This window comes from Camelina sativa, chromosome 10 (genome assembly GCF_030686135.1).
Source record: "Camelina sativa cultivar CO46 ecotype springtype chromosome 10, ASM3068613v1".
NCBI classification, from domain to species: domain Eukaryota; kingdom Viridiplantae; phylum Streptophyta; class Magnoliopsida; order Brassicales; family Brassicaceae; genus Camelina; species Camelina sativa.
The window spans coordinates 23,893,806-24,027,233 of record NC_141889.1 but is presented as its reverse complement, the minus strand read 5'-3'; the positions used below and the strand labels follow the sequence as shown (position 1 = coordinate 24,027,233).

The 133,428-nt window shown below is 36.4% G+C and overlaps 13 protein-coding genes, 3 long non-coding RNA genes, 3 other non-coding genes and 7 pseudogenes across 29 annotated transcripts; 9 read left to right on the top strand and 17 right to left on the bottom strand.

The window, feature by feature from the left end:
- The first annotated feature begins 2,673 nt into the window (after positions 1 to 2,673).
- Positions 2,674 to 5,842, top strand: LOC104719559 (cytochrome P450 85A1). Of its 2 annotated transcripts, XM_010437503.3 has the most exons (9): positions 2,674 to 3,119; positions 3,191 to 3,515; positions 3,847 to 3,996; positions 4,080 to 4,325; positions 4,409 to 4,495; positions 4,583 to 4,661; positions 4,974 to 5,080; positions 5,364 to 5,488; positions 5,599 to 5,842. In XM_010437503.3, exons 1-9 carry the CDS (start codon positions 2,929 to 2,931, stop codon positions 5,684 to 5,686), a joined length of 1,398 nt encoding a protein of 465 aa, XP_010435805.2. In that variant the 5' UTR covers positions 2,674 to 2,928; the 3' UTR covers positions 5,687 to 5,842. The 2 variants fall into 2 exon arrangements, 1 of the variants encoding a protein (XP_010435805.2); XR_015568114.1 differs by lacking the exons at positions 5,364 to 5,488; positions 5,599 to 5,842 and adding an exon at positions 4,752 to 4,854 and having other exon boundaries at positions 2,805 to 3,119; positions 4,974 to 5,053.
- Positions 5,843 to 18,851: 13,009 nt separating this feature from the next.
- LOC147937266 (uncharacterized) lies at positions 18,852 to 20,492 on the bottom strand (annotated as a pseudogene).
- Positions 20,493 to 21,375: 883 nt separating this feature from the next.
- LOC104719558 (germin-like protein subfamily 1 member 11) lies at positions 21,376 to 22,347 on the bottom strand. Its single transcript, XM_010437502.2, has 2 exons — positions 22,166 to 22,347; positions 21,376 to 22,070 (listed from the first exon to the last, which is right to left on the bottom strand). Exons 1-2 carry the CDS (start codon positions 22,293 to 22,295, stop codon positions 21,529 to 21,531), a joined length of 672 nt encoding a protein of 223 aa, XP_010435804.1. The 5' UTR covers positions 22,296 to 22,347; the 3' UTR covers positions 21,376 to 21,528.
- Positions 22,348 to 24,596: 2,249 nt separating this feature from the next.
- Positions 24,597 to 25,620, bottom strand: LOC104719557 (putative germin-like protein subfamily 1 member 9). The gene is made up of 2 exons (XM_010437501.2): positions 25,411 to 25,620; positions 24,597 to 25,293 (listed from the first exon to the last, which is right to left on the bottom strand). The coding sequence occupies exons 1-2, from the start codon at positions 25,532 to 25,534 to the stop codon at positions 24,752 to 24,754; spliced, it is 666 nt and encodes a 221-aa protein (XP_010435803.1). The 5' UTR covers positions 25,535 to 25,620; the 3' UTR covers positions 24,597 to 24,751.
- A 7,674-nt stretch (positions 25,621 to 33,294) lies between these two features.
- LOC104719556 (putative germin-like protein subfamily 1 member 9) lies at positions 33,295 to 34,698 on the bottom strand. The gene is made up of 2 exons (XM_010437499.3): positions 34,107 to 34,698; positions 33,295 to 33,982 (listed from the first exon to the last, which is right to left on the bottom strand). The coding sequence occupies exons 1-2, from the start codon at positions 34,228 to 34,230 to the stop codon at positions 33,441 to 33,443; spliced, it is 666 nt and encodes a 221-aa protein (XP_010435801.2). The 5' UTR covers positions 34,231 to 34,698; the 3' UTR covers positions 33,295 to 33,440.
- A 2,255-nt stretch (positions 34,699 to 36,953) lies between these two features.
- Positions 36,954 to 37,325, bottom strand: LOC104719555 (uncharacterized). Its single transcript, XR_756636.2, has 2 exons — positions 37,222 to 37,325; positions 36,954 to 37,151 (listed from the first exon to the last, which is right to left on the bottom strand). It is a non-coding gene; the product is annotated as an uncharacterized LOC104719555 (long non-coding RNA).
- Positions 37,326 to 38,300: 975 nt separating this feature from the next.
- On the bottom strand, positions 38,301 to 38,374 carry TRNAI-AAU (transfer RNA isoleucine (anticodon AAU)). The gene has a single exon. It is a non-coding gene; the product is annotated as a tRNA-Ile (tRNA).
- A 21-nt stretch (positions 38,375 to 38,395) lies between these two features.
- LOC104719554 (uncharacterized) lies at positions 38,396 to 40,473 on the top strand. Its single transcript, XM_010437498.3, has 8 exons — positions 38,396 to 38,683; positions 39,000 to 39,154; positions 39,242 to 39,361; positions 39,448 to 39,491; positions 39,579 to 39,704; positions 39,820 to 39,904; positions 39,997 to 40,053; positions 40,194 to 40,473. Exons 1-8 carry the CDS (start codon positions 38,605 to 38,607, stop codon positions 40,269 to 40,271), a joined length of 744 nt encoding a protein of 247 aa, XP_010435800.2. The 5' UTR covers positions 38,396 to 38,604; the 3' UTR covers positions 40,272 to 40,473.
- A 175-nt stretch (positions 40,474 to 40,648) lies between these two features.
- Positions 40,649 to 43,340, bottom strand: LOC104719552 (E3 ubiquitin-protein ligase At3g02290). The gene is made up of 5 exons (XM_010437497.3): positions 42,799 to 43,340; positions 42,151 to 42,452; positions 41,604 to 42,003; positions 41,195 to 41,304; positions 40,649 to 40,901 (listed from the first exon to the last, which is right to left on the bottom strand). Exons 2-5 carry the CDS (start codon positions 42,268 to 42,270, stop codon positions 40,869 to 40,871), a joined length of 663 nt encoding a protein of 220 aa, XP_010435799.1. The 5' UTR covers positions 42,271 to 42,452; positions 42,799 to 43,340; the 3' UTR covers positions 40,649 to 40,868.
- LOC104719551 (uncharacterized) lies at positions 43,273 to 45,071 on the bottom strand. The gene is made up of 6 exons (XM_010437496.3): positions 44,791 to 45,071; positions 44,532 to 44,606; positions 44,357 to 44,445; positions 44,190 to 44,274; positions 43,854 to 43,935; positions 43,273 to 43,637 (listed from the first exon to the last, which is right to left on the bottom strand). The coding sequence occupies exons 1-6, from the start codon at positions 44,941 to 44,943 to the stop codon at positions 43,549 to 43,551; spliced, it is 573 nt and encodes a 190-aa protein (XP_010435798.1). The 5' UTR covers positions 44,944 to 45,071; the 3' UTR covers positions 43,273 to 43,548.
- A 93-nt stretch (positions 45,072 to 45,164) lies between these two features.
- Positions 45,165 to 51,041, top strand: LOC104719550 (AUGMIN subunit 5). The gene is made up of 10 exons (XM_087469022.1): positions 45,165 to 46,157; positions 46,736 to 47,275; positions 47,632 to 47,773; positions 47,957 to 48,127; positions 48,352 to 48,561; positions 48,649 to 48,834; positions 49,209 to 49,368; positions 49,744 to 49,939; positions 50,052 to 50,184; positions 50,586 to 51,041. The coding sequence occupies exons 1-10, from the start codon at positions 45,637 to 45,639 to the stop codon at positions 50,718 to 50,720; spliced, it is 2,394 nt and encodes a 797-aa protein (XP_087325148.1). The 5' UTR covers positions 45,165 to 45,636; the 3' UTR covers positions 50,721 to 51,041.
- A 229-nt stretch (positions 51,042 to 51,270) lies between these two features.
- On the top strand, positions 51,271 to 52,635 carry LOC104719549 (uncharacterized). Its single transcript, XM_010437494.3, has 2 exons — positions 51,271 to 51,624; positions 51,724 to 52,635. Exons 1-2 carry the CDS (start codon positions 51,501 to 51,503, stop codon positions 52,521 to 52,523), a joined length of 924 nt encoding a protein of 307 aa, XP_010435796.1. The 5' UTR covers positions 51,271 to 51,500; the 3' UTR covers positions 52,524 to 52,635.
- A 1,114-nt stretch (positions 52,636 to 53,749) lies between these two features.
- LOC147937265 (uncharacterized) lies at positions 53,750 to 54,362 on the bottom strand. The gene is made up of 2 exons (XR_015568016.1): positions 54,052 to 54,362; positions 53,750 to 53,975 (listed from the first exon to the last, which is right to left on the bottom strand). It is a non-coding gene; the product is annotated as an uncharacterized LOC147937265 (long non-coding RNA).
- An 844-nt stretch (positions 54,363 to 55,206) lies between these two features.
- Positions 55,207 to 56,553, bottom strand: LOC104719891 (putative B3 domain-containing protein At5g35780 pseudogene; annotated as a pseudogene).
- A 799-nt stretch (positions 56,554 to 57,352) lies between these two features.
- On the bottom strand, positions 57,353 to 58,261 carry LOC147937264 (uncharacterized). The gene is made up of 2 exons (XM_087468727.1): positions 57,839 to 58,261; positions 57,353 to 57,673 (listed from the first exon to the last, which is right to left on the bottom strand). The coding sequence occupies exons 1-2, from the start codon at positions 58,259 to 58,261 to the stop codon at positions 57,353 to 57,355; spliced, it is 744 nt and encodes a 247-aa protein (XP_087324853.1).
- Positions 58,262 to 61,128: 2,867 nt separating this feature from the next.
- On the bottom strand, positions 61,129 to 61,235 carry LOC147937263 (small nucleolar RNA R71). Its single transcript, XR_015569733.1, has one exon. It is a non-coding gene; the product is annotated as a small nucleolar RNA R71 (small nucleolar RNA).
- A 13,138-nt stretch (positions 61,236 to 74,373) lies between these two features.
- LOC104720598 (putative B3 domain-containing protein At5g35780 pseudogene) lies at positions 74,374 to 76,703 on the bottom strand (annotated as a pseudogene). The gene has a single exon (XR_015568224.1). The product of XR_015568224.1 is annotated as a putative B3 domain-containing protein At5g35780 pseudogene (transcript).
- A 1,150-nt stretch (positions 76,704 to 77,853) lies between these two features.
- On the bottom strand, positions 77,854 to 79,764 carry LOC104719548 (transcription factor BIM3). 2 transcript variants are annotated; one of them, XR_015568005.1, is made up of 6 exons: positions 79,438 to 79,759; positions 79,262 to 79,328; positions 79,077 to 79,172; positions 78,656 to 78,984; positions 78,322 to 78,530; positions 77,854 to 78,180 (listed from the first exon to the last, which is right to left on the bottom strand). XR_015568005.1 is itself a non-coding variant. In XM_010437492.3 (6 exons), the coding sequence occupies exons 1-6, from the start codon at positions 79,590 to 79,592 to the stop codon at positions 78,079 to 78,081; spliced, it is 879 nt and encodes a 292-aa protein (XP_010435794.1). In that variant the 5' UTR covers positions 79,593 to 79,764; the 3' UTR covers positions 77,854 to 78,078. The 2 variants fall into 2 exon arrangements, 1 of the variants encoding a protein (XP_010435794.1); XM_010437492.3 differs by having other exon boundaries at positions 78,322 to 78,451; positions 79,438 to 79,764.
- A 2,109-nt stretch (positions 79,765 to 81,873) lies between these two features.
- On the bottom strand, positions 81,874 to 85,025 carry LOC147937262 (alkane hydroxylase MAH1 pseudogene; annotated as a pseudogene).
- Positions 85,026 to 93,278: 8,253 nt separating this feature from the next.
- LOC147937261 (uncharacterized) lies at positions 93,279 to 93,800 on the top strand. The gene has a single exon (XM_087468726.1). The coding sequence runs from the start codon at positions 93,279 to 93,281 to the stop codon at positions 93,798 to 93,800; it is 522 nt and encodes a 173-aa protein (XP_087324852.1).
- A 7,754-nt stretch (positions 93,801 to 101,554) lies between these two features.
- LOC147937260 (uncharacterized) lies at positions 101,555 to 102,158 on the top strand. The gene is made up of 2 exons (XM_087468724.1): positions 101,555 to 101,571; positions 101,681 to 102,158. The coding sequence occupies exons 1-2, from the start codon at positions 101,555 to 101,557 to the stop codon at positions 102,156 to 102,158; spliced, it is 495 nt and encodes a 164-aa protein (XP_087324850.1).
- Positions 102,159 to 103,586: 1,428 nt separating this feature from the next.
- Positions 103,587 to 105,241, top strand: LOC104720596 (UDP-glycosyltransferase 72E3 pseudogene; annotated as a pseudogene). The gene has a single exon (XR_015568185.1). The product of XR_015568185.1 is annotated as a UDP-glycosyltransferase 72E3 pseudogene (transcript).
- A 5,169-nt stretch (positions 105,242 to 110,410) lies between these two features.
- LOC104741772 (uncharacterized) lies at positions 110,411 to 113,954 on the top strand (annotated as a pseudogene). The gene is made up of 4 exons (XR_015568101.1): positions 110,411 to 110,754; positions 110,852 to 113,440; positions 113,529 to 113,634; positions 113,722 to 113,954. The product of XR_015568101.1 is annotated as an uncharacterized LOC104741772 (transcript).
- Positions 113,955 to 118,443: 4,489 nt separating this feature from the next.
- LOC147937259 (small nucleolar RNA R71) lies at positions 118,444 to 118,550 on the bottom strand. The gene has a single exon (XR_015569805.1). It is a non-coding gene; the product is annotated as a small nucleolar RNA R71 (small nucleolar RNA).
- A 10,070-nt stretch (positions 118,551 to 128,620) lies between these two features.
- On the top strand, positions 128,621 to 129,732 carry LOC104719547 (putative carboxylesterase 7 pseudogene; annotated as a pseudogene). The gene has a single exon (XR_015569000.1). The product of XR_015569000.1 is annotated as a putative carboxylesterase 7 pseudogene (transcript).
- Positions 129,733 to 130,326: 594 nt separating this feature from the next.
- LOC104719546 (uncharacterized) lies at positions 130,327 to 132,190 on the bottom strand. Of its 5 annotated transcripts, none has more exons than XR_015569004.1 (6): positions 131,952 to 132,190; positions 131,523 to 131,592; positions 131,208 to 131,382; positions 131,072 to 131,117; positions 130,834 to 130,951; positions 130,327 to 130,533 (listed from the first exon to the last, which is right to left on the bottom strand). It is a non-coding gene; the product is annotated as an uncharacterized LOC104719546 (long non-coding RNA). The 5 variants fall into 5 exon arrangements; XR_015569002.1 differs by having other exon boundaries at positions 131,208 to 131,323; XR_015569001.1 differs by having other exon boundaries at positions 131,208 to 131,283.
- Between the last annotated feature and the right edge of the window lie 1,238 nt (positions 132,191 to 133,428).

Here is a 133,428-nt window from a genome sequence, read left to right as displayed (position 1 = left end):
AGACTAGTGGGGTCCATGGGACGGGTTGTTTCAGGTCGGAGGATGTGCGAGCCGTGTTTACGGTTGCACAGAGGTCCTTGGTGGATGGATGGTGTTGCGGGATTTGAAGACGAATCCTTGTTGGTGGGGGAGAATTGTAACATTCGCGAACCAAATAATGTGATTTGGGGGTGGGTGTCGATTGACACCAGGGAGTGTCGATCGACATCAATAATTTTTGGTTTGACCGGTTTGTTTTAAATCATCGAAATTGGAATTGGCTCGGTTTAGGAAGCCCTAAATCAGAGTATTTAAGTGGGAATGGACTTGAGGGTTTGGCAGAAGCTGCTTATTGTCGTTTTAGAGAGAAAAGAGAGAAGAGGGAGTGTTCTTGGGAGATTGGAGATTCTTGGCTGGTTTGGGAGATATGTTGTTGTGGAGTGAAGATCTTGTGCTAGGAACGAAGGAGATGCCTTCTAGGGGTTGGATTCGGCGTTGTTTGGCCAGAACTTTCTTCAAAAGAGGTGAGTGCATGACCATGGCTGATCTAAGCCTGAGATCTCTTTTATTTTGCTTGTTCTATGTTGTTTGTGGTGTTTTCTTGCTTAAGTTGGTTGTGTTATGGTTTCTATAGGTTCCTGAAGCTTTTGGATGAGTTTGGGACGGATTGGAGATGGTTAGAAATGGAATTTCGACGTTCGGCTTCGAGCATATTGTGTCTGCGGAGTCGGTGTCGATCGACACCAGATAAGTGTCGGTCAACACCAGATAGGTGTCGGTCAACACCAAGGAGGAGTGTCAATTGACACTAAGAGGCAGTGTCGGTCGACACTAGCAGTCAGTGATGGTCGACACCAGCTTTAACCGACACTTGTTTTTCCTTGTTTGATGTGTTTGTTTGTGTTGCTTAACATTGGAACCTCAGTTGCTTGTGTGTATAGTCCAATAGATGGGTTGATTGCCTCACTGAGTGTTTATGAAAATACTCATGCATCTCAATTTGTGTTAATTTGTGGTGCATGTATGTGGCGTGGAATCATGGCAATGAGGAGGATGATGATCTAGGGTCTCAGTTATTATATTAGGGTTATGTTATTGATGTTGAAACCTTGGATAGAGTCATGCTAGGTTGTTGAATAGAATGGTTAGGAATGTTATTCTATTGATGATATGTTGGTTTTATATTGTTAGTATGTTTCTGATGTGCTTATTAGTTGTTGTTGGCTAATGATGATTTATGGTTTGGTTGGTTTAGTTAATTAGTATGGAACGCTTAATTATATATTGTTTTTTTTTAAAAACAACATATCGGATTGTTTCAATTAATAAAAAGTAAATATTTAATTCACCAGAAGCAAAGTTCATATTTCGCTATCTTCACCACTTATTATAAGTTCACTTAGCACTTTTTTATACTAATTTACATACCAATTAGCCAATGTTACAACAGAAATCCAATTTTTTTTCTTCACAGCTAAAATATGTTCTGAGCCGGAAAGCTATGTCAAGGTTCACAATTGTTCTTAGTCTAAACAAATTACAAGAAGAAAAAAACATATACACACATTTGTTATTTAAAGTTTGTTTTCTATATTGTTTATAATCAGTATAGAAAAAATATTATTAGAAACGATACTAGATAGTTAGTCGTGTTGTACAACACAAAAAAATATTTGTATAAACTTTATTGTAATTTGTTATCTAGAAAATAATAGTAGAAAATTTATTTGATTTACTCTATATATTTTATAATCTTTTAAATTTAAGTTATTTAGTTTCATACTCTGATTTCAACCTGGTACATGATAAAATGTTAAAATCCGTGAATTATATAAATTTGGTAAAATCCATAAAAGAAAACAAAACACGTATTGAAGCGGTCGTGTTTATAAATCTCGATTTGATTTTTTTGATTTTTTTAGTTGTATACATTTAATAAAATCTAATACTATCTTAAATAAAATCTAACATTTGTGTTTTTTTTTGTTTTTTAATAAGATGTCATTGCGTAGATATATAGTACAAAAACTATTTAATAAATTAGATAAAACATTTTATATTTGTAAAATATAAGTAATATTGTATCATAGCTTTAAAATATATATGTCATTATAAACGATTCATGGATGCAAATATTTAATCTTAATTTTATAAATAAAATTAAGTTTTATAATTATTCTAAATAGTTTGTTATTATTTTGTAAAATTTCTGAAACAATAAATAGAATATATTAAATAATTTTATTATATAATTTTGAAAATATTGTTTTATTATTTTGTAATACGCCACATGATAGTAAGGTTAAACTTTAACAACATTGCAAATAAGTATATAGAGATTATACAAGATACCATTTTCATTTCGTTTATATACTAAAGAAACCACAACCTAGAAAATATTAAAAAGACCACAAATGTTTTTTACACGGTTTATAATTTATCGTGGGAAAATACATTATCATAATTAAACAGTATTCTTAGATATCCATTTATTAAATTTTTTTTTTCTTATATACCAAACTTGAAACAAATTCTAAAGGACCTCCATAATCAAAATTCCAAAATAGATTATATTATGCTTCGAAATAACTCTAAAGGTCACAATCATGTTTATTTTCATGCTAGGAAACAATAAAAGTAACAAATATGTAATCTTTTCCCAAATACTGTCAGAACTCATAGAATAAGAAAAATATACACAGTTTGGTGTGATTCTTTATTATTTTTCCTATGGTAAGTCTTCTCTCTATCTCAAAAATATCTGTCTTCTCTCTATCTCTCTAAACATGCTGCATACTTGACTTAGCCTTCTATATAAACACTTGCAAACACACCCTCCTAGTCTCAACCACATTCCATAACCATCTCTCTCTTTCTCACCTCTATCTCTCTGTGGTCTGTTTCAAAACAGAGTACAGAACATAGAAAGAAACAAGAAAATAGAGTGAGATGGGAACTGTGATGGTGATGATGGGTCTACTTGTTATCCTCGTCTCGCTCTGCTCTGCTCTTCTCCGATGGAATCAGATGCGATATACCAAGAATGGTCTTCCTCCTGGAACCATGGGATGGCCAATTTTTGGGGAAACCACCGAGTTCCTCAAACAAGGCCCCAACTTCATGAGAAACCAAAGACTCCGGTAAAAAAAAACATTCAAATAACCAAATCAAGATTTTGTTTCTCTTCTTATAACTAACTTGGAATCAACAGATATGGGAGTTTCTTCAAATCTCATCTTCTTGGTTGTCCAACATTAATCTCGATGGACTCAGAAGTGAACAGATACATTTTAAAGAACGAATCAAAAGGTTTGGTACCTGGTTACCCACAATCTATGCTTGATATACTCGGGACTTGCAACATGGCTGCGGTTCATGGTTCGAGCCACCGGCTTATGAGAGGCTCGCTTCTCTCTCTTATAAGCTCGACCATGATGAGGGATCACATCTTGCCTAAAGTCGATCACTTCATGAGAAGCTATCTTGGTCAGTGGAATGAACTTGAGGATATTGATATCCAAGATAAGACCAAACATGTATGTATTTTTATCTTTCTCTCACTGTTTTTACTATTTTTACCTTCTCTGTTTCTTCCGTTATCAGTTTATGCCTTATAACAGAAGGTTAGAAAGTAATAATAAATTTTAGAGTTTATCAATTTAATCCTCTGTAGAGCCCATATGGTTAGAAGTTTTTTGATAAAGACTGATAAACAAACTGATAATGTTATATGGATGGGTGCAATAGTAAATTATTGAGAATGTTTGTCTTCGATTATATCTGGGAATATTTGTCAGAACTTTTATTAATTTTTTATGTTTCTTTTGTGTTTTTATAATTTCTTTATTTTGGGTGGGTTTCTTGCAGATGGCATTTTTATCTTCACTGACCCAAATCGCTGAGAATTTAAGAAAACCATTCGTTGAAGAATTCAAAACAGCGTTCTTCAAGCTTGTTGTTGGTACTTTATCAGTTCCGATCGATCTTCCCGGCACGAATTATCGTTGCGGAATCCAAGTAAAATTCTCGATCTTGACCTTGCTAAGAAAATTTAGATGAGAAAAATAACAGAAACTGAACTTTTTTCGGTTTCTTTTCAGGCAAGAAAGAACATTGATAGGTTGCTAAGAGAGCTGATGCAAGAACGTAGAGATTCTGGAGAAACATTCACAGACATGTTAGGTTACTTGATGAAGAAGGAAGATAACCGATACCCGTTAACCGATGAAGAGATAAGAGACCAAGTCGTCACGATTTTGTATTCGGGTTACGAAACTGTATCTACGACTTCTATGATGGCTCTTAAGTACCTTCATGATCACCCTAAAGCTCTTCAAGAACTCAGAGTATGTCCCTAAGTAAAGAACATAACCGGTTGTTACTATTCTATAGTTCAATTATTTGAATTCCGATTGTGATGGAATTGCAGACAGAGCATTTGGCTATAAGGGAAAGAAAACGACCAAACGAACCACTCGGTCTGGAGGATGTGAAGTCAATGAAGTTCACTCGAGCTGTTAGTATCTAACATTAATGTTATACTAACAATAACTAAGCATTACATGTTAGCGTTTAATTAATCATTACTAATTATTTATTACAGGTTATCTTTGAGACATCAAGATTGGCAACGATCGTTAATGGGGTCCTAAGGAAAACTACTCGTGACTTGGAAATCAACGGTACCTCTATATATATTTATATGTATTTTTTAACTACAATTGCTTTGTCGGGTTTAATATAAATTTATAGTTTTTATATTTATGAAAAAGGGAGAGAAATAATGTGAGCATGTGGTGGACCTTAAGTATATCAATGATTTAGAGTGTATTATGAATACCAACCAAATCCAGCTATGAAAGCATCCTCTTTAGTGTGAGCCATCTTTGTGAATTTCACTTCAAATAATTTTGACAGAATATAAAAACCATTTTTTTGTGTGTGTTCTTTTATTGATTTTAGTATATCTGATCATGAATCTTTAATAATTGCAGGTTATTTAATTCCAAAAGGATGGAGAATTTATGTTTACACGAGGGAAATTAACTACGATGCAAATCTTTATGAAGACCCATTGATCTTTAATCCATGGAGATGGATGGTATGTTTTGTATGTAAAAAATTTAATATAAAACATATCGTTTTAGAGTTTTAGTTTTGTTTTAATTTCGTTTTATATGATTATCAATTCAGTATTTACAATGATCTTATATTAGTGAAGTGTAAAAAAAATGTGAATATTCTTTTACATAACTGTGAAATGTTTTAAACAACACTAAATTTAAAATACGAGGACTAGAGTGTGGTTCTCGTTTCCTATGTTTTTTCTTTGTCTGAAAACGTTTGATTGAAAATGAGGGTTATATTGATTTTTTTGAATGCAGAAGAAGAGCTTGGAGTCACAAAACTCATGCTTTGTATTTGGCGGTGGAACAAGGCTTTGTCCTGGTAAGGAACTAGGGATTGTTGAGATCTCGAGCTTCCTCCATTACTTTGTTACGAGATACAGGTGTGTTCTTGATGATCATCTACTTTTGTTTTGTTTAAAGCTATTGTGGTTTTATTTGAAAAGTTTGTGCTATATTCTAACTCTTTCTTACGAATTAAATATAATGGCAGATGGGAGGAAGTAGGAGGGGATGAATTAATGGTATTTCCAAGAGTTTTTGCACCAAAGGGCTTCCACCTTAGGATTTCTCCCTACTAATATATAACTTTTTATTTGTAAATAACCCCTAGAAAATCGTTATAGAAGAAGCAATATATGAAGACATAAGAAGATATTCTATTATTTTTTTTTTGCTCTATTTGACCCATATTTTTGTTGATTTTTTCAAATGAAAATTGAGGTAAAGTTGGAGTTTTTTGGGTATTTTGAAAGTTTAGAAGTTTTCACATTATTCCCAAAAAAAGATATACAAATAAAGGGACATGTCTCAATAACTCTCAATCTCCCAAATATGCATTGACAACTTCCCTTAACACTCCATAAGATCTAACCCCGGGCATATTACCCATTTTATGTTTAAAGACATAGTAGGTCGGAAAGCTGGTTATCTAGAGGCTAGAGCCCTGCGAAATTTGTCTACAGTAGTGTCAAGGAAGTATAACTCAAACCTATCGAAACCTCCGAGGCCAACAGGTCAATTATGTCGCATTATTGTGTGTATGGGATGCACAACTGGTTCATAAACATAACAATTACTGGATTCAAGGCTTGACACATAAGTAATTCCCAATCCTCTTCTGAGATAGTCCGCACTACGTCACGTACTTAACCGTTAGCAATTGTTAGAGATATAATATACATATTCCTCAATGAAAGATGGGTTATTATAATGAGTATTGATAGAATAAAAGAAGAAATTAAAAATATTTATAATTTGAGTATTATTATGAGTTTGGTAAAAATAAAAGAAGAATAAGGAAAAACGTCTTATACCATGAAAATTATGACATTGTACTATATAGAGCCCAAACTTTATTTTGGTCTGAGATATCTTTCAATAAATGATTTAACCTATATGTCCCTGAATTCATAGTTCTATTCTTATATCCTTATGAAATTGATAGTTATCATCTAATTATCGATTAATTTTTCTAAAAATGATAACATTAGAACACTAAAAAAATAAGAATAAGGAATTATTTTTTCTTCCTACCCTTGAGAAAAGAAAGAAAAAGAGAGAGCTTATACTTCTCTTTTACTAATATAGGAATTATTACATTTTTAAAAAGGACATATATCTTTATTAATTTATATACTATCTTCACTGTTGTAAAGATATATTTCTATAAACATTAATTCATTTTTTAGATCATTAGTTTTTTCTTAAAAAAACCCAAAAATACTACTTGAAGAGTATACATTTCTAAAAACAATTAATTAATAGGTAACTAAACGAATTTTTTTTCTAAAAAACCCAAAATACTACTTGAAGAGGAGTTAGGAGAGAGAGATTATAAAACTCTACTCTTACAGTTACAATCTTGAAGGGGCTTGTGCCAGAAGCAATGGCCAGGAAGTGTTAAAGCCGAAAGAGATAGTGCCATTATCCACTTAAAGATCCAAAAATACAACACTATCTGAACTGGAAGTTTGAAATGGTAAAAAAATAAACGTGTTCACTCAAGTATCACAAAAATAAATAAATAAATAAGTAAATAACTAAATTCAAAGGATGCACTTCAAATTTGAACTAAAATTTTTTTTTCCAACTTTACATGATTTTTTTTTTTGTCAACCAAATCCTACTATATTAATTGAGAAATACAAATATGAAACTAATTTTATAAAATGTAAAAAAAATTACATTGTCATGCCATTGTTTTTAAATAATTATTAGTTTTCAGAAGAAAAAAAATTAATTTTCCTCTCTAACTAGTTATGGAAAAAAATACTAATAATTTTTTAAAAAATATAAACTAATCAGAATTTCAAAAACTAAGATTTTATATTCAAGTAGACAATATGATTATTTTTAATAACTAGATTTCAAAGATTTTGTTAAAAAAAATTTATGATTCTTTAATCATCTTTCTTTTATTTTATTTACAAATTGTTTTGAATTATCATGTAATACTTATGTTTAATAAATATGTAAAATGTTTTCTTCATATGTTATGATTTGAATTTTTATAAACGAAGATATTTTACTCAATGTATGAAAAAATGTGTGGTTTAGTTTTCCACACTGATGGATTGGTAAAACTAAATTTATGTGGTTGATAAATTAATAAATTTTATTTGGTCACAATTACAATATTATAATTACTAGTTCAAAATATTTCACAAAAATAATGATGCAAATACAACAAAAAATAATACAAAACTGTAATATACATCAAATAAATTAAAATATTATAATATTCTAAAATAATTAGTATTCGAAAAGATATATATATATATATATATATATATAGATTTACAGAAAAATTGCAATATCAACAATAAATGATATCTCAAACAAAATAACTTTTTTAAAAAATATAACAATAATTTTTATATAATTTCTTCCAGAGAAACGACTCGAACTGTGTCTTCCAGAGAAGATCATTTCTCTCTGTCAGCTGGACGGTAACACAGTTGGAGATGTGAAGAGTAGGAGGAGAGTAAATTTGAAGAGCTTGATCCATGTGCTCTGATACCATGAAAGAGTGAGCTCAGTGGCTCTTTAGGTGGAAAACATTTCTTACTTTATTTCCAACTTACTTAGGGTTCTTACACTGTTTTGCCTTTATATATTCAATACATCTCTAGGGTTTTTTGGATCCTTACAACTCATGTGTCCGAATCTTCTAGACACCCAAAACTATTCCTTAGAGTGATTGGCTCCGTACATGCCAGCTCTGTCTTAACTCTGGTTTTGTTTCTTTGCACAGGTGGAGATAACCATTGAGAAGATGAAAGCTTGGTTTCCTTGTTTGGCTTTTGTAAATAGACATTGGGCCTTCGTGTATTTGGTGTGTTATTGGGCTGCAAACTGTTAAAGCTTATCTTTTGATCTCGCTTTCCATCTTCCTCTTTCTTCGACATTTTTTGAATCTGTATCCGAGTTTCATTGCTGTGAGACGCAGGGGAAGCTTCGATGATCATCTTGGACTGAACTGGTGAGATCTTGCTAACACGCCCCCGAAACTCAGTGTGGGAGGGAGGACCACACCGAGTTTGGATCGCAAGAAGTTGAAGCGACCAAACGGGAGAGATTTGGTAAAGATATCGGCAATTTGGAGAAATCCAGGTATGTGTTTCACTGTTAGTGTTCCAAGGGCTACTTTTTCCCGCACATAGTGATAGTGGTTCAGAAAATGCGTAGTCGTTTTGTGAAACGCTGGATTTGCAGACATGTATATGGCGGAGAGGTTATCGCAGTAGAGCTCTGGTGGATTATACTGGTAGAAGCATTGCTGAAGTTAATCCCCATTGTGACTGTACCTTTGATGTAGCGGAGGATTCTCTTAAGAAGATAGAAATCCGCAAGAGTTGGAGCATGCATCTTCTGGCAAACATAATTCACTGTAAACTGAATGTCTGGTCTCGTAAGAGTTGGATATTGTAATTTACCGGCCAAACTTCTGAAATATGTTGGACTTGTAAACAGCTCCTTATGCTTTTCTCTTGTTTTCTCCAGTTGTTCGGGTAATGGTGTGGCAACCAAAGCACATTCGCTCATGCCAGCAGTGACAAGGAGATCTTCTGCGTATTTTTGTTGAGAGAGGAACAGACCAGCCGGATGGAACTGTGCTTGAATTCCTAGAAAGTATTGCATTTGACCGAGATCTTTCATATGGAATTGAGAGTTGAGTGCTGTCAAAAGAGAAGTTAATGCTTCAGAGCTATTTCCTGTGATTAACATGTCGTCGACATAGAGAAGCAACAAAATGATAGCATTTCCTTTCATGTAGACAAACAATGATGGATCAGGAATGCAGCAAGTAAAGCCAAACTCGAACAGGTAAGTACTAAATTTATCAAACCATGCTCTTGGGGATTGTTTAAGATCGTATATCGACTTGTGTAACAGGCACACATGTTCTGGCTTAGAAGGATCAACAAAACCTGTAGGTTGTTTCATGTAGACCGTTTCTGTAAGGTCTCCATGCAGAAAAGCGTTCTGCACATCCATCTGTTTAATGTCCCAGCGCATGACTGTGGCAAAGTGAAGCACAGATCGAACAGTAGCAGTTCTGACTACTGGACTGTAAGTTTCCATGTAGTCTATTCCTTCTTCTTGGTCGTACCCTTGGGCCACTAATCTTGCCTTAAGCTTTTGAAGAGTGCCATCTGAATTTAATTTTGTTCTGAACACCCATTTACTGCCTAGAACATGCATGTCTGGAGTAGGAGGGGTCAAGGACCAGTTGTTCGCAGCCTTGCAGTTCCCATATTCTTCATTCATAGCACCATTCCAGCCTGGGTGCTTTAGAGCTTCGGTGACAGTTTTGGGTTCAGGAATGTCTACTTTGTGAGTAAGCAAAACATACCTTGGGTTTGGTTTTCTTATACCATCTTTTAGTCTAGTCACCATTTTATGAGTTGATTTAACTGTACTCTTTGGTGCTGCTTCTGTCTGGATAACAGTAGGTGAGAATGACGGAACAAAATCGACGGGTGAAGAGGATGCAGACGTCGTGAGGTCTTCAGTTTCTGCAACCGCCACAGGTGAGATGGAGATAGGAGTGTTATTCACAGCGGCAATAGTCGGTGTAGAGGTACTGGTCACGGTTTTTGCTGTTGCTTGTGAGCTTAGAGAAGACACAAGCGTTTGACATGAATTATTTTCTTGTAAAGCTGGTGCAGGTGTAGTAGATGGTGAGGGGGATTCCGAGTTTGAAGAAGAGGAGTCTGTAACTACTTCGTGAGTATCTGTCCTGGAAGGAGAAAAAGACAAGCTGTTGCCTATACGAACAGAGTCAGAGTCTGCCGTACACTCAAAACTTGTCTCTTCTCTCTTAGTGGACACTCTGGAAAGTGTATTTCCAGGAGTTTGTGAGACTCTCAGAGAAGGAAGAGGGGGAAATTCTTGTAGGGAGGACAAAGGTATAGGTACTTCCTCTGCAGTGTTTTGTGAATCTGATGTGTTTCCAGTTATTCTTTCAGGAAAGCTTTAATGCCACACACTCATGAGAGGAGAACACTGTCGCTTGTCTCCTTTGAAATATTCAGAGAATGGGAAGGAATCTTCATTAAATATGACATGTCTGCTGATATACACTCGTCAAGTGGAAGGAAGTAAGCATTTGTAGTCTCTGAGTGTATCAAACTTGGACGATGTGTAGTCTCTGAGTGTTGGATAGCATGCACATCCGAAGACTCTGAGAGCTGTGTAGCTTGGTCTTTGCCCTGTCAGCGCTTCATAAGGGCTACACTGCTTGGCCAAAGCAGTCGTGGGAAGAAGATTAATCAGGAAATTTGCAGTGAAAAATGCCTCAACCCAATATTTTTGAGGTACTTTTCCTTGAAACATCATAGAGAGTCCAAATTAAACGATGTGCCTGTGATTTCTTTTTGCTAATCCGTTTTGTTGTGGTGTGTATGGACAGGAGATAAGTTGCTGGATTCCATGCTTCTAAAAATGACTTTTGAACTGCGTACTCATAAACTCACCGCACCATCACACTGAAAGGTACCTATCATTTCTTTGTATTGATTCTCTACTAGTGCTTGAAATCCGTAGAAGACAGTTATGAAGTCTGACTTAAGCTTGAGAGGGTAAAACCACCAGTATCTTGAATAATTATCAATGAAAATCACATAATATTTGAAACCTTGAAATGACATTGTTGGTGAAGGACCCCACAGATCACAATGTATCCTTTCCAAGGGTTTAGATGCTAAAAAAGTCAAAGCAGAAAAAGGTAATTTACTACTCTTCCCAAGTTGACACGCTTCACAAAACCACTTGACATTTTTATTATTGATAACAATAGACTTAGTTGCAGATAATTGCTGGAGAACTTGCAAGTGAAGGTGTCCCAATCTCTTGTGCCACACGGCTTCACTTGCGGTTTGCTGCCTTGTTGAGAAGTTTACTTGGTGAGAGGTACCTCCATGTAAGTTCCCCAGTGTATACAACCCCTTATTGTGCCTTCCCTTTGTTAACAACCTCCTTGTTTCCTTATCATAGATACGTACATCATCACAGTCGAATTGAAATCCACAAGGATAATCTGTGGTAAGCTTAGACACATAAAGTAAAGGTTTAGCAATATCAGGGCAAACCAAAACATCATTAAGAGGTAAATTACCAGAGATTGAGGGAAGACTAGTAGATCCAGTATGTGTTATTGGTAGAAAGCTTCCATCACCCACCATTATTTGCTCACTACCTTCATATACTTGTGAATGTTGCAGGTGATGTAGAGAATTTGTCACATGAGTGGTTGCTCATGAGTCTGATACCCACTCGCTTTCTTTCGTTATGGTCAGTCACATCAGTGATCCTGAGAGGAGCCAAAGCCTTCGGGATGCCTTCATACTGATAGCTATTATCAAACCGATACCAACACTTGGTAGCTGGGTGACCTGGTTTCCCACAGATTTGACATATCACCTTGTTTTCCCCATTGTACGTGAATGTATTACCTTGAACTGGTGATATTTGTTGGTGAAACCCCCTTCCACGTGTGGAGAAAGAGCCTCTGCACGGTTACCACCACGAGCTCCTCTTCCTCGATTGTTGGTGTGATAGTAACCAGAGGAATCTGTTCTGAAGGTGTTGAAGGCGAGATGAGGTGAGACCTCAGAATTGCCACTGCTATTATAACTAGTAAGACGGTCAGAGTAGCTCGTTAACCGTGGGATTACAACTTCAAACGTCAAAGTAGGCTGGGTATCCATGGAGCCTTCTACTGAGGTTTTAATATGTTCATATTCTCTTCCCAGACTTTTCAGAGCAGCAAATATTTTCATTTGTTCACTAACAGGACTACCTATAGAGGCAAGTTGTTCGCACACCCTCTTTATCTCCCTAAGATATTCTTCCATTGGCTTTTCTAACTTCTCAATGGTTTGAAGCTTATGTTGCATTTCAAAAAGACGAGAAGTTGATACCTTGTTGAAGTGTTGTGCTAAAGCAGTCCAAAGATCTCTTGCTGTGTTGGTGTCGACAACATCTCATAGAATATCTTCAGAGAGAGATCCCAGAAGTCAAGCTCTCACAACTTGGTCAGATCTGTGCCAAGCCAAGAAGTCCGGGTTTGGAACTTGATTCACTCTGCCATCTATTTGAGGAACAGAGATTGAGGGAGAAGGTTGTATGAACGCTCCATTGACAAACCCTAGAAGGTTCTGACCAGATAGAAACGACTCGAACTGTGTCTTCCAGAGAAGATAATTTCTCTCTGTCAGCTGGACGGTAACACAGTTGGAGATGTGAAGAGTAGGAGGAGAGTAAATTTGAAGAGCTTGATCCATGTGCTCTGATACCATGAAAGAGTGAGCTCAGCGGCTCTTTAGGTGGAAAACATTTCTTACTTTATTTCCAATTTACTTAGGGTTCTTACACTGTCTTGCCTTTATATAGTCAATACATCTCTAGGGTTTTTGGATCCTTACAACTCATGTGACCGAATCTTTTAGACACCCAAAACTATTCTTTAGAGTGATTGGCTTTGTACATGCCAGCTATGTCTTAACTCTGGTTTTGTTTCTTTGCACAGGTGGAGATAACCGTTGAGAAGATGATGGCTTGATTTCCTTGTTGAGCTTTTGTAAATAGACATTGGGCCTTCGTGTATTTGGTGTGTTGTTGGGCTGTAAATTGGTAAAGCCTATCTCTTGATCTAACTCTTCATCTTCCTCTTTCTTAGACATTTTTTGAATCTGAATCCGAGTTTCAATGCTGTGAGACGCTGGGGAAGCTTCGATGATCATCTTGGACTGAACTGGTGAAATCTTGCTAATAGATATCTCATAGTATATATTAGAATAGAACTTTACATCTTATATAATATTAGAAGGTTTTTTTAACTTTTGCTCACATTGCGACATTTGACATTCTCTTTTATTGACACTTGTCAACCTTTATTTCCATTTTATTATTTTAAAACAAATTTATATTATTTCTAATTCCAAATAATCATATTTCTCTTTTTAATGTTGGTACAATTGACAGTACTTTTATATATCAAGTTCTTTTGTCAAACAAAATTATTTTATTTTATAATAAAATCTCATATTATATATATGATACAAAATATAATATTCTATAACATTTACTAATAAATAACTAATATTTGATACATTTACTTTACACATTTTTCTTACATTTTATTTAATTTGTCTTTCATCCTTTAAAGTGAAAAAAAAATATACACTATTTTATAATAAAAGAAAATATCATAATAAAACAATATCTTGGATGAGAAATGAAATAGTTTAAATACATTATTATTATCAAGCTTTTATGTAATTTTATTAACTTTAATTTTTACACGTTTTAGAATCATATAATATTTTCTTTCATTAATTGAGTAGGCAATCAAATTATTCAGCTCATACAAATAAAAGAAGATTTTCATATATGTTGACTTTCTTTATTTTCTATCTATTTATTTCATTAGAAAATTGTAAGTGAGATATTTAAAATAGTATTAATTAAATCTTTAAGTTTGATTATTTCTTATATGGAAAATATATTAAAATTTTATATTTAATATCAAGTAATGGGTTACAAATTGCTTTTACCATGCATTAAAGAGAGTTATAATTTCAAGAACCATGCATTGAACTGTATTTAGTCTAATGAAAAGATTTCGTTTGCAAATATTTATGTTACAAAAGTTTTTTTTTTATGTTACAAAAGTTATGACATCAAATTCCATAATTCCCAAATTTGTAACTGTACGTTAATAAAATATTTTGAAGCTAAGATTCAAATAGCGTACGTATATATAGCCATAGGTAGACATTTACTTAAATACTTAGACTCAAATTTACTCTCAAATTCTAGACATGTTATGACATATATCATAAACGCTGCAAGAGGAAAAAAGATCGTCATGTTTCTTGATTATGATGGTACCCTTCTCCAATCCTTGATGATCCAAACAGAGGTTTGATGTCTAGCAAGGGTCCTTATAATTAACCAATATATATATATATATATATATATATTTCATGTGTTCTGTGTTTCACAGATGAGAAGAAGAGTGAAAAACATGGCCAAGTATTTTCCAACTTTTATAGTTACGTAGATGCATTTTATTTGTGGTAGAATAGTTACATAGATGCATTGACAAGGTACATTTTGTAAAATAATTTTGTTTCCCATTTTCTTAACCAAATTTGTTAACGATCAAATTACAATTTGATATGTTATTTCTTATTTTTATTTTTGTAGATTTATAGCTTAGTGAAGCTAGCAGAACTCTATTATATATAAGTCATGGAATGGAATCAATGGATATTAAAGGCTCAGCTAACGTCTTCTCAAGATACAAGAAGGTAGATTCTTAAAAAAATATGATTAACCAAATTTTAATCTGAATTCCTTTATTTACTTTTTAATAAAAATTTACTCTTCGTTTTTATATATGTAGCCATTATTTTAACTTTCCTGAGGATTAGTTAAACGTCTTTACTGAGGATTAGTCTGCCAGTTCCAGAGGACAAGCAGACTAAACAACCTTAGACCACAAATTTATATTATGTTTAAAGGCCACAAAATAATACGTATATTATAATAGTCACAAAATATTTTCCTCACTAAAATCTACTCTATCCATTCCTTATTAATCCATTTTCTGGAGAAAAACAAATGTTGCACAAAAAAGCAATTTTTAGGTTTTTTTATATATTTTTAATAAGTAATTAATAACAAATTGTAAACTTAAAAAAAAAGAACTTAATATTCTTGGTTGAAATTCATTAATCACAAAAAAATAATGCAAGTAAAGTCAGTTTTTAATATGTTTTTTATTATGTTTGAAAATCCTAAAATATGGATTAACCAGGAAGAGAGGGAGCATTGTCTAATATAACCATTTAATGTAGTCCCACATAATTTTAAAAATTTTCAATGATGGGAAGTTTTTTTAGTCAAGTGGTTATAGCACCACCTCTGCGACCGATCCCACCGGAGTTCGATTCCACTATATCACGTTATCCCGCTTAGTAGGGACTGGCTATGAATCGGGCATTGTCGATTATATGTTGACAAAAAAAAATCAATGATAAATGGAATTTAGTTATTTTGTATTATAATGTTTAGTATGTTTAGAATTTAGTTATTTTGTATATATATATATATAAGGATATTATTGAAAATAGATTACAAGAGAAGGTATTTCGTTTAAAATTATTTGTTGTTAAGTATTACTTTTAGATGATAAAAGTAAAATTAATATATAGAACAACATTAAATTATCTATCAAAGTAATTATATAGTAAGGTATTACAATTTTTTTTAGACTACTTATCAGTTTTTCTCAAAAAAAAAACAAAAGTGTAAATAAATATAATTTATCTTAATTACTTAACGAAAATCAAATTAAATTGATTTTGCGGTTACTTAAACAATGGTCCTATTTTTATAGCAACATATTGTTTAAATATATTCAACAAGTGTACTTTAAATTGTTCATCTATCTTAAAATGACTCTTTTATGAAGCATCATATAACAAATATATATTAAAATATTGTAGTTAAACAGTAATATTATAAAAATTAATTTTCAATACATATAGTAACAATTACGTGTACATTTTATATACAATTGAATAGAAACTTCATTCATTATTTCAAATTAATAATGCATACATAACCCACGCATCGCGTGGGCTACTTTCTAGTGATTCTATATGTGATGGTTTCAATGATATTTCAAATGCACGAGTCGGAGAGTTGGGTCGCACAAATGTTAACGTAATTTTTTTGTTTGGTTAATTTTAAAGTAGCCTCGACCCAACTCAGATTATGTTAATCTAAATCGGTGTTGAAAAGTGGAAGAAATATTTATGTTTTCGAACGTTATTGAGAAAACGTTTCAAATTTTTTACGTACATATTTAAACCTATCGATGGTGAAGCCCTCCCTGAGCCACGGCTAAACGTATGTGGTTCACCAACTAAGATTCCGTAGAAAGAAACATCACAATATAAAATTAATATTTATTTAACTGATGAAATAAAAATGAGCAACTCATATAAAAATAGATTTCTATAATAATAAATAATGAAAAGTATATATATATATATATATATATATCGGCTAGAAGAATAAATTATAGAAAGTTATACGGAAAATGTTAATAAAAGAAAATGTTAGATTTTCACTCACTACCGCTTTCGAAGTGGTCAACGAAACATAGAGACATGATAACATTAGTTCATGAAGAAACTTGAAGGTGTAGAGGCAATGGCCAACATTGTGACGTTACTCATGGTCCTTAATTAAACGAATACTTTATGATCAGAATTCAGAACTTGGCCTGTTAATTATATTTTCTCAACTTGTCATGAATTTATACGTGCTAATTTCATATTTCATTTGGTCATGCAGCTGAGTTGACTCGACCAAATGTCAATATGAAACTGTTGTTGGGTTTGATTGTTTCTTTAAGTGAGTAGGCACACGAGAAATCAAAATCGATGAACCTAATTTAAATTAAAGAGATGATGCCTCTTGCGTGTATTTTTTGTTTTCTAAGTAAGGCCTCTAGTGCTATTACGTAATATTTAACTTTGTCACATTCACATAAATTCAACCCATCGATTGTGAATCTGTCGTTGAATATGTGTCTTCACACGTAACACGATAGGCATGACTTCTCTGATCATCAAAGTTTTGATAAAACAGAACAATGGACGAATATGTGTCTTCACACGTAACACGAAGATATAACATTAGTTCTTTCTTATATTATATAGTATAGTTGAGATGTATTAAGTGTATTAAGTTTCCTTTTGCTTAATATACTTAGTATATAACTAAGATGTAATTCTACACCTTCGTCCATTTCTTACATTGGATAGCTTGTTGAAAGGAAGTTGGTTCTGTTTCGAGTGAGAAAGAAAGAACAATGGACTGATATGGGTGTTTTAGGGAGGTATAAGATAAAACAGATGATAGAGGATAGGGTGTCTTTTGTGTTTGTGGAAGTGGAATAGGTGGGGATAGACGAGCAAGAGCACAATGATAATCAGACAAATGGCCTGGTACTCTAGTAGTCTGTTTTGGTCGAGCCTTGGGTAAAGAAACAAAACCTGTGTCTGATGTAACCGTCTCTGTGGGATTTTGTTCGACACTAGATGGTGTATGGGATGCAGATGGATGAGTGAATGATGCATGAGGTGAAGATGCAGGAGGAATAGACAATGAATGCATCACATCATCAGGAAGATGAACAGGGAGAGGCAAAACACTACGGTTGAAAATCGTTGGTGGAGAAGAAACAGAGATATCATGAAAAGGAAAAATACTTTCATGAAAAATGACATTGCTGAAATCGAAATACAATTTGTATCAAGATGCAAAAGCTTATAACCCTTATAGCCAGTTGCATACACTAAGAAAACACATCTATCAGCACGAGGACTAAATTTATGACGATCCTTTTGTAAAGTCGAAACATAGCATAGACAGCCAAAAGTCCTAAGCAAAGCATAATCCGATTTTCGTTTAGTAAGAAGTTCATAAGGGGTTGCATTATGAAGAAGAGTAGATGGAGTTCTATTAATTAAAAATACTGCAGTCAAAATACAATCACTCCAATATGCTAATGGCATGTTCGATTGAAAAAGAAGAGCCCTTGCAACATTAAGGAGATGTTGATGTTTCCGTTCAACAATGGAGTTTTGTTGAGGGGTGTCTGCAAAAGAAAACTGATGAACAATGCCATTTTGATTAACTAGACCTGTAAAGGCGAGTTCTGGAGCATTGTCTATTCTAATTGTCTTGATAGTAGACTTATATTAAGTTTGAACTAATTGTATGAAATCTTTGAAATGAGGAAGAACATCACTTTTATTTTTTAACATGTAAACCCAAGTTGCTCTAGTACAATCATCAACGATAGTAAGAAAGTATTTGAAACCATCTACAGACTCTATGGCAAATGGACCCCAAACATCTAAGTGAAGTAAATCGAATGGTAAAGCAGACAGTTTACTATGTGACTCAAAAGACAATCTTTTTTGTTTAGCTAAATGACAAACATGACAAGGTGAAGAATTCTTTTTAGACTTCGAGACAGTACCCGGAATGTGTTGTAACTTGTCAGAAGATGGATGTCCAAGGCGTGTATGCCAGAGATCCCCATCAACCGTCAAGAATCCAAAGAAATGCGAAAAAGAAGACGCTAAAGAAGACGAAGTATGTGGTGCAGGAGAGTCAAGTTGCAAGATGTAGAGATTATGCAGTAGGATGCCTTTACCAATCATCAAGTCCTGAATAAAACTCCTGAATGAAACAAGAATTAGCAAAGAAATGTGCAGAACAACTACTAGACCTTAGCAAACTACCAACATATATGAGGTTAAACTTGAATGATGGTACATGTAAAACATCATGTAAAATGAGTGAATGTGAGAGATGAATTGTGCCTGTGTGTGCAATCGTAACTCTAGTGTCATCAGGTAAGGAAACCGTTACACCAAAAACAGGAATAGTCTCTCTAAACAAAGCCAAATCAGAACAAACATGTGTAGTAGCACCTGAATCTATAATCCAAGAACCATGTGGTAGCTTTGAATAAAGAGATGATAAGCATTGATGTTGGAAAGTAAGGGTTTTATTTTCATAACGAAGAGATGTAGAAGGAAAAGGAATAGTACCAGGAAAAGATTGAATAGCCATAGCACCATGTTCAGAAATGGAAGAAACCTTGGAAGGAGCTTGATTTTCTGGAAGTTGCATGTGCGTCGAGAGTTGTTGGACCAGATTTTGCATCTGGTCAGAGGTCATCTTGCTAACATCTAGATTAATCACATTTAAAGCCGGAGGAGGAACATATGGCGAAGAAGATGTGATGTTCGCAACTGCATGAGCCCTCGGCTGATGTGGTGAAGAAATAGACTGAGAATGACCGTTTTGTTGAACACTCTATGGATTAGCCATACGTTGAGAGTGATAACCAGAAGAAATGCTCTTGAAACCAGGTATGTAACCAGGAGGATATCCATGTAACTTGAAACATTTCTGAACTACATGACCTGACATGCCACAATGAGTACAGAGAGGACGGGATTGCCTTGGACGGTAAGTGTTCTGAACAGCATAAGCCATATTATCTGCTGGACCATCATAGGTAGGAGGACCAGAAGTTTGAAAAACGACACCATCAGTCCGAGTAGTTTTAGAGATGTTCTGTTGCCTCTCATCTTCAGTCACCATATGAAAAGCATTCTCAATAGATGGCATAGGTTTGATCATCAAGATGTGACGACGAGTGGCTTCGTAAGAGTCATTCAAACCCATCAAGAATTTAGTCACACGACTTCTCTGTTGTAGTTTCTCCCACAACAATGCAGCACTACATTCACACTTCCCACATGTACAAATAGGTAGTTCTACATAGTTCTTTAGTTCCTCCCAGAGAGTTACCAATTCAGTATAATAAGCAGTCACATTCATCGCTCCTTGATGAATTGAGCTCAGCTTCTGCTCTATTTCATAAACTCTCGGAGCATCATCTTGTTTGAACCTAGTGATAATATCCTTCCAAATGCCTTATGCTGTTGGAATAAACAAAAGACTCTGGCCTATCTTTTTGGATACAGAATTCATCAACCAGGTGGAGACCATATCGTTGCAACGACTCCAAGAACCATAATCACGGTGATCTGAGGATGGTTTAGAGATCGTACCATCAATAAAACCCAATTTGTTCCTGACATTAAGAGCCATTCGCATGGACCTGCGCCATGAATTAAACTCTGCACCAGTAGTCAACCTATCTGAGACTAATATCAAACCAGCATGATCCGTGCCATGTAGGAAGTAAGGATTGTTGTATTGGTCAGGTTGTTGGGCCGAATCGGATACTGAATTCGCCATAATCCAAGAACACGATGCCAGAAACAAAATCGGAAAACACCAATCTCTTAATCAGAGAAAGTAGCAAGAAGAACACTTACGAGAGCAACGACGAGAATATCAAACACCGCAATCGCCAGCAAAAGATGAAAAACAAAGAGCGAAGCAATCTGATCAAACGTCGCACTCATCGCGAAACAAATTTGTGAAATTGAGCTGGATCTGAGCTCCAAAAAGAAAGATAAACGAAAAACCCAAAGAGAAGAAGATGATTGAATGAGAAATCAAAAGAGAAAACGAAAGATTGGATGATGAATCAATCGATTTCAGCGAAACGGAAGAAGATTCTCTCACTAACGTTCTTGCTCTGATACCATGTTGACAGTTATAGAAAGAGATGAAAGAGAATCTAATTTCTAATTAACCAAACTCAGTAGAATTACATCTTAGTTATATACTAAGTATATTAAGCAAAAGGAAACTTAATACACTTAATACATCTCAACTATACTAGATAATATAAACTATACAAAGTATAACATTATAGTGTTAACAATACTTATAATTTTCAGAATGAGAGAAAGTTAAGTTACGTAACTTTCTTGGCAGGGTGCCTTAAAACCTGGTAAAAGCGATATGTTTGTAACTAAACTTTTCATACTAAGTGCAATTTCACATCCATTTCTAAAATAAAAAGTTTCTTGACAGCTTTTACAGGGTTCTGAACTAGGGTTCTCGTGTAGATGCGTGAATGACCATTTGCTTCTCTAGTATCTTGACGTAAGTCACCACATTAAAGGAAAAAAATGCTAACGTAAATCTATGTTTAGTGAACATGCGATATTTAATGTCTTTTACGTCTCATTTTGCGATCGTATTTTTCATGACATTTTCTTTATTATTAAGCCTTAAATACTTGTTTTGTGAAAGAAAAAGCAATTTTTATTTAGAGTCGTCTGAACCAGACAATAGCAAAGAAAGACGGCATTGTCATGATACGATAAAAGGAAATACAAAATCCTTAATCAGGCAGAAGTAAATAAAAATGAAAGCAATTAAAACCACGATGTTATTATTTCTTGAACTTGCCCTGTAGATCTACGACAATCCTAGGGTCCAACTGGAACGCCCTTGCAAGAATACTAGGGTTTATGGCTGGGTTAGACCCAAACACGGTGTTGGCAATAGTGATGGCACCTGGGTTCTGGCTGCTTAGAGCAGCGAATGCAACCGCTGGTGACTTACCAATGTTTGCTTGGAAATGGATGAGTCCCTGTGGAAACACAAATACATCACCTGCGTTGAGTGTTTTAGTGATGAGACGATTGTCTGGGTTTGATGTTACAAACCCAACTAGAAGTGTTCCTTCCCCGACAACCAAGATCTCGGTGGCACGTGGATGGGTGTGAGGTGGGTTCTGTCCACCAATTCCATAATCGATACGGACAATTGAGATTCCAAGGGTATTTAACCCTGGAAGGTTGTTAACATTGACGGCTGTCACATTTGATCTGACTGCATTATTTACGGGTCTTGCATTGTGAAGCCCTGAGAAAAAGAAGTCATCCGCGGTCGCGAGCTTTGGGTCTTTGCAGAACTTTCCGTTAACAAAAACTGAACAGATTAGCCAAAGTAAAAAAGAGTGTAAGAAATGAGAAAATAATATACAAGTGAAAGTAAAAATAATTAGGAACTGATCATGTACATACCACCGTCTGCTGGGGTGTTGACACCAACACAAAAGTCTTGAAGAGGGCTTGGATCAGAAGCAATGGCTAATGGAAGTGTTATAGCCAACAGAGATAGAAGTGCAAGAAATGAGAGACTCTTCATCGCCATATATTTTTTTGAAGGGCGGTAGGGTTTTATTTCTTGAATTAGTTTGTAATGAAGAGGTAATAAGCTATGAGATATATAAACCTCAATTTATAGATGAGTTTACGTGTTGAAATAGTCCATAGTTCATACACTTGCAAATCCAAGAAATTAACTAATGAATTTGACATTTGAATTGGTTAAATTATTTACATTTTATTTCCTGCACCACGACTGTATGTTTTGTGGTGGTAATATTTAAATTCCACAATACTAGAAAATTCTAACTTTTAAAAATTAAATTAACTCTCCAACGAATTCATGATGCAATTGAAGTTTGAAATGGCAAGTGTTAGCGATAATATATAGTTTAACAAATTATAGGTTAAAGATTGAATTCGTTGAATGATTTCCTCAACTTGGTCAATTTATTTTCACTGACTCGAACAAAGGTCAATGTGAACGTGCTGGGGTTTGTTAAATTGTTGATAAGACACGACTGTATCAACCAATATTATTGTATGTACTATGGATTCTAAGAGTAGTACAGAGATAAGACCGAGCTATTTTGAAGAATATGTTAATCTTCCCACATACTACAGTAAAACCTCTATAAATTAATACTCTATAAATTAATAATCACTGTAAATTAATAAATTTTGTTGGTCCCAAGTCGGGCCAGTGTAAAAATTAACAATATTCGATAAGATAATAAGATAATAATTTTTTTGAAATCTCAATGTAAAATATAGTCCCAATAATATCATAAATTAATAATCATGTAAATTATATATATATATATATATATATATATACTGATATAATATTGTATGTTTCTCCTAAAACTCATTTCTATAGAACATTTGTAATGTTGTATTTTCAAACTATAATGATATTTCTAAAATATTTTATAACATGTCATACAAATAATTAAATTTTAAAGTTTTAATTTTTAGATATGCATCATTTACAATTTGATAATTAGACAGATTATTAAAATATGAGAATTAATATTATTATTATTCATAAATTTGAATTTATGTATGTCATGTGTATAAGTCAATTTGTTTATAGTATTTGTAATTTATTGTCAATAATGCTTTATAAATATTACAAGTTCAATTCCTAAACCATAAAATTTATAACATCCGAAAGTTTAATCTTATTTTACTATAATTGTTCCAATTCATAATTTAAAAAAAAACAATTAAAAATATATCTATAAATTAATAATTATTAATTTACAATTATTAATTTATAGATAAATTAATATCACTATAAATTAATAAAATGTTTTGGTCCCAACATTATTAATTTATAGAGGTTTTACTGTATATTGCTTAGGTGATTTGGCGTAAAACCGAGTTGTATTTACTCTTTGACTTTCTTCTTCGTAGACTATATATAAATTTGTAACGGATAAAATCATAAAAGAGTCGTTTACACCTAAGCCACTTAATTAGCACAAATTAGGTAAAAAAATCAGAAACTGATATGAGATCATGCACATGACAATATACTAATGATGCTAATTAAAGGATATAACATATGCTGAGGTGAAACGTAACATGACTTAACGACCACATGATATGACAACATTACATTCTTATATATTGGTTTTGGACAACAGAAATAATTTGGTTCTCTAGTTAATGTTTTTCTTTTAATGGGAAAATTTCGTCGAAAGACGAAATGAGACATGTAATGCAGACAGGTCACCACAAATGTTAGAGTTCTGCCCTCTAAATTCTAGTAATGTTGAATAAAAAAAACCATTTAATAAATCTTAAGTTAAGCTTTGAAAAAGTCTCCCTAAGATTTGAAAAATTCTCCCAATATTAGCCTTGTACACCCAATCACATCTGCAAGTTAATATATACTAGATTAGGATTCGTGCTCAATTCTTTTTATTTATATTATAATTTTAGAATAAAATATAATTTATATGATTATTTTTAAAATTTATTTTAGATAAAACATTATGCATTAAAATCATATGCTAAATATAATGGCTTGGAAATTGACATACACAAATATATTTGCATAACATATAATAAAAATAACTATACGAAACTTATAACACACTATATGGTATATTTAATAAATTTTCATTTTTAATACAGCAAAAATATGCTTTAACACCGGTTCTATTCTAATTCTGTTTTAAGTTTAAAATTAACCCCTCATAGCTTTCATACTTTTCTGTAATTCTATATCAGTAAAAACTCTATGACAAAAGATAATCCTTTTCGTGAATTTCCAAAATGACATTTAAAATACAATTTTTTTCTTTTTTCTCTTTTTTTTCGTCAATACGAATTTATCTTTCCAAACATAAAAATATTATTTTATTAATAACTTGATTAAGACAAACGCAATGACGAACATCATGACATATTATGATTAGCGGATAATACAAGATCCTTATTTAAATAAAGGTACATAAAAATGAAAGCAATTCAAAAGCACAAACAATGTTATTATTTTTTGAACTTAGTCTGTAGATCCATGACAGTCCTAGCATCCAACTGGAACGCCCTTGCAAGAACATTCGGGTCTATTGCTGGGTTAGACCCAAACACGGTGTCGGCAATAGTGATGACACCGGGGTTTTGGCTGCTTAAACCAGCGAAAGCAAGCGCGGGAAATTTCCCAACGTTCGCTTGGAAATGAACGAGTCCCTCTGGAAACACAAACACATCACCCTCGTTGAGTACTTTAGATATGAGGCGGTTTTCGGGGTTTGACGTGACAAACCCTACTAGAAGGGTTCCGTGTGCGAGATACAAAATCTCCGAGGCGCGTGGGTGGGTGTGAGGTGGGTTCTGTCCGTTAACTGCGTAATCAATACGGACAATAGAGATTCCAAGGGTGTTTAACCCTGGAATCTGGTTAACATTGACGGGTGTCACAACAGACCCAGTTTTTGCATTAGGTGTTCCTGCTTTGTTGAGCCCTCCCCGAAAGAAGTCCTCTTCAGTGACGAGCTTTGGGTCCTTACAGAACTTTCCGTTCACAAACACTGAACATTATAACCAAATTAAAAGAGTGTAAGAACGTAATGCATTCTCCAAACTATCAATTAAATTTATAAAAAAAATATATAGTTAAAATGATTAGGGAGTAAACATGTACATACCACCATCAGCTGGAGTGTTGATGGCGACGCAGAAGTCCTGAAGAGGGCTTGGGTCTGAAGCAATGGTTAAGGAAAGTGTTATAGCCAAGATAGATAGAACAGCAAGAAATGAGAGACTCTTCATGGTTTATATATTGAGTTTAAAGGTTTTTGTTTAGATTTTGATGGAGAGATGATGATAAACTTATGAGACATAGATCTCGATTTATAGATAGTTTAGGTTGAACTAGTCCGTATAATTGATGAACTTGATGTTTGAAATGGTTAAAAAAATATCTTAATTCAATTGTGCTCCCTCCTCCACAAACTATGGTTATGGTAGTATAATAATAATTTGAAAATTATAAAAGAATATATGAATCATATGCACTTGAAGTTTATAATGGTTAATGGCAAGTGTTGTTGGTCAACAAGTAATAAATATGTGAGAGAATATTTTTCCTCAATTTGCAATGGAAGTTACCAAAGTTTGTCAAAAAAAAAAAAAAAAATCTTATTGTCTGATCTTGCACACATCATATTATCGCCTTTTCCTATCACCTAGAACTTATCGGAGCTCTATTTTTGGCATATAAATCTGTCAAATTGTCAAAAGGCATTGATCTATATTTAACATTAATTTGTGATTAATTTCAAAAATATCAAAAGATTGAAATTAATATGTGAATTAAGAGGGGGTATTGAAACAAGATTTGAGATGATTTTGTGAGATTTTGGAAATTTTAGATTTTGTGAGATTTAAGTAAGTTTTTAGATTATTTGGTGGAATTGTTTATTTTTTATTTTTAAGAAGAAAAAAATTGGCTTGTGATTTGTTGAGATTTTAGGTGATTCTGAGAGATTTGTAGAATAAAAAAAAAAGAAAAGTTGAGTTTATTCACATCATCGGTACCTTTATCAAAACAGAAAACAAAACACTATCGTTGCCAATTTGCCATGTAAAAAATTGGTGGAATGGAACAAAGTTAATGCTTACAGACTTTGGTAGACAACTAAACATACAAGTTGAGTTCCTTTTGACATTTTCTTTGAATTTTTAATTTGTGATTCATGATGGGAGAGATTTACTACACATCTGAAGACTATATTATATAATGGTAGTAAGCAAAGTCTGAGTAATCAAAGGCTTCTCTGTATATGAATTTAGAAAAGTTGGACAAACATATTTGCAGGTCTACTTCAAATAGAGATAATGGAAGTGTGCATTAATTTAGGACAGCCCTTGTAAAGGTCAACAAAAGTATATGCCCTTTCTCCTTTTGCAAGTCTTTTGGGTTTACACAAACACAACTGTACCTTCCCCTTCCCCTTCCCCAACGAATATAATCATTATACTACTCTTCCTCATATGAATGTATCCAATATGTATATGGCTTCAGATATATTCATAATTTGCATCATAATTAAGCTTGAATTCAAGCAACATCGTCTTGAGCTGCAAAGCACAATAGAAAGAGGAGTCATCATGATCAGTTTATGCTTTCATTTCACCTGCATATTCAAATGGTCTCTTTTAAAGCATGATTCAATGCATGGTAAAATAAAAATGTCGATAGCATATTGTGAGACCAATATATTAAATATTACACAACACTAAAGAGATGGAGTTTGTTTAGTTAAACATAAGTGAAGAGTAAAACTTAAGCTGAACGTTTGAAACTCCAACTCAATGTCTGAAATTGTAATAGAACTATCCAAAACAAAACGTATATGTGTCTAATATTGAGCTCAAGAAATAATTCTACATAACCAGAAAGGATTAGATTTTCTTGTTAGACCACAACATTTGAATAATCAAATTCAAAACAAATTGCAGTTAACAAATTAACGTACTTGCGACGGTAAGTGGAACAACGGCGACACGAACAAGTGTTAACACGGTAGCCAATGTTGACTATGACCACTGAAACTATCATTTCATGCTCTCTTATGATACACGGTAGGAAGAGTTTTGTGTTCTGGTTGGAAGATGATTGCGGCGAAGAATTATCGTCACCATCATAAAGTTAACTGCGACCACTGAAACTGTTTTGGGAAGATTGGTCTACCTTGCTGGGACGAAAGGGATGAAGAAAATCTGGAAACGTGATGGTGGTGACATCTATGAATCGGAAACCTCATAGCTGTACGGGAAGAGTTACGGAAACGATGAACCAATGTTTTTTTTTCTGAAATCCTTCAAAATTCCATCTCAAAGGGTGTAATTTTATTAGTCATATTTTTCAACAAAAAATAAAAACAAGTCTCCTAGAATCATTCAAAGTAGCATTTTAAAAAAAAGTTGTGATACTTTGAATAACATTAGATTTCAAGTAAGTTTTATAAATTCTAATTGAATAACAAGAGATTGTGTATTATATTAAATGATTTTACATGAATGTCAAGTTGAATAACATAGGATTTCTAAAGATTTTTAAAAATCATCAATTGAATAACAAGTGATTTTAAGGATACTCTAAAATCTTTTAAAATGTAAAGTTCAATACCCCCTCTAATTCTAAAATTGAAGGCAAAATCAGGAGACATTAAAAAAGAGGAGGAAGCACACGTAGAAGGGCATTTTGGATTCTGTATTACCCCCGCAAAAGCCAACACTTACCTTTGTAAATATACACACATCGGCATGGGCCGGGAGGGGGAGATGAATAGCAACACTCCAACACTTCAACCATTTGAATGATACATTAACTGTTGAAATTGTTGAATGATTCTTTGCCCTCAACTTGTTATTTTTTACAGTACTTGATATCCATTGACTTGAACAAAAATATCAAATGCAAATTTGTTAAGGTATTGTTTCAATGTAAAAAAAGAAAAAAACATAGATTATTTTTCCTTATAATGTTTGTCTGATTATTTCTTTACATGATAAGACACGACTGTATCAACCATTCTAAGAGACTATATCAATAATTCAAAAAAAAAAAAACCTTAACTGATTTGCTCTAGCTAAAAAGAGCCGAATCCAAGCAGAGCCGGTCATAATGAAACACATGACTTTATAACAATGCTTCACCTGCTAAGCTGATGTAAGATCCATGGATCTAATTAGTTTCCATATAAATGGACGTCATTTGATTAGTATTATTCTGTTTTCGTAACATTTAATTTCCTCATATGTAAGTATAAGTATACACAATTAAAGTTGAAGTTAGATTATGACACAACAACAACATACATACTATTCGGCCACAAGGACTTGTCATACAATTTATATGTTGCTAATACTTTTATAAAGTTTTGGTCGTTGGGAAATACTTGGTAAAATATGCTATGTTTTTGTACGGCAGCTATTTATCAAAAGTCAACGAGATTAACTAAGATCGTGAATGGTGATACTCCAATAGGATTATTCAATTTACATTGTAGAAGCCAGAAGGACTCGTCTTCTTCAAAAAGTGTATCAAAATAACATTGTTAAAAGACTTGTTCAATAGAAAGAGATCGTCTACTGGATAAGTTACAAAAAAAAAAATAACAACCCAAGTAATCTTGGGAAAAAAACATTTTTAACCCATTCATTAAAAGAATTTGTTTTTTTTTTTAAATGGCCCATGCAGGCTAACCAACTGAGCTAATGGGCCATTTGCTTGAGTGCTCCAATTACTGCACATAATTCTCAAATTTTTGTTTTAGTGAAACAATTTTTTTTTTAGTTTGGTCAAATTAACCATCATTTTCATTTCAATTTATCAGTCAAAAAAGATACAAGAAAGATGTTGAAAGTATATTTCATATGGATTAGTCAAAAGAATATAAAAGACAAAAACAAATGACTACTAGTTTTTATAGTTAGTAGTCATTTGAAAAGTAACATATGGAAAAATAGACAAGTAGGTTATTTGAAAATAGGATTGCTGATTAAATCTTTTTTACTTGTGTAGGCAAACTAAGAACGGTGAATATTTTCAGGGTCGCAATATTTTTCTTGACGTGGCTAAAATGAATCCATCATCTCCACCCAAGTAAATTAATTTTACTGGTTGTTATACTTACTGCTAGAGTTTTATTACAATAACAGAAGACTAACACAAGAGTTTTTTATATTCTAGGTACGAAGACAACCTTGAACCTTCTACGAGAACCTAATCTGAAGCAACAGGAGGAAAAATCTGAAACGTGATGATTTATTGCAATATTTGATTAATGATTTATTGTAAATAAAGTTTAAAATTCTAATTCTAGTTTCCATATTTACTTAATAATCTTATTTAATACTTTTAAAATTTTATATATGATATTTTATATAAATTATATATTGTTTTATTTGATTAAAGTATGAAAATATTATTTAGTTTTATTTTTTATTCTTTTAAATTATGTTGGTTTGAGTGAATATAGATGAGTTCTTAAATTTTTGATTGATTTTTGTGCACCTTTAAACATTATTTTTCAAGAATTATAAGTTTGCATTTTTGATTTGTATGATAAGCCCATAAAAATCCAAAAAACCCGAAAAACCCTATACCAATATTAGGGTCGGGTCCGGACTTTGAAATATAGACTCAAAATTGGGCCGGACCGGTCCGGATTCAAACGTATGCAGGCTTTACGGGTTTTGGGCTGGATGGGACCCGTTCAATTGACACCCCTAATTAAAATACAGAAAAAAGGAAAATCTAGCCTTAACTAGAAAGAGAAACAGGTTAATATAGAGGAATAGGGGGAAAGAAGAAGTGAGCGAGAGAACCAATTCCATATTGGTTGAATGCTTTAGTCACTAACCTAACAACGTAGAAGTGAAACACGATCCGGATTGCTGAGGACCAAACTGTGAGCTCTGTTTGTACAGGAATATAAGACCTTGCGGAAAACAGAGGGAGGTGGAAGAGTGAGACCTTGATGAAACCTTCGGTTCCTCTCGCTCCATATCTCATAGATACACGCTTGCCAAGCTTGGAGGAGGGAAAAAGTGATATCTTTATTGACTGAAACTGTATTTAACCAGTTCATAATGGCTTCCCATTTGCATAGGAGCAACCATAGACGTTAATAAATTAACAATATATCTCGATAAGAATGCCGAGAAAGAACATTGGAAAAATAGATGATCCCTTGTTTCTTCTTTTTCGCCGCATAGGAGGCAGGTTTTTTCAACATTGTAACCTTATCTCATCAATTTGTCTAGAGTTGGGTTGCGATTAAGGATAACTTACCAAACCAATGTTAATTTTGGGTTTATCTTGGGCTTCTAACTAAAAACTAATTGGCAATGAGTAGATTGACCCTAACGCTTTATATATCAATGATAGTTTTACCAAACTTCATATGTGAGACTTGGATTGTATTACAACAATCTCCCCTTCAAACCAAGGACCACATATGGGATTTTAACACTCTCCCTCTAGATGATAACTCCATCTCGAACCGATCCCACTTGGACCGATAATAAACCCCTTCTTGGGCCTCCATTACTCGGGTTAACAAGAGGCATGTCCATATCCTTTTTTATAGGTCCACCAGAATTTTAACTTTGGGCTCTCATACCATGTTAAATTTGGGTTTATCTTGGGCTTCTAACTAAAAACCAATTGGCAGTTAGTAGATTGACCCTAACCCTTTATATACTAATGATAGTTTTACCAAACTTCAGATGCGAGACTTGGATTGTATTCCAACAACCAAAAACGCATGCTTCAAAATTTTGGCCTTGTGCCACACCATCTTGAACCAAGGATCAACTGGTATAGAGTCCCTGATTTGATTCCAAACATTCCTCGAACAGAATGATTTTTGAATCACCTCATCAATCATCCAAACTGCTTTATCACTAGCTTGAGAGATATTAACGGCAGTGAGGAAAGTGTAAAGCAGAATTTTTTCTCCGATATAGTTGGAGATAGATTCCAACCTGAAGGAGAAAGGGACATTCTGACAGTCGAGCAGAGGGGAATCTCAAGGATCCAACCAGAAGAAAGTATCATCACCATTCCCAATTTTGAACCTAAGGAATTAGATTGTCTTCATCTGCAGCTTCAAAAGTCTCCTAAACATCCACGAGAACCGATAGTTCTTTTCGTTTAGAGCCCAAAAGGTTGAATGAGAGAGATAGTGGTTTCTCATCCATGCTACCCAAAGAGACCCAGCACGAACCAGAGCTTGCAGCCGTAAATATAATAAGTAAATAACCGGCCGTAAAATTTCCAAAATATCTTAGTAGTCTAGTGGTTAAAGTGGTTGGGAGTCAATTATAGGTGCAGTGTTCGATTCCCCTCTCATGCAGTTGGCAATAAATTTTGTTTTTTCTCAACTAACCAGCCTTTTAAAAATTATACTGCATGTAGCCTTAATATTCCTAGCGCCGGCTCTGACACGAACATAAAGTAACCAAATCAGTTTTAGCCCGAAAGTATCAGTCCATGAAGACAAATTTCTTAGACCCAACCCTCCTTCTTGATTTGGTAGAGCAATGGAATCCCATGCCACATTTGCATCTTTTGCAGAATCGAGAGAACCATGCTAAAAATAGGCACTAGATAAAGAATTTATGAGGCGAATAATTTTTTTTTGGCAAAAGGAAAACAGAACTCCATAAACCGATTAATCATGCAATGACCGAAGAGATAAGCGTGTAACGCCCTACAAGACTGAGATGTTTATGGGTCAAACTGTTAAATTTCCTTCGAATCTGCGTGAACAGCGGATCACAGTTTGCAACTGAGAGTTTCTTAGAACACAATGGCAAACCAAGGTAACGAATTGGAAGATTTCCGGGAGAGAGGTTATCAGGCCCGGCCCACCCCTAAAGCAGCTAAAGCATCTGCTTTAGGCCACCCAATAAATACTAAATATTTGGACTATTTGACAAAATATTTCTTAGCTGAGTTGGTTATTTGGTACGGTTAATGTATATTTATAAAATACCATATTAAAAAATGCTTTAGGCCTCCTTAACCCTAGGACCGGTCCTGGAGGTTATACACGGTCTTCACTTGGTCTAGAACCAAATCAGACACCCCGAACAGAACATGCTAGTCTTTGTCAGGTTGATAGAGAGACCCGAAATCGCTCAAACTTGGAGAGAACATCAAAGACACCAACCAGGGACTCAAAAGAACCATCAAGGAAGATAAGTAGGTCATCAGCAAAAGCTAAGTGGGTCAGTTGCTAGTCTTCACCGACTAGATGATACTTGAAAGAACCTTCCAATGACTGCTTTATTCAACATTAGGGACAAGACATTGATTACTAAGACAAAGTGAGGTGGTGAAAGGGGGTCACCTTGTCTCAGTCCTGATTTTCCTTTGAAAAATCCAGAAGTAGTACCGTTGATACTGACGGAAAAGGAAGGAGAACAGACACACGCTCTGATGCAGTTTATAAACTCCTCTAAGAAATTATAAATTTGAAGCGAACTGAGTAATTTTTATTCCCACTCTACCGCTAGATGGTGTGACCTTGGCCACGACTCTGCTTTGGTAGTGAAGCATAGTCCGAGTAATAACCTCTCCAACAGGGTTATGTATCCAGCCTCAGCCTTAAAAGGCAATGCCTCCCTTATTGAGTTTTGGTCCTGTGTTTGTTCTTGACAATCTCCGCAAACCTATTTCATCAATGAGAACCCCCTTCTGTGAACCCTTACCAGCATTTTTATAATGCTTGACCCCTCAGCCTCCTCCATGGAGCACCTTTTTAAAAGCTCTTATGCGTCATTTTCCCGAGCTACTTATGACAACTTGTTGGTCGGGGATTTACTCGAAGATCAACTTCAAGCTAGAATCCTTCAAGACATCAACAGACCTTCCATCTTTTGCAATCTTCCCCAAGTTATGCATTTACTTGGAAGACTCATGGAGTCTCTATCTCTATTTCTATTGTACTCTTTTGCTTTTAATTTGTAAGAACATCTCCCTTTGGAGGATTTAGTTTCTAATGAAATGCTTGTTTGACAAAATAATAATAATAATAATAATTTGATCAAGGCAAACGCAATAACAAACATTATACCATAGTATGGTTAGCGGATAATACAAGATCCTTATTTAGATGAATGTACATAAAAATGAAAGCAATTCAAAAGCACAATGTTATTATTTTTTGAACTTTTTCTGGAGATCCATGACAGTCCTAGCCTTCAACTGGAACGCCCTCGCAAGAACATTCGGGTCTATAGCTGGGTTAGAACCAAACACGGTGTCGGCAATAGTGATGGCACCCGGGTGTTGGCTGCTTAAACTAGCGAATGCAATCGCGGGAAATTTCCCAACGTTCGCTTGGAAATGAACGAGTCCCTCTGGGAACACAAACACATCACCCTCGTTGAGTACTTTAGATATGAGGCGGTTTTCGGGGTTTGACGTGACAAACCCTACTAGAAGCGTTCCTTGTGCGACATACATGATCTCCGAGGCGCGTGGATGGGTGTGAGGTGGGTTCTGTCCGTTAACTGCGTAATCAATACGGGCAATTGAGATTCCAAGTGTGTTTAACCCTGGAATCTGGTTAACATTGACGGGTGTCACAGCATACCCAGTTTTTGCATTAGGTGTTCCTGCTTTGTGGAGCCCTCCCGTGAAGAAATCCTCTTCAGTGACGAGCTTTGGGTCCTTACAGAACTTTCCGTTCACAAACACTGAACATTTTATAACCAAATAAAAAGAGTGTAAGAAAACGTAATGCATTTTCCAAACTATCAATTAAATTTATTAAAAAATATATATATAGTTAAAATGATTAGGGAGTAAACATGTACATACCACCATCTGCTGTGGTGTTGATGGCGACGCAGAAGTCCTGAAGAGAGCTTGGGTCCGAAGCATTGGTTAGTGAAAGTGTTATAGCCAAGATTGATAGAAAAGCAAGAAATGAGAGATTCTTCATGGTTATATATTAGTTGAAGGTTTTTGTTTAGGTTTTGTGGAGAGATGATGATAAACTTATGAGACATATTTCTCAATTTATAGGTGTTGAACTAGTCCGTATAATTGATGAACTTGATGTTTGAAATGGTTAAATATTTATCTTAATTCAATTGTGCTCCCTCCACACACTATGGTTATAAAAGAATATGTTATGCGCTTGAGGTTTAGAATGGCAAGTGTTGTTGGTCAACAAGTAATAAATATGTGAGAGGATATTTTTCCTCAATTTGGAATGAAAGTTACCATAGTTTGTCAAAAAGAAAAGAAAAAAAATCTTAGTGTCTGATCTTGCCCACCTCATATATCCTATCCCATATCACCTATCACTTATGGGAGGCCTATTTTGGCTTATAAATCAGTCAAATTGTTAAAATGCATTGATCTATATTTAACATTAGTTTGTGATTAATTTCAAAAATATCAAAAGATTGAAATTAATATGTGAATCTATCTATATTTATAAAGTTAGATTTTTTCTCTTCTCATTCTGCCACATAAGCATCCACTTAAGTCATATTATCTTTTATTTAAAATAAACTTTAAATATTCATTTAGTGCATATTTATGTTAATAAATAAAAATTAATAATGTAAACTTAATGAAATGTTAAAATAAATAAAAAGCAAAACTGTAAAACTTTTATTAGTGGTACTAATATAGTTCAGAAGTAAATTTTAAATTCATGGTAGAATAAAACAAAATTTATATAATTGTATTTATAAAGTTTAAAACAAGAAAAATAAAAGTGAAGGTGAAATTATTAATTTATAACATGATCAAAAAGGATAACAAATTTGATAATTCATAAATTGAATCAAATGCTTTTAATCCAAATTTGAGTATTGAAAGGTAGTAATTAAAGAGAAAATAATTATAGTAGTTACTATCTTTCAATAATTATTGTATATATCATACATTAAGAGAAAATAACATAATAATTATTCTGTTATTAACATAATAATTATAGTAACTACTATCTTTCAATACTTAAAATAACAAATAATTATAGTGATGTTTATTTTTCATGCGAATTTTTAAGGTAAGTTTATTTGTTTGTCAAGAAAACATTATCGTCAACAATATATATGTTGTATATTTTTTTTGGTGTGAACAAGGGAACAAACGGCTCCCCTTACTTTATTAAAAACTAAACTACAAAGAATTACAAAATAATAGAATGAGGCAGAGACAAACCACTAACATCATCTAACATAATCTGGCGGACCACATCACGACACGACCCAAAAGAATGAAGACCAATCTGTAGAGAATACGCATAGTTTGCTAATCCATCTGATAGGCGTTTAACTTCCCTATACACGTGACAAATCCGGACTAACCAGTCCCTTGAGATAAAGTCATGGCACAAACGTACCAGAAAAGCCAGTGGATAAGTCTCACTTATCCCTGACAGAAGAAACCCAACAACCAAATCTGAATCCAGCTCCAACTCCACCCTACGGAAACCCCCATCCGAGGCGATCCGTAGACCATAATATACTCTCCATAATTCAGCTAAAGGAGCAGAACAGGTTCCTATTTAAGAGAAAAACCTCCCAACAATAGACCATTCTCACCTCTAATCACTCCTCCTGCAGCTGTTGCGCCTGGGTCCCTCTCGAGGCGCCATTTTTCATAAGTTTTACCCACCCCTCTCCTTGTGGTTCGCATTTGATTAAACTTTCCATCCGCACACCTCTAACACTCCCAGACTGAGCAACCAAGACCGCTCTACACACATCTGCAGCCATATCCCTTATCCACTTCAACCTATCTCTGCAAAGACCCCGCTCACCAAAAGCATCACTACACTGCCACTTCCACGCCCACCAACATGCCATACTAAACAAAGTTGGCCCGACTCGGGTTTAGATTATCAAACAACCACTCAAATAAGGTCGGAGCAAAAAAGTTATGTTGGCGTTGTGGAGGGACCAACCTTCGCCAAATACCTAACATCGGAGGGACCAACCTTCGCCAAATACCCAACAACAAGTGTTTGTTCAAAAAATAAAAAAATTATACATTAACTGTTGAAAGTGTTGAATAATTCTTTGCCCTCAACTTGTCATTTTTTACATTTGATGTCCATTGACTTGAACAAAAATATCAAATGTGAATTTGTTAAGAGGTATTGTTTCAATGTAAAAAGAGAAGAAAAAAAAACATAGTTTATTTTTTCTTTTGAAAAAAAAGCTAAAAAATATCTCATTTTTTTTTATTTAGACAAATAACACCTCATTTAATTAACTAATGTTGAAAATACCTCAACTTATAAATGTTGTAAGTTTTATACCTAGCACCTGTATTGTTATTTAGTATTACAGTTTTTCCCTTAAAAATAATTTTCTGTTTTAAATACAACAGAAAAAAATGGAAAAAAAAAATGTTCATTTTCATAATGAAACACTTGACTTTTGCAACCCAGATATTTGGACTCACACCTACTTTGTGAGATAGTTTTTTCAATTTGACATACTTTTTTCTATTAGTATATTTTTCCATCACTTTTTAGTACTAATGTTCATTATTTTGTGACTATTTTGCTCATCACATTTTTACAAACAAACTCAAAGGCACCAAACAAAATTATTTGTCGTCTCTGTTTTTTTTTTTTTTTTTTTTTTTATCTTTTTGTTTTTCTTTAGTCATTTATTTTTTTTTCTCTTTCCACAATATAAAAATTGTAAGTTCTGTCTCTTTTTCGTTTCTCATTCATCTCCATCATCAAAAAACATTCTCTTTTCCAGATTTTGCAGCGGACCACATCTGACATATGACTTCATCCTGAATTAAGATAGATCCGATTTGGTGCAGCTCCGACAAAGAAGGTATCAAGATCTACTCATATGAAATGAAACTTCTTCCATCAACATCCACCTACAAATTCACCATTAATAACTTAACAAACAAACAACTTCATCAGAGAAGAAGATTTAGAGACTTATACCTCTCAAGAACAATAGCTTGGAATCTTCTTTTTCCTTAACTAACTCATCACCGTAACCTACTTAAACATCACCATAACCAGATTCTGCACCACTAATAGATATGGATATGGAGAAGCCCATGGGTATTGTGGCAGTTATGAGTAATATAGCTATCTTATGAATATAACTTTGGTTTCATTGGAATGTTTAAAGATCAGATTCATATCCAAATGCACTTACATATGTTAGCAGGGAGATTGAGTTTGTGAATTGTGATGCGTAGATTAGCTAAAAATGGATGATTCATTGTCTTCTCTTGTGATCCATTCATGAGTATCCACTATAAACTAACCATCTCACCAAAATACACGATCTAGGGAGAAAGGCCAGAGCTTGCCTAATTTTTTTTCCCAAATGTGTTGTCTCCTCCTTAAGTAATGATCTCCATTTGGCTTTAAGTAGTGAACTTCATTTTTCATTTGTGTCATCTTTTTTAGATGTGTAGTCCATGACAACGTCCATATAGAAACATGTTTATTTGATTGACTCGGATTGTACTCTAATATATATTAATAGAAAAATATATTAGAGTACTAATAAAAAGCTATAAAAATGTTAGAACATAGATCGCTAATGATAAATTGTAATGTAGAATATTCTTTATTCTAATTAAGTATACACAACTAAAGTTGGAAGTTAGATTATGACACAACAACAACACTGATACATACTATTCCGCCACAAGGACTTGTTTTACAATTTATATGTTGCTATATACTTTTAAAAAGTTTTGGTCCTTGGGATATACTTGGTAAAATATGCTATGTTTTTTTATATCAAAAGTCAACGAGATTAACTAAGATCGTGAATGGTGATACTCCAATAGGATTATTCAATTTTACATTGTAGAAGCCAGAAGGACTCGTCTTCTTCAAAAAGTGTATCAAAATAACATTGTTAAAAGACTTGTTCAATAGAAAGATATCGTCTACTGGATAAGTTACAAAAAAAAAAAATAGCGATCCAGCTATTCTTGCAAAAAAAGAAACATTTTTACAAGCTACAACCAATTCATCAAAATAATTTGTTTTGTACAAAATGGCCCATGCAGATTTCGAACCTGCGACCTTCGCGTTATTAGCACTACGCTCTAACCAACTGAGCTAATAGGCCATTTGCTTAAGTGATACAATCATTGCAAGTAATGTTAAAAATTTTGTTTTTGTGGAACTTTTTTTTTTTTTTTTTTGGTTTGGTCAAATTAACCTTCATTTTCATTTCAATTAATCAGTCAAAAAAGATACAAGAAAGATGTTGAAAGTATCATACGGATTAGTCAAAAGAGTATACTAAGACAATGTAGAAAAGTAGGGGAGAATGTGCTATATCATCATCGTGCGTGCATGGTTGGTGAGATTATGTTTCGTACTTGTCTCTCCATTAGAGGTTCACCTGCATCTTCTTTCCTCCAATCTTTTCCAGGTAAACTATGAAAATCATTTTAGATCATATATATTTATATATGCGTTAGATTTGTACAATTAGGATATGAATCGTTCTTCTAATCTTTAAGTTCTAATCCAAATAATCTTTGAAATTAAGCGTTTATAGCTCATTTTCTTTGCAAATTTTATTTTCATCTAGGAGTTTTAGATAATCTTTGTATGTGAATAAAGATGATCCAAGTGCCCTTGTTGACTTAAAAGTGAAGATCAAGTTTCTTTCATGTTTTGGTCTAGCTAGTTTCTGAGTTTAATGGATCCATTGGTTTATGTGTTTTGTGATTGAATTTGATCAGAGAAACTCCTAATGGCTGCGTCTGCGACCAACACCCCTTCGAAAAAGCTCATTCAAATCGATGTAAGCTCGGATTCGGTGTGTCCATGGTGCTTTGTGGGAAAGAAGAATCTTGACAAAGCTATTGATGCATCTAAAGATCAATACAACTTTGAGGTTACCTCTCACTACTCTCTATTATTTTGTTTACTTGAAGAATGATTGAGATGGTTACAATACACGTCTCTTGAAAAATAAACGTAGATCCGATGGCGTCCGTTTTTTCTTGATCCATCTGCACCAAAAGAAGGTGTGAGTAAGAAAGAGTTTTATCGACAGAAATATGGAAACAGATATGAAGGAATGTTCGCACAAATGACCAAGGTTACTATTTAACTTACCAATTCTTTAACATAGCTTTATGTTCTTGTTGAGACAATCTTGAGCTAATTTTTTGATTCATTACACAGGTCTTTAAAGGTCTTGGCTTAGAGTTTGACACATCCGGTCTCACGTAAGCACCAACAGTTTTCTTTTATCAGTCAAGAAGAGAGATTTCTTTTGTCTATTTTGTCTAAATGTTTTTTGTTTATAAGAACAGTGGAAACAGTCTTGATAGTCATAGACTTATACATTATGCCGGTAAACAAGCGCCGGAGAAACAACATAAACTTGTTGAGGAATTGTTTATCGGTTACTTCACGCAGGGGAAGTACATCGGTGACAGGTATTGAAGACAAAGCTCTTATCCCCAAATATGTAAAACAGTTTTGTTTTGGGATATATAAGCCTTTAAGTATCCTTAGACGTTTAACTGGACATAACCTTGCGGATGAATTCAGGGAGTTTTTGGTTGAGACGGCTAACAAGGTTGGGATAGAAGGAGCAGAAGAGTTACTCTCAGACCCCAACAATGGAGTCACAGAGGTGTGTTTTCTGAACAATGTGGTCATTAGTGTTTGTTCTGTAGGATAATGTGTTGAATGATCTGTTCTGAACTACGTTTTTATAATGAAAAGGTGAAAGAAGAGCTGGCAAAGTATTCACAAAATATCAGTGGAGTTCCAAATTATACGGTAAGTTTTCGCGCTACATATCGATTGGCCTTTATAAGATCATGGCAAAACTCTAGTATAGAGTGAAACAGACCGCCATTTTTAATGTGTCCTTATAGTCTTGTATCCTTACTTTGTACTGTTTTTTTTTTTTTTTTCAGATTAACGGGAAGGTGAAAGTGAGTGGTGCGCAACCGCCCGAGATATTCCAAAATGCGTTCAGAGCGGCTTCAGCTTGAAATATAAACAGTGAACTCAAGAGTTCGTGAATTTTTTAATGTCCATGGAGACTTTCTGTTTCTGTTGTTTGAGCTTTAAGTTTTTGACTGTTTCAATAAGTTGGTGTAATAATACAAATTTGGTGTTTCAATAAGTTGGTGTAGTAATACATTTGGTGTTTCAATAAGTTGGCGTAATAATACAAATTTGGTGTTTCAGTAAGTTGGTGCAGTGATACAAATTAAGTCTTTGATGGATTGTCTAATAATTCAAAGAAGTTGAATAGAAAACACAGCATTCTTCCTCTTGTTCTTCTTCTTGCTCTGATTTCAGAAATAAAAATATTGTTTCTGCTAATACGGTTGATAAGCCATTTATATTCAGATGAAAACAAAAGTGCTTGATAAGCCATTTTTTCATTCCAGTAATCTTTTTAAAGATAAATGTATATATATGAGTCTATAATATTAGGAGACATCCACACAATTCTCATATTTACTGTCAAAGGCATCTGGATATTCACAGAAAGTTTTATGTACAAGTGATTTCTCTCCTGTTTATTCTATAGAGCACGACTCAACATTTTTTACTTCTTTGAGCAAGTCTTTATTACAATGCTAAGAAGTTTCGTTTTCATCAAATGCCATCACCTGAAAGATTAGGTTGGAAAAAATTAGCTAAAGATGCATTAACTCCAAAATGTTAACTTATGCATGGTTCATATGACCAAGAAAAGTATGAGAAATGGACCAGTCCATTATTTTCTTTTCTTTTTTTTTTGATCTCAGGACCAGTCTACTTATGGATGCAATAAATGTTAATGCTTAAAATGGAGATGAGAAATTCTAATACAAAATGATGCACATTTCATATCTATGAAGGAGACTGATGTAACATTTAACCAAATTTGAAGTTTAAAACTTGTAAGAAAGCGACGAGTTACCTTTCCACAGACAGGGCAAGTTTCACTTCTCTCCATCCATTCATAGATACAGCTAAGGTGGAAATGGTGAGAACACTTGGTTATTATCTTTGGATTCTCCGGGGTGTAATCTGCACATTGTAAAACAAAGAATTCTGAAACCAATATAGCATCAAAGCACTCGCAACGATTTCGGTATCTACATAATTCCATTCTACGAAATCTGATGTAAACTATCCTAAGAACAAAGACTATTAATGGCCTAATTGCTCAGGAGTGTATTAAATCAAGAAATGGAAACCATGAAAGCAACTTATAAAGATATACTAATAACCTAACACACTCTTTATCGCCGCGGTAAATAATAAGCCAAGAAAACTGCATATAATGGATTCAAAGAGAGCATCAAACTAGATTTTTTTAGTTTTACCATCAAGGCAGGTTGGACAAATATCTTCATCATCCGATTCTGCGTAATAATTTTCTATCCCGGGCACTGTTTTCGACTTTGCAATGGTTGATGAACCTTTGGAATACACTTCTTTCGAACCATCTTCACAATCGGACTTACTCCATTTGCCTCCACCACCCAAAGCTTCAGAACTCATTTCAGTATCACCTCTTAATGGTTGTGATTCTTCACCTGAATGGCCTGAGCCTTTAACAAAACGAAAATACCTAGGATCAGCATCGTAAGGCAATGGTCTTGGAGGAGAATGATACACATTAGACAAAGAGTCATCAAGTGCAGTTGTTGAATTCATCACTGCAGCAGTCTCCACAGTTGAAGGTATCGGATGCATTCCCCCTCTATTAAATAACGAAGCATACTACAAAAAGAGAAAGGTAGACCATGAGTTTCTAACTCAACAAAACCAGAGTTCATATCTACCAAAGCATGCTTTCAAGGCAAGTCTCACTGCTAATTCACTACAAAAGAAGCACATGATTCGATGAAGAAGGTGAAAAGAACATACCAAACCCATGAAACTCTGGAGGAAGCAATTAAGGCATGGACAGTTCCTAGTCATGGAAGTGTTTGGATTCACATAACTCTCAAAGAGATCAACTTGAAAGCAACAACAGAAAGCACCCATATCTTCAACAAACTCAAGTTTTCAAATTTTACAGAGAATGAGAGAGGAACCCCAATTTCACAGAAGTTTTATTTTTCACTAGCTCCCGCAAACCAGAATCCCCTCTCTCTCTCTCTCTCTGTCTCTCTCTCTCTCTCTCTTCTTAACTGCAAAACTCTTGTTCCTACAGTCGAATCTCCCACCTGTAATAGAAGAAACATATCAAAATTTCACATTTCTAAAAACCAAACGAAATCAGCTAATACAAGTTCTAGAAAAATCAAGTTTTTTAGAAAAAAAAAAAAAAAAAAAAAAAAAGATTCGTTCTTTAACGTATCACGTATGAGAAAAGAACATCAATCAGAGATGAAACCAAAATATGAAGGAATCATCATAAAAGCTTATCGAAGAAGGGTTTTTCGAAACCGATGAAACATTAGATGATCATCAGTAATGAATTGTATTCAATCAAATCATAATGATCATCAAATACAATTTTTTAAAAAAGAAGTAAAAAAAAAAAAAAAAAACAGAGGAATCGGTGAGCACCTTTTTGAGATAAGAAGCCTGAGAAAAAATCCAGGAAGCAATGAGAAAAACAAACCCCCAGGAAATCTCCAGGGTAATTAATTAAAAATTAATCTGTTGACTAATTCTTTAAAAATTGAAGATTTTTGCAGGTTTCTCTTCGAAAAAGTGCAGAATGATTTTCCCGGAATAATAGCGATCCTTCCTCTCTCTCTCTCTCTCTCTTTCTTTCTCGTCTTTAACCAGGAAAACAGAAATTTCCAGAAACCGTCCCTTTAATTTTACATATTTTTATTTTTGACCCTACATGTTTTGATTGTAAAGTTTATAAACTACACTAATTTTGACCCTTACGTTTTTCTATACTCTAACTTAACCCATTTACTAGTTCTCCGCAGTCACGGTGTTGCTAAGTTCACGTCTCACCAATTCACTAAGATATTGCGACGATCAAGTTGTACTAGCTCAAATGATTTAAATGTCGCGACGATCATATTTAAAATCAAATGTTTCCTTCTACCAAAAAAAAGCGAAAACTTTAACACACAATTTTTGAAATAGTCACTAACAACAAAATGTCTTTCGAGTTTAAGAACTTGTAAGTACCCTAATTATCATGAATATGCCAACCTTGACAAGGTCAAATGGATCTAAACTTTTTATCTCTACACCTGATAACCCAAAAATTGTAATAATCTTCAAATGGGTTTTCTTGTTGCAAAGCCCACACCTCACTATGTGAGAGAAGCCAAGTATCGCCTTCAAGTTCGACTACCCCACCTTGGCAACTTTTCTTTGCTCGGTTTGGCCAGACAAGGGGCACTGCATCTCCGTCCAACTTATAGGAACCATTGTCTCGCCTGCGCACAATCACCAGACCACGAAAACTTTTTTTATTACTCAGACCTCATAATGTATAAAGGCCAAACGAAGCAAATACATCTCCATATTAACAAACTACAAGTTGGAAATGTATTACACTTTGATATGCGATAGATCAGCTATAGACTTAATACTCTTCCTTCATTACACTGGCCTTTATTAGTTTCCAAGAGTAGGAAAATAAAAGAATATACCTGCAGCACTTTCTGCTGAGACCACACCAAGTTCATTCTTAGCAGTCGACAAATAGTATGCCCGTGCATCACCAAGAGACAGCTTTAAGAGTCCCAGTTAAGGAAACTTCAGATGTTATTCCCCAAAACATCATATACTATTATAGACTACAAGTTTACAACTACGCTACATTCGAATCACATTATACAGCAAGATGTGTGAGTGAAAAGAGTAACTGGATGGCACAAAGTAACAAATCTTAGGAATGTTTAAGCACTGGTCGACCCCTAAACTGTAAAAAAAAAACCAGATACTAATAGACAATAAGTAAGAAATCTTAGGTGTGCAAAGGATACAACCATAGCTCTAACAATGTCACCAGCATGGAAAGACTGATGCAAGTCAACTTTGTCAATCTCTGTTGCTCTAACATCTTGTTGCCTTTTGAAAGAGCAAACACAAGTTAGATCAACTCATAAAAAAAAAACTAAACCAACACCACAGGAGCATGAGTAATTCCAACCTGATTACGCCAGCAAAATTTTCACGAACAGCCTTTGGACCAACACATAAGATATCAACAGCAGCCATCCGAGCCATAACTTTAGTCACCTACCAAAAATATCAGAGAATTAGCCTTCAAAAATTACTTACTTCTTAGTATGAACATCAACGAATTCCACAAGAGCAAGACTCACCCTTGCTATGACAACAGAACCAGGCTCAGGTATAGGACCATGTGCCTTGTGACCCGTAACTTCCACAACAGCTCTCTGCTTTGCCATTGTTATGATCCAATAAGTTATATATCCATTCATAATCACAAAAACAAGTATAACAATCCAAAGATTTCGATTTCGATTACAATGAATTTAACAATCCAACGATTTTGATTTCCCATAGGATTCAGCAAGCTATATCAATGTAACAGAAGAACCAATCAGTAGACGAACCAACCTGGTCAAGTGATTCGGGAAGAGGAGAAACAATCCGACGAGTTCCTGTAAGTGAAGCGTAGATGGTTGTATCGTTGACGTAAGCTCCTTTTCCGGCTTTAAACTCAGTAGCTTGCCCAATTACATCTCCCGGCGTTACTAGCTCCGTCGTCATAGTTTCAAAATTTTCCGATTTGCGACTGTGAAACAAAACCCTAGGAACCTGAGGGTTTTTGATCGGCAAATATTAACCAGGAAAAACATAAATTTCCGGAAACAGTCCCTTTAATGTTTTATAAATTCAATTTTGATCCTATAGTTTCGAATTATAATTTAAGCTACTTTAATTTTGACCCATCTGTTTTTTAAATTACACAATCCGACCCGGATACACCTAATACCCGGTGTGCCTGACCCGGTTAATTTTTCAAGTTTTCAACAGTCGACGACACACTTGCAGAAAAAATTCGAGTTTGATTCCCTTGGAATTGAAAAAATCCAATAAACAAACAAGCGGGACCTTCAATTTTGAAATCTCTCTATCCAGATCCATCTCTCCGTCACGATCTTCCTCTTACCGTCACCGGAACCGGCGAAGATTAGTCTTCGTGATTCCAGATCTGTTCCTATACTCCTTCTTCATCCTATCGTTTGTGTTCATCGGATTATACAATTCGCTCCATTGTTTCTGCATTTCTCGAATTGATTAGGTTAAAAAAATGTGTCAGTACTCGATTTGAGTAACCTAGGTGTTTCGGTACGTTTCTGTTTTGGATTTGAGCAAAACGACGGGAATCATGAGTAGAAATTTCGGAAGTTTCGTGAAGATTTGAGGGATTGGTTTTAGGTATTTGTAGTGGTAGAGAGAATGCAGAGTTTAACGAGTTCAGCTCCGACACCGGAGGCGATATTAGAATGGTTACAGAAGGAAATGGGGTATAGGCAATTAGGTCCGTATAGTGGATCAAGCAAGTCTCATGTTCCTTCCATTGATGCTATTAGGAAGATTTGTAGAGGGAATATGATACCTGTTTGGAATTTTTTGATAAACCGGGTGAAATCGGAGAAGACGGTGGAGAGAATTAGGCGGAACATTACGGTTCATGGAGGAAGTAGTAATGCTGGTAGCGTTGGGAGTTCTGTGATTCCTGGGAAGGAGGAGGGTAAGGGAAAAGGACGGCGGAAGGAAAAGACAGTGACTGGGGAGAGTTCGAGTTATGCAGAGGGTAGAGAGGCTGCATTGCAGGAAAGGGAATTAGCTGCAAAGGAAGTGGAGAGATTGAGGAACATAGTGAGGAGGCAAAGAAAAGATTTGAAAGCTAGAATGTTGGAGGTCTCTAGAGAAGAAGCAGAACGGAAAAGGATGCTTGACGATAGAGCAAATTACAGGTTTGATTTAAATCTTCATTGTGGATACATTATGTTCATACTTTGTTTCTCACTTGTAAGAGTATATAATAGAAAATTTCTGCACCACTTAGCTTTCTCTGGTTGTGGTTATGCGTTTTATCACTAGTCTTATGTCCCCAATAGAACCGTTATAAGTATAGCTTTTTATCTATGTCCTGTTTAGCTAGTTAGAGTCTGTGCCATGTTTAGGTGGTTTCGATATCGTTCTCTGTGATTGAAGCAGCCATGTATATATATAGCCCTGAAATTATTCTTTTTTGGTCATGTTGATTCTCTAAGAATCTTGATATACCTCTAGAATGGAATATATGAGATTTCTTCAGGTTATTGTGTTACTTTGGTTTCATGGATATGCCACACATCAACCATTTATTAAGTTTGTATCCATGCTTAATGATATTAATTTTCTATTTTCCCCTGTCATGAAGCTTTATCAACAGCATCTCTCTGTTGAAATGCATTGAAACTGCTGATACAACAATGGAAATCGTTGTTTCTGTTATGCTCAGTCTATCTTTCAAATTGTTTGGTGAGTTTATTTTGTTTCCATTTCTCAGACACAAGCAAGCATTGTTGGAAGCTTATGATCAACAATGCGACGAAGCAACAAGAATATTTGCAGAGTATCACAAAAGGCTACAAGTCTACGTTAATCAAGCAAATGATGCACAACGGTCTGTCAATTCGTCGAATGAAGTGTCAAGCAGCCTCAGTGCTAACAGTGAGAGGGAAGCTGTTTATTCCACTGTCAAAGGAACTAAGTCTGCAGATGATGTCATTCTCATGGAAACAACCCGAGAGCGAAATATCAGAATAGTTTGTGATTTGCTTGCATCACACATGATTGAAAGAATACGTAACTCTTTCCCTGCATACGAAGGAAATGGAATTTGTTCACATCCTGAGCTGGAAACAGCCAAGCTCGGTTTTGAATATGATGGAGAAATAACTGATGAGATGAAAACTGTTATAGTAAATTCCCTGAGGGGTCCTCCTCTGCTGCTTCAGGCTATCGCTGCATACACTTTACGTATTAAGACCCTGATATCCAGAGAGATGGAGAAGATTGATGTCAGAGCAGATGCTGAAATGTTAAGGTGTCTTCTGACTTTCCTCTTATGCCACACTCTGTTATTGTGTACTCCTGATTCTGCAGTGTGACTCAAATGCACCTTGCATGCTATTTTTGCTGACTGATGCGGAAGATTATGAAACACATATAGCAATTTAGTACTTTCTGATTTCGTTGCAGCTAACTTATGTTGGAACGTATTTTGATCTGGTCGATATGAGCTGTTCCTGGGGTCCCTTTAAATTATGTTTGATCAATGATTATTGTATCTCTATCTTATATCAAGATTTCAGTTTTCATGAGTCATATCTGCTTTCTTAAGTTCTTGTTCCAGGGTTGCTTTGGACTAACATAAGCAATTGGATGTCAATCTATTTACAGGTATAAGTTTGAGAACAACCGGGTAACAGACAATTCTTCTTCTGATGTGAGCTCGCCTTTGAGTTATCAGTTTAATGGTAATGGGAAGATAGGCACAGATACACATTTCCAAGGATCTAACAACCAGCTCCTTGAACGGCAGGTTGTTTTCTTTGTCTAGTTTTGCTGGCTCTTCTTGTTAATTTGAACATACAGAAAAAGGATATTTATGTTTCAAATTAAGCAAATATTGACAGATATTTGGTTTGGTCTTCCACTGCTGTTTTTGTATGGCCATATTTTAAAAGTCTGTTTATCTTACCTTTCACCTGTGCTACTTTTCCAGAAAGCGCATGTTCAACAATTTTTGGCTACTGAAGATGCACTTAACAAAGCTGCTGAAGCTCGTGATTTATGCCACAAATTTATTAACCGTTTGCATGGAAGTGCTGATGCAGCTTCACATTCGTTTTCTGGAGGCACAACACAGAGTGGTAGCAATCTTAGGCAATTTGAGGTAGATGCCAGATTCCCTTGGTTTCTAAAAAGACCTTGATTTCTTCAGTTTATCCTTCCACTTGAATCTGAAAAGAATAATTATGTTCTTATACAATTCTACAATCAGAATACTTTTATATTTGTCATGTAGCAGGCACTGCATAACTGATTCTCAGTTATCATGAAAGTTCATTGTATGTTTAATATACTTGCTTGATCAAGCTATCCAATTATCCTTTGCAGTTGGATGTATGGGGAAAGGAAAGAGAAGCTGCTGGTTTGAGGGCTAGCTTAAACACACTGTTATCTGAAATACAACGGCTAAACAAATTGTGTGCAGAACGAAAAGAAGCCGAAGATTCCTTGAAAAAGAAGTGGAAGAAAATTGAGGAATTTGATGCTCGCAGATCCGAACTTGAAACCATATATACAACTCTTCTAAAGGCTAACATGGTAATATCCCAACTTCTCTTTCATTGAAGTGATTAAGTGATATTTACTATGGGCATTACTCTGACCTTTTTTTTAATATATATATAGGATGCTGTTGCATTCTGGAATCAGCAACCACTCGCTGCAAGGGAATATGCAGCAGCAACTGTAATTCCAGCTAGTGAAGTTGTTGTGGACATTTCAAACAGCGCAAAAGATTTTATTGAGAAAGAAGTGTCTGCTTTCTTTCAAAGTCCTGATAACTCTCTCTATATGCTTCCGGCTACTCCCCAGGTATGTAAATTGTCAGATGACATTCTGATGATTTTATCTATCAGTTTCTGCGAGATACAAGTGCACTCTAGTTCAATCGTATGATAGATATTTGACTGATAATTGAAGACTAATGTTTGTTGAATAATACACAAATAACAGAAGTTGCATATAGAAATGTGTGGTATATTTTCTAGCCTCAAGGTTCTTTTGGTCTGTGAGTCAAGTACTCATGCACCATAGAAGAACGTTGGGACTTAATGGTTCAAGAAACATTTTTGCTGGTCTCATAGGTGTAACGGAATGTGAATTAGAAGACGTAGTGTTCTTTTAAGTTAGCAAACTTGTATATTGATGCCTCGATTCTGTCATTTATATGCAATTTTCTTCAACAGGGACTTCTAGAGTCTATGGGAGCTAATGGATCAACAGGACCTGAAGCTGTTGCTTATGCAGAGAAGAATGCTGCTCTATTAACTGCAAGAGCAGGTGCAAGAGATCCATCAGCAATTCCATCTATATGCCGCATTTCTGCTGCCCTTCAATATCCTGCAGGTGAGATTTTCCTCTTTTTAGAAAGAAAAACACCCAAGGACGTACAGTTCATCCCTCTGGAAAGGCTCATGTGTATTGAACCATCCCAATTTGGAAGCGCTTCCTATTGAAACCATTGCTCACTGCCTCATGAATTACAGTGTCTTTCAATGGAATGCTAAATCAAACAGACAAACATAGAAAGACTTTTTCTTTTCACTGTTGGTTCATCAACCTACCACGTAGATTGATGTATGCTAGAATAGCCACGTAGACCTGCTGCTGGTTTCAAGCATAGAAAGTTTTCCTTGATATGAATTCCTTTCATAAGCCAAAATGTTGTAGTGGCTTCTTAGTAGGATTTGATTATAATCAATATTCTTGCTTCTTAAATAGGTCTGGAGGGTTCAGATGCAAGTTTGGCCTCAGTTTTAGAGTCTCTTGAGTTCTGCATACGGGTTCGTGGTTCTGAAGCATGTGTTTTAGAAGACTTAGCAAAGGCAATCGATTTGGTCCATATACGGCAGGATCTAGTTGAAAGTGGCCATTCTCTGTTAGATCATGCTTTCCGTGCGCAGCAAAAATATGAAAGGTAAGGCGTACACAGGCCTAACACAGGCTGCCGATATCTTATTTATTTCCCCCACGGTATTCTATATTCCTATGTAAAATTTCATTGTACTAACTATGTATCTTGTATGCAGAACAACTAACTACTGCCTAGATCTAGCTTCTGAGCAAGAGAATACAATATCAGACCAATGGTTGCCTGAACTTAGGACTGCAGTCCAGAATGCTCAAGCTTCCTCTGAGCACTGCAAATACGTCAGGGGTTTGGTATGGAACTACTTTTAACTATAATTCTTGTTTGTAATGCATAATATAGACAGATGGTGACCATCTTAATGCATTTTCACGTGGACGTTCTAAGTCATACGGCTCCTAAAGCATGGCTTGTCTGAACCATAAAATCTGCCTGACCGTGTTTTAATTATTTTTGTTGTGTTTGGGATTTAAGATCCTTCTTACAGTTGGTGCTCTTTAAGCTTGCCTTTTAATTTAGTCCCCATTATAACTAGTTAATGTTACAAAATTGCAAATCAAGTTTATGTTTTCTAGTCTTTTTGTTGTCTGTGATATATTGTACTAAAATCCTAATTTACTTCATATTTTTATTCTTGGGCACACCCTTTCACATATGAAGCTTGATAACGTTGTTGCTTGTGTATCCAATGCAGCTTGATGAATGGTGGGAACAGCCTGCAGCAACAGTGGTTGATTGGGTTACTGTAGATGGTCAAAGTGTTGCAGCTTGGCAAAACCATGTCAAACAGCTTCTTGCCTTTTACGATAAAGAATCATTGAGAACGTAAAAACCCCCATCGTGGCCCGCTCAATTCTCATTATACACACTAGTGAATCTGATCTTCTACAACAATGTATGCAAAGTGGGAAAACTCGATGTGCAGTTTGTAAAGAAAATGGTAACTCTTCTTCTTCTCTTTGTGTGTGTCGTCGTTATAGTTCCTCAGGTTTTATTTTTAACATCATTGCGGGAAACTAATGTGTTTCGCCATTTGTGTTTTGTGTTTTTTTATCAAGTATCTCTGTTTTTCTGATTCTCTTAATCAGTCTTGTATCACGAGGTTTGTGTTTCCATACATTCTTAGCTAATATGAATCAGGTTTCTGCAACTTTGTATGCCCTTCTTTTATCTTTGAGAGAGATAAAGACTGTGTTGCCAACTACTTGTTGTGTATACAAGTCACGGTCAAGAGCGTTTTGAGGAATACACTTAACATTGAACTCTCGTGAAGATTGGATTCTGTTGATTTTTAACTTGGACACTAATGGAATTATCTAGTCCAGTGAAGTTACCTAATCTATAAATTTAGAGAATCAGTTACCAATTTTTTTTAATGTTTAAAGATCAATTATGAAAAATTAGAGTAAAATATATCATAAACATTAGGATAAAATACCAAGGTTTTGTTATTTTGTTCTTTGTCTTCCCAGAAACTGAAATCAATAATGTTGAATCACGGGGCAGAAAAGAACAAAAAAGCTTTTTGAAGAAGCATGCTTCAGTGTCTAACAATAATACCAGAGTAAAAACAAAACCACATTCAACTCTAAAGGCGCAGTGCTCCAAAATGTCTCCTCTTCTCATCCTCATCTTCATTGCCACAACCATAACATTCAGTAATTACTCTTCAGTGGCCACAACTTTACCTGACACTGTCCATCGTAACGACAAGAACCTCTTCTCAGTCTCAGGTATCATCATCACCAACAAACTGGTTTTAGTATTATAAAAATTTTCTCCTTTCTTTTTTTTTGAGAAGTTTTTGTCTTCTTCTGTGACGATTTGTGCAGGTGAGCTTGATTGCAAATTCAGACAAGCACAACAAAGTTTCTCTGAGGTGAGATGTGCAAAGACTCGACGGATTCTGAAACATATTAGGCAAGCAAGAAGAAGAGATCATGGACACAAACAGAAGAGATCACCAAGACACCTACCAAACAAAGCAAACACAAACAAGAACCCAATAGACAAGAAGTTCTTGTTCCCACCTCCATTGTTTTTTCCCCCAAACCCATTTGCACCCCCACGTTCCATTTTTCCACCAAACCCGTTTGCACCACCACCTTCAATTTTCCCACCCAACCCGTTTCAGCCGCCGCCACCTTCCATTTTCCCACCCAATCCATTTCAGCCACGGCCACCACCACCTTCACTATTCCCTCCAAACCCGTTTCAGCCTCCTCGTGCTCCTCCTCCATCAATATTTCCTCCATTATTTCCTCAGCCTCCTCCCGCTCCTCCTCCATCAATATTCCCTCCAAACCCATTTCAGCCTCCACCGCCTCAGCCTCCTCCAGCTCCTCCTCCATCGTTATTCCCTCCATTATTTCCTAAGCCACCTCCACCCCCAGCTCTTCCTCCTCCATCAATATTCCCTCCAAATCCATTTCAGCCTCGCCCTCCTCTTCCCGCTCCTCCTCCGCCATGGTCTATCTTTCCTCCACTGCCACCGATCTTTCCAGGCTTAAATCCACCACCGCCACCTCCTCCTCCACCTCCATCAATCTTTCCATTTCCTCCATTCCCGTTCTTCCCACCACCACGCAACCCTGGACCTCCTCCTTCTTCAGCAAACAAGCAGCCTCCTTAATCGAACAAGAGTTATCATATAATATATATACCAAACATTTAAATATCTGTTGTATATGACAGTCATATATTTACTTAAGGGTAAATAATAAAATATGAGTATTCAACTTCTACATCTGTTCCTGAATCTATACATCTAGATACTATGGCTTCAAATCAAATTTACTTCTCAAGAAAACTCTCTTCAATCAAATGAAGCTCACAACATGATACAGGCATTTCATTGATTTCAACAAAATGTTACTAATTTGTAGTATTAGTTTGAGTATAGCAGTGTAAGAAAGAGAAGCACAGGAGACCATGTACTTGAAACAATGTCATTATTAAATGGAAAAATCTCTACATATGGTGTTTTGAAACTTGCTACATCTCTTCTTTTGTACTTAGTCATGAGAATAGTTGCAACATAAAGGGTTGAACTGCAAACACAAACAAGTGAATATACTCTATAACTTGAGATAGTTTGGTTTGGGTTTGATACCACATTTGGTGAGAACCTTCATACATCTGAACCTGAGGTACAACATAAAGGCATAAAACATGATTCTGATTCTGAAACACATGTTCTGTTCAAAAGCTATACATTTTTTTACAAACCTCCAATAAGAAAGAAGCTTTATCACGTTTCTGATCATTCTGATTATGAGGTATAATATTCAATAAACTCTGAAACCTGTACTCACCAAGAATCACAAATCAGGAAAGTTTCTACTCAGTATTGACCGACCCTTTTAATAAAAAGAGATAAAAATCCAAACTTTAGAACATTTTATTAACCTTTTATTGATTTTGCTTAACAATTTATTAATTAATTAAAACGGTGTGGCTGCGATTACAGGACAATCACTATTTGTCATGGCCTCCTAGTGCTCTGCATATCAACCGTAAAGAGGAGTGAAAGACTCTGAATCATACAAGGACAGTACTCTGACTCTGATTATGCAGCTTCTTAGAGACAAATCTCACTCTCTGGAAATCAGATATGACTGTAAGCATCAACACAATATACATTTGATCATTGTTCACCATGTTCATCTTTCTGAGGAGACGAACATACAACAGAGGAGACGGACAGACAAGTTACTATAATAGAGGAACAAGTAAACAAGTGATCGAAGCAACACTTCCAAGAAGTTACTACTACAGTATACAGAAAGCCTCAAGAATCACCTGAATAGCAAGTAAACAAGTGAAGAGCTACTCTTTGTTAAGGGAAAAGCAGAGGAGGATTCAAACCTCAATTCAAAGTAATAGAACATTCGAATGTGGTTATTGTAAAAACAAAGTAAAGCCAGCAATGAACAAAACTTGTTCTAATTATATTAAGAATTACTTAAACCAATGTGTTTTATCAGTTTTACACAAAGTCAACAAGAATCATCAGCACCATCGGATGCATCATCAGCACCATCAGCTTCAGCTTCAGATTCAACAGGATCATCATATTCTCCCCCTGTTTGAGTGCACATTCATATAAAAACATCAATGAATGACCAACAGCATTACCAAGAGAGATAGACGACACTTACTTGCAAGACGGGCCTTCATCTTCAGAAGAAGATCAATAAGATGAGACAAGTCATCTGAAAGCGCCATGCGTCCCCTAATACCTGCAACGGCTGCAAGACGGGGCTTCATCTTCAGAAGAAGATCATTAACTTGAGACAAGCCATCAGAAAGGGCCATGCGTCCCCTAATAGAAAAAGAAGCCATTGAAAAGATCAGAGGAAGACGAGTTGGAGAAAGAAGGGAAACGAAGAGAGACGATCGAATGAAAAGATCAGAGGAAGAAAGCAACAAGATGAAAGGAATGTTTTCTGATATTATTCACAGAGACCTGTTATCAGGCTTTATACAATAGATCGTATCTCACGACTTAATTACAAAGAGATGTGATATATCAATCACCTATCAATTAGCAAAGATAAATACTTAATTTGATTCCCTTATCAGATGGGATATAATTACATGATATCCCATTAACTAAGGAAAATAAGAGAGGCAGCCGAGGAAAAAAATTTAGATATCGAAACCTTGCTGTGATACCATCTAGAAGTAGGCTAATATATAGTATACAGTGAGTAGCAGAGGAGCCTCTAGGTTAGGCGTAATTACAGAGGTTTCCTAATACAATGATATCAAATATTGAGGAGTTAATACGTCCTATCATATCTAATCATATCTCTAACACGTTGAAGACTCTTCTTTCGGCGGGAGTAAAAAAAAAAAAACCTTATGAGGCTTAGAAAACACAAAGCCGATTAGCAACAACCAATGGCCCAAACCAACATTAGACTGATCTTGTCGTTCAAACCTCAATTCAAAGTATGTGTCTTTTAGATTGAATATTTGTCTTTCCTTTTTTGCTTCAGATCATCTGTCACCGCCGTATACATGACGCGATTCCTTGTGAAATCTAATGACTGATTTAGAAAATGTTGCCAAAATTTCTTGAGAGCTGTCCATATAGTCATTTCCATCAAACAGGTTATACTTCTAACGAAACCTAAACTTGTTTTTTCATGATTTTATTGTTTCGCTCTGTGTATTGTGTTGACTGTTTCCTTCTCAAAGGTATTTGAACAGTGCAGTAATAACTAAAGTAGACAAAACAAGAAACCATATTTATGAGAAAATGTTGAATTCAAACGAAAAAAAAAATATCTGAAACAACACCAGGGATAGACAAGTTACTACTAATATTAGAAGAGATGAACAAAACCATAATAAAACCCCTTAATATGTAGCTAGCTAATTAACACTTCCTAGAAGTTATTACTAGACCAAAACCCCAAGTTCAATGGCTGTGCAGAAGAAATAAACTAGATCAATCAAGTTAAATCGAGTCAAGAGAGAAATCAAACATTATCAGACACCAAATTAATGAAGAAGCTTAGTATGTCTCAAGAGCAAAGCAGACTACTCCACGGCACCTGAAAGTCCAAAGACTGATCTTGTCCCCGGCTTTTAAGTTGTTACCCTTGACGACATCGTTCCACGCCCAGTTCAAAGCGTAATTCAAGGTTCCATGTCCAGTTTCCTTTTCCATCGGCCATAGCTTGAAACGCAATCCCCACTTTTCACATCTTTGGTTCACAAGAATTGTTCCCACACCGATAGTATCATCCTCGTTTTCGATGTATTCCTCTTTATTCATGGCTCGAGACTCCCTCGGCGTCAAGAAATCGTTTCTGATTAGCTGCTGGCATGGGATTAAGAGACGGCACTGAGTTGAACTCACATCAGTCGGTGTTAGACCCCTCTCAAAGATCAGCAACGGGTTTGCGGCATCAGCTCTCATTCTACTCATCACCTGAAAAATCCACTCCGGTGCATCTGTATCCGTCCTCCTTTGGAAAGAAGCAACCTTTTCTTTCTTGACATTACCACTCTTCCTCTGCTCCACGGCACGCCTCTTGCCGCTTGTCGTCTTCTCCTTTAGGCATGGTTCGTAACTAGGGTCGTTCGTCTCTGTCTTCTCAGACTTAGCCGTGTTATAACAACGATGGTTCAGGAACGATGAAGACATAGAAGACGACGCCCCATCAAGATCATCCAAGTTTCGTCCTAGGTTACTTACCAGTCTCTTCGACTCATCACGGTAGTCGTAATCTTCACAGACAATCTTAGATTTCCCCTTCTTTGCACGTAGTAGCTCCGCATCAGACACCAAAGGCTCATCTAAAAAACTAGGGTTTTGTGTGCTTTTCGTCTCGTGATCATCGAGCGATGAAGAAGATGACATCATAGAAACCCCACTAGGGTTTTGTTGTGTGTATCTTCTCCTCACCAAAGACGACCTTTTCTTCCTCGGGAAAAGATAGAAGAAACTCTTCTCGCTATCTTCTTCTTCCCCACGACGACGACGTTGTTCTTCTTCCTGAACCATAACCGCAGTATCCACAAGTAAAAACAAATTCGACCACATATCCTTACCTGAATCCGTGAGATGATTCATACTCATGGTGATCGAATTGAAAGAAACTCAAAAAGTTGTGAGAGTGAAAGACGGACGTGATCAGGAAATTGTTATTCAGAGGGAGAAACAAGCGAAACTGAAGAGAATTGAAGAAGTGCCTTTCTCTTGCCTTATATACTTACATTAGGGCTAGGGTTTTTTGTTTTTCCATCCTTCGTTTGAGTTTAGTGGTTTAACTATTGTGATTAGTAACTAATGATCGTGATTAGTAGCTAATTATTGTGATTAGTAACTAATTAATGCGTTGTTGTCAAGTTAACATGGATAATTAGGGTAATGCTATAATTACGATTTAGCCCCTAATTGGTATTTTCTTTTTCCAGAGAATGAGAAGAGAAGTGTAGTGATAAAAATTTTGGAAGTTTCTCTGCAGCTTCGTTTTTGTTTCATTTGTTGTTGTTGTTGTTGTTGTTGCTGTTGTTGTGTATTTAATTTTTTTATCGTCTTTTGGGATTTACGTTCGACTTCATACAATCTAAAACCAAACCGTATTGTCACAACTTTACAAGTGAGACAATGTCTACATAAAAACTTGAGATTTGAACATATAAAATTGCAAGAAAATAGCTGATGAAAACCCAAAAAAAGAACTTGAGGTATATAAACCTAAAAATGAAGGATGATTATCACAGCCACAAACAGGTATCTTGCTGAGTTTAAGGCTGGTTCTGAGAGAGGAAGTAATGTTTTACGTCATGTAAGTGATTTTTTTTTTTTTTTTTTTTTGTAAATTTGTGAATTTTCAGTTAAGAAACTGAATTGTACTGATTACAATAGCTTTTAAGATAGGAGATAGTCGATGCCACAAAAAAAATTAAAAGACATACATTTATACATTTAGCCAAGAAGAGTTATCCAAGTCTCAACCACTCTTGCAGCAACCTTTTGAAATTGTTGAGGTGAGATTTTGCTAGGATGGCATCACGCACCTGCCGATCTAACTGCTTGATTAGTATATGCGGTGGTGTTGGCAGGTTGTTATATAGTCGTGCGTTCCTCTTGATCCAGATTACATAAACGGTAGCTTGTGCCACTAGTTGTCGGAGCGTCTGGGTAGAGGTGGTATCAGACATGTCTAGCCAACTTGAGAAAGCATTCCATGTGTGAAACACAAACGGTGTGTAGCCTAGTCTTCTAGTTATATCCAACCACAAGACTTCACTAAACTCACACTGAAGAAGAAGATGTTCACGAGTTTCAGGGTGAGTTCCACAAATACAACAGGCGGTCTCAATCTGCATTCCCTAGTTAGCCAGTCTAGATCTCGTGGGAAGCCTATTGAGGTGTGTGATCCACATCATAAAAGCGTGCCTCGGTATTGCACCTTTGAACCAAACCTGTTTTGTCCATTGAAGTGGTGCTTGTCGATGCCTTATGATCTCCCATGTCTTCTTATCGTTGAACTGATCAAGTCCATCATTGTCTATCTTCCACCGATAGTTATCAGGACTTGAGCAAAGAGAAGGCATCGGCAGTGTTGTGAGATGGATTTGCAGTGATTCAGCTTGAGGGGAGCGTGCATGTATGAGGATCCATCCCGAGGTTGAGCAAGCTTGAGAGACTGTTGCTGCTATAGGTATACCTAATTGGTTTGGTCCCAATTGTCCCAGGAAATGTATAAGAGGGCCAAAAGGAGTCCACCAGTCAAACCAAAAACTTGCATTAGCGCCATTGCCTACGACACATTTGATAAATTGAGCCGCAAAGAGGACGAAGGTGGAGAAGGGATCTCCACGTCCAGGAGGTTTGTCTCTTCTCATCAATATGCCAAAATATCCTATCCTTGATTTTATTATTTCGGATCCAATCAGCCTAGAGAGAATCTCTATCAGTTAGAAGCCTCCAGAGGAGCTTTATACACAGAGTACGGTTCCATTGAGCGAAGCATCTGAAACCTAGTCCGCTTTCCTCTTTTGGTAAACAGAGCGCTTACCACGCAACTTTTCTGTTTGGTTTTTTGGAGATGTCACCACACCATAAGAATCTTGAACACATACTCTCAATGCTTTTTATACAACCCTTAGGAAGGATAAAAGCTGAAGCCCAAAAATTTACAGTGCCATTGATGTTCATATATTTTACCTTGTTTTCCCTTAGTTTATTCACAACTTTTGCATCTTTTGCTATCCATTTAGGCCATTATTGTGTAGCTTTAGGACTAATCATGCATTAGAGTATAGTTGCATTGCATTTGCATCTTTTCATGCATAAACAGGTGATTTTGGAGCTTAAGGAGCATGGAAGCAATGCTGAGGAGAAGTGAAGCAATCCTGAGGAGAAAACAAGAGAGTTAAGGCTGTAGAATCAAGGTCCGGAGTCCAACTCGACCGCACCACTCGACCACCACTCGACCGTGTGATGAGGAGGACTCGACCGAGTGGAGAATGCACGAGAGAAGCCAGCTCGACCAGCCACTCGACCGAGCACTGGTCGAGTTGACCGAGCCATTGACTACTTTGACTTTTTGTATTTTTAGGGCTTCCACCTCACCTCCTATATAAGGCCCTTGTACCTGCAGCCACCAAAGAGTCCAGCTTTTTAGAGAGTCTAAAACCTAGTTTTTACCTTTTTTAGGTTTTATTCCTTTTGCACTTTCTTTTATTTTTAGATTTTGTACTTGTTTGAGAGAGAAAGACTAGATTCTTATATTTTGTTTGTTTCATAACTTTCAAAGTATTAAGATTTCGATTTTTATTCCTTCATCAATATTGTAGATCTCTGTTTCATCTTTCTAATGATGCAAGTTTCATTATTTTCTGGGTTTTTGACATATTTCACCATGTGTTCTTGTGAGTAGTTTGCTTAGGACCTTGAGGATGGGTTAGGCTGGGTTGATCTTGTGGTTTGTTTGATTTGGTCAAGCTTGATTGTTGTAGATCTCTTCTAGGCTAGATGATCTTAATGCTGATCCTATATCTGAGAAGGTAGGGTTTGATTTCAAGCATCTTAGCATCACACCAATGTCTAAGGAGCATAGATAAGGCTAGATCTAGAGCTTACCATTAGGCTTGCTAAGAGATTAGAAGTCTTGTTTGGTTTGAGATGAATTTCTTAATGCCTGCTTGTGTAGATTCTTTTCTTTGTGAGAACAAGTCTAGAAATGCATAGGTTTGATTGTTTCTTGCCATGAGAGTGGATTAAACATGTCTTAGAATAGTATGTCTAGAGATCAGCTCAAAGTTTGCTTGAGATTTGTTGACCAAGTTAGATAACCACAATGATTAGCTCAGCCCATGAATCCCACCTCAAGGCCTTCTTTGTTTATTGAAATCTTAGTCTAAATATCATTGCTTGCTTGTTGTTTGATTAGTTTTAGCATTGCTCTGTTTTCACGTTTAAGTCTAGCTCGACCACGTACTCGACCTACACTCGGTCGAGTGCTGCTCGAGTGCATCCCCAGAACTTGTGTTTTTAATTTGTGATTGTCTTGTTTCATTCCTGTTTCATTTCCAAGTTTCCTGTTCATTACTTGTCTTGCTTTAGTTCATTAGCATAGTGTCTATCTATGTTCTAGTTTCATTATAACTTTAATTTGTCTGTTCTGTTTGCATTTAGAATCTTGTTCTAGTTGTTTTTACTTTCTGCATTTCATATCTCATTTTAGGATCGTTAGTGACAAACAATCTTTACAATTGGCTTGACTTAGACTCATATGCACATCTTAATTGTTCACAATCACTCAGATAGGATTGACACCTCTTATACTGCAACTGCATAAAGGGAATTGAAACACCCTGACTTCTATTCATTCCATACATCATCATTCCATACATCATTCATTCACTCACCACAAAGAAAGTCAGTTTCAATTTGGCGCCGTTGCCCATTTGAGTGTGTTTTGTGACATTTAGGATCATTATTAGTCTAAGATTAAGTTCGTTTAAACACTTGTGAAGTTACTGAACTCGAATCTTCCTTTGCTTGGTTGTTTTGTGTTTCAGGTACCCACTCGACCACCTACTCGACCACCACTCGACCGAGCTGTGATCGAGCACTTGATCGAGCCAGAAGCCGGACCTAAATAGCCATTACTTCCCAGTCGACTTGACCACCCACTCGAGCCTGCGCTCGACCGTGTACTTGTTCGAGTCTGTAGTAGAGTTTGTTGATGCACACAAGGTCAAAAGGCAAAGACAGTCTTCAACAGCCTATTGACCACATCCACAGACTACAAAAGGGTTTGAGACATAAGCAAGGAAGAGTAGTTCAACAACAACAAGGTCAAGACATCATGGAGCAACAAGCTATCCATGAACAAAGACCACGACACATTGGTGCAGGAGATGCACCCAATACCCACAACCAAAGGGCTGGAATTGTGCCACCTTCAGTAGCAAACAATAACTTTGAGATCAAGAGTGGATTGATCTCAATGATACAAGCCAACAAATTTCATGGGTTGCCAATGGAGGATCCACTAGATCACCTTGATGAGTTTGACAGAATATGTGGGCTCACTAAGATCAATGGAGTGAGTGAAGATGGATTCAAATTAAGGCTCTTCCCATTTTCTCTTGGAGACAAAGCTCACCTTTGGGAGAAGACTCTTCCTACTGGAGCTATCACCACATGGGATGCATGCAAGAAAGCTTTTCTAGCCAAGTTCTTCTCCAATACAAGGACTGCTAGGTTGAGGAATGAAATTTCTGGGTTTGCTCAAAGGAATAATGAGAGCTTTTGTGAAGCTTGGGAGAGGTTTAAAGGATTCCAGACTCAGTGTCCTCACCATGGCTTCAGCAATGAGTCACTTCTAAGCACCTTGTATAGAGGAGTGCTTCCCAAGATAAGAATGCTTCTTGATACAGCCTCTAATGGCAACTTCCTCAACAAGAATGTGGAAGAAGGATGGGAATTGGTTGAGAATCTTGCTCAATCTGATGGCAATTATTATGAGGATTATGATAGGACAATAAGGAGCTCCTCAACTGATCAAGAAGACAAGTATAAGAAGGATTTGAAGATGGTCAATGAGAAACTTGACAAGATACTCCTCAGCCAGTCCAAGTCTATTCACTTCCTTGGTGAAGAAGAAGCTCCAGTTCAAGAGGGGGAGCCTGAATTTGCTGAGTTGTGCTACATGCAAAACCAGGGAGGATTCAAAGGCTACAACCAAGGAGGTTTCAAAAACAACAGTCTCTCTTATAGGAGCACCAATGTGGCCAATCCTCAAGACCAAGTCTATCCACCTCCTCAACCTCAACAACAGCAACAAAACTACATCCCCAAGCAACAACACCAAGTGTTCCAGCCCCAATTGTGTCCCCCACCAGGGTTTCAGACTAACCAAGGCCATGAACAAGACTTAAGAGCAATGATGCAACAGTTTTTGATTGGACAAACACAAGGCAAGATTGAGGAAGCCAAGCAGTTTGCTGAGTTGAATCAAAGGCTCACATCACAGTACAATGATCTGAACATGAAGTTTGAAGGTCTCAACTCCAGAATGAAGTATATGGAGAGCAACATTGCCTCTACTTCAGCTCCTAAACCCAACCAACTCCCTGGAAAAGCTGTTCAAAATCCAAGGGAGTTCACTGCAAAAGCCATTCATATCTCTGATGAGGAAGTCACTGAGGACAGTGAAGTCCAAGTTTGGGGGAATTCATTAGTTACTGAAGCCCCAAGTGACGTTTGTGCAAAGCAACTGGAGTCCGTTATTGCACTCGACCAAGTACTCGAACAGCCACTCGACCAAGTGCATGATCGAGTGGTCGATCGAGTTGCAGACTCAGAAGATGTCAAGCCTGCTAAGTACATTCCTCCTGCCTACAAGCCACCTATTCCATTCCCAGGACGTTTCAAAGCACAAAAGATTAAGGAGCTTAGGGAAATCATTGAGAGAAAGGAGATGATGGCTAAGCAACAAGAGGAAGAGAAGGTTTTGAAGGAAGTGGTTGTGATTGAAGAAGCTGTGGTTCAGGAAGTGTTAGCCATACAAGAGATCACCATTGCTTACCAAGAAGAGGAGAGAGGACCTGCCTTGGAACAGTATGATCCATATCCTCTCTACAAAGAGTTTTTGCTTGATTTGTCAAAGAAGAAGGCTGAAGCTCAAGATGAGAAGGATCTTGAGGACCTTGGAGGAGTTATCATTCCAATCAAGCTTACGGATCCAGGTCCATTCTATCTGCCTTGCACACTTAGCTATCTTCACTACAACCAATGCCTTTGTGATTTGGGAGCTTCAACAAGTGTGATGCCATACTACATAGCACAAAAGCTTGGGAGAACTGATTTCAAATCCACCAACCTTCATATATGTCTAGCTGATGGGTCAAACAAGGAGATAGTTGGAAGGTTGGAGAATGTCCCAGTCAAGATAGGGAAGGCAAGGGTTCACACTGATTTTGTGGTGTTGGAGATGGACAAGGAACCTGAAGATCCAATCATTCTTGGAAGGCCATTCCTAGCCACTGTTGGAGCAGTTATTGATGTCAAAGAGGGTCTTGTGACCTTGAACATTGCTGAAGATATAGCCATGAAGTTTAACATCTATAACCCAACCAACCTTCCTACCAATGATGATCAACCTTTTACTATCAAGGACAAAGGAGGTCAAGAAGGTTCAAGTGGTGAAGCAACTCCAAGGGCTAAGCTCTCCTTTCAAGATGATTCTGTGGAAAAGCTTAAGAGGTCAGTTCAAGAGTTGACTAGTATGGTTGAGGATCTTCAAGTTAAGCTGAACAAGAGGTCCTTAAGGAAGGCAAGACCAAGGCTCAAAATCAAGAAGAAACATGGTTTGTGTGTTAAGGGTGAGGTGATCAAGGATCAACTTCACAGTGATCAAGAGGTTCCACGGAGGATTTCATCACCTCCTTGGTATCTAAACAAGGTTTAAAAAGGACACCAAAGTCAAGCTTAGTGACTTTAAACAAGCTCACTAGGGAGGAAGTCCCTAAGGTATCCTTTGTAAATATGGTTTATTTTCCTTGTAGTTTTGATGTGTTTTCTTTTATGTTTGTGTTGGACAGGCCTTTAGGTGAAAATGTAGTTGGGTAAGGAGAGATTTAGACTTGGAGAAGGAGACTCGCAAGCCCACTCGACCTACCCACGAGAGGTACTCCACCGAGCTAGGAAGGAATTGAGGCTCATTTGATCTTCAAATCGCTAGAACGATCGAGTGGAGGGAAGAACAAGAAGAAAAATTTTGAAATTTCAAAATTTAGTCAAGGTGCTCGACCGTGTACAGTCGAGTGTGGGGTCGAGTGGCAGCAAAAAGCAGGTCAAAGATTCCCATTTCAAATTTGAATGGTATGGACGCTCCACCCTTGTCTCTTTGTCCCCTTAGCTTCTTTATATAGACCTTGCACGAAATTATACCTCTCACATTCTCTCATTTGCTCAAAACCATTGAGTTCAAGTTTTAAAGTCTCTCTCATAGCTTATCATTTGCTCAAGCTTAGTTCTTTCAAGTTTTTGGTTCACTAACCTATTAACTTTGAGCTTTGAGTCTATTCCCTTCAGTTCTATTTGAAAAACGTCTTCAAGAATCACTAGGAAGTCTCAACAAACCGCTGCAACCTCCATGGAACGTCATGATGCTAGCCTTGAATCAAGAGGAGAAGCTGGAAGGGCCACTCGACGCCCCACTCGATCATGCACTCGACCGAGTGGTGGTTCGAGCAGCCGGTCGAGCCAGATGCCGCGTCCAAGGAGAGAGAGAGTTGAGGAAGATCCTGAGAGGACTGAAAGTGAGGAGGAAAGGGAGTCAACTCTCAATGAGTTCATGAGGAGACACAAGGCCAAAGGGAAGAGGCCAGCAGTTGAGGTTGAACAAGAGGAGAGTGAGAATGAGAGTGAGGAAGAAAGTGAAAAAGAAGAGATAGAGGATGATGGAGAAGCTGAGTCCTGTGGGTTGTCAAAGAGGCAACTCTATGATGCTTTCATGAGAATGGAGTTCTTAGGGACTAGATATCCACACAAGGAAACCATGGAGAAGCTAGCCATTGATGAAGATGTGGAGTATCTCTTTGAGAAGAGCAACCTAACCAAGTTTATGGGGCTTTGCATGGAGGACTACAAAGAAGAGAGTTGTGAGTTTCTAGCCACAGTCAAGCTGCATACATATGCAAGGAAGGATGCTGAGTTTGGAGCTGGTCACATTGCTTTCACAATCAAGGGGAAAAGGTATGAACTTTCAATGAAGAAGATAGCCAATGTGTTTGGTTTTGAGGTTGGGAGCAATAGGAGTTTGATGATTCCAAGAGAAGAGCTCTATGCTGTGTGGGAAACAATTGGGGACAACAAATACTACTCATCCTCCAATTCCAAGAGTTCAAGGATAAGGAGCCCAGTCCTAAGGTACTTCCACAAAGCTCTTGCCAACACCTTCTTTGCTAGGAAGGAAACTGGGAACATTAATGAGGGGGAGCTAAAGATGATTGATTTGGCTCTCAATGGAGTCATCTTCCAAGCAAGAAATGGTACCATCATTCTTGGGAGCACTGTGGAGACTGACCTAGCAATGGTGCTCATTGACCACATGATTTACTTGAGAAGTTGGGTAGGCAAGTTGGAGAATAAAGGATCAAGAGGAGCACTAACCATTGGAGGCATCATTACTCCAATCCTACAAGCTGCTAAGGTTCCACTTAGAGGAGAAAGGGTTTCACCAAGATGGATTGACTCTAGCTACCTCACCTCTACTCTCATCCTAGCCAAGGAGATGCATCAAGGGAATCACATTTTCAACTTTGAACTTCCAACACTTGGGAAAAAGCAACTGATTTTGCCTAACCAAGAGCTCACCACCATTCAAGAAGGAGCCAACATTGACTTTTGGCCAGCTGAGGAGCATTTGTTTGATGGGATAGTTCAACTTAGAGTTGATGAAGCTGGAGATGTGCAAATGGCTGATGGGGAGGAGCAATTTTACTTTGAGGATTATGAGCTCAACCCAAGAGATAGTAGAGGAGTGAGGGAGGCTACCAAGAGATTAACCCTTTTGCAAAAATGGAACAAATGGCATGGGAAGAGGTTTGATAAGCTGAAGAAGAAGGTGACCAACATGGCTAGTCTATCAAGGGCTTAAAGAAGGAGATTGCTGAGTTGAAGAGTGGGAATTCTTCACCTACACCATCAAGTCCTTTGAGGAGGAGTAGCTCAACTAGAGCACTTTCTAGAGTTGCGAACCCTGTGGAACCAGCTAGGACTTCAATGTATGAGCCAAATCAGAGGAAGAGGAGCTCAAGTACCCGAGAACAACCATTTTCAAGGTACTCGACCGGGTCACTCGAGCACCCACTCGACCGAGCACCTCCAATGCACTCGGCCGAGTTCCAGTCCAGATCAACCTATGGCTTCCCACCTCCAGCTGCTTATCCAGGATATCAAGGTTACCCTCCCATCCCACCCCAGTACTTCATGGATCCAGCACTCTACCAGCAGTTCTACCAGCAGCAAGGTCAACATTTTGACACTCGTGGTCCAGCTCGACCCCCCCACTCGAGCACGTACTCGACCGAGTCCCGGTCGATTCCCATCGTCGAGCTGCCCCAATCTCCACCTCCAAGTCACCAACAAGACCCCAACTACTCCTATGACATCATGCAGATGGATGTGGACAACTACTTCCACAATCCCTAAGGTACCACTATCACCTTCACTTGTAGATATCATTGCATTTGACATTGTGTTTTGTTTTTTGTTTTTCATCTTCAATCCTCAATCAAATTTCTTTCACACAGGGACTGTGTGATTTAAGTTTGGGGAAGGGTTTGAGATAGCATTTGACATTGTGTTTTGTGATTCTTATTTCAAATTTTTAGCATCATCATGTTAATACTTGCATAGCATCTAAGGCATAGAAAAACCCTGAAAATTTGAAATTTTTTGCAAAAATCTTTATAAAAAAAGAGTGTTCATGTAGTTTGCACTGCACATTAGGATCTTGTTTAGCATGTTTCATGTAGGATTGTATAGTATTTGCATTAGGGATCTATGATGAGTATTCCCTTGTTAGCTTGTTTATTCACTAGACTAGGATCAATGCCCAAGTTAATAGTACTTTGATGCTAGTTGAGTGGTTAGAAGAATAAGATTGAACCAAGCCTTGAATTCCTACATTGCATTTGGTCTAAATTGAAGCATGTTGAGATTTGAAACCATTTCCTATTTATAAGAACCTAATATTGACTTTCAATTATCAATGTGTGCATTGCTTTAAACTCATGGATACCATATACATATTTGGATCATCTTCTTCCTTTTTACCACTCTTGTTGATCCAAGTAGCTGATTGAATCATTAGAATCAGTTCCCCTACCCCTAAACCAAACCTTCTTTCAAGCCATGTTTATTCTTGTGTGTGTGAGGCCTATTTTTGGGATTGAGCTTGGTAGAAAGTGTTAGGTTTGAACTGACAAGAGTAAAGCCTTGTGTAGTTCTAGTTTGCATTTTTCAAACTAGATAGGACTAGGTGGTTCACTTGTTGGGTTTGGGACTTGGCTGTTATGAAAAGAAAAGAGGAAAAAGTGAAAGAAAAGGTTAGAGTCTTTAGGAGGGGAATGTGTTTAAGAAAATTTAAAGTCTAGTGAAAGAATGGGAAGAATAAGGTTGTTTAAAGATGGTTCTAGTTAAAGAAAAGAAAGAAAGAAAAGAGAAGTCTAGCAAAATGCTTATATGTCTTAAGAATAAGAAGAAAAGAGAACCATAGCAAATAAGTAAGAATCCCCCATTCCACTAGAAAGATCAAATAAGAAACCTCTCCTAAGACTTTAAAACCAAAAGAGAAAAGGGTGAAAAAGAAGAAAAGAAGTTAAAGGGTAGCACTAGGATCAATTGGGTTTAGATTGATAGGATAAACACTTTGGGTGCCTTTGGGTAGACAAGGTTTTGTTCTTGTATGTGTCTAAATGTTCTTACCGTTAGCATTCTTCTAAAGCTCAATCCATTTTTTTTATGAGAGAATCTTGATATTGATAAGCCCTACTCTAAAAAGAGACCATCATTGTCTCTAAACCTTTTACTGCCAAGCCAAATGAGTTTAAGCATTGCACATAATTGATTCATGTTCTTGATTAATGAATATTAAAGGAAATGGTTGATTTGAATGCATGTGGACATCTAAGGCTCAAATCAGTGAAGGTTGTGATATGCTTGTCTAAAGTCTTTAAGTATAGCTCATTCAACTTGCATCATAGTACTAGTAACTTGGACAATGATTCTAGATAGTCTATTTGCAAGCTTTAGGAGCTGAGATCCCACTTTCAAACCTCACCTACCTTCTTTTGTCTTGATTATTTGCTTGAGGGCAAGCAAAGACTAAGTTTGGGGGTGTTGATGTTCATATATTTTACCTTGTTTTCCTTTAGTTTATTCACAACTTTTGCATCTTTTGCTATCCATTTAGGCCATTATTGTGTAGCTTTAGGACTAATCATGCATTAGAGTATAGTTGCATTGCATTTGCATCTTTTCATGCATAAACATGTGATTTTGGAGCTTAAGGAGCATGGAAGCAATGCTGAGGAGAAGTGAAGCAATCCTGAGGAGAAAACAAGAGAGTTAAGGCTGTAGAATCAAGGTCCGGAGTCCAACTCGACCGCACCACTCGACCACCACTCGACCGTGTGATGAGGAGGACTCGACCGAGTGGAGAATGCACGAGAGAAGCCAGCTCGACCAGCCACTCGACCGAGCACTGGTCGAGTTGACCGAGCCATTGACTACTTTGACTTTTTGTATTTTTAGGGCTTCCACCTCACCTCCTATATAAGGCCCTTGTACCTGCAGCCACCAAAGAGTCCAGCTTTTTAGAGAGTCTAAAACCTAGTTTTTACCTTTTTTAGGTTTTATTCCTTTTGCACTTTCTTTTATTTTTAGATTTTGTACTTGTTTGAGAGAGAAAGACTAGATTCTTATATTTTGTTTGTTTCATAACTTTCAAAGTATTAAGATTTCGATTTTTATTCCTTCATCAATATTGTAGATCTCTGTTTCATCTTTCTAATGATGCAAGTTTCATTATTTTCTGGGTTTTTGACATATTTCACCATGTGTTCTTGTGAGTAGTTTGCTTAGGACCTTGAGGATGGGTTAGGCTGGGTTGATCTTGTGGTTTGTTTGATTTGGTCAAGCTTGATTGTTGTAGATCTCTTCTAGGCTAGATGATCTTAATGCTGATCCTATATCTGAGAGGGTAGGGTTTGATTTCAAGCATCTTAGCATCACACCAATGTCTAAGGAGCATAGATAAGGCTAGATCTAGAGCTTACCATTAGGCTTGCTAAGAGATTAGAAGTTTTGTTTGGTTTGAGATGTATTGCTTAATGCCTGCTTGTATAGATTCTTTTCTTTGTGAGAACAAGTCTAGAATTGCATAGGTTTGATTGTTTCTTGCCATGAGAGTGGATTAAACATGTATTAGAATAGTATGTCTAGAGATCAACTCAATGTTTGCTTGAGATTTGTTGACCAAGTTAGATAACCACAATGATTAGCTCAGCCCATGAATCCCTCCTCAAGGCCTTCTTTGTTTATTGAAATCCTAGTCTAAATATCATTGCTTGCTTGTTGTTTGATTAGTTTTAGCATTGCTCTGTTTTTCTTGTGTTGCTCTGTTTTCACGTTTAAGTCTAGCTCGACCACGTACTCGACCTACACTCGGTCGAGTGCTGCTCGAGTTCATCCCCAGAACTTGTGTTTTTGATTTGTGATTGTCTTGTTTCATTCCTGTTTCATTTCCATTGCATTCACGTAGTTTCCTGTTCATTACTTGTCTTGCATTAGTTCATTAGCATAGTTTCTATCTTTGTTCTAGTTTCATTATAGCTTTAATTTGTTTGTTCTGTTTGCATTTAGTATCATGTTCTAGTTGTTTTTACTTTCTGCATTTCATATCTCATTTTAGGATTGTTAGTGACAAACAATCTTTACAATTGGCTTGACGTAGACTCATATGCACATCTTAATTGTTCACAATCACTCGGATAGGATTGACACCTCTTATACTGCAACTGCATAAGGGGAATTGAAACACCCTGACTTCTATTCATTCCATACATCATCATTCCATACATCTTTCTTTCACCACACCACAAAGAAAGTCAGTTTCAGCCATAAATAACCGATGATATCAGTTCTCTTCGCGCAGCGTAAGAGAGAGCACGCATAGACCATGAGGAGAATCTATGAGCAATCTTGTCTAGTAGTGGCTTATAATCAGAGACCCGCAACTTCCTGTGCATCAAGGGCAAGCCAAGATACCTGATGGGAAGTGAACCAATTCTGAATCCAAGGGAAGCATACCCAGAAGTTTCATCTTGGTTCATTCCAGCTAAGAAGAGGTCTGTCTTATCTCTGTTCATCGATAGACCCGAGATTTCTTCAAATTTCTGAAGCACCTTGGTAATATTCTCCAGTGAAACCTTCTTACCATCAAAGAAAACCATTATGTCATCTGCAAAAGCAAGATGAGGTTGCTGTTGTAGCTAGAATTTAGCATTTGGGTGAGCACTTCCATTGCTAAAGTGAAAAGATAAGGGGAGATAGAATCTCCTTGCCGTAAGCCCTTTGCTCCCTTGAAGTACCCACAAGATTCACCATTCACTGAAACACTGAAGCTCAGAGTCGTGATACACTCTTTAATAAGCGTCACAAAATGGATTGGGAAATTCATTGCTTTGAGGATGTTGATGATGAATCCCCATTGCACAGAGTCAAATGCCTTTTTCAAGTCTATCTTTAGCATACCTCTCTCGGTGATGTGCTTTTGATTATAGCCTTGAACAAGTTTTGTTGCAAGAAGTACATTTCAACGAGCAACCTACCAGGTATGAAGGCAGATTGAGTGTTTGCAATAATGTCTGGCAATACCGTCTTTAATTTGTTGGCAAGAAGCTTTGACACGACTGATAGTAGGGTTTTCACCCAGGGTATCAATTCCCTATGCAGTTGTAGTACAAAGGGTTATCAATCCAAATGGTTGTCTATTGCTAGCAGGAAGGATATAATCAGGACAATACAAGTCAAGCCAAGCAGATAGGGTTTTTGTTCTAACAGTCCTAAAATAAATAAAAGAAAGGAATATAAACAAAGAAACCACACGACCTAAGCACTCGATGCAAGCAGTCGAGTACAGGATCGAGTGGGGTGATCGAGTAAGCAAATGAGATATGAACAGCTCGAGGTATTACTCGATGCAGGTTATCATGTACCTGATCGGGTAAGTGGTCGAGTAAGTAAAGAAAATGTAAACAAATAAAATACGAAAGCTCCTAAGGATGAGGTAATCGAATCCTAAGTATTCTAGACCAGTACAGATGCCTTACATGCCTCAAGCAATTATTTCCTAGACAATGAATCTCTAAAATCTTGTCACCACACTCTCGCACTAGCAACAATCAACCTTGATCACTTACCACACTCTCGCACTAGCAATATGAACAAGCATGCATTAAGAACGATTCATTATTGTCAGTAAACTCAAACTCATCTAATCTCTTACTCAGAGTCAAGTAAACCTCTAGCATTGGCTAATTCACGCATCTCATCTACACCTCTCGGTCGCTGAAACGCCATAGATCTAATCTCAACCTCTCGGTCTATTGACAACATTAAGAACACCAACCTAGAAGGAAATCTATCAATCATTTACAATCAAACTAAGGCATCCTAACCGATCAAGAACACAAGATCATCTATCCCATCCCTAGAAACTTTACTACACTACTCGGACATGATAACAAAGAACAAAATAACGAAAATGAATGAAACTTGCATTGTATTAAAAGATAGAGTAGAGTAGAAAGAGTACAAGATAGAAATCTAAGAAAACTATGAAATAAAAATGCAAAACGAAAAGGAAAATGTTTGAGTCGCTCAGTTCTCTCACAGAAGCTCTCGCTCTCTGGTTTGAGGGTCTGCGGCGTGCTCCCTTGCAAGCTAGGAGAGGAGGGGGTTTATATATGGAAACCCTTTTGACCTGGCTTCCTAGACCTGCCTGATGGCCTACTCGATGGGGTACAAGAGGGTGAAGTCGGGTTACTCCTCGGGTGGATCTTCGGGTTGTTCTTCATGCTCTCGGATCCTCCTCGATCGTGTTGGGGTTAAGACTTGTTCTTGCAGTTCGATGGCTCCTTCGGGTACATGTTCGGATTGTCCTTGTTTTCCCCCATTTTTGGCTCTTTAGCACCTGTTTTCATCTAAAATATGCAAATGCATAAATGCATCACCCTAAATGGTCTAAAAGTGAATTCCTACAGTTAATGACCTAAAAATGCTAAGTTAGAGGTATGAAAAATGCAAAATATGGACAAAAAAAAATGCTAAAAACATATAAATTAGAGAGTTATCAACGACTTTGTAAACAGTGTTGCAGCATGCAATAGGTCTAAAATCCGTCATCCTGGATGCATTTGGTGTTTTTGGGATCAGAGTTAGCAAAGTAGAATTCCATTGCTTTGGGATCTTGCCAGAGTGGTAAAATTCCATGACCGCTTCTATCAAATCTGGTCCCATCGTGCTCCATTGAGCCGTAAAAAACTCTGCACAATAACCATCAGGCCTAGTGCTTTATTTTTTGGCAATCAGAAGAGGGCATTCTTGATCTAATGAGGCGTGAAAAGAGAAGACAGTACCTGGATAGCTGAAGTAGAACAACGTTGGCGCACAATCGCTGCTATCTCATCAGTCGAAGGAGTACGAGATTGACCTTTGTTACCGAGCAGGTTTTGATAAAAGTCAACAGCAAGCTGCTGGACTCCACATTTCGATTCGACAATCTGGTCTTCGTCATTAAGGAGAAACAGAATTTGATTATTGTTTAGCCGTGACATAACAATCCTGTGGAAAAACTTTAAACATTTATCCCCCTCTTCAAGCCAACAAATGCGCGATTTTTGCCTGAGGAAAGACTCCTCTACATTTTCTAGCATACACCATTTTGTGTGAGCTTCTCTTTCCAACAGTGCCGCTTGAACAGACGGTGAGGAAAGCATGACATGTTGACAGTTTTGAAGGTCCTCAAAAGCTTCAGTGACTCTCTTCTCTAGGTTTGAATAGTTATCCTTACTGAAGTCTTTGATCACTCTTTTTAAGGTTGTTGATCACTTCGGAGGGGCATTAGTACAACGAGCAACCGTGTGACCAACCTTTTTGCAGTGACTACAGAGGGAGGGGAGCCAAGGACTGGATACTCGAATACGTTTGATCTGACCAGATTCAAACCTTGCATTGACAGCTTCAGGGAGAGGCTTTCTAGGGTCGATGACAGTGTAGACCTTAGCAACTTCAATGTCGGTAAGCTTCTCTGTTTGCGGGTGAAGACAGACTGGATGCCCACCAATCCAGCGATGTGCTCAAGTCCTTCCCTATTGAAGAGCTCTAAAGGAACTCCATGGAAATCAAGCCATACAAGGACCATAGATAGTTCCGGCTTCTTTGGAGTCACATCTGCTGCCCATTTGGCAACAAACATTGTTTTTCCATCAACTTGCCACAGACATTGGCTTAGAATCCTATGCCTAGCATTCGGGCATGGTACTTTGAACAAGAACGAGTGACCCTCAAGCTTTGATACCGTAATATCACTTCTCTGCCTGCTCCAAATACCATTGACAATAGCATGTACAACTCCTCGGTGTGGAGGCTCTTCGTAGAATTGGCCGAGAATGAAACTGTCCCATGCTTTTTTATTCATCTCTATGACCGAATTAGGTATGGTGACGCAGGCTTCTCCCGTGTCAAGGGTAAATGGGGTACCCTTTTTCTCTAGCTGGACGGTGTTGCCGCTGACTAAATCTTTCCAGGGTCTTTCTGCTGGAATCTGCGATTTTTGCTCAAGAATCGGAGATCGAGGTGGAACCGCAGAGGGGGACGCAATAGCGGTTATCGGGGCTTCAATTGCAGGTACATTTACCACCGTGATGACATTTATAGCTAATTCCATCATATTTTCAGATCTAGGGTTTATAATTGCCACATCGACAGCCGCCGGAGGGACTGTGTTGCAGGAATCAGTGAGTACTGTGTTGGCTGGGATCTCATGGGATGCATGCAAAAGTTTTGCAGTTGAGGAGGACGATGCGACCCCAGCTGATAGAGGAGATTCAGGCGGATTACCCTTCGAAGAAGACGAATCTGACGTTGGGGATCCAGTGGGGATATCGCGAGGTGGTTTCTTTTTCTGTTTTGCCCGTGAGGGGCGGTGGGGACCAGTGGCGGACCCAAGAAATTTTTTTACCCAGGTCAAAATTTTTATTTTTACACAGTTAGATATTTAAAATAGAAAAAAGAGAATATTGATATAGAATGGGACTGTTGAACTTAGGTTTGGAGGTGTCAGCACATTCAAAAAAACCAACTGAACTAATGAAACTTCAATTATTTACATACAAAACAATGTTTTTTAAGATTTTACCAAGGTCAGTTGATCCCCCTAGCTTCTACTTTGGGTCCGCCGTTGGTGGGGACCGACGTCAAGATTGGCGAAGGTGGAGGTCGAAACAATGGGATCGCGTTTTTTGGGAGAGAAGTCAATTTTGGGAGATAAGACAGCTTTTTTGGGAGAGCAAAAAATTATTATTAAGTGATTCTTTTTACTTCATGCTTGGTCTTGCCCACAACTTCTCAGTGTTTTACTCCTGCTAACGCTTGGAGCCTTGCAAAGCAATATTTTACGTCATGTGAAATTGTTAACTGAATGAGCTATCTTTTGAATCTGAGAAAGGCATTTCATTTTGATGATGCTATTGCTGGGTTGGATACTGATCATACGATTCAAGGAAGTGAGAAGAGTGAAACAGGGGCAAATGCTGAGGTGGCACAAGAGGAGTGAAAGAAGCCAAGAGGAGTGAAAGACTCTGAGTAAGCCAGAGGCTTTGCTGTTACGGAGTCTATTACTCTTCATCTATATATATTGTGATTTATGCTGGCTGATGATTGATGGTATTGTGAAGAAACGCTATGAGTACTCTAAACCTTTAACAATGGTGGTCCGACGAACGTGACAATGAGTTTTGTTGAGGTTTCAACAAGTTTCATTAGGTGAAACTGAATCGATTGCAACATTAGAGTTGATTTTTCTTCGATTCAAGCTAAAATATATCATCTGATGGTAAGGTGGACTTTGATGCCTACAAGGTGTTCGACAAAATGCTTCTGCGGGGCAGAAGAAGGAAGCAACAACATAAGCAGAGAAATCGCCTTAAGGCATGGCCATTTAAGTTCGAAACAATGTCAAGAATTCGACAACTCCAGGATTCTTGTTCATGTTTCTCACTTTGGATCCAATTGGACAAAGGAACAGCTTTTTTTAAGTATCAGAAGATGATGAGACGAAGTGGCTGCGATTTACAGGACAATCACTATCTGTCATGGCTTACTAGTGTTCTACATATCAACCGTAAAGAGGAGTGAAGACTCTGAATCATACAAGGACAGTACTCTGATTATGCAGTATTTGATCATTGTTCACACCATGTTTATCTTTATTTCCCTATTCGAACTGAACATTTCCTTAAAGCAACCTCAACTTGGGAACTTTAGTTTTGTAATTTGAGATGATTGTTTGTTTCTTCTGGTCAATACTCATTAGGACGAAGCAGGAGATGAGATCAAGGAGGCAGCATGGAAGCAGAAGAAGTCACTTTATTTTGTAACAATTTATTCAAACAATGTGAAGATCTGAGACAGTTACAGAGGAGAGAACTACAGTACACTCACATTCCAAGTAAGACTTCCAACAAGTTACTACTATATACGGAAAACCTCAAGAATCACCTGAATAGCTTAGTGAACAGGTGCAGTAATCTAAACTTGTTTTTTCATGATTTTATTGTTTCGCTCTGTGTATTGTGTTGATTATTTCCATCACAAAGGTATTTGAACAGTGCAGTAATAACTAAAGTAGACAAAACAAGAAACCATATTTATTTATGAAAAAAACGTTCAATTCAGACGAGAGAAAATATCTGAAACAACATTTGGTTTAGACAAGTTACTACTAATATAATAGAAGAGATGAACCCAACCGAGTTTAACATCAAAACCATAGTAAACCCCCTTAATGTAACTACCTAATTAACACTTCCTAGAAGTTATTACTCAAGTTCAATGATTGTGCAGAAGAAATATTATCAGATATATAGCAAATTAATGAAGAAGCTTAGTATGTCTCAAGAGCAAAGCAGAGTACTCCACGGCACCTGAAAGTCCAAAGACTGATCTTGTCGTCCTGTTTTAAGTGGTTACCCTTGACGACATCGTTCCACCCCCAGTTCAAAGCGTAATTCAAGGTCCCGTGTCCACTGTCTTTCTCCATCGCCCATATCTTAAAACGCACACCCCACTTTTCACATCTTTGGTTTACAAAAATCGCTCCAACACCAATATTCTCATCGTCTTTATCTATTGCTCGATGCTCCCCTGGCGTCAAGAAGTCGTTCCTGATGAGCTGCTGGAATGGGATTAAGAGACGACTCTGGCCTGATTTCACATCACTCGCTTTTAGACCCTTCTCAAATATTAGCAACGGGTTTGCGGCATCAGCTCTCATTCTTCTCATCACCTGAAAAATCCACTCCGGTGTCTCTGTATCCGTCCTCCTTGGGAAAGTAGCAACCTTTGCTTTCTTGAAATTACCACTCTTCCTCTGTTGCACGGCACGCCTCTTGCGGCTTGTCGTGTTCTCCTTTAGGCATGGTTCGTAACTAGGGTCGTTCGTCTCTGTCTTCGCAGACTTAGCCGTGTTGTAACCCAGGAGTAACGAAGGGTAATTATAACAACGAAGGTTCACGAACGATGAAGATGCAGAAGACATCATCAAAGTCCCATTAGGGTTTTGTTGTGCGTATCTTCTCTTCACCAAAGAAGACCTTTTCTTCCTCGGGAAAAGATAGAAGAAGCTCTTCTCGCTATCGTCTTCTCCACGGCGACGACGTTGTTCTTCTTCCCGAACCATAACCGCAGTATCCACAAGTAAAAACAGATTCGACCACATATCCTTACCTGAATCCGTGACCGTGAGATGATTCATACTCATGGTGATTGAATGGGAAAATTTAAAAAGAAACTCAAAAAGTTGTGCGAGTGAAAGACGTGATCAGGAAAAAAGGAAATTGTTATTGAGAGGAGGAGAGAAACTATCGAAACTGAAGAGAACAAGTGCCTTCTCTTGCTTATATACTACATGAGGGGTAGGGTTTTTTGTTTTTTCCATTCTTCTTTCGAGTTTAGTGTTTTAATTAATTGTAATTAGTAACTAATTATAGCCGTTGTGATCAAGTTAATATGGATGATTAGGGTAATGTTATAATTACGATTTTGTCCCTATTGGTATTTCCTTTTCCCCGAGAATGAAAAGAGTAGTGAAAAATATTTAGGAAGTTTCTCTGCAGCTTCGTTTTTGTTTCATTTTTTTGTTGTTGTTGTTGTTGTGTATTTAATTTTATACAATAACATACAATCCAAAACAGTGAATAGTCTCAAAAGTTTATTAATCTTTACAAACCAAACCGTATTGTCACAACTTTACAATGAGACATGTCTACATAAAAACTTGAGATTTGAACATATAATTGCCTGAAAATAGCTGATGAAAACCCAAAAAAGAACTTGAAATATATCATATATGAACCAAAAATGTGAGAAGAATTCAATATAGTTTCCTCATTTTCCTGTACCACGCAAACCAAAGGATTCTCCTCGTTGGCTCGTTTACATCCAGCTTTCGACTATATAAACCAAAAAGTGTTTTAGCTAAAAATGAAGGGAGACTATCACAGGTATCTTGCTGAGTTTAAGGTTGGTGCTAAGAGGAAAGAAGCTGCTGAAAGCACTTTGGTTGCTTACAAGTCTGCTTCTGTACGTGATTATTCTTTACTTCAGGCTTGGTCTTGCCCACAACTTCTCAGTTTTTTACTCCTGAACTCGCTTGATCGCGCGTGGAGCAAAGCAGTGTTTTACGTCATGTGAAATTGTTAACTGAATGAGCTATCTTTTGGATGTATGCAGGCATTTGATTTGATGATCTATTGCTGAGTTGGATACTGATACGGTTCAAGGACTGAAGAAGAAGAAAGGAAGTGAGAAGAGTGAAACATGGGCTAATCCTGAGGTTGCACAAGTGGATGAGTCAGCAAAGAGGAGTGAAGACTCTGAGTAGGCAGAGGCTTTGCTGTTACGGAGTCTACTCTTCATCTCTATATTGTTCTAGCATCTTGTCTTGTGTACTCGAACAAGAGTTTCATAATATACATACCAAACACTTACATATCTGTTGAGAGATCTGTTGTATATGACAGTCATATTTACATAAGAGTAAAGTATAAATATGAGTTTTTAACTTGTACTAGTTTGAGTACAGCAGTGTAAGAAAGAGAAGGGCAACGAGTTATATATTTAGGAGACCATATACTTGAAAAAAATGCCATTAAATAGAGTAATCTCTGCTTATGGAGTTTTGAAAGTGGCTACATCTCTTCTTTTCTACTTAGTCATGAGAATAGTTGCAGCTCGACAGAAGTAGCAAACTATATACACCAATCTAAACCTACTGATACCCTGGACCAAATTGAACCCGACTCACGGATAACAAATATCAAACAGTGATACAGTTGAAAGTAGAAAACCAGATTTTTTATCGTCTTATTCTCTTCTCGGAATGATTTAAATCTTTCCAGTAGCTTCTTGTTTCAGTAGGAGAGTTCCCTTCTTGATCCGCGATGCTATCACACTTATCCTAGCAAAATAGATCAAACCATCAAAATACAATTTAAGATTAACGGGCATACGTATATAACAATCACTTGCAGTCTTGCATAGTAGTGGACTGCTTATTCGTTCGTTTTTTTTCAAATGTAAAAAATGTTTACAGGCATACCTCAGAACCAAATGCAGTGACAGAAAACTCACGATCTGCTCTTTTCCGAAGGCTTAACTGCACAGAAATCACAGTCTCTGACATGTTGACACCTGATGACTTGAATGCTTCAGTCAGTGTGTGTAGTACCCTGTCAAAGTCAAACCATAAACCAGTATGAGCTTCCTTCTAAATATCTCCTCCACTGGTACTATTTTAGAACCCTGAGTCTGTTCCAAGTACAATATCAGTTAGGATCTTTGCATACCTAACTATAACCTTAATCAACACTTTACTATATTAAAGAGAACTAAAAGAACACACAAAAGCTTTTTTCCATCTATGTAAATCTTACCTTTCTGAGCAGACAGTGGACAAGCTGGGTGATGTTTTTTCTTCCGAGTTTACCAGTTCATTGGTATTGCACGTAATTGGTCCACAGCTTGGATTTGGTTGCCAAAAGTCATGCTGAACAAACTGCGGCAAAGGCTCGGTAGGTACATAAGCTGAAATAGGACTGTGTTCGAGAATCTTGGTACTAACTGCTGGGTCGATATCAGAATCCACAGAATTTTGCATATCCAAGAGGAAACCAGAAGAAGCAGCAACTTCATTATTACTTGAAAAGCTTTTACCGAGTTGAGGATGGTCACCAACCTCCACAACAGACCCAAGATTATTTCCCTGCATCAAAGTTACATAAAACTGTTGTCAAAACAGACCACTACAGTAAAGAATGATGGAACCCAACCAAAGATATAGGAGAAAGAATATACCCAAGGAATCAGTTTGGTTGGTGTTTGAAACCACATTTGGTGAGAACCTTCATACAACTGAACTTTTTCTTGAAGAAAGTGAATATACTCTATAACCTGATGAGATACAACGTAAAAGAATAAAACATGATTCTGATTCTGAAACACATGTTCTGTTCCAAGGCTATACATTCTTTTTAACTAACCTCCAATAAGAAAGAAGCTTTATCACGTTTCTGATTCTGAGGTATAATGTCCATTAAACTCTGAAACCTGTACCCACCAAAGAATCACAAATCAGGAAAGCTTCTACTCAGTATAGACCGACCGACCCATTTAATAAAATCAGATAAAAATCCAAACTTTTGAACATTTTATTAACCTTTCATTGATTTTGCTTCTTCTTCGTTGCTCTGTCTCTGAATGTTTCGATCTACCCGAGCTTCGATTTCTCCTCACTGTTGAAGAATCGTTTCGAGAAGGCAAGTTACTATACATGTCGGCTTCTAGTTGCTCATCTAGGTCAGGAGAGTTCATGGTTCCGAGGAGGTATGACGAAATCTACACTCCGGTGAGACGAAACTCCGGCGAGACGAGAGAGAGACTGTGATTGATCTCTTGAGACGAAGGGGAAAAAACAAAAACGAAAACAAAAACAAAAAAAAAAGCCTTAGAAAGGCCTACAATGTAAAAAAACAAAAAGCAATATTGTGAGAGGGTCAAAGCCCATTTAAAAACGGATAAGGCGTTTAACCGAAAGTGAACCGAATTATTATAACCAAACCGAAAGTATTGAACCGAAAGTGAACCGAATTATTTTTAAAAAATATATACAAATGGATTAAATTCAAGAATCAAGAGAACCAGTACCGAATCAAAATAATTGATACCAAACTAAAATATACTGTATTCGGAAACTGAAATTCGAAAAGTATTAGTTATTTTTACACTGATTAACCGACTAAATATACTGGAAATACCAAAAGTTATCGGATAAAATATCGGAATATCCCAAATCTAAATTAAATATTAAAAAATAGTCAAAGAAAATATGAAAATTATCTAAATAAAATACATTATCTAAAACAATTTTTGATAAAATATGGAATGTGAATTTCTAATAACAAAACATGATTAAGAAATTTGAGTACACCTAAATTCAATTTTTGACTTCTCACTAATTTGTATAAAGATTTGATTCAGGATGAATAAATTATAAGCAATTGAACTTAATTCACATCCCTTCAGTTACGTTCTCATCTTATACGGTTGTATAAAGCACCTCAAGCGATGTTTTTCTAACTCAATTTTAATATATTTCAGCTTATCTATTAAAGAATAATCTTCCTAAAGCATTTGTTTAACTACATGGAACTCGCCAGAATTATAACAAAAAAAAACTAAATGAAACAATATAAATAGATACACGACGTACAAAACGTTCACGCGCCTATATATTTATAAAGACGAAGTATCCTAACCATTCACCATTTATTTCATTCCCATTTTTCATTGAACCTGCCGGGAACAATCCTTTTTGCTGGATTAATTATTACCAATACAATCATAAGAAAAACTATTTTCAATGAATTTTAGCCTAAACTTTGATTTTTAGCCATTCCAACATTAACACTAACTCTTCCATATATTTCTTGTTGAAAGTAGACATGATCCTACTAATAACGAGTATAACCAAATAACTTGATAGGAGTAGGAAATTTTGTAAAGATGATTATGTTTTATTGTGTTTGACTCGAAAACCATGCTTGAGGATAGGATGTGAAGCTGTTCTTTTCTTATTATTTATAAGTTATTATTGAATATTTATTTTTAATTTGATTTGGTAAAATAACAATATGAATTTTAAAATTAATTAGAAAATACAATTTATTTGGTAAAGAATAAAAACTTGTTAAAACATATATATTTGGATCATTTTATAAAAAATAATTGTTCACTTTAAAAATGGAAAGATGTGAATAGTATTCTTTCAAATATATAAATTATTATTCAATTATTATTCATCTTGAAAAATAAATAAATAAAATTGCAAAATTTGAATTTTAAACACTACTGGAGATGGTTTAATGCATATATTAATGGGAAAAAACCCCTAAAAATAAGCCATTTAATTTTTTTTGCTGTTTAATTCTTCTAGTTATTAAATTTCCTAAAAAATATCTGGTTTAATTTCCGTTGACTTTAAAAATCTTCATATAGGGTTATAGTTCCCTCTAATTAACCATGTGAGGTTATAATTTAACCCTGATTAACATTTCCATCATTAGAGTTAACAGTCATTATGTCGTAAGTATGAATCTACCATTATTAATAAAATGAAGATTTTTTAAGACAATAAAAATTAAATCAAGTATTTTTTTAAGAAATTTAATAACTAAAGGAATTAAACGGCAAAAAAAAATTAGATGGCGTGTATTTTTCAGATTTTTTCCGTATGTTAACGACAATTATGAATGTCTAGATAAGTCTACCCGAACCATTAAAGAATGAGCACATGGAACAACGAGCGCTTCCGAGTCGGTTTAGTGTCTCTTTGGGTCGAAATGGTAAGTGTTGCCAACTAATGCTTCTGATTTTCATAAATTAATCGAGAGTTGGTTTGCAAAATTTTCTTCAAAGATCCTCTCATTCCATAACTAATTTGATGCTACAGTAAAAACTATCCCATTTTTTAAAAAGATGCTATGGAATTTATAACTTTAAGTGACTAATTTGAAATGATAAATATGCATACAAAACCTTTAGTATGAATGAGTGTAATAATGGTGACTCTTTCTAATCCTAAAAAGAAAAAGAATCATATAGAAGAAAGCCCAAGTATAAACATAAAAACATTTCGACCATTTATATTGCAGAAGATGAGCATCTTTTGGCCTTGGACAACTTCAATATTATAGTTTTGTAATATTTCCACCACAACTGTCTTCATTAGAGTTATAGCTACCTCCTTACCCAGGCAAGCTCTTGGGCCTGCATTAAATGTATAGCTTTAACTTGGAGGAAGACACTTGTATAAATCCTCTTGTTTCCTAAACCCATCTCTTGGGGTTAAAATCCAAAGCATCTTCTCCCCATACTGCGTTCATCCTCCCCAACGCGTAAATAAAGATTACAATCTTCATACTTGGGTCGACTCTATGCCCACTTGGAAGCACATCTGGTTTTACGGGAGACAAGCGCGCAAATGGAATCGGAGGGTGGAGTCTCATTGCTTCATACAAGGCACCACGTAAATACACTAGTTTGTTCAAGAACTCCATGGATCATAAGACGACATCACGAGCTGGTCCAGCTCCCGTGGTTATTCTTGGTAGATTTGTGTTGATCTCTTGGCGAATGTTAGTGACAACATGAGGGTTTTGGGACAAACGCCAAAAGAACCAAGTGAGCGCAGAAGCAGTGGTATCTCTGCCGGCTAGAATGAAAGCAAACATGGTGTCTCTAAGAACCTTCTCCTCATCATGGTACTTAAAGTACATAGTTGCATTTAGCTTCATGTGGGATGTCAAAAGATCCTGACCTTCTCCACTAGAATTCTCTTATGATCTTATATCTTCTCTCTTATCTAATACAAACTTTCTACAAGTTCGATTTAAAGTGGCGTTAGCTTTCATACAACTTCGTCTCTTGTCCGAATCCAACCCATATTTGGAGCTTCCACAAGAACTTTGGTTTAACATAATAACATGCCTATACATAATCCCTTCTCCTATATCGTTGAGAGCTTTACCAAAATCATCAACCTTTGACATTTCAATAGAGAGAGATCTAGGATCATGACACCCAGTTACTGTCATTAGAGTTGCATTGAAGGTATACCTCCTGAACACATCTTGCAAGTCCAGGACCTTTTCTTCCTCGGCGATATCATCCAAAAGAGGAACAAGCCCGTCCTTGAGTTTTTTCTCGTGGTACTCATTGTCAACTTTTGAAACCCTTGGTGGTCGACCATGGCTTTAGAATCTTTCCTCAAACTCCTTCCATAGCTCCGACTCCGCGGCGATTCAAACCATTATGGATTGAATCGTCTCAACTTTTGTCCTGATAGTGTTTTAGGAAAATCATGACCCCGAGGTTGACAAGGATCTCTAATCAAATATTTTCGTCTTATCTCATCTCATTCGCGAGGATGATACTCTGATATTTTTTTTCTATCTACTGGATCCCAAGGCAAATCTATCGGAGCTTTTTCCGACGTTGCTTCAAACTTTCTTTTAAAGTAATTATTAATTGGTACCTAACAAAAACACGATTATATTAAGTTACTAACATAGTAAAAACAAAGTTTAGATTTCAAAATTGGTATACAAATAAATTATCAAATAAAAGACAACAGACATCCTTTACAAAGTTATAAACAACGAAAGAGAAAGATTTCGTCAAAACTGAATAAAATTAAATTTTTTCTACTGTAATTTTAATATATATTAATAAGAAAATACTTACGGTAGACATGTTTAATGGCTTCAGAACTAAGGAAAAGCCAAAAAAAAAAGTAACAGTAGAAAAACAATTTAATTGTCAAAAAAAAAACTAGGTCTAAAACTAATCTATCATTGCAAGACTAAAAAATCACTTATGGGCTTTTTTCTGTTTAATTATTTTGGGCTGAAACATTAATTATGAGATTGGTTTGGAGTTTTACGATTTTTTGTATACAGTGAAACAACTTTTTTATTTAGTTAAGTCAAAGTCATATATTTAACCTAGATGAGGACCCGCCCGATGTGCGGGTTTAAATTTTTATAAATGAAATTAAATTTATTAAAATTAGTTATATGTTATATATAAATTTTATTTTTGTTATAATACACTGATTTATATCCATTTACAAATCTTTTATGTATGTTACTATTAAAAATATTTTTTTTATACCTAAATGTACTCTTGTATGTTATAAAAATATTTTTTATCACCATCTAGAAACTGTCTATATAAACACATTAAGCAACCTATATTACTTTCACTTCTGCGTAGTTTTTTAATTACTAAAATTGTTGGCTCAAAAAACATTTTGAATCAAAAATTTATTACATAATATACTAATCAATGATGTATCATCACAATAATGTATGACCACCATGGAGAAAACATCGGCGCCGCCTTCATCCCTTATGGAGAGATCCTTGCGTCCAACCTCCTCAATCATGGAGAGAACTTTGGCTCCGCCTTTCTCCCTTGGAGAGATGACCTTGCGTCCAATCTCCTCCACCTTCATCCCTTGCGGAGATAACTTTATGTCCAACCTTCTCTACCATAGGGAGAACCTCGGCTCTGCCCTCCTCCTATGTGGAGAAAATATGTTCACGTCTTTTTGCTATCTCAAAATGGCTTGTTCCGACAACCAATGAAATAAAACAAATTTTCTAACTTTACAAAAAAAAAATTTGATAGTAACTAATATTAAATTTCCCAATGTATTCGTGATAATAACTATGCCAAAGTGAAAGTAAAATAGTTGGCTTAATGTGTTTATAGATAACATAATATACTAATCAATGATGTATCATCACAATAATGTATGACCGCCATGGAAAAAACTTCGGCTCCGCGCTCATCCCTTATGGAGAGAACCTTGCGTCCAACTTCCTCCATCATGGAGAGAACCTTGGCTCCATCTTCCTCCTTTGGAGAGATAACCTTGCGTCCAACCTCCTCCACCTTCCTCTGTTGGGTAGATAACCTTGTGTCCAACCTTCTCCACCTCAGAGAGAACCTCGGCTCTGCCTTCATCCTGTGTGGAGAGAAAATGTTCACGTCTTTTTGCTATCTCCAAATTGCTTGCTCCGACGACCAATAAACGTCAAAACCTTTTTCAATCGTCACAAAATATTTTGATAGAAACTAATGCTAAATTTCTCAATGTATTCGTGGAAGTGTCTTTGAAACACCATGATGTAACCTCTGTCTCTGTAAAGCTTCAACCGCCACATTGTTTAGTGAGCCCATGTCTACTCTCAGTCCATGGGCCCACCTTCCCAAATGGGCCCTACATCTATTCCCGGCTTGTGGACCAACCCATATTCGACGGCCGGTTTGTTACGTCTGGAAGTCTTTAAAAACTTGATTACCGACCTTACAAATCAACAAATGATATTTTCTTGTGTTTTGTTCTCACTCGCACAATTTCGAAAATCCCTTCCATAAAGGTCACCCATCATGAAGTTCTCTCAAGACCCTCGACTGAAAAAATAAGTGCATTTTGGTGACGTATGTGGCTAAATCAATTCTTTTAAACATTTCCGCAAACCAAGGTGTTAGAGTCTTTGAGCTCCTATGGATCTATCAACAACGATTTATTTTTTTCCAATCTATCTATCTATGTTTGTTGTACGCTTGTATTTGATTAGCCTATTTTATCAATTCATTAGGTTGATGAGTTTTTATTCGTTATATCCCTTTGAGATTGAATAAATAATGGTAACAATTATGTTTGCAAAAAAAAAAAAGGTTTATGACCAACCAATCAAGGTTGAGAAATTGAAAGAAAATTAATTTGACATAATTGAAGAAACAATAGAAAATTATAAGCATGTTAATATATGAATCCCAAATCATTCAAAGATTAAACTATAAATTAAAACAATCTAAAAATACTACAATAATTGTAAAGTACAGTATTAGAAAAAGAGTACTCATATATTAATCTTTTTTTTTGTCAACATATTAATCTTACCTATTCCTAACTGAAAAAGGAGAAAGTAGTAGAAAATTTTGGCTTACAAAAATAAGAAAAATTTACCTTCCCATTAAAATATATTCCCAATTAAACAAAGTTGAAAGCAATGTTTTTATTAAATTATTTAAATATGAGGCGATCTTTAATTATATAGAAGTGAGTACAAAATTTAGAATTAATAATTAAAAGTATATTTTCCTTAATCCTTTTTTCTATTTTTTAATAATTAATCACTTAAAAATAAAAATAAGTAAATAATATTATAATTTCGAATTTTATAATATATATATATATATATATAATCTCCTTATAATTATTTAAAAAACTTTGGTTTTTTTTCTAAATTCTGAAATTTTTTATAATTATATTTTTACTTTATTCACATTTTTTAAAACAAAATATTTTTTTTTTTGTTGTAATCAAATTCTTCCTATTAAATATTTACACATGTCAAAATCTCAGATTGATAACTTGACACATGTAAAAATCTTGTTAATGACTAACTTTCAAAACCCAACTTTATATAAAAAGATTATATATATTTTTTTTTTGAAAAAATCAGTGTTGGGTACGTGCCCAACCCTCTCTATGCTCTGTATCCGCCCCTGGTTCCAAGTAAAAAAGTCTTTGTTATTATTAATAATATGTACACATTTTCTAAAAATTCCTCAGATATTTAGTGCATTGGGTGTTATTACAATTTACCCCTTGGATTTATTTTATCGATTTTGATTAGAAAAATAAAAGGAAAACTGAAAGGTTTTTACTGTTCACAACCCGAAAAAAAAAACTCTTTCTCGCTCGTCGCCGAACCCTATTACGCCGGCGATGCTCTGTCTTTCTCTACTCTTTCACCGTCATCTTTCCCCGTCCTTAATCGATATCCTCTCTCTCTCTCTCTCTCTCTCTCTCTCTCCGTCATCGTTGTCTTGTTCGTTTCCGTCTAAGCCGCCTTCGTTTTCGAGTTCCGGTATATATGTGACGGCTGAGTTATATTATTTACAAGAAAACGAAATGTCTCATCGATTCACATGACGACTGAGTTATAATGTTTTGTGGCTGAGTTATCACAAGAAATAATCTGAAAGCAAACGACTCATTTATACGACTTGACGACTACGTTATAGTATTTACGGGAAAACGAAAGGTCTCGTCGATTCATATGAAGGCTGAGTTATAATGTTTTGTAGCTGAGTTATCACAAGAAATAATCTGAAAGCAGAAAACAAAATGTCTGGTCGATTAATATGACAGCAGAGTTATAATGCTTGACGGCTGAGTTATTACACAAAATAAAATAATTCTATTACAACAATACTACATCCGACAAGTTTTCACATTGTGCCCAATTTGTTTAGTTCGCGAACATGGGTGTTGCTTAAATACATATTTGTGTTTCTTTACCCAATTATCGGAAATAACAATTACCAGAACTGGATCAATGATATAAGATGAAGAAGAACGAGGAAATTAATTAGAATGAGTGTAATTAAGAAGTTAAGAACAAGGAGAAAAACAAGGGGGAAAACAAGGTGAAGAACACTTTTTAACCAGTTGAAGAACAAGAGTCGAAGGAATGACGTTACGTATTTCAGGAGAAGATGATGACATGGAATGCTGACATAGATCATGCGTCCGAAGTGGTAAGTCAGCCACCAAACGAACATCAGCCGCAACATGAATACTATTACAGTAATTAAAACGCAAAAAAATGGCTGCCAAATTCAGCCGCTTAATGTCATAACTCAACTGAAATTTGTAACTTAGCCGTATCGTTTAATAAATAAGCCGTAACTGAATTATATTCTAGTAATTAATCTTTTTCTTCTAAGTCAGCCGAAAATGGCTGAGTTGTCCGATAAGTCATCTTATGAAGGCTGAGTTATAGTGCTTAACCATAACTCAGTCGTAACGACATCTAACAAGTCAACCGTTGTTCATAACTTAGCCAGCCGGAAAAAGTTGATTCAACCGTGTCGTAGTGTTAACTCAGCCAAAATTTTGGACAATTCAATCATCAAGTGACGTCATATACGAGAGATTTTAGTTCAGTGGTTTTTCTTACTAAAATTTGTTGTTTATCAATCGATGCACTCAGCTTTATCTTCTTCATGGATCTTTCACATTCTGTTATGGTATGAGAGCATCTTGCTCCTCTTCGCACAGTTTTAACTCATGTGAGTAAGTAAGATATTTAACCCTTAAAACGTTCTCTGTCCTTTTTCCCGAGACATCCCAAGTCTCGCCGGCTTTCGGCTCCTGTTCAATGGGAAAGAAGAAGAAACCGCGTCCCCTGGTTCCTCCTCCGCCTCAGTTCCCTCGTCAGTCTCTCAGTAAGTTGTCCTCGAAAGCTGCTCCGACTATACTTCCCATCTCGTCGGCGGCTTCTTCCGTAAAGAAAACTTCCTCTGTCCAGGGGGATTCTCCCCCTCAGGTTGCGTCTGCAGATCTCTCTCACCCCCAGGTTGTGTCGGCAGATCTATCTCACCATGTCCCAGATCTGGATCTGACCCGTTCCCAACCTGTGATAGCTTCATCTTCTCATACTTCGGTTTGGGTTCCTGGCTCTCCTCAAGTGACTGCTAAGGAGCTGGCTATAGTTCCGTCAGTTTCTGCTCCTGCAGCGACTAAGGCTCCGGCTATTGCCGTGGGTTCCGCCACCTCTGCTCCGGTGGAAGAGGAATTCGTCTCCTCCTTCTCTCCTCAGGATTCCCTTCATGCGGCTGTTCCCTCCCAATAAGATAAGGTGGCTGCCATTCCCCCATGATCTTATGCAAGTGTGGCCAAGCCAGGAGCTGTATTGGGGAAAGTTGGTTGTCCTACTAAGCATGTCTCTGGAGTCCCTTTCATTCTCATCCCAGATGAGAGTGTTGCAGCAGCTAAGGAGGAGTTCAAGGACTATGTCTACGCACAGTTCCACGGCCCTCCTCCGTAGATGGGTCGAATCGTAGGAGTGGTTAATGCTCTATGGGATCGTTCAGGCCCCAGAATATTCGTCCATCGTATTGGCCTTGATACCTTTCTTCTTCGTGTCACCAATGCCAAATCTCGACCGATTCTCTTGAGTCGGAATCTGTATAACATAACCGGACATCCCATGTTCATTGCCCCTTGGTCTCCAGAATTTACTCCAGAGAAGCCTCCGCTAACTAAAGCTCAGGTAGTTGTGGAGTTTAGGGGAATTCCCTACTACTTGTTCACTGATGAGAGTCTAGCCAGTATTGCCTCAAGTGTTGGTGAGCCTAAATCCCTTCATCCGGAGACTGCAATGAGGGAGACATTTGAGGTTGCTAAGGTTGTTGTTGAGGTGAATTTGCTTACGGAGCTGCCTTCTAAGTTGGTCTTAGGTTTAATTGACGAGAGAGAACTCCAGATTGATGTTGCTTACTCGTGGCTTCCTACAAAGTTCAGCTCGTGTGAAGATTTTGGTCACTCTGCTTCTCGTTGTCCTAAGCTCTTACCAAGAAGGGATTAAAGCACGCATTCCAGATCAAAGAGTAGAGATGGACGTGGTACCGGTAAAGGGCCTTGTCAAAGCAGGCGTGCTGTAAGATCCAAGAGCCATGGTAAAAAAGGTTCTTGCTTCAAATGTTTTGCGGGATCAGTCTTTTGATAACCATGGAGGTTCAAATATTGAGGGGCAGGACCCGCTGGTACAATCGAAGGCTGCTCGTCCTTCCTCTTTTGTGCCGACTGGTGTAGTTGAAGTGGAGGAGCCGTTTATTTTGGTTAGGCGTAAGCATAGCAGCCATAAGGCTGCGAGTAACTAATTAATGTTGGTAAGTATATTTTTTGGATGGAACATGGGAGGCTTAAATAGCCATAGAAGGCTAGTAATGACTAAGGAATGGATTAATATCCATCGGCCTCTTTTTGGAGCTTTTTTGGAAACCAAGATTCAACCAAAGAATTTGCAAAGAGTTTTGAAAGCGGTTCCTCGTGGTTGGAAGTTTTGTGAGAATTTTGACTATCATAATACGGCGAGAATTGTGGTGGTGTGGGATCATATAGTTACGGCTGTGGTTTATCAAGAGTCTGCTCAGGCCATCACATGTGGTTTCTTTATGCAGGCGGAGAATATCAACCTCATGGTCACTTTTGTATATGGATTTAATCTTCCAGAGGAGAGGATTTCGCTTTGGGAGGAGCTGGTTCACCTCCATGCCTCTACCCCTCTAGCGTCTAGTCCTTGGGCGGTGATAAGGGACTTCAATCAGATTCTTCGTTTCCGGAAGAGCCTGTAGATATCCTGGGAGTCAGTGACTTTGAATTGGCCCTCCAGGGATCTAATCTCTTTGAAGCATCGTCTAAAGGCCTGCCTTTCACTTGGTGGAACCATAGAGAGGAGGATCCAATCTCTAAACGCGTTGAGGCTAGGAGCTTCCATGATTCGTATTCGGAATTCTTGGAACCCGGTCAGTCCAATCATGCTCCTTGTCTATTCTCGGTTCCAAGCCTTCACAAGTGGTAAAAATGCCTTCCAAGTTCTATAACCACATTGTGGAGCATCCGAAGTACTCTGATCTCATTGAGTCCGAATGGTCAGCCAATTCCATAATTGGGCCTGCTCAGTTTAAGTTGGTGCGTGCTTTGAAGCTTCTAAAGCCTAGTATTCGGTTGCTCAACAAGACGCATTTTAGTGGGATCTCTCTGAGGGTGAAAGAGAAAGCTGCAGAGGTTGCAGCAATCCAGAGCCAGTTACTTATTCCCCATCGAAGGAGTTAGCAAGAGAGGAGAATATTGCTTATGCAGCGTGGCACATGCTCCTATCTACAGAGGAAACGTTTTATATGCAAAAGTCTCGTATCCAGTGGTTAGCTCTTGGAGACAGGAAGACATCCTTCTTTCACCAGATGGTGTTGCAGAGTAATTCCCAGAATCATATACATTTCTTTAGGGATGTGGATGGTAGCAAGATCATGTCGCCGGAGGAGCTTAACCAGAATGTTGTTGAATACTTCAAGTCAGTTCGTGGTTCTACTGAAATGCAAGAGTCGCCTGCTTCTGTTGAGCATCTGCAAAACCTGATCCCTTTTAGATGTTTGCAGTCTCAGACTTTTGATTTGCTGCGGGAAGTGTCAGCAGAGGAGATTAGGGATGCACTTTTCACCATGCATTCTAACAAAAGCCCTGGACCGGATGGTTTCCTGTAGAGTTCTACAAGTCAGCTTGGTCCACTGTTGGGGAAGATCTTATCAATGCAGTTCAGGAATTCTTCCGTAATGGTTGGCTCCTTAAGGACATGAACACTACTGTCATTTCCCTTATACCGAAGATAGCTGAAGCTTCTGCTCTCTTGGAGTTCCGGCCTATCAGCTGTTGTAATCTTGCATACAAGATTATTTCTAAAATCTTGGCCACTCGACCCAAGCCCAGGCTTATGGAGTTTATGTCTCCAAATCAGGCAGCTTTCCTTAGTGGGAGGAGTCTCGGGGAGAACGTTTTGCTGGCCTCGGAGCTGATCCGCAACTATGACAAGTTTTCCTGCCCGAAGAGTTCCCTTCTCAAAGTTGACATAAGGAAGGCTTTTGATATTGTTTGTTGGGATTTTGTCCTTAAGATACTAAAATCTCTCCAATTTCTACCGCTCTTCAGGACCTGGATCAAGAAATGTATCTCCACTCCAAGTTTTTCAATCTCCATTAACGGAGAACTGACAAGTTTCTTTGAAGGGAAGCAGGGTTTAAGACAAGGAGAATGTATATCTTTGTATCTGTTCATCATGGTCATGGAGGTGCTCTTTAGAATGTTGGATCATGGGTTAAGAGGAGGGTGTATTCTCTGCACATCTGTTGTGTCTCTCCCCTCAACTAACTCATCTGTCTTTTTCCGATGATCTCTGATAGTTGGGTTTTCACCCATGGTATCAATTCCCTATGCAGTTGTAGTACAAAGGGTTATCAATACGAATGGTTGTCTATTGCTAGCAGGAAGGATATAATCAGGACAATACAAGTCAAGCCAAGCAGATATGGTTTTTGTTCTAACAGTCCTAAAATAAATAAAAGAAAGGAATATAAACAAAGAAACCACACGACCTAAGCACTCGATGCAAGCAGTCGAGTACAGGATCGAGTGGGGTGATCGAGTAAGCAAATGAGATATGAACAGCTCGAGGTATTACTCGATGCAGGTTATCATGTACCTGATCGGGTAAGTGGTCGAGTAAGTAAAGAAAATGTAAACAAATAAAATACGAAAGCTCCTAAGGATAGGGTAATCGAATCCTAAGTATTCTAGACCAGTAAAGATGCCTTACATGCCTCAAGCAATTATTTCCTAGACAATGAATCTCTAAAACCTTGTCACCATACTCTCGCACTAGCAACAATCAACCTTGATCACTTACCACACTCTCGCACTAGCAATATGAACAAGCAGGCATTAAGAACGATTTATTATTGTCAGTAAACTCAAACTCATCTAATCCCTTACTCAGAGTCAAGTAAACCTCTAGCATTGGCTAATTCACGCATCTCATCTACACCTCTCGGTCTCTGAAACGCCCTAGATCTAATCTCAACCTCTCGGTCTATTGACATCATTAAGAACACCAACCTAGAAGGAAATCTATCAATCATTTACAATCAAACTAACGCATCCTAACCGATCAAGAACACAAAATCATCTATCCCATCCCTAGAAACTTTACTACACTACTTGAACATGATAAGAAGGAACAAAATAACGAAAATGAATGAAACTTGCATTGTATTAAAAGATAGAGTATAGTAGAAAGAGTACAAGATAGAAATCTAAGAAAACTATCAAAACTATGAAATAAAAATGCAAAACGAAAAGGAAAATGTTTGAGTCGCTCAGTTCTCTCACAGAAGCTCTCGCTCTCTGGTTTGAGGGTCTGCGGCGTGCTGCTTTGCGAGCTAGGAGAGGAGGGGGTTTATATATGGAAACCCTTTTGACCTAGTTTCCCAGACCTGCCCGATGGTCTACTCGATGGAGTACACGAGGGTGAAGTCGGGTTACTCCTCAGGTGGATCTTTGGGTTGTTCTTCATGCTCTCAGATCCTCCTCGATCGTGTTGGGGTTTGGACTTGTTCTTGCAGCTCGATGGCTCCTTCGGGTACATGCTCGGATTGTCCTTGTTTTTCCCCATTTTTGGCTCTTTAGCACCTGTTTTCATCCAAAATATGCAAATGCAGAAATGCAACACCCTAAATGGTCTAAAAGTGAATTCCTACAGTTAATGACCTAAAAATGCTAAGTTAGAGGTATGAACAATGCAAAATATGGACAATAAAGGATGCTAAAAACATATAAATTAGAGAGTTATCAATCTCCTTGTTTTCTCTAATGGAGCAGAACATTCCCTGATTTGCATCTCTGGTATTCTGCAGCAATTCCGTCATCTATCAGGTTTGGATATGAATCCCACCAAATGAGAGATTTTCTTAGGGCGGTTTGAGGAAGCCGAAGCTGCAGGGTTATCACGCCTTATTGGTGTTAGACTTGGTCAGTTTCCAACTTGGTATCTGGGTCTTCCTTTGAGCCCAACCAAGCTCACCATGGCTTCTCTTCAACCTTTCATTCAAAAGATAACGAGCCATCTTCACTCATGGACTGTGAAATATCTCTCTTATGTTGGAAAGATCCGGTTGATAGTCTCAGTGATCTATGGAAAGGTTAACTTCTGGAGTCAAGTGTTTGTCCTTCCAAAAGGATTTTATAAGAAGGTTGATTCTCTATGTGCCGCTTTTCTTTGGAAGAATGCGATTGATTCTGCTAGAGGGGGGCGCGTTGCTTGGAAGGATGTTTATAAAACAAAGCAAGAAGGTGGTCTGGGTATTCGGTCTCTTGAGGAGTTTGCCACTGTGTTTAGGATGAAACAAGTCTGGTATCTGTTTTCTATAACAAGATCTCTTTGGGTGCGGTGGTTAGATAACAACATCTTTGGGAGGAGGAGCTATTGGCTTATGGACGCTTCTTCTCGGCTCTCGTGGAATGTAAGGAAGCTGATTGAGATTAAACCCACCTTGAAGGAAATGCTCAGGTGTCAACTTAGGAACGAGATGAATGCTCTTTTCTAAGTATGATTCTTGGACATCTCTCGGGCCTCTCATTAATCTTTTTGGTGCTATGGGTCCTTGTGAGTTACGAATTTGATGTTCATATATTTTACCTGGTTTTCCTTTAGTTTATTCACAACTTTTGCATCTTTTGCTATCCATTTAGGCCATTATTGTGTAGCTTTAGGACTAATCATGCATTAGAGTGTAGTTGCATTGCATTTGCATCTTTTCATGCATAAACAGGTGATTTTGGAGCTTAAGGAGCATGGAAGCAATGATGAGGAGAAGTGAAGCAATCCTGAGGAGAAAACAAGAGAGTTAAGGCTGTAGAATCAAGGTCCGGAGTCCAACTCGACCGCACCACTCGACCACCACTCGACCGTGTGCTGAGGAGGACTCGACCGAGTGGAGAACGCACGAGAGAAGCCAGCTCGACCCCCCCACTCGACCGAGCGCTGGTCGAGTTGACCGAGTCGTTGACTACTTTGACATTTTGTATTTTTAGGGCTTCCACCTCATCTCCTATAAAAAGCCCTTGTACCTGCAGCCACCAAAGAGTCCAGCTTTTTAGAGAGTCTAAAACCTAGTTTTTACCTTTTTAGATATTATTCCTTTTGCACTTTTCTTTTATTTTTAGATCTTATACTTGTTTGAGAGAGAAAGACTAGATTCTTATATTTTGTTTGTTTCATAACTTTCAAAGTACTAAGATTTCGAGTTTTATTCCTTCATCAATATTGTAGATCTCTGTTTCATCTTTCTAATGATGCAAGTTTCATTATTTTCTGGGTTTTTGACATATTTCATCATGTATTCTTGTGAGTAGTTTGTTTAGGACCTTGAGGATGGGTTAGGCTGGGTTGATCTTGTGGTTTGTTTGATTTGGTCAAGCTTGATTGTTATAGATCTCTTCTAGGCTAGATGATCTTAATGTTGATCCTATATCTGAGAAGGTAGGGTTTGATTTCAAGCATCTTAGCATCACACCATTGTCTAAGGAGCATAGATAAGGCTAGATCTAGAGCTTACCATTAGGCTTGCTAAGAGATTAGAAGTCTTGTTTGGTTTGAGATGTATTGCTTAATGCCTGCTTGTGTAGATTCTTTTCTTTGTGAGAACAAGTCTAGAATTGCATAGGTTTGATTGTTTCTTGCCATGAGAGTGGATTAAACATGTATTAGAATAGTATGTCTAGAGATCAGCCCAATGTTTGCTTGAGATTTGTTGACTAAGTTAGATAACCATAATGATTAGTTCAGCCCATGAATCCCTCCTCAAGGCCTTCTTTGTTTATTGAAATCTTAGTCTAAATATCATTGCTTGCTTGTTGTTTGATTAGTTTTAGCATTGCTCTGTTTTTCTTGTGTTGCTTTGTTTTCACGTTTAAGTCTAGCTCGACCACGTACTCGACCTACACTCGGTCGAGTGCTGCTCGAGTTCATCCCTAGAACTTGTGTTTTTGATTTGTGATTGTCTTGTTTCATTCCTGTTTCATTTCCATTGCATTCACGTAGTTTCCTGTTCATTACTTGTCTTGCATTAGTTCATTAGCATAGTGTCTATCTTTGTTCTAGTTTCATTATAGCTTTAATTTGTCTGCTCTGTTTGCATTTAGTATGTTGTTCTAGTTGTTTTTACTTTCTGCATTTCATATCTCATTTTAGGATTGTTAGTGACAAACAATCTTTGCAATTGGCTTGACGTAGACTCATATGCACATCTTAATTGTTCACAATCACTCAGATAGGATTGACACCTCTTATACTGCAACTGCATAAGGGGAATTGAAACACCCTGACTTCTATTCATTCCATACATCATCATTCCATACATCATTCATTCATACACCACAAAGAAAGTCAGTTTCAATTTGGCGCCGTTGCCCATTTGAGTTTGTTTTGTGACATTTAGGATCATTATTAGTCTAAGATTAAGTTCGTTTAAACACTTGTGACGTTACTGAACTCGAATCTTCCTTTGCTTGGCTGTCTTGAGTTTCAGGTACCCACTCGACCACCCACTCGACCACCACTCGACCGAGCTGTGATCGAGCACTTGATCGAGCCAGAAGCCGGATCCAAATAGCCATTACTTCCCAGTCGACTCGACCACCCACTCGAGCCTGCGCTCGACCGAGTACCTGTTCGAGTCAGTAATGATGTACCACAACAGTATGTTCAATTACATACCCATGCAACATCAACCAGTATACCAGGCTGAATTGTATCCCTCTCCATGGTTCCAGACCTCCCAAGCTCAAGAACCTGACTTAAGAGCTATGATGCAACAACTGTTGCTTGGGCAAGCCACTAAGCAAATTGAGGAAGCAATGCAGTTTGCTGAGCTGCACCAAACGTTGAATTCTTATTCTACTGGACTGAATAACCAGTGGGAGAGACTGAGCTCTACAATCACGAACATGGAGAGTTGCAGGGCTTCTACTTCCTCTCCTACACCAAACCAACTTCAACACCCAAGGGAATGCACTGCTAAGGCCATTCATCTCAATGAGGCAGTTGTCACTGAGGACAGTGAATTCCAAGTTTGGGGGAATTCATCAGTTACTGAAGCCCCAAGTGACATTTGTGCAAAGCAAAAGGAGGTCGACATTGCACTCGACCATGGACTCGAGCAGCCACTCGACCGAGTGCATGCTCGAGTGGTCGATCGAGCTGGAGACTCCGAAGCTGTCAAACCTGTTAAGTACATTCCTCCTGCTTACAAGCCTCCACTACCATTCCCAGGACGTTTCAAAGCACAAAAGCTGAAAGAACTCAGAGAAATTATTGAGAAAAGGGAACAGTTGGCTTTGCAACAAGAGAAGGAGTTAGCTTTACAACAAGGGGAAGTCATTGAGAAGGAAGAAGTCATGGCTTTGAAGGAAGAGGTTGTGATTGAAAAGAAGGAAGTGAGGGCCATTCAACAGGAGGTTTTCATTGAAGAGAAGGAAGCAGAGAGAGGAGCAGCTTTGGAACAATATGCCCCATATCCTCTCTACAAAGGCATGTCACTTGACATATCCAAGCAGAAAGCTCATAATCAAAACAGGAGAGATCAAGAAGAGATTGGGACAGCTATTGTACCAACAAAACTTGAAGATCCAGGTCCATTCAATCTACCTTGCTCCATCAGCTACCTTCACTTCAACAAATGCTTGTGTGATCTTGGAGCATCTGTTAGTGTCATGCCCTACTCTATAGCAGAAAAGCTTGGACACACTGAATTCAAGCCAAGCAATCTCTACATAAGTCTAGCTGATGGTTCACACAAAGATGTAGTTGGTAAATTGGAGAGCCTCCTAGTCAAGATAGGCAAGGCAAGAATTCCCACTGATTTCATCATAATAAATATGGATAAGGAGGTAGAGGATCCAATCTTGCTTGGGAGACCATTCCTTGCCACAGCAGGAGCAATCATTAATGTTAAGGAGGGGATGATAAGGTTGAACATATCTGAAGGTTTGACTATGGACTTTGATATTACAAATCCATCTAACCTACCAACCATTGGAGGTCAACCATTTAAGATTGAAGATAAGGCTGATTTTGGGGTTTTGAGAGAAGAAGAGACTTCAACAGCTAAGGTCACATCTCATGAGGAATCAGTTCAACATCTTAAGGGTTCAGTTCAAGAGCTGACTGATCTGATGAAGGATCTTCAAGTTCAGCTCAACAAGAGATCTTTGAAGAAGGCAAGACCAAAACTCAAGTTTAAGAAGAAGCAAAGCTCAAATGTTAAGGAGGTAGTGATCAAGAAACAACACCAAGGTTACCAAGTAGAACCAGGGGGGATTTCATCACCTCCTTGGTACCTAAACAAAGCCTAAGAAGGCAATCAAAAGTCAAGCTTAGGGACTCTAAACAAGCTCACTAGGGAGGAAGTCCCTAAGGTATCCATGTACATATTGTTTAAGGTTTTTGGTATTTTGATTTTTGTTTTGGTATTTTCATGATCAGGGAAGCAAGGGAGACCAGATAGAAGAGGAAAAGAAGACTCGTGGTCCAGCTCGACCCCCCCACTCGAGCACGTACTCGACCGAGTCCCGGTCGATCCCTATCGTCGAGCTGCCCCAATCTTTACCTCAAAGTCACCAACAAGACCCCAACTACTCCTATGACAGCATGCAGATGGATGTGGACAACTACTTCCACAATCCCTAAGGTACCACTATCACCTTCCCTTGTAGATATCATTGCATTTGACATTGTGTTTTGTTTTTTGTTTTTCATCTTGAATCCTCAATCAAATTTCTTTCACACAGGGACTGTGTGATGTAAGTTTGGGGGAGGGTTTGAGATAGCATTTGACATTGTGTTTTGTGATTCTTATTTCAAATTTTTAGCATAATCATGTTAATACTTGCATAGCATCTAAGGCATAGAAAAACCCTAAAAATTTGAATTTTTTTGCAAAAATCTTTATAAAAAAGAGTGTTCATGTAGTTTGCACTGCACATTAGGATCTTGTTTAGCATGTTTCATGTAGGATTGTATAATATTTGCATTAGGGATCTATGATGAGTATTCCCTTATTAGCTTGTTTATTCACTAGACTAGGATCAATGCCCAAGTTAATAGTACTTTGATGCTAGTTGAGTGGTTAGAAGCATAAGATTAAACCAAGCCTTGAATTCCTACATTGCATTTGGTCCAAATTGAAGCATGTTGAGATTTGAAACCATTTCCTATTTATAAGAACCTAATATTGACTTTCAATTATCAATGTGTGCATTGCTTTAAACTCATGGATACCACATACATATTTGGATCATCTTCTTCCTTTTTACCACTCTTGTTGATCCAAGTAGCTGATTTCCTCATTAAGAATCAGTTCCCCTACCCCTAAACCAAACTTTCTTTCAAGCCATGTTTATTCTTGTGTGTGTGAGGCCTATTTTTGGGATTGAGCTTGGTAGAAAGTGTTAGGTTTGAACTGACAAGAGTAAAGCCTTGTGTAATTCTAGTTTGCATTTTTCAAACTAGATAGGACTAGGTGGTTCACTTGTTGGGTTTGGGACTTGGCTATTATGAAAAGAAAAGAGGAAAAAGGGAAAGAAAATGTTAGAGTCTTTAGGAGGGAAATGTGTTTAAGTAAATTTAAAGTCTAGTGAAAGAATGGGAAGAATAAGGTTGTTTAAAGATGGTTCTAGTTAAAGAAAAGAAAGAAAGAAAAGAGAAGTCTAGCAAAATGCTTATATGTCTTAAGAATAAGAAGAAAAGAGAACCATAGCAAATAAGTAAGAATCCCCCATTCCACTAGAAAGATCAAATAAGAAACCTCTCCTAAGACTTTAAAACCAAAAGAGAAAAGGGTGAAAAAGAAGAAAAGAAGTTAAAGGGTAGCACTAGGACCAATTGGGTTTAGATTGATAGGATAAACACTTTGGGTGCCTTTGGGTAGACAAGGTTTTGTTCTTGTATATGTCTAAGTGTTCTTACCTTTAGCATTCTTCTAAAGCTCAATCCATTTTTTATGAGAGAACCTTGATATTGCCCTACTCTAAAAAGAGACCATCATTGTCTCTAAACCTTTTACTGCCATGCCAAATGAGTTTAAGCATTGCATAGAATTGATTCATGTTCTTGATTAATGAATGTTAAAGGAAATGGTTGATTTGAATGCATGTGGATGTCTAAGGCTCAAATCAGTGAAGGTTGTGATATGCTTGTCTAAAGTCTTTAAGTATAGCTCATTCAACTTGCATCATAGTACTAGTAACTTGGACATTGATTCTAGATAGTCTATTTGCAAGCTTTAGGAGCTGAGATCCCACTTTCAAACCTCACCTACCTTCTTTTGTCTTGATTATTTGCTTGAGGGCAAGCAAAGACTAAGTTTGGGGGTGTTGATGTTCATATATTTTACCTTGTTTTCCCTTAGTTTATTCACAACTTTTGCATCTTTTGCTATCCATTTAGGCCATTATTGTGTAGCTTTAGGACTAATCATGCATTAGAGTGTAGTTGCATTGCATTTGCATCTTTTCATGCATAAATAGGTGATTTTGGAGCTTAAGGAGCATGGAAGCAATGATGAGCAGAAGTGAAGCAATCCTGAGGAGAAAACAAGAGAGTTAAGGCTGTAGAATCAAGGTCCGGAGTCCAACTCGACCGCACCACTCGACCACCACTCGACCGTGTGCTGAGGAGGACTCGACCGAGTGGAGAACGCACGAGAGAAGCCAGCTCGACCCCCCCCCACTCGACCGAGCACTAGTCGAGTTGACCGAGCCGTTGACTACTTTGACTTTTTGTATTTTTAGGGCTTTCACCTCATCTCCTATAAAAAGCCCTTGTACCTGCAGCCACCAAAGAGTCCAGCTTTTTAGAGAGTCTAAAACCTAGTTTTTACCTTTTTAGATACTATTCCTTTTGCACTTTTCTTTTATTTTTAGATCTTGTACTTGTTTGAGAGAGAAAGACTAGATTCTTATATTTTGTTTGTTTCATAACTTTCAAAGTACTAAGATTTCGAGTTTTATTCCTTCATCAATATTGTAGATCTCTGTTTCATCTTTCTAATGATGCAAGTTTCATTATTTTCTGGGTTTTTGACATATTTCATCATGTATTCTTGTGAGTAGTTTGTTTAGGACCTTGAGGATGGGTTAGGCTGGGTTGATCTTGTGGTTTGTTTGATTTGGTCAAGCTTGATTGTTATAGATCTCTTCTAGGCTAGATGATCTTAATGTTGATCCTATATCTGAGAAGGTAGGGTTTGATTTCAAGCATCTTAGCATCACACCAATGTCTAAGGAGCATAGATAAGGCTAGATCTAGAGCTTACCATTAGGCTTGCTAAGAGATTAGAAGTCTTGTTTGGTTTGAGATGTATTGCTTAATGCCTGCTTGTGTAGATTCTTTTCTTTGTGAGAACAAGTCTAGAATTGCATAGGTTTGATTGTTTCTTGCCATGAGAGTGGATTAAACATGTATTAGAATAGTATGTCTAGAGATCAGCTCAATGTTTGCTTGAGATTTGTTGACCAAGTTAGATAACCACAATGATTAGCTCAGCCCATGAATCCCTCCTCAAGGCCTTCTTTGTTTATTGAAATCTTAGTCTAAATATCATTGCTTGCTTGTTGTTTGATTAGTTTTAGCATTGCTCTATTTTTCTTGTGTTGCTCTGTTTTCACGTTTAAGTCTAGCTCGACCACGTACTCGACCTACACTCGGTCGAGTGCTGCTCGAGTTCATCCCCAGAACTTGTGTTTTGATTTGTGATTGTCTTGTTTCATTCCTGTTTCATTTCCATTGCATTCACGTAGTTTCCTGTTCATTACTTGTCTTGCATTAGTTCATTAGCATAGTGTCTATCTTTGTTCTAGTTTCATTATAGCTTTAATTTGTCTGTTCTGTTTGCATTTAGTATCTTGTTCTAGTTGTTTTTACTTTCTGCATTTCATATCTCATTTTAGGATTGTTAGTGACAAACAATCTTTGCAATTGGCTTGACTTAGACTCATATGCACATCTTAATTGTTCACAATCACTCAGATAGGATTGACACCTCTTATACTGCAACTGCATAAGGGGAATTGAAACACCTTGACTTCTATTCATTCCATACATCATCATTCCATACATCATTCATTCATACACCACAAAGAAAGTCAGTTTCAGAATTCATAGGGAAACTTTAGTCTGCGAAGCTACCCGGGACGGTCATTGGTTTTTTCCAAGTGCTAGATCCATCCAAGCGGAGCATCTCCAGATTTGCATGTCTACTGTGCAACCTCCGTGTCCCAGCAGAGGTCAGGATCATTATCAATGGAGGCTGCCATCAGGTACTTTTTCGTGAGAATTCTCTACAAAAGGTACTTGGCAGCAAATTTGGGAGCACGCCCCATCTGTGCCATGGTACACAGCCGTATGGTTTAAGGAATTCGTTCCAAGGTTCTCCTTTATTCACTGGCTAACAGCTCAAGGTAGACTCACGACCAGAGACAGACTTAGGACATGGGGAATGAATGTCCCTACTGTCTGTGTCCTTTGCGACTCGGGTATAGACTCTCATACCCACTTGTTCTTTGAGTGTGAGTACTCCAAGGCTATATGGGTTGCGTTGGCGGGGAAAATCTCGCAGAACCCTCCCTCTACGCTTTCTGCGGCATCAGATTGGGTGCTTAGTGTCCAGTCATCCACACCTCACTATGCTAGCAAGATCCTCAAACTTCTCCAGAAAGTCTCAATCTATATGATCTGGAAGGAGCTGAACCACCGGATCTTCTCTGCATCGCAATCGCCTGCCTCTGCTACTAGGATTCTTGTTGACCGCACCATGCGCAACCGCCTCATTTACTTCTCGCTGGAGGATCCTCTATTGACTCTCTACTTTGTTTTTATTTTGGTTATATCTCTCGCCATTTTTTAATCATGGTTTAAGCTCATTACTTTTCTTAACTTGTTCCATTGTTCTCTCTACCCAGAGCTCGATGTGTTTTTAGGTTTTCATCCTAAAATGTAGACTTTTTTAACATTAACCAAAAAAAAGTAAGTGTACAAAAAAGAAATAAGCATCGAATCAATTGTATATAATCACATCGAGCAACTCTAATATTGTATACAATTGGTATATAATCCACACTAATATGTTACCGACACTAATATGTTTTCTTGGTTTCTTCCACCTACCTACTCGAGCAACTCTCACCATGAACATGGATTTAACAATTAGCCGCAAAAGTTCATCTAGTATGTCAAAAAAAGCAGTAGATTATCCTATATCCTTACTAAAGACTTTTTAACTCGAAAAGTAAACTTCATATTTACTTTTTCAAGAGAAATGTAATGATGACTTATTCAATAGGGAAAACAACACAAAATTACATTAGAGTAAATACTACTGGACCATATGTGGTTATTCCTACACCGTGAACCTCTATGCTTTAATGTTGATGTAGACCAAAAATTTGGAAACATGACTTATACTGTTATACATGTGGTTATTCCTCCACCATGAGCATCTCTGCCTTGAACAAGAACCTATCATTTACATTGGGGGGGGGGGGGGGGGGGGGGGGATCAAGAACCTATTGTTTCCATGGGAATCAAATATAAATTTGTCATGGCATTGATGGATTTTGCCGTCCATATTTTTATGAATTTGCCATTTTTTAGGTTACAAAAATACGATTAAACATGTGTTTAACTTGTTATGTTTAGGTTTAGTTGGTTCCATTATATTTTTCCATAAAAAAAATAAATATGGACATTAAATATTCAAAATTGGTAAATCCAAATTTTTTTAGGAAAATGGCATATTCGTTAATGTTAGCACGAAAATGATATTTTCCGTAAGAATACCTTTCTTGAGCCTGTGGTCCTTACCCAAATGTACGGTTCTGCCTGCGGCAACATTTATGTATAAAATTGACTAACCATAAAAAAATTTCTTCCTCTTTTGATAACTAGACTTACAATAAAAAATTACTAGATAAAAGATTTTGACATGCAATTAGTTACATTTTCGTAGTTCTTTTATTTACAGTATTTAGATGAAGATATTTTACTTTTGCATGTTTTTTTTTGTCAACAAATTTTTACTTTTGCATGTTTTAGGGTGAGGAATTTGTTCAAATTTCCATTTTCTCACTTTTTCTTTTTATAACGATTATTAAATTATTTGATATACAGTTAATTAAGATTTTTAAAATTAGTTACTTTAAATGAAAACAGTTTAAACTTTAAATAAATATATTTTAGAAACCAAATTTGTTTTTTATTATTATTGAGAATACCTTGTTCTAGACTTCTAGTAATGATAGAATCGTAGAAACAGGCTATAAATTAGTGAGTATAATGCATATGCAACGACCATAGAAACCCATAGCCTATGATCCTCTGGAAATAAAAACAAAAAGCCAACTGAAGAACAAGTGATGCATATCAGAAAACCACATGCCGCCATGTTTGCCAGTCCCGGAATGGGCCACGTCATGCCGGTGATGGAGCTAGCTAAGCGTCTCTCCGCGAACCACGGATTTAAAGTCACCGTATTCGTCCTAGAAACTGACGCAGCCTCCGTTCAGTCAAAGTTCCTAAACTCAACCGGTGTGGACCTCGTCAATCTTCCTTCGCCGGACATTTCTGGTTTAGTGTACCCGGAAGACCGTTTGGTGACCAAGATCGGAGTCATTATGCGTGAAGCAGTTCCAGCCCTCCGATCCAAGATCTCTGCCATGCATCAAAAGCCAACGGCTCTGATCGTCGACTTGTTCGGCACAGATGCATTATGTCTCGCAGCGGAACTAAACATGTTGGCTTATGTGTTTTTCGCTTCCAACGCGCGTTTCCTCGGTGTTTCCATGTATTATTCAACTTTGGACAAAGATATCAAAGAAGACCACGCAGTGCAAAGAAACCCGCTCGCTGTACCGGGGTGTGAACCGGTTAGATTCGAAGATACTATGGATTCATATTTGAATCTTGACAAACCGGTGTCCCGGGATTTGGTTCGTCACTATCTGGCTTACCCAAAGGCTGATGGAATTTTGGTGAATACATGGGAAGAGATGGAGCCGAAATCATTGAAATATCTTCAAGACCCAAAACTTTTGGGTCGGGTCGCTCGTGTACCAGTTTATCCGGTAGGTCCGTTATACAGACTGATAAAATCATCTAAGAACGAACATCCGGTTTTTGATTGGTTAAACGAACAACCAGATGAGTCGGTTCTTTATATCTCCTTCGGGAGTGGTGGTTCTCTTACAACTAATCAGTTAACCGAATTGGCGTGGGGGCTCGATCAGAGCCAGCAAAGGTTCGTATGGGTGGTTCGACCACCGGTTGACGACTCCTCTTACAGTGAGTATATCTCCGATAGTGGCGGTGGTACCAAAGACCACACGCCAGAGTATCTACCGGAAGGGTTCGTGACTCGTACTTGCGATAGAGGTTTCTTGATCCCATCATGGGCACCACAGGTTGAAGTCCTGGCCCGTCGAGCCGTTGGTGGGTTTTAACCCATTGTGGTTGGAGCTCGACGTTGGAAAGCGTCCTTGGCGGCGTTCCGATGATAGCATGGCCGCTTTTCGCCGAGCAAAATATGAATGCGGCATTGCTCAGAGATGAACTGGGAATCGCCGTCAGAGTGGACTATTCAAAGGAGGCGATTTCTAGGTCGAAGATTGAGGCGTTGGTGAGGAAGGTCATGGCTGAGGAGGAAGGTAAGGAGATGAGAGGGAAAGTGAAGAAGTTGAAAGAGACGGCGGAGATGTCGCACGCTGGTGGTTTGGCGCACGAGTCACTTTGCAGAATCACGGAGGAGTGTCAATGGTTTTTGGAACGTCTCGACTCGGGTTAGAAACGGTACATGTCGTTTCTTAAATTATTGTTTTTTTTTCATTATAACAAAATAGTCAGTGTTTTGTAAAGTAAGGATATTTGTTGAAAAAAGATTGTTAAGTAGAGTTAAAAATATTTTATATTAAATTTTGAAAATTGTTTTGCTAAAAACTTTTTTAAGAAACTGTAAAATTGTATGCTTACGATGGTAGATCCTAATTTTGTGTTCTTAAAAATGAAAAAAAGTTATGAGGTAAAAACATGAATATTGGGTAAGAAAAAAGAAGAAGTTTGTGACCTGTTGAATCCAAGATAGACATATATGATATATCAAACAGAGTATGATCCATGAGAAACTGTGCAATAGAAGCCTCGTTTCCAATATCACTCGAGAGTTGATCAAGAACAGGACTGGTCTTGTCCATTAACTTAACAAGGAAATGATCGTCTCCCGTAGATAATAACTCAGCAAATGCAGAGTCGGTGTCACCAACTCGGAGTGCGTGCATCGCATTGCTCCAACTAGTCCAGACAAGGTCTCTCTTTTGGCCTCCACGTTCATCATCATCTTCGTCCACTATTGTTTCTGCTTGCGGAATAGATACTCGCCTGTTCCTTGACGTTCCACAGTCTTCTCCAGCCACACGTATTGCTTCAAGCGGAGATTCATCTTTTGATGCTTGCCATAAGCTTCTAGCAGAAGGTCCTTCACCTAGTCTTATAGGTATAGATATTTAAGTTTTGGTGACTAATAAATATCTTTCTTGTCTTCAAATGGATGCAACAAGTTGCAGCTGTTTAACTGGGCAGATCAAATTGTTTTACTTACCTGATTGTATGGAAATTTCTATTGACATCTCTTCTACAATCCTCTCAAGAACTCTAACACGGTTCTCCAAACGTATCATGCCGTCGTGTGAACCACCCATGAAATCCTGCAATGATAAAGGAATTAACCTTTTACGAGTGAAACTACTTCAAAGCAAATCACTATTTTGATTTGAAATCGAAACAGAACCTGCAACATATTCATTATGTGGGTTTGTTGTCTCTCCAAGTGCAATAACTGTCTCTGTAAAGGTGGCCAATTCCCTCTGTTTTCAGATGCCTCTGCCTAGATTACTTCAGTTTGATCTCCATCAAATGCGCTCAACCGTGACACACCTCTTTCACCAATCCATTTTTCTCTTGCAAAGTCTCCAATGTGGCAATGTCAGCTCACAATGTTGCAGGTAAGGATCACAATTAGCTCTCATCTGATTCAAACACATCAATAAGCAAAATCAGAACCAAAATTATTTGACAAGTTTGTGAGATTAAGTTCTTTTTTCACACACATGTTCTCTATGAGCTTTCTCAGCTTCGTAAAAAGCTTTGACCACATATTCATCTTCTAAGATTTTGTGTTTCAGTAGAGCACGTCTAAGCAAATCCCTAGCATATATATATGGTTGTCTTCTTTCTCCTTTGAAACCATCGCCCATGGTGAATGGTAGCTGCTCTTCGACAAGAACATAGTCTTTATCATAATCAACACAAGAGCCAATAGTAATCAATTCCAAATTCATTGAACCCTAATTTCAATCACATAAAATAACCCCAATTCATCACCATCTGCAAATGATATCAAAGAGATTCTTACCAAGAGAAACAAATTGAAGCATCATTGAACCAAACTCTCCTATTTGGCCACTTGATTCTGAGATATGGTGAACCGAAATCGTCAACGGTTGTACAGGCGGTGTGTTGGTCGATAATTGAGTTTCACAGTCGCAACGTATAAGTCGTGACGTTTTGGTTTGTGACGTTTCATCCAAGAGTCGCAAGGACAAAGAGACACAACTCATTTATGATCTAGTATCAGTTTGTTTTCTATATAAATCAGTTTTATCGTTGATGTATGTAACAAGTTTCATGTAAATATAATTTTTCAGTTTCGTTCTTTGTCTTCTCAAAAAAGAGACAAAGGTCTCTTGCTCTGTTTTGCTCTGTTTCTTTTCTTCTTCCTCTCAATATTTTAACACGGTGGAGATGGTGATGACGACGAACAAAGGTGATTTTCCGACTTCATTATCTTACCAATTCGACGGATCATCTCCAAAGATTGATCGTCATTGGAGCAGTCACGAGAGAGAGAACAAAAGCGAAGAAAGAAAATTAAATTATAAAAATAGATGCAACCATTAGCAATTTACCACCTGTCCAGCAAAGTTTATATGAGATTAATCTTTTACTATCTGCATGGATCTTTTATTATTGTTTAACTAATGGAAAAATCTTTTAGATATAAGCGATACACAAAGTCTAATAGTTGTATATTTTCGTTGTATACTTTCATAAAATAATTATAAAAAAAATTCAGTGGTTGAGCTTCTTAAAAAATCCATTTGTTAATTCTAAATATATGTTTTTTTACTAACAATTGTATTCAAAAATTCACATCTTATGAAATTTATATATTTAGCTTCTTTGTAAAACTTTTTTTTTTGATACAGATTGTTTTGCTTTATATTGAATCAAAATAATTTCATCGTCATTTTTTACTCTCCAAATTAATCAGTAAAATACATTATTTTAAATTTAAATTTAAAGAAGTGCCACTAATTCTTGATTTTTAACGAATCAATGTAATTTTTGGTTTATTTTATAAACCATTGTAACCTTTATCATTACAATAAAAGTATAACGTTCTCACCTGCTGTTGACACCTAAGCTTTTAAAACTCCTCTAAGCATGATAGATCATTAAAAACTTAATCCAATCAAATTATAACAATTAATATAACTAAGCATTATGTTCCAATAAATATCAATCTCCTTTACACGTCACTTTTTCTCCCGCATCCCGATCGATGTCGTAGCCGCTATGTAAATCCTTCTCAAATCGAAGTGAAGAAGAATTCAATCAGAAAAACAGATCCCAAAACGTTTCATATGAAAAAATTATAAAAGATTTTGAAAAAGGGAGCTATAACAAATCTAGATGAAGGAAGGATGGTTGGAGAAATACACTTGATTCTATAAAAGATTTTGTTCCCACCGTGTTTAGTATTTTGATTATTTGGTTGGCGACAATCAGTTACATCTCTGATCTTAGACAAAAAAATTATTTGTAAAGTGTCAAAAGCATTAAAAAAGAAAGTTTTGAAAGTTTTCTCAAAGACTCTTAGTTCTAAAAAGCTTAATCTGACGACATGATATCTGGCAAGGTTAGATCAAGATACGAGCTGATCAATGAGTTTCTTAAGGTTATTAGTTTACACTTGCTCTTTCTCATTTCTAAATGTTGTTGGAGCTAAAATGTTTAGGCTTTGTAATTTCTCAACTGCTCAGATTCTTTAATTAAGAGAGATAAGTGCCAAAAAAGCTTTATTGTCTAGCCATGAACAGAAACAAAGAATCACATCACTTTCACTTTATTACCATCAATATTTTAAAATTAAGTGTATCTTTATAACCTTGGAACCCAAAAAAAAAAAACTATGTTTATAGACTATGAACTTGGGGGATCAAATTTTTGTAGACCCTTTTGTTGATAAGAAAACTCATTTACGGACTATTCAAAATTGCACAACCAATAAAAATAAAGGAGACTTGAAAGAGTTGTTTTTGTAATGCAGAGACTGTTATTTCCTTCAACGTTTCATGTTAATTAATGTCTCTTTAGCTTTGTTGATTGTCTCTCTTAGGCACCCAATATTTGTTTTTCTTCTTATTTCAGTATAGAATTAATTGATTTATGATAACTAATAAATAAAAAGTAGACATAAATTGTTACATCACATAATGCTCATTGGATGTATTGATCATAATATTAGATTCTAGAATCATCACGGAAAGTGTATTTTTGTTATAAAGCCTACTATATATCATACGATCTGTTTTTGGATATGCATGTCTGGTATTTAGGGATACTTTTTTATGAGAATTTCGATACATCTTACATTGTCTTTTATCTGCAGATTTTTGGATTACAATGGCACATCCATTGTATTTTGTGAGGTTGACTGCAACGACAATACCAATTGATGAGTATGTACACCAAGCCATTCTCGCTATTAATACCAACTCTTTTGATTTGTGTATTTAATAATTTGGAAAGCTAGAGCACTTCCGATAGTTTCAAATGCATGTAATCCCTAATTAATCATCTGTTTTGTGTCGTCTGTGTTTTTCCTGGGAAGAAAGAAGCATTATACGTAGTTAAGTCTTACAATTTTCATATTGTTTGTGGATTTGGGGTTAATTTAAATTGAGGGATGAGGTGAACCGTAGCCACTAAGCTTTCTTAGCTGGAATTATGTATCATTTAAGTATTTAGAGAAAATAATCATTTTTCATCTGACTTGATCACAAATAAAACCAAGAGTGAGAAAACGGTCTAAATATTCAAGTCTTAACCATCCTTGTCCAGTGGTATCGAATCTCTTCAAATTTCTGATCAGACCGATACTGGAACTCTTTGTTCCCATCCTCAATCTAGATATCCAAGTAAGCCCTTTCATCTTGATGCCTAATATTTTCCTAAATTTTTGTTGTTGTGATTTCACTACGAACATATCTATTTGATTATCGATTCCATGTCTTAGTGAGATAACACTACAACAAATATGTACATTGATAGCAGACGGATATAGCTCATTTTCCGTCACTGCTATGAAAGATGAGATTTTTTTTCGCTTACTTTTTAATAGCATCTTATTAACGCTATGATAGGAAAATTATGTAGCGGGAAACAAAAGTGACTTTTGTCCGCCAATACTTAGTGAAATTATTCACTTAATCGCCAAATAAAAAAAAAACCCAAAAACTCGACACACTCTCTCTCTCTCTCTCTCTCGTTACAACCTAAGCTCAACCTAAGAAGATTTCTTCTTCTAAATTCTCTATGTGTGCTCAAATTCTTCTAAATTTCTTATCAATTCTTCAGTTTTATCGCCGTTTGTGAAAAGCCCCAATTTCGCCGTTTGTGAAAAGCCCCAATTTCGCCCTAAATCTCCATATCCATCGCAATTGATAGCTCGAATCCATTTTTGAGGCATGTCTTTCTTCTTCCTCCTAATTTCGTTATTTGTTTCGATTATTTGTGATTTCAAACAGCTTTTGATTTCGATAAGGGTCAGATTTAGTTATCTGTTTTGTTAGGGTTCGATTTATCTAGATTTATTTCGTTATCTGTTTTTTAGGGTTCGATTATTTACAGATTTTGAGAATGTGGAGTTTCGAATCCATCTGTTTTGTTAGGGTTCGATTATTTACAGATTTGACTCAAAAATAGCTTTTGGATTTGAGTATTTGCGCCTTCATAAACTGAACGATTTTTTTTTTTTCCCAAGTGTTGGTGATTGAAATGTTGGGGAACTGAAGCTTCTCATTTCTCTGTACTCACACAACAGGTTAGTATCACTCAACCAATAGTTAAACATTATTATTACACACGAATATTGGTGATTGCTATGTTTTGTCCTTTGAGTCTGATTCGTATAAATAGTGATTAGATTAGTGAGATTTTACACAGTTAGATATTGGTTTAAGAGCATCTGTATGTGTCTGAAGTAGTGCAGTATTGTCTGAATTGTTGCTTAATGTGAGCTTTGTATAATATGTATCTCTATTTTATCTATAAAGGTTAAAATTTATATTATAACATATAATGTTGGACAAGGCATGGGTGCATCTATGCAGGTAAGGAATTATATTTCATAATTAGGTTTTATTTTGGGTTTGGATACTTTAAGATGTTCTTTTAGTTATGATTTTTTTCTTTAATTATCCATTGAAGAGCTGATCCTGGTTATAAAAGTGGAGCTTGGAAATTTGTAAGGGATGTGTCTGCGGCTTTAGGTGACATAGAAATGATAATATGTCCTTGTAAAGACTGTCGTAATGTAGTACGACAGTTAAACAGTGTTGTGGTTGAGCATCTTGTAATAAGAGGGATGGATGAGGCATACAAGGTGCATAGTGATTGGTATCATCATGGAGATGTGAAGTCAGTAGATGAATTTCAAAGTAAACCAACTCAGTGGAATGAGGAAGTTTTTGAGTTATATAAAGCTGCTGAATTTTTTGATCAAGAGTTGGCTTTTAGAGGTGACTTAGCTGACCAACCTGTGGGCGACTTAAGTGAGATTGCAGAGGGTGAGGACCAACAAGAGGATGAGTTCCTTGCAAAGATCCGGGATGCTGAAACCCCACTATACCCTAGCTGTTCAAACCACAGCAAGTTATCGGCTATTGTGACTTTGTTTAGGATTAAGACACATAATGGCTGGTCGGATAAGAGCTTCAATGAACTGCTTCAGACATTGCCAAGCATGTTGCCAGATGGTAATGTCTTTCACACATCATTGTATGATGTCAAGAAATTTTTAAAGAGCTTTCATATGGGATATGAAAAGATCGACGCATGTGTTAATGATTGCTGCCTCTTCAGAAAGAAGTTAAAGAAGCTTGATAAATGTCCCAAATGTAATGCTTCACGGTGGAAGACTAATAAGCGGACTAATGAGGTAAAGAAAGGTGTCCCACAGAAAGTATTAAGATATTTTCCAATTATACCAAGGCTGAAGAGAATGTTCAGATCAGAGGACATGGCTAAGGACTTACGGTGGCATTACACTAACAAGAGCACTGATGGAAAACTTCGACATCCAGTAGATTCTGTTACATGGGCTCAGATGAATGAGAAGTATCCTTCATTTGCAGCTGAAGAAAGGAACATACGGCTTGGGCTGTCCACAGATGGATTTAATCCATTCAACATGAAGAATAGTAATTATAGTAGCTGGCCTGTGCTATTGGTAAACTACAATTTGCCTCCTCACCTTTGTATGAAGAAGGAGAATATAATGTTGACATTATTGATTCCTGGTCCACAACAACCAGGTAATAATATTGATGTCTACCTAGAACCTCTTATTGAGGATTTGAATCATCTGTGGAAGAATGGAGAGCTAACGTATGATGCTTTTAGTAAAAGTACATTTACTCTAAAGGCAATGCTTCTCTGGACCATTAGTGATTTTCCTGCGTATGGAAATCTTGCTGGTTGTAAAGTAAAAGGTAAAATGGGATGTCCTATGTGTGGGAAAAATACTGATAGTATGTGGTTGAAGTTTAGCAGGAAACATGTCTACATGTGTCATAGAAAAGGTTTGGCTCCAACACACAGATATAGGGAAAAGAAGACTTGGTTTGATGGAAAAGTTGAGCATAGGAGAAAGTCAAGAATTTTAACTGGTCATGAAGTTCATCAGAATCTGAAAAACTTCCAAAATGATTTCGGAAATGTGAAAAAGGCTGGGATGAAGAGAAAGAGAACTGTCTATAAAGAACCAGTGTTTGACAGTGATGATGATGAAAGTGAATCCGATGAAGATGAGGAAGTAGAAGTAGATGAAGATGAGTTATCAAGGTGGAAGAAAAGATCCATTTTATTTACTCTGCCTTTTTGGGAGGATCTACCAGTACGGCATAATTTGGATGTAATGCACATAGAAAAGAATGTGACTCACAGCATTGTATCCACATTGTTGCATTGTGGAAAATCTAAGGATGGTCTTAATGCTCGTAAGGATCTTCAACATCTTGGTCTAAGAAAAGAGTTGCATCCTACCACAAAAGGAAAGAGAACATATCTTCCAGCAGCACCTTGGTCTTTGTCCAAGAATGAGAAGAAGATTTTTTGCAAACGACTATTTCATTTTAAAGGTCCAGATGGATACTGTTCTAATATTTCAAGAGGAGTTTCAGTAGAAGAGTGTAAGGTAGGAGGTCTGAAATCACATGATTATCATGTCTTGATGCAACAGCTTCTCCCGGTTGCACTTAGAGGATTGTTACCAAAAGGTCCTAGAACAGCAATACTACGGCTATGCGCATTCTTCAATCATTTGTGTCAGAGAGTTATTGATATTGAGGTTATTACAGTATTGGAAGCTGAAATTGTAGAAACGCTTTGTATGTTTGAAAGGTTTTTCCCTCCAACCTTCTTTGATATCATGGTACACTTGACTGTTCATCTAGGAAGAGAAGCTAGACTAGGAGGACCTGTGCATTTTAGGTGGATGTACCCATTTGAGAGGTATATGAAAGTTCTAAAAGATTTTGTAAGAAATCCTGCAAGACCAGAGGGTTGTATAGCAGAGTCATATCTTGCAGAAGAAAGCATGCTGTTTTGTAATGAGTTTCTGAAAAAGACAACCAATGTAGAAGAAAAACCTGAGAGGAATGTAGAGTATGTGAACAGCTCTATATTAGAAGGTCGTCCAATATCAGCAGGAACGTCATTCACTCTTACTGAAATGGAGAAGAATATAGCCCATCTTGCTGTCATTCAAAATACAGCTGCCTTTGATCATTATGTGGAGTAAGTTACTTGTGTATTTCATTCCTTATAAATTATAAGGTCAAAATTATGCTGCTGATAGTTTCTTTTCGTATTTATGATTTGGTAGTATGCATTTGCAATATCTACAAGACTCAAATCCAAGGTGTAGACGTGATGCAACATATTTATGGTCTATGCATTCTAAGAATTTTGCTGCTTGGTTAAAAGGACAGGTGAGTAAAGTTATGAATTTGATGAGTCTGTTTATAAATCTATAGTAGACTCATTCATAATTTTGATTAGTCTGTTTAATTTTGTAGATATCTATTACTTCTGATGGACATGAAGACATAGTTAAATGGCTAGCATATGGTCCACGGTGTACTGCAAGGTCCTATACTGGTTATATAGTTAATGGACAACGTTTTCACACATACTCACTTGAAAGGCAGAGTCAGAACAGTGGTGTTTATTATGAGGCAACGGCTATGTGTAGATCTAGTGCTAAGGATACTTCACAAGTAGTTGATTTGGTGTCATATTATGGGAGAATTACTGACATCATATTGTTGGACTACCATGTGTTCTATGTGCCGATATTTAGATGTAACTGGGCAGTAAAAGGTAATGGAGTTAAAGTGGAAGATGGGTTCACACTTGTTAACTTAAATCAGAGCCAAGTAAGCTTTCAGAAGGATCCGTATATTCTAGCATCTCAAGCAAAGCAAGTATTTTATTCAAGTGAAGATGGATCAAGTTGGTCTGTTGTTATGAGAGGTGCTTCAAGAAGATATAGTAAAGAAGATGTTCAGTCTGGAAATGCAGATATAATTGGTCCATTGCCAGTAGATGTTGACATGGATACTGAAATGGATGAAGCTGAATATGCTAGATCTGATTGTGAAGGCATATATGTGCAAGAGTAGATTCTTGATTCATTTATATATATATATATATATATATATATATATATATATATATATATATATATGTTTTTGTTTATGGTTGATGTTTGTTGAATGTTGTAGATTTTATGATGTATTCTATTATATAAGTTCTACGTGATTAAGTTTCTGTTCTAAGTGATTAATTTTCTGTTTACGCAGGTGAATTAAAATGGGTGGAACTAAAAAGAAGGTTGGAGGGAAGAAGGGTGGAGGAAAAAGAAAGAGAAAGTCTAAGGATGATGACGAACCTGAGTTTATTTGTACTGTGGAGGCCCAACCTGTAGCAACAGAACAGCATGTGGAGGCCCAACCTGTAGCAACAGAACAGCATGTGGAGGAAGAGGAGCATCATTCCGAAGAACCACAAACTCAACAGCAACCAGAAGAACCAGTAGGAGAGTTTGTGTTGTCTGAAGAACATGAGCAGCCTGCTACGCGTAAAAGAAAACGAGGACCAACAAAGATGAAAAACCTAGCCAAGGATCCATCTGTTAGAGTGAAAGTTGATTACAATGTACTTGGAGTAGCGGTTGGTCCAGGGTCAGTCAAGTTGGCATCATATGTAGGGACATTGATGCGAGAACACATCCCTATCAACATACCTAACTGGAAGAAAGTGAGTCCAGATCTTAAAACACTTCTCTGGAGATCTGTTCAGGTAACAAGAATTTTTTTTTGTTTTTAAAAAGTCTCTCAATTGAACATGTTTACTTTTATAGTTATGGTGTGAGTGTAAGTAAAAGTTTGGAGGCCATCCGATGAAATAGAGATTATTGAAGATGCACTTAGCTCCTGCATTGCTTGGCCAGAGAACAAGGTCATTATGTCTTAAACTGATGGTTTTATTGTGTAATGTTAAGTACTTGAGATTGCTTGTTTATTTTGGATGTTCTTGAGACTTTGATGGTAAACTGATGTTCTTGAGACTTTTGTTATGTATTTTGGATCTGAGACGTTTATTAATCAGATTTTATGAGATTTTATAAAACAGGTTATGTGTGCTATAATCACATATCAGAAAATGCTATAAAAGTACAGGTAAACGTTATGATAAAAGAATATACCATAGCACAGTAAACAAGATAAAACAGCATTTCGCAACAGCTATATTAGATATGTATAACATAGCACGAAAAATTAAATATTGTATAAATTTTTGCAAAATTATAATCTTGATAATACAGCAGTTTATTAGAGCTATGCTATAAAACTATAACATAGCACGAAAAAACAAATGTTGTATAAATTTTTTCAAAATTATGATCTTGATAATATAGCAATTTCTTAAAGCTATGTTATATTTTTATAACATAGCATACGTAATAAGTGCTATTGTATATGGGGTACATATAATAACAGTGCCCTAAAACAGCGCTCATGAAAACGCTATCAAAGACCTATGATAGCGTTTTTCTCTGGTTAACAATGTGCATATTTGTTGTAGTGTAATATAAAGTTTATTGTTATTACTTTAAATGTCATGTTTTTAATGTAAGAAATTTAAATGGAATTTATTTGTAAATCTATTTGTTGACAGAATATTTTTATATATTTTTTCAAGAAAACAAACAAATAAATGCTCTAGAAATCATATGAAGTTTCAGTATAAAGCGTTCACCTCATGTATTGTTCTTAAAAAATGAGAGTCATATATCTGTTTGATTTAATTATAGTTTTAAACAATATGATTTATGATATATCATGGTTTTTAAGTGTTTTTAGCCATGATATAAGTTTTATTTATAGTCTTTTTAGTATTTTTAGAGTCTTTATAGGATTTAGCATGGATGAGAGCATAATGGAGCTAAATAGGAGGATTTGGAGCATAATCAAGCATTGAGGCTGAGCTACGAAGTTGGAAGACCAGTTCAAGACTAAGCATCGGTCGATGCTAGTGATGGTGTCGATCGATACATCATCCAACAGAAGAATCAGAAGTTTTCCCACAAGTTTTGAAGATTTACAAATCTGCCCCAAAATTTTCCATATTTGCATCATTAGTCCCTGGATGTGTTTTAGGAATATAAATAGGATTTGTATGGTCATTGCTAAGACCTAAGCTTTATTTTTCCCTGCAACTTTTGAGAGAAAACCCCGAGAGATTTTTAGAGAGCTTTTGGAGAGAAGATTGAGAACTCCTTTTCTTCTTTTTTTAATCTCTTAATGCTATCTATTTTATTCATGATTTGTGTTCTTACAATTATGTCTGAGTAGATCTGCTTGTTAGGTTTAGGGTTTCTCATTAGAGATTTCATGGATTATTAGATCTGTTTATTTTGGATTCATTATATTTCTTGTTCTTCACCATAGGTTGTTCTTAGTGCTAGATCTTTGGATGTGTTTTAGGAATATAAATAGGATTTGTATGGTCATTGCTAAGACCTAAGCTTTATTTTTCCCTGCAACTTTTGAGAGAAAACCCCGAGAGATTTTTAGAGAGCTTTTGGAGAGAAGATTGAGAACTCCTTTTCTTCTTTTTTTAATCTCTTAATTCTATCTATTTTATTCATGATTTGTGTTCTTACAATTATGTCTGAGTAGATCTGCTTGTTAGGTTTAGGGTTTCTCATTAGAGATTTCATGGATTATTAGATCTGTTTATTTTGGATTCATTATATTTCTTGTTCTTCACCATAGGTTGTTCTTAGTGCTAGATCTTTGATTAGTCATCTCGATTTAGATCTTAGGATTATTGACTGATATGAGAATATAATTGATTTTCCTGACAAAAACCTTTGGTGAGCCAAATTACTTTTTACAAAGAGATTTGAATTAGTAATTTTGTGAACTTATCTAAACTTGATTTTATTGCTGATTTTTAACCTAGAATTTTACAAAGAGATTTAGATTTTCTGGTTTTAAATTTAGATAATATTTGCAGTGAGAACTGATTTATTTTACAATTGTGTTTAGAGTTCAAGAATGGTGCTTAATTGTTGAATCTTGCTTGTTTAATTAATTGGTCTAATTTTCCATGATTTCCTGAGAATTTCCCTAAGCCTAGCGTTTCATCCATCTGAATTTACATCTCTTTATTTTCTGTTTAATCTTGCAATTTAATTACAATATTTCTGTTTAGCATAATTAAAAGATTATTAAATCTATTGTGTGAATCTGGAGTCTTTGTGGATTCGATCCCTAAGTACTACAATTGATCTCTTAATTTGAGAGAGTAGCTCAAGGTTAAATTTGAGCATATCAAATTTTGGCACCGTTGTCGGGGACTCTTTTGATTCACCATTAGATTAAAGTCTTTGATTTTGTCTAAATTTTTATTTTTCTATTTTACTCACACGCTTTTGTTTCTTTTCTTTTGTGTGTTTCAGGTACATGCCTGAGCCTAGCACTAGGAAAAATCCTACTGGTCCTGTTGTGAAGCTTACAAACCAAGAGTTAGGACAACTAGAGCGTAAAAACACAAAAGCAGACAAGTCAGTGAAGATGGTCAAAACACTCATATTGAGACCTGATGAGGCTGGAGTTTTGAGGGATCAAGAGGGTCATGTGTACAACGAGCAAGACCAGAAACTTGATGCTGAAGGACGAGTTATTCAGGAAGAACTCGTCGCGGTTGAGGATGATGCATGTGGCGTCGAGCGACGCAACAATGACATCGATCGACGCAACCAGGAAGGCATCGACCGACGCAATGTTGGCGTCGATCGATGCAATACCAGAGCCGATGCAGAGAATGTTCAGAGGCGATAGGATAACAATGGAGAGCTTGTCAAGACTCTTGTGGACTTCAACAGACCAGACTTGTTCTATGAGAACCGCTCCACAATTGTCCATCTTCCATTCCCAAGGAATGATTTTGAGTTGAAGCCTGCCAACTTTGCTCTTGTTGGACAAAGGCCATTCCAGAACCTGCCACATGAGAAGCCTCTAGACCACATTGAGCATTTTGAGGATATAGTCACAAGCATCAAGGCCAATGGAGTCACAGAGGATTATCTCTACGGCAAACTCTTCCCCTACTCTCTTGTTGGGGAAGCTTCTCATTGGCTAAGGCAACTCAAGCCAGGATCTCTGAAGACCTGGAATGGCATTAAGGTGGCATTCTTGAACTATTTCTATGATGATGCGATGTCAGATGAACTGAGGATTAAGCTCTCCACCTTTAGACAAGGACTTGCTGAATCTTACAAAGCTGCTTGGGTAAGGTTCAAAGCATACCAGAGGGATTGTCCGCATCATGGGTTCTCAAAGGTGCAGTTGATCAGTATCTTCTTCAGTGGTATTGATTGGAGGTATCAGATGGCTTTAGATGCTGCTAGTGATGGGAACTTCAAGACAAGGTACCCAGATGAAGCTGAACGTTTAATAGAAAGGATAGCATCAAGCAACAATACCAAGAATGCAGACTTAGAGCGGAAAAGAGCACATGAAGGCCATGATTCAAATCAGTTTGCTGCAGTGAATGTTAAGTTGGATACAGTCCACAATCTTCTTGTGGGAAATAAGTCTGTCCATTTTGCTGAAGATGTTGAGACTTTTGTGCCAAAGCCAGAGATTACAGAAGAAGATGTCAACTATGTGTATGGAGCAAGGTATCAAAGTCAGAGATTTTGTCAGAAGAATTCCTTCACAGGAAATCCAAACAGCAACTTCACTAGGAATTATGGCTCTTCTTCTTACCAACCCCTCCCTCCACCCAATTCAGAGAGCTAGATGGAATCAATGATTGGACAGATTTTGGAAGGTCAACAGAAGTTAACAGTAGACTTCAATGGGAAAATTGATTTTGTATACACTGAGATGACTGGGAAGTTTGATGCATTAAACACTCATGTTAAGAAGCTAGAGAATCAAGTGATTCAGACTGCTGGGTCTGTTAAAAGACAAAAGGAATTTCTTTCTAGAAGAGCAGAGTCTAACCCCAATCATGCTTGTAATGCAGTTTTGGTAAAGGAAGGAGACGACAATGATACTACGGTTGCAGAGCCAGCATCGATCGATACCATTACAATGCATCGATCGATGCAATCACCATCCATCACGACAAACTCACTCCATAACGAGAGTATCGATCGATGCACCAATAGCATCGATCGACACACCCCACGAACAGCTTCAGTTTCTGTTCTAGTTCCACCATCTGATTCAGAAAAGGCTTATAAGCCTAAGGTTCCTTTTCCTAAACTTAGGAGGTATAAGCAGGAGATTGAAGAAGCTAGATGCAAGGCTATGATGGACAAGGTGATAATTGAGATGCCTCTGATTGATGCAGTCAAGTTTTCTCCTGGGATTAAGCGGTATGTGAAGAGGATGGTCACTAATGGTTTGAGTCCTGAGGAAGGAGCTTTGCTAAACAAGGATGTCAGCTCAATTCTGTTGAATCAGCCTCCACAGAGAAGGAAGAAGGAGATGAAGCAAGAAGTGGTTGTCTCTGAGAAAGTGAGTGCAGTGATTCAGAGTAGAATTGCAGAGAAGTTACCAGATCTTGGAAGTTTTGTGTTAGACTGCTCTATCTCCACAGGACGGTTTGCTCACTCACTTTGTGATCTCGGTTCTAGTATCAATTTAATGCCACATTCTGTTGCTGTGAGACTTGGGATGACATATTTCAAGCCAACTAAGATCTCTCTTATCTTAGCTGATCGATCTAGAAGGATTCCTGAAGGTGTTTTTGAGGATATTCCAATCAAGATTGGAGATTGCATGATTCCCACTGATTTTGTGGTGTTGGAATATGACAAAGAGCCTAGTGATCCTCTCATCTTAGGACGCTCTTTCTTGGCTACAGCTGGTGCCATTATTGATGTTAAGAAGGGACACATATCTCTGAATGTGGATGATTTGGTCATGAACTTTGAGATGGACAAGCTGAGAAGGGCTCCCACTATTGATGGTCAGACATTTTCTGTGGAAATTGCTTCTGATGATGATCCAATCATAGAACTTCATGAAGACATTACTGCTGGGTATGTCAAAGAGTTGGAGACTGCTGAGAAGGTGAATAACCAAGCTGTTAAGCTTGAAGATTGGAGTGAAGATCATCTAATCAGTACTAGAGACCATGATGAGGTTCTGATCCATGACAAGTTGCTGATAGATGATGTTTTTGTAATGGAAACACAGATTGCTGAGGAAAGTTGCTGAATCGTTGAAGAAACACGAGTTGCAGGCTCAGCATCGATCGATGCAGCTGTAGCATCGATCGACACACCTCCACGAGAACGTCCAGACTTGTCCAAAACCGAGAATTCTCGAGCTGATTCCTTAGCTGCAAGTCCTACACCGGTTGTCAAGCTGAAATCTCACCATTCCACAGTCCAGAAGCCACCGGTAAAGCAAAGGTATGCATCTCCTTCTCCTAAACTTCCTCCTATCAACAATAAGACTTTCAAAGCTACAAAAACTGTTTTGCAGTTAACCAAGCTACGAGATTATCGTAGAGCGCTTGTTTCTTATGTTGATGATTTTGCAGGACTTAAAAGAAAGTCACCCATACCTAAGTCCCGCCATGGTCCTGTTCCTCATATACTTGGCAGATCTCGTGCATCTACTGCCTACACACCACCTTGGATGAAGAGGCCATTCTCTCGGAAGCATTCATTGCCATGTTCCGATCCACCGGATGCCTGAGATCCGACATAGTCAAGCTAATGACTGAAAACAAGCGCTTAGTAGGAGGCAACCCACTAGTAGTTTTTTTTCTTTTTCCTTTTTCTTTTGATTTATTTTTATTTTTATTTATTTTTATTTTATTTTATTCGCCATTCTCTTACTTGATAACACTGTGGACAGTGATGTTTAAGTCTGTGGGAGGCGCCCAAAAAAAAAAGTGTTTTCTTGAGTCAAAAAAAAAAAAAAATGTTGGGAACTATGATTTTTCTTTTTTGTGTACTGCCTTGGTTGATTAATGCTGCAGACTGAATCCACTAATCCGACTAATGGAAAATCCTAAGGCTGGCCAGTAGACCAAAGACATCTAAATTTCCAACTGAATCCATAAAAGCCTGAGGTAACTTCTGCTCTTTTCTTTTTACCTCATCAAGGAGATTGATGTTCATTGAGCTTGACTCCTTGGTCATACCTGACAAGTAAGATTTTCAAAAGAAAATGGTACTCTTCTCCTTTATTTAGTTTGAAGAGATTATTCCTGAGAGCTTTGTTTAAAAAAAAAAAAAAGAGAATAAAAGATGAAATGATTTTGATCAGTTTAGAGAGGTCGGTAAATTACCTATGACCTCATTATTCTACTCTTGAGTCAAATGATCACACAAAGTCTGGAAGCGAGGGGTAGGTAAATTACCGATGACCCCATTATTCGCCTACAACTTTGAGAAAAACAATAGTAAAAAAAAACAGCAAAGCAAAGCTCAAAGGAGGGTAAGGATAGAATAAGTATGGGGGAGAGAAAGAGTACCACATGTACAAGTTATATCTTGCTTGTTATGGTATAGTACGGGAATGAGTCTAGAAGGTTCTTGACATTGATCAAATTGATGAGACCCATATATGAAGGCTTAATGGAAGAAGTAGTGGAATTTGGTTTGAATTTGGGATGCTATGAAAGTCAACGGAGAAGTACATGGTGGTTCGATTTGGATTTATCTGCTAAGCATATGGATTATGGTTTGGATGATCATGACATTAGTTTAAAAAGAAAAGGAGTTTCTGCGTTTTCAAACCTCTTTCACAGGTCTAAGTCTATGTTTTGCTTGAGGGCAAGCAAATGCTAAGTCTGGGGAGTTGATATATCATGGTTTTTAGGTGTTTTTAGCCATGAGATAAGTCTTATTTATAGAGTCTTTTTCGTATTTTTAGAGTCTTTTGAGTCTTTATAGGATTTAGCATTGATGAGAGCATAATGGAGTTAAATAGGAGGATTTGGAGCATAATCAAGCATTGAGGCTGAGCTACGAAGTTGGGAGACCAGTTCAAGACTAAGCATTGGTCGATGCTAGTGATGGTATCGATGGATCAGAAGAATCGGAAGTTTTCCCACAAGTTTTGAAGATTTACAAATCTGCCCTAAAGTTTTCCATATTTGCATCATTAGTCCTTGGACGTGTTTTAGGAATATAAATAGGATTTTTATGGTCATTGCTAAGATCTAAGCTTTATTTTTCCTGCAACTATTGAGAGAAAACCATGAGAGATTTTGAGAGAGCTTTTGGATAGAAGATTGAGAACTCATTTTCTTCTTCTTTTAATCTCTTATTGCTATCTATTTTATTCATGATTTGTGTTCTTACAATTATGTCTGAGTAGATCTGCTTGTTAGGTTTAGGGTTTCTCATTAGGGATTTCATGGATTATTAGATATGTTTATTTTGGATTCATTATATTTCTTGTTCTTCACCATAGGTTGTTCTTAATGCTAGATCTTTGATTAGCCATCTGGATTTAGATCGTAGGATTATTGATTGATATGAGAATATAATTGATTTTCCTGACAAAAACCTTTGGTGAGCAAAATTACTTTTTACAAAGAGATTTGAATTAGTAATTTTGTGAACTTATCTAAACTTGATTTTATTGCTGATTTTTAACCTAGAATTTTACAAAAAGATTTGGATTTTCTGGTTTTAAATTTAGATAATATTTGCAGTGAGAACTGATTTATTTTACAATTGTGTTTAGAGTTCAAGAACAATGCTTAATTGTTGAATCCTGCTTGTTTAATTAATTGGTCTAATTTTCTATGATTTTCTGAGAATTTCCCTAAGCCTAGCGTTTCATCCATCTGAATTTACATCTCTTTATTTTCTGTTTAATCTTGCAATTTAATTACAATATTTCTGTTTAGCAAAATTAAAAGATTATTAAATATATTGTGTGAATCTGGAGTATTTGTGTATTTGATCCCTATGTACTACAATTGATCTCTTAATTTGAGAGAGTAGCTCAAGGTTAAATTTGAGCATATCAATTTATATTACAACTTATCTATATTAGTATTTTTTGCAGCAGTTTTTGCTTAAAAGTCGGTTTTGGGAAGTTTTGACATTTAATGTCATTTAATATCCAAACAAGTTTTTGCTTATATTCATATCCAAACAAGTTTAGTTAATCCTCTCCACTATCCTTATAACCAAGCAGAATTATAATATTTTAAATATCCATATATATAATATTCTATAATTAATATAGATATTTAGAAGATTATATCCATATTAAAAAAAATTATTCTCCTATCATTTTTTTTTAATTTTAAAAATTAAATCTAGTGAATCATAATATAACACATAAAGTTGATAAAAATGTATATTTTTCCTGCACATATTGTGATTTGAATTCTTTTAAACGAACATATATTACTCAATTTATATAAAAAGTGTGTGTGTTCAACACACATATATCATAAATTTACCGTACATAGTAAATTATAGAATTTAAAGAAATTTATAATTTATAATTGATATATCTAAACTTGATAAAAAGTTTAAAATTATGAATATTTAAACATATTAAATTTTCAAAAAACCGAAACGAGTTATATTACATGACGGGTTATATGATATTACATGATTGAATTGATAATACTAAAAAAAGATATCATTAATATGATACTTTAATACAGGTTAAATCCTTATTTTACTATTTTAACAACACCATTATAAAATATGTCGAATCAAACATATTTAATTAAGATTGTATTAAAAAAAATTGTTGTGCGGTACACCACAAATTATATACTAAATCACTAAAATTAACAAACGAGTACATTAGCAAAATTAGTACTAAAATAGTATACTAAAAAAATAAAAAACAAAAACTTATCCCGCGGTATACCACGGATCATAATCTAGTATTACTAATAAAAAAATTCTAAATAAAACCCCGCGGAGCGCGGGTGTCAACCTAGTTTTAATTAACAAACCATTTAACCTATGGTATATTTACTACATACAGTATAATTGTTTTTTAAAATTTTTAATTATTAACCAACTAACGGCTGCGTTTTTTGTTGTAACATTTTACAAAATGTTTTTTTCTAAAAGTTTCATATGTTCATTTTTGAAATGTATTCTTGTTAACTGCTGTGCTTATTCAAAAATTCACATCTTTTGAAATTTATCTATTTGTCCTCTTTGTAAAAAAAAATTAAACTTTTTGTTTTGAGAAAGATTTTTTTCTGTCTGATAATATATCAAAATAATTCATCGTCATTCTTTACTCTCTAAATTATTCATTAAAGCACATTATTTTAAACTTAAAGATGTACCACTAGTTCTTATTGCAGCTTTCAGTTTATTTTATACTAAGATTTAACAAGGACAACTATTTTATCTATAATTTTTCTTTATTTTGTTTTATAAATAGTAGAGAGAGTTTTCTTTGACTTTTAGTATTGATGCTACAATGTTATAAATATTTGATGTTTTTTGTAATGTTTAATAGTATTTGTTATTGAGCTTATGTGAGTTGAATTTGAAAGAATTATACGTTACTAGGTTAGACCCGCGCTACGCTGCATGATACTTTTTGTAACTATGCTTAGATATATTTAATTATTGAAAATATATTTTTTAACTGGAATAATTATAAAAACTACAGTTTATACAATGTTAAGATAGAAAAATGCACTAATAAATAAAAATAGAGTAATCTCAAAGTCAAGCATAGGATGGCTTATAAATGTTTACATATAAATCGGGTAAAATTAATTATATAAATAGTCTAACTAATCCTAATATATGTTTTATTTATTTTCTTTACCTTTTATGGAAGATATATTAGTATAGTTTAATTTTGTGGTGTTTTTTTGTAGTTTTTACAAATTTAATCACATAATTGTTATATAGTGTTTTTTTGTCTTGTTAGAAAAGTTATTATTTGTCAAACTACATAGACATATTTTTACTTTAATCTGGTTTTGTATGTTATTTTAATACTATTATACTTATGTTGAATAGCATATGGATTAAGTTAATTGTCAAAGTAATATTTAAGTTGTAGATAATTAATTAGTTTGTACTGATTTTAAACTATAATATAAAACCTTCCATTGATTTTTACTACCCCGCGAGGATATATATATTTTTTTTTCTTTATAACTATTGTAGTGTTTAGTTTCGTATGTTGTTTGTAATGTAAAATCACTTTTATTTTTTTAAGGATGTTTATGTGTTTATTTTATTTTATTATGTGTTGTTATTTATTTTTATTTTAGTTTTTTTTGTTATGGAATTGTAGAGTATTGTATAATGTTTTCCTTTTCTTGTTCTAGGATGTATTGGAGGTCCATTTTATTAGTTTTGTTGTTTCGTTATTATTTTTAATTAATTTTGGCTGTTGATTTTTTTATTTAATGACATATACCATGTATGTTTTTATTGATTTTTTTTTCTTATTATTATTGGTAGAATTGCTTAATTGGATTGTCTATGTAACATAAAATAGGTACTTGGATTTGGAAGGACTGCTTTCTTTTTTTCCTACATACTTTCACTGTTGTTTATGAAATGTGATTTAAAAATGAAAATAGTTATTTTGAGAAATTTAAACAGCACCTCCTCATAAAGCATAGTTGTTTTATGTTTTATTTATCTAATTAGGAATTTTAAATTCTAAGACCACATTATGTAGCTACAAATTCTTTTATTTCATTCTAAAATAATTTTATCTTTTTAAAAAATATATTGTATTGGTTTTATTGAATTTACCTTTGAATATAAATTTGCAGAAGCACATAAATGAGTACACCTACATTCGACTTAGCTTTATCATCACACCTCATACAACCTACGCACAAATCACTGTTATAAAGTAAAAAATCAGAAAAAAGCTATAAAAAATGAGAACTCAATACAATAAAAGTAGGAGATATGCAAAGATACAGATGTCAACATAATGCAATTGTCAAGCTCCAAAACCTGCAACAGATTCTAGTTGGATGTGGTCAACCCAACTGAAATTGTGGTCTTCGTTTAAAGATTGCAGAACAATACGCTTTTGGGTGTGGTCCACACCGTGTGGAAAACAAAAGAAAATAGTTAAAGGTTGTAGAACGATCACTGACCTCTAACGCAGGACTATTAGCAATCCAAGTCATAGAAGCGGATGTCATAACCTCACAGCTATGAACAATCAACAATGGAAGATGTGCTGAGTTCAAAGAACAAAAGGGAAATCAAGTCAGGAAAAAAGAGAATGAGACAACAGAAATGAAGGGAGCAAAGAAGATATCTAATAGGACCAACATAAAGAGATATATTGGACAGTATGAAGCATTCAAAATATGCAGATTAGCAGAAGCATGGGCTATATGGCGCAAAGTTTCATCACTGAAGCAAGAACAGTTAGAAACGTCTAGTGACTCTAACTGAGGACATGAAATGACCGCTGAACGAATAGTAACATCCAAAAGTTTATGGCATGAGGCTATATCTAGAAGTTGGAGGAGTGGACAGTTAATCATCGCCTGTGACATATTAATTCTTTTTAATTATAAAGACATGAGTTGTGGACACGTGAAAGAAAGAAAAATAATCAATACAATAAAACAATGATAAAGATACATTGGACAAAACAAAGTTAGTCTATAGTCAAGATAAAATTAGAGGCAACTGCAAATTCGCTACAAGGATGTTAGAGCAGAGTTTACAAGCTTGGTTTCAAAATTCTAAAAGATGATAATGTCACACCTCTACACAATTTCATTGAAAAATCAAAATTTTATTTTCACCAGTTTATACCAAGTTCTATTTTTTAGAAGGTTCTTCTTTCAAAGGAAAACATAGCCAAGAAAAAGGAGTTAGATAACTCACGCAAGCCAGAGTACACTTTGCCACGTTTGTGATGCGAATCATGATCAGCTTCCTCCATGTACTATCCTCGGTAGTAGTAGCCGCGACATTGCTACTTTCTCCCTGAACTAACTGATGTAACTGAATTTCATAGGTCAATAAGCATTCCAATTCAGCCTCAGCGGCTTCACCTTCATCCTCCCTCGCCAGCATCTTCGCACATAGCCTCCAACGTGGGACTTTGGATGCCCTCTCGTTTTCACCAAAATTCAAAAATTCTCTCGTTTTCATCATTACCTAGCATTTAGATTAGTTAGCACGGTTTCACACTATAATTTATGCTCATGCAGTTACTCTTGGTTTGCTTTTCTGATGTAGTAATTTATGCTCATGCAGTTACTCTTGGTTTGCTTTTCTGGTGTAGAAGATGTGTTTATCGTGTTTAGTGAGATTAGATGCACTAAAGGAGATATATTTATAGTGTCTTAAGAAGAATATAGGATTTTCTTTTAGTGAGTAGAAAAAATATTTGTGAGCAAGTATACACTATTTTTTTAAAATATATATATATATATATATATATATATATATATATATATAAATGGTTGAGTAAGAAAGAAAAATTAGCTATAAATATGCTCATGTTTTTATTAGTGTGACTGTGTTAGTGAATATTCTCCAGAATTTACAATTGCAATTCAAAGTCGAAATTATCTTACCATATTTGTACAAATTTGACTTTTATATAAAATGAAATGATAACATCCATATTTTTTTAACAAAAAAAAAAAAAACAACATCCATATTTAACTGTTAGAATCAAGTCTTGTAATGCAATCGAAAACAACATCCATATTTAACTGTTAGAATCAAGTCTTGTAATGCAATCGGATGATTATTTTTCTTTTGCAGAAAAATCTTACCAAAAAGTTAACATTTTTTTTTTTCACTAAAACATTTAAATCTTTTAATTTAAAAGGAAAGCACAAATTGAATTGTAAAAAATATTTTAACAATAATCAGTTATTGCGATTTTGGTGTATATCAATTAAGGTTTATTGTTAAAATTTACCAAACTTTTTTATATTGTTAGAATTTCAAAAGATTAATTGTGTAAATAAGTATCATTTAAAGGATAGAATCCATATGTATTTAAAATGTTAATATAAATCGTGGACTGTAAAATTTTTAGTCCAAACCCGGATCCAGTTTTACTCCAAACCAGACAAAAAAAGTTGCAAAAGTTTAATAGAACCGCGAAATGTTAGCTTCGTCGAACCAAACAAAACCAAAAAGTAAAACCGACGTCGTCGTTCCAACCTAATCGAACCACACTAAACCAATTATATATCGAAATTCATTTAGTAAAACTGTAAAAGTCATCATGGTTTAATGTTGAAGTTCAAGTTCAACAAGTATATTACTAACATGAATGAAATTGTACTCATTTAATTATCGATTATATTCTTAGTTTTTAACTTGATGTCCATAACCGGATCAAAATTCGATTTCAAACTGGACAAAAATGAACCGAACAGACCGGAAAAAACCAATCACTTTCATCTTCTTTTGACCATCTTCACTAATCTCTCCATACCTCTAATCATCAACAATGGATTCGGAAATCGCGTTCGACAAATCTCCGTTTTATCGAATCTACAAGAGTGGTCGCATCGAGCGTCTCACAAGTGAAACAACAGTCCCACCGTCACTTACCCCACAGAACGGCGTCGTCTCCAAAGACGTCGTCTACTCGCCGGTGAAAAACCTCTCCGCCCGCGTCTACCTCCCGGAGAAAGTCTCCGATACAAAGCTCCCAATCCTCATCTAATTCCACGGTGGTGGTTTCATCATAGAAACAGCTTTTTCTCCTACTTACCACAGTTTCCTCACCTCCACCGTCGCCGCCGCCAATTGCTTAGCTATCTCAGTCGATTACCGCTGAGCACCAGAGTTTCCGATTCCGATCCCGTACGAAGATTCATGGGATTCTCTCAAATGGGTCTTCGCTCATCATATAACCGGATCCGGGTCGGAAACTTGGATAAACAAACACGGCGATTTCAACAAAGTGTTTCTCGGCCGGAGATAGCGCCGGTGGGAACATAGCTCATCATCTCACGACCCGAGCGAAAAAGGAGAGACTTTTCGATTCTTTGATCTATGGGATGATCTTGATTCATCCGTATTTTTGGGGGAAGACTCCAATAGATGAGTTTGAGGTTAGAGATGATATCAGAAGCCAAATGATTGAAACAAGTTGGGGAATCGCGAGTCCGAATAGTAAAGACGGAGTTGATGATCCGTTGATCAATGTGGTCGGATCAGAAGACTCTGATTTATCAGGGTTAGGCTGTGGAAAGGTCCTGGTTATGGTAGCTGCAGATGATCAGTTAGTGAGACAAGGTTTTTGTTACGCGGCCAAGCTGAAGAAGAGTGGATGGGATGGTGAAGTTGAGGTCATGGAGACTAAAGATGAAAGCCATGTTTTTCATTTGAAGGATCCTAAGAGTGATAATGCTCGACGAGTTGTGATGAAACTTGCTGAGTTTATTAATTAACGTGGTTGGTTTCATGATACTGATCACCTAAATTTGTATGTACTAGGGAAATATTGGACACTAAAGTGTGGAATTTGGGAAGCCTGTTTTTAATTTGAATATGCGACAGACATATTAATACACGTCAAACTATATTCATCTTTACATATATATATGTGACGTAGTGTCATTGATAAAACAAGCTCCAAAGATGAAATAGAGGATATAGATGAATGGACTTGTTAGTTGTGGAAGCTGTAGTTGTAGAGGTGATGTCTGTGAAGGCTAAGGTGGTATTGGTCACATAGGTCGAGACCATCGTAAAAATCTTAGAGCATCTTTATTGGTAGGTTTGTATTTTGGAGGTTCTTAAATTTTTTAGTATTAAAAAGTGTACTTTTATAAAATAAGAACCTTTTGTTTGTTAATTAAAATTGTACTTCTCCACTTATAAGTGAGGTTCTTAGTTTAAAATAAATAAATAAATAATGTTTAAATGTTTAAACAATGAAGATTCTATTAAGCATGGAGCTGTAAACTCTATGAAGACCAGCTAAATATGTAACATACCTTTCCACCATCATCAAATAATCTGAATTTTGCATCCTAGCTTTATCACCAAGAATATTGCAGGAAATGATATGCAGGTTGTTGTCTAATCAAAAAAAATGTGTCTAAATATGGAGTACCACACAATGTAAAACGGATAGAGTGACCTCAAAGGACGAGAGCAACAATTACCACAAATTGTATATTTCACTAATCAAAAATCATTTGGCGTTTGGCGTTTCCAAGAATCTAGGCTACACTTAACAGCATATAAACAAAAATCACTTGGAAAAATCTTCTGTAGGTAAAAGATGATTGAAACCCCATCTTCATTTGGCGTTTCCAGGTCACGCAAGGAGAAGAGGACCTCTTCAGTGTAATATCGAGTCAAAACACTACAATAAGAATAGCAAAGAAAAAAACCCCAACCAGTTCAGTTACAAAACACTTCAATAAAAGCAAATCATTATACATAACAAACTTTACCAAGCCTGTTCAGTTACGATAAACTACAAAGCAGTCATACTTCAATCAAATAAGTATTATATTTGATACAACAGTTCTAAATATTATATTGTCATCATAAGGGACAAACCTGAGGGAACTATCAACTTCACACAATATATATTTAACTAGAAATTTAGGAGAAGAACCAATCAAAGTAGTGAATTAAAACTAAATACAGAAAGTCTTACGAAAATGATAGCATGTTGCAAACTTTAGGTGCCATAGGCATGTCCATGAACAATGAATTTGAGAAGAAAGACACCTGTCTTCTTGCTTCTAACTTAGAGGGGATCCTCATAGAAGACTCTGTAGTAGTCAACAGAAGATGTATTCGTTTGATCTCCACATACATGCATTTAACTTTTGAGAGCAACTCATATGAAGACTGAAGAATTAGAACTTAAATATAACCCAGTGTGGCATAACCTTCTCTTTCAAAGAGCCTATAAGAGATATGAAATAGAGCAGCAACCTGAAACAGAGCAGCAAATCGTGTAAACATGGAGATGTTGCAAGTTTGTTCTCATCAGAGAGAGACAACCAAGTTTGAAACAAATCTCACCCCAACACAACACAACACAACACAACACAACCCATATTGATGAGTTTGAGACAACCAAGTGCATCAACATCCAACCCTTCATCAATTTCAAATGTGATTAACATCCAAATCAGTCTCTGTTCGATCGATTAAAGCAAAATCCAACAAGAACAGTAAAAAAATGTCATCAGGGAAGCTGGAAATAAGAAGGGGATAGCATGTTATCAGTGCAAAAAAAAAATCTTCACTTTCCCGGTACATTAAGCAAAGAATGATCTAATAAAAGATTGAATGTACTAAGAACAATCAAACTGAACCAACGAAGTAGAAACATACCATGGCAACTCAAGACAAGGATGAGCAATTCACTCTTCTTCCGCTACTGATTCCGATCAAAATATGTTACCTAGATGCCAGAAAAGATAATTTATTAGACTTTAAGCGACAATTCACAAACCCCAAAGAGTGAATTTAGAAAAACAGATGATCCTGTTATCCCCCAACTCTGTTACCCTTTTGGATATTCAAAAGAAAAAACAAAATAATAAAAAGCAAAGATTATCAAAATTTAAAGACTCAGATAAGAAAGAAACTGAATGATCTAGATCGATTAAGGTTGAATCAGTGACCACAAGAATAGAAATTCTCAAGTTAGCATTTTTATTATGATCTACCAATATGTAAAAGAAGCTCTCTCACTTCAGCCCTACAAGGAAGGTGTGAAGAAAAAAAACTCTATAAATGGAATCACCAAAATCGAATCACCTTTTTTTTTATTTCGGTCAAGAACAGACGAAGGTCACCAAAAATCGAATCAACCTAACAGATCATTGAGAAAAATCTCAATCAATTTCGCAACCTCCGTCGCGAGAGAGAAGAAAAAAAAAAGTATCCATTTTTGGCCACGTCGACGCTTCTTAGGATTTCTTAGTTAAGAGTTTCTTCTTAGTAATATTGTCATTTCTGATTTATTTTTAATCAGCTTAAACTTAAGAATGGGAGCTAAGAAGCCCCGATAAAGATGATCTTATATAGTGATCTCTAGTGGGCTGGGCTACTCTTTTACTAGGGATTTTTCTCCTATTTTATTTCTCTCTTTTATTTGGTTTTTTTTTTTTTTTCATTTTTATGAGATTTTTTTCCATTCTATTTCTTCCTTTATTAGGATATTACTTTCTATTTGTTTTTTTATCAAATCTTTTTTCTCATTTTATTGATTCCTCTTATTAGTCTCGCATTTTATGTCTTCCCTCTATTAGGAGATTCTCCTCCCCCTCCCCCCATTTTATACAAAAAGTTATATACTTATATTTTTCTCTTAAAAAAACGATACACACTTGTTTTTTTTCATTGTTGTCAAACATCTATATCATCAATGTTTCTACTTTTTGTTGTTGTTAATGTCTGAACCGTTGGATATTTAAGAACATTGACAAAAACAAAAATGATATATGAAGACACTTGGGTTCCTATTTCTAATTTTACCATCTTATGAACTGCCTTTATACGCTAACCGTGTAAAAATGTTTTGCAGCCACTTACTTCTTCCTAGACGCCAGTTCTATCACTCCCAAAGCGGTCACGTGATTCAAATTCCTTAACCAAATTCTTTTGCATATTCTTTGACATGGAGGTTATGATATTTCTCATCAACTCTTAGATATACTTAATTGGCCTCAATTCACGGTAGTCTTATAATTCGTTTTCTCATTCAGATTTGAATATTTGTTAGTTAATTGTGTCCATGTTGTCTCCGTTTTATTGTCACTAACCAAAATATTTTTGTTACAAAGTCAATGATACTTGATGAAGTAATCTCTGACCGAGATAGCGAAAATAAAGCCGATAGTGAGGCTGAGGTTGAGACTAAGGCTCCAGATCTTGTATATTTGTTTATAAAACAATCAACAACAAAGATGATATATGAAGACACTTGCTAGTGACTTTTGAAATTTTGTAAAAACTCCAGATGATTGATGATTCTATGAAAGAGAATGAAACTATTGAGATATTCATTCAATTGTGGAACTATTTTGTGAAAAATAATAGGTAACATTAATTTTTACGTTGAACTTAACATCCATTGTTATGTCTTGATTAATGGTTTTGGATAAGAATTTGTTTGGTCAAATCAAAATTATAAATTATGTTGCAGGGTTCTAGTAGATGCTCATATTCCATGGGCATGTGAAGAATTTTCGAAATTGTACAAGAAAGAGTTGCAAGATGACTCAAAACTTGA

Excerpts from the sequence above, each read along its gene's own strand:
- LOC104719549 (XM_010437494.3), top strand. The coding sequence starts at position 51,501 with ATGTCTCCTCTTCTCATCCTCATCTTCATTGCCACAACCATAACATTC. Across the intron at positions 51,625-51,723 it reads GAACCTCTTCTCAGTCTCAG|GTGAGCTTGATTGCAAATTC; the intron begins GTATCATCATCA and ends CGATTTGTGCAG.
- LOC104719556 (XM_010437499.3), bottom strand. The coding sequence starts at position 34,230 with ATGAAGAATCTCTCATTTCTTGCTTTTCTATCAATCTTGGCTATAACA. Across the intron at positions 33,983-34,106 it reads CAACACCACAGCAGATGGTG|TGTTTGTGAACGGAAAGTTC; the intron begins GTATGTACATGT and ends TAAAATGTTCAG.
- LOC147937264 (XM_087468727.1), bottom strand. The coding sequence starts at position 58,261 with ATGAGAAGAGACAAACCTCCTGGACGTGGAGATCCCTTCTCCACCTTC. Across the intron at positions 57,674-57,838 it reads CACTTCAATGGACAAAACAG|TGTGAGTTTAGTGAAGTCTT; the intron begins GTTTGGTTCAAA and ends CTTCTTCTTCAG.
- LOC104719557 (XM_010437501.2), bottom strand. The coding sequence starts at position 25,534 with ATGAAGAGTCTCTCATTTCTTGCTGTTCTATCTATCTTGGCTATAACA. Across the intron at positions 25,294-25,410 it reads CAACACTCCAGCTGATGGTG|TGTTTGTGAACGGAAAGTTC; the intron begins GTATGTACATGT and ends TATAATGTTCAG.
- LOC104719552 (XM_010437497.3), bottom strand. The coding sequence starts at position 42,270 with ATGGGTGCTTTCTGTTGTTGCTTTCAAGTTGATCTCTTTGAGAGTTAT. Across the intron at positions 42,004-42,150 it reads TCCAGAGTTTCATGGGTTTG|TATGCTTCGTTATTTAATAG; the intron begins GTATGTTCTTTT and ends CTCTTTTTGTAG. Across the intron at positions 40,902-41,194 it reads CTTGCCCTGTCTGTGGAAAG|GTGATGGCATTTGATGAAAA; the intron begins GTAACTCGTCGC and ends CTAATCTTTCAG.
- LOC147937261 (XM_087468726.1), top strand. The coding sequence starts at position 93,279 with ATGGCTTCTCTTCAACCTTTCATTCAAAAGATAACGAGCCATCTTCAC.
- LOC104719551 (XM_010437496.3), bottom strand. The coding sequence starts at position 44,943 with ATGACGACGGAGCTAGTAACGCCGGGAGATGTAATTGGGCAAGCTACT. Across the intron at positions 44,607-44,790 it reads TTCCCGAATCACTTGACCAG|AGAGCTGTTGTGGAAGTTAC; the intron begins GTTGGTTCGTCT and ends ATGGCAAAGCAG. Across the intron at positions 43,936-44,189 it reads ACATTGTTAGAGCTATGGTT|CTGTCTCTTGGTGATGCACG; the intron begins GTATCCTTTGCA and ends GGACTCTTAAAG.
- LOC104719554 (XM_010437498.3), top strand. The coding sequence starts at position 38,605 with ATGGTTGGTGAGATTATGTTTCGTACTTGTCTCTCCATTAGAGGTTCA. Across the intron at positions 39,155-39,241 it reads AAGATCAATACAACTTTGAG|ATCCGATGGCGTCCGTTTTT; the intron begins GTTACCTCTCAC and ends AAATAAACGTAG. Across the intron at positions 39,362-39,447 it reads TGTTCGCACAAATGACCAAG|GTCTTTAAAGGTCTTGGCTT; the intron begins GTTACTATTTAA and ends TTCATTACACAG.
- LOC104719550 (XM_087469022.1), top strand. The coding sequence starts at position 45,637 with ATGCAGAGTTTAACGAGTTCAGCTCCGACACCGGAGGCGATATTAGAA. Across the intron at positions 46,158-46,735 it reads GACGATAGAGCAAATTACAG|ACACAAGCAAGCATTGTTGG; the intron begins GTTTGATTTAAA and ends TCCATTTCTCAG. Across the intron at positions 48,835-49,208 it reads TGCTTCCGGCTACTCCCCAG|GGACTTCTAGAGTCTATGGG; the intron begins GTATGTAAATTG and ends TTTCTTCAACAG.
- LOC104719559 (XM_010437503.3), top strand. The coding sequence starts at position 2,929 with ATGGGAACTGTGATGGTGATGATGGGTCTACTTGTTATCCTCGTCTCG. Across the intron at positions 3,516-3,846 it reads TCCAAGATAAGACCAAACAT|ATGGCATTTTTATCTTCACT; the intron begins GTATGTATTTTT and ends GGTTTCTTGCAG. Across the intron at positions 5,489-5,598 it reads TACTTTGTTACGAGATACAG|ATGGGAGGAAGTAGGAGGGG; the intron begins GTGTGTTCTTGA and ends ATATAATGGCAG.
- LOC104719558 (XM_010437502.2), bottom strand. The coding sequence starts at position 22,295 with ATGGCGATGAAGAGTCTCTCATTTCTTGCACTTCTATCTCTGTTGGCT. Across the intron at positions 22,071-22,165 it reads CAACACCCCAGCAGACGGTG|TTTTTGTTAACGGAAAGTTC; the intron begins GTATGTACATGA and ends TAATCTGTTCAG.
- LOC104719548 (XM_010437492.3), bottom strand. The coding sequence starts at position 79,592 with ATGAACTCTCCTGACCTAGATGAGCAACTAGAAGCCGACATGTATAGT. Across the intron at positions 79,173-79,261 it reads AAGCTTCTTTCTTATTGGAG|GTTATAGAGTATATTCACTT; the intron begins GTTAGTTAAAAA and ends GTATCTCATCAG. Across the intron at positions 78,181-78,321 it reads TCACTGCATTTGGTTCTGAG|GATAAGTGTGATAGCATCGC; the intron begins GTATGCCTGTAA and ends CTATTTTGCTAG.